This window comes from Punica granatum, chromosome 3 (genome assembly GCF_007655135.1).
Source record: "Punica granatum isolate Tunisia-2019 chromosome 3, ASM765513v2, whole genome shotgun sequence".
Classification (NCBI taxonomy): Eukaryota; Viridiplantae; Streptophyta; class Magnoliopsida; order Myrtales; family Lythraceae; genus Punica; species Punica granatum.
Genome location: NC_045129.1, coordinates 34,333,330 through 34,436,868, shown reverse-complemented (window position 1 = coordinate 34,436,868; position 103,539 = coordinate 34,333,330). Strand labels below are relative to the sequence as shown.

Below are 103,539 nucleotides of genomic sequence, written 5' to 3'. Positions count from 1 at the left end.
TTACATTATGTATTATAGATTCAAATAATCTTCCACACATATAAAAAATATTACCATTTTAAATTTTCTATAATTAAAATAAAGAAAAAATTAAATAGATTATAATGCATGTGAAAAAAACTATATACAATATCTCTTTAAAATATTTTAGAATATCAAATCCTAGAACAAAAACTTATATTGATTCATTGAATAAAAATTTCAAGATTAAAATGAATCAATTCATAAATAATAAAAATTGATTAACTTTCTATAGAAAATAAAATTACTTATTTATATTAATACATTCAGTGCCTAATAAATGTACCAATTCTACTTTACATTATGTATTATAGATTCTTTAAATGTTTTCCCACAAGAAATGCATATATTTCATTATTTACATAGATTTTTTGCTGATTTCAATTTCATAAATATGATTTACCTCTAATATTTTACATTTAAAATCCATTTAACTTTCTTTAGTTATTCTTTTTCTTTATTTTTACAATTCTATAGATATAGTGTTATCCCAAAATAATTATTAACAGATTTAAATTTTAGAAGTTCACAATTTAAAGACTTAATTACCTAAAAAAGCATGATATTTACATTTGTTTCTAAATATAACACGATCTTTAGAAAATAACACAGAAAGACACGACCTTTGCATTTTTCCTAAATGTAGCCCGACCTTTGGAGAGTAGCAAAATAAATGTACGACCTTTACACTTTTTCTAAATATAGCACGACATTTATTTTTAGTTGCGCATTTAGCATAATATAAATTATTCAGTCAAATTGCAATGATAATAACTAGCAGGAGTTAATGATGCAATGTGGCACAACATGATTGAATGAGTGTCACCTAGCACCGTTAGCTTCATATTAACATCATCGTCTAATCATGTGGGGTCTACTTATCCAATCATATTCTATCACGTGGCACTGTTAACTTCACGTTAGTTGTTATCGTTATAATTTGATCGAATAATTTACATTATGATAAATGCACAACTAACTTAAAAGTCGTGTTATATTTAGAAAAAATGCAAATGTCGTGCCTTTATAGGCTAATCTACAAAAGTTGTGCTATATTAGGGAAAAAAAAAAAGCAAATGTCGTGTTTTTTTGTACTATTTTCCAAGAGTTATATTATATATAGAAAAAAATGCGAAGGTCATGCTTTTTTGGAATATAAACCCCAATTTAAATATATTAGTGAACCTTAAATTAGTATCTTTGGTAAAATTTACGTTTCTCTTTTTATTGCTGTCTACCATAGTTTAAATAACCAACTTCTTATTTGATATAATGCTTGAGGCATTCACTGATTGAAATATATGGAAGACGTTTTTTTAAAATTTTAGATATTAAAAATAAGATGAAATAATGAAGATTTCTTCAACGCCAAGAATTAAGAGAAAACTAAATTTCAAAGGTCAACAATTAATAAATTCTTAATTTAGATTTATATTTTAATGATTTAATTTCATTCTAAAAATTTAAGGGATGTAAATCAAATTACGAGGTCTAAGAATCTTTCCAATAAATTTTACTTTCTAAATTTGTTTTGTAATCTCAAAATTGATTAGGAAAAACATAAAATTTCTTAAAGTTACATGTCTATAGAAAATTTTTCTATGTAATTAGTACATAAAAAAGTCTATTAATATGTAATAAGTATGTCGAAATTTTGAATATGTTTGGAAAGGTAAAAGATAAATATGTTTGAAAATTTTTAAATTATGAAATTGCAAGAAGAATTTATGATATTATAGCTTTTTATTTGTATTATATTATAGTATGGATTCTAATATTTCTATTAGAATTAATGTACTGGTTTTTTAATATCAAATAAAAATAATAGATGATTTACATTTCTTTTTGTTAGACAATACATGGAAGTTATCTATTACAATTTCTTGGAGTTTGATATTAAAGGGAATGTATTATGTTTTTTGAGTAATTTCGTTTGTTCATTTATATCCATATATAATATATAAATTTTTACTATTGTTTGCCATTTATATAAAATCTTGAAATGGAGGCTTCTCATTCAACGAATTTTGGAATGTCATATGTAATAATTTTTTGTAATTTGCACAAAAAAACTTATTTGTTTTTTATTATTATTAACATCTCAAGAATTTATATATCTATATATCGTTATTATCATCATCATCACCACCACCACCGTTGTCGTCATTATCATCATCATTAAATGTTTACATAACTTTCACCAAATGTGATAATTGCTAGAGAAAAAAATTATATTATTAATATCTCGAGTATATATATATCTATATTATTATTATTATATCAAATGCTAGGGATGAAAAGAATTGTTAGAGAAAAATAACAATAATAATATTAATCATTATTATCAAATGCTTACATAACTTTCATCACTAAGAATAATTGATGGGACGATGATGACGACGACAACAACAATAATAATACTAATAATAATCTATTATTATTATTATTATTATTATTACTATTATGTGACGTCCGAAAATTGGCCGAGTGAGCCTCACATAATTTTTAAAATCTAAAAAAAAAAACAAAAAGCTTGTGAATTTGGAAGGATGAAGAAGAGGGAGTGGGCCGGCAGTGGGGATATTATAATGATAAGAGAATTAATGCTACTCAATCTAATGGAATATATGACGTAGCGTACACGCGAACAACTTGTCACAGATCCGTTGATTCCGCAGAATACCAGAATTACAACCTTCAATTCCCTATTGATTCTTCAAATTCCTAGGAAATCGACATTCAACTCTAATCGAATCTGAAAATGGGCGAAAGAGCGCTGCAGCTCTAAACTTTATTAGATGATCCAAAAATAACTGTTTTGCTCTAGGGCTTATATCGCTTAAAAAGGATTAAAAACGCTCAAATTACACAAAAAAAAATTCATAAAATTACAAAAACATCCAAATAACATAAAATTGCCCATTTGAGGTCATAAATGATGGAATTCGGCCTAAATCATGTCTTTTCACGCCAAAGACCGTGTGTTGTGTTCCAAATGCCGTTTCCCTCTAGACAGGTCATCATAACCTGTTTTTCTTGATGTACCGATTTGTCACGTTTTCTGCCGCATCAATATATAGAGGCATATGTATATGTGTGTGTGTTTGTATTGGTCAAATTTATTTATTGATGAGGTTTAATTCCTCATAGTGTTGATTGAGGTGGTGATATGGTGGATTTCGACGAGAAAATTCCGTGAGAAAATGAGTTTTTTTAGAGAGGGAGAACGAGCTCCTATCTTAAAAAAGGTGCGAGGAAAAATTTTGATTTTGAAATTAGTTTGCGGTGATATTTATATATTGTATTAAGTGATTGTATTGATATGGCCATTCGCTTTGCGATTTTCTCAAAATTATCTATACTCTAACCGGGTTAAGAGTTCGACTTCCACCAATCGGGCTTGCTGTAGGCTATGGTGTGGCATAAGTTGAACACCGACTACACGTCATGATATATATTGTTGTACTTTAGGTGCTGTCCATATGAGATGACATGCCATTATATATATATATACACACACATAAGTTGCACCTTTGGTGCTGTCCATATGAGATGTCACGAAATAATATATATTGTTGTGCTTAATTAGTGCACAAAAAACAAACGTTCGATATTCGGTCTATGAACCCATTGGGCTCTGTGGGGCCCAGTGCACGTAATGATTGATCAATGGACTTCAGTCACTCTTCATAGTTTGGGCCGCAGCGAGAGGCCCAGAAGCAGAACCATGGGGAGGCAAATTGATTTTTGTGGGCAGGAGGTCGTTTCGTCTTTGCTCGGATCACTTTACAACTAGTATGCTGGATATTTTTTAGTAGCATTGAGGAGATACTTCTTCTTTTTAAGTTTTTTTTTTGATTCTATGAAAGATAGAATCACTTCTTATTGTATATTTATACAATTTTCTTATTTAGATCCATGTAATTATAAAAAATTGATTCATTGATTTCATACGTAGTACGGAACATTTGCGTCTATAAAGGGAAAGTAAAGAGACCCAACAAGGATTTGAGATGATTATTTAATTAATTACTAAGCAGCTAGATATATATATAGCGAAATTTCGACGGGATAAAAATCTTGAGTTCAAAATATTAATTCATTTTGGAGTGAAATTGGCGCATATTATTCCCGGAACACACAAAGTATTGTAACTGTTTTCTAAACAGGAATTAAGCATTCATATATGTATATATATATATATATATACATTTTGTGTATATATACAATTATATGTGTATATATATATAAACATATAATTGTAAGAAGATTATTAGAAATTTTGTGTAGCATTATTAGATAATTATTTGGATAATGTGTGAAAGGGGATGGACATATACATGAGTACAAGAAGAAGAACTAACCAATGCATACATATGTAGTGCGCAGTTGTTCCACTTTTCGCTAAATTTGGAGAAATCTTGATGACCATGGGGCACAAGCTCGGTGAGATTTGCAAATGTTGATTCACCGAAAGGCCTTGCATATGGAAAAGAAAGAAACATGTAGCCAAGAACAACTTGCCCACACTCGATGATCTCTCTCCCCATGGTCGAAATCCCGCTCTACTCATCGGCACGGTTCATCACTCCCCCTTCTGGCAGTTAAGCTCCGTACATTATACCGTAGTTTCAGAATCAACATAAAAAGTGGTTTGTGGCCGATGACCCCTTGGACCGGAGGGAATCGAAGGAGAGAGATCGGCTGGTGATCGGAGTCGGCAAGTCATCCTTGGCTGCACATTGCTTTTTCCACCAACATGCAAGGCCCAATATGAAGAACTAGGGTTGGAGGAACTAGGGTTTGCAGTTGCCAAAAGGAAAGAGATAACTAAAGAGGGATGGAATACATTTGAGACCTCGCAGTAAAGGGACACACACACACATATATATGCCGCACACGCAAGGCGCGAGAGAGTAGAAGTGATGAAACGAGACCGTTCGACTTACCTTGTATGCTGACAGATAACTAAATGGACTTGCAGAGATCGAAAAATTTTCAGGATTGACAAGTTTTTTTGAGAGAACTGTTATCACTAGATGAATACGTTATCCAGAATCGAGTTGTCAAAGGAAACGGGTCCTGAGAGAATCAATTTATGGCCCAGTAAAAATTATATGCACGTACGCTGAGTCGAGGATAAGGTCCTTTCTCGAGGTCTAACTTATTATCCTCTCCATTTGATCGCTCACGTTCTTGCAATGGACATCGAACCATTTTAAGGCACACCCACTTGTATGTAGAAAGCGATAGGTCTCCTACCTAAATACAGAAGCAATTCAATCCTATATCATTAAACCAAACCCTGTTTATGAATATATATATATATATATATACATATATATATGTATGTATGTATGTATATGTTCAATCGATCATTACTAATTTTGTAAGCACTAGCAATGACTAATTGTTCAAGAGAAAAAAAGTTACTGAGTTACCGTGGGAAAAGTGAGATATAAATTGAGTTGGTAGAAGGAAAAAAAGAATAGGGATAGTGAAAAATTAATTAGGCAGTAATTCACAAATTAATGTATATATGATTAAGATAATTATTAGGGGACTTAATTATTTATATAATAAAAAATATATAATATATACGCACACATTATTACTGGAAGGGCGCCTACAATTTGGGGGGCCTTAAGCGTAGCTCTAGGCTTGGGTTGCTTCTGGTCCAGATCAATTGTAGACTCGGTAAAAGTTTAATGGAAAGGATCACGGAACCTCATGTACATGGACGTATGTATAGGAATAGATAATGGAGAAAAGAGGCGACTATTATAGGCGCAGAGGAGAAAGAGGTTCTAGTCTAATGGTATAATACACCAACATAAAATTAATAGATGTTGAATTCAATTTTCACTAGTAGGATTTATATTTTTTTTTTCAGGAGTCTATCGTGACAAAAAAAGGCGGGAAGAGATTGATAAAAAAGGAAATAAATGTGGAGAGGAGAAAGAGAGGATGATGATTTATTGACACACACGCTCATATAAAAATCAAAAGTTTCGAGTCTAATTTCCGTCACTAGGACTTTTATTACACCTCTTTATTTAGGTTGAAATCAAAGGTTTCGAGTTCAGTTTTCGTCGCTATGACTTTTTCTGGTAGTAAAAACTGTAAGAGACATAATTATCGTAATTTTGGAAAATCGAGTATTAAATGTTATTTCTCTTTCTAACAAGTATGCCTCCTTAAACTCGAACTTACATTCTCCTTCTTACGGTATTGGAACTGCTTCCTACTCAACCAATAATTGCGAGAGCAAAGTGGTCGTTAGGACTTTTGATATACCTCTTTTTAAATTTTGTATTTTATTTTATTAAGTTTATAAACTTTTTTATAATTAAAGAATAGAAAAAAGAAAAAGGGAGTGCGGAAGGCTTTTCGGATCTTTGAATGGTGTTAGATAGATAATGGATGCACTATCACTGTGATTCCCAACTTTTCAACTTATCACCACTTTTGGCCATAATATATTCTTGCTACTACTTTGCCCCAAATGTTATTGTTCCGTCTATCATTTTTACCCCCCGTCATCTTTTTTAACAAAACGGTGACGTGGCAACTCTTATGGTTAAAATGACGTTAAAAATATTATTGTAAAATCCAATTTGTTCAAAATGATGCCATTTTACATTTTTTGATTTTTTTTTATAAAATTTATGAAGTGACTGGGACTGTGGGAGGGATCAAAGCGAGCTGAGGGCCACCCTATCGGCCACTGCTCTTCTGAGCGTGGTCTACAGAGTTCAGCAGACTGGGTGGGTGCCCTCGCAGTGGCGGCCACCACCCCACCCGGCGTGGTCTCTAGAGTTCGGAGACCACACCTACAGGGGCAGGGGGCTTCTAGCTCGGTCTGCCCCCTCCCTCCATATTCAAAACATGGAAATAGAGAAGGAAACGTAGAGACTGAGAGGCGACAAACCAGCGCGAGAGCCCCCTGTTGCCACTGCCTTCCAGGAACGGTTGCCAGAGTCCTTCCCACTCTCCCTCCTCGTTTTGAAATAGGGATACAAGGAGGGAGAGCCCAAGGGGGCAGACTGGCTTGTGCCCATCCCCCAGTGGCCACAATCCCTCGGGTGTAGTCTCCGAAGTAGTTGTCGCCACTAGAGTAGAGAGAGAATTGATCAGTAGGGGAGGAAGGAGGTGACAAACGCTGGCACAAGAGCCCTCCCATCTGCCTCCCTTAGCCTAGTCGGTTTCCCTATTAACAAAAAAAAAAAAGAACAAACATGAAAATAACACGGTTAAGAAAAATGACGTCATTTGAGGGTATTGGAAGGAGGCCAAACGACACCGTATGAAGCTATCATGTGTTTGGTATTAAAAAATTAAACTTTTTTAACGTCGTTATGTTCATGTAGGATATTAGTTAACGTTTTCGTTACAAGAGCTAATGGAGGGGTAAGATTGTTAGACGGATCGCAAAAATTTAGGATAGATTAATGGTAAAAATATCTGAAGGGCGAAAGTTGTGACGTTTTAAAAAGTTGATGGTGACGGTTGTAGTGCACTCTAGATAAGGTAGTCCTCTTGCTACCACTTTTAACAGGAACCGCTAGTGCCATAAATTCGTTTCACGTGCATTCGTCTACAGGGCATCTCTTCAGGTTCTCTAATGGTCCCTGAAAGATACCTTAAAGCAGCATAAAATTAAATTAAATAAATAAGGATGAAGGTCGCCTCCTGATATCACCAAGGCTTATTTATTTATTTATTATTGTTCTTTAAAAATTTCAATATCGTGAAGTACTCACTTTCGCTATCTTAGAAAAGAGAGATTTTTTTATGCGAATCAAAGTTCGGACCGAGTTTGAGAGATATTTTGCATTCGAGTGGACAAAGTTAGAGGGAATTTTTTGTGCGTCGATACGGTTTTTTATATAGGAAACAACCTAGGATACTGAACTTGAAAATCCATATAATATATATGCTGCTTATGTAATCGGTACCAAAACTGAGCAAACCTCGCATGTGTTACCTGCTTGTGCCACTGTCAACATCGGCCGATGCAAGAAAATGTGGGGAGAAAAAAAAAAAAAAAGAGGGGAAAACCAAGCCGAGTTCGGTTACAGTGACCACGGGACACCGAGACATGCGCTCCCTCGCGTCAGATGCGCGTGGAGCCTGCGTGCTCTGTGGTATCCGACGGTGGAGGATACGGGGTCACCCTCGCTAGGGATCGTGTTAGAAAACTCCAAACCTTAAATACTAATTATCGGCATGCATGGGATAGTGCAAAATTATTGGTGAGATAAATTTTATCATATTAATTTCTAGGAAAGAGCGGAAATTCAGATACCGAGGAACTGCTCTGTATATATTTTTTTTACTTTGCATACAAATCCGTACGATGCGTATGTACATCCATAACAATCACTTCTAAATTGAAATTTTTACCAAACACTATAATGACTTATTATGCTTATAATTATTGAATAAAAGGAGGGATAGACGAGGAGAGACTAAGAGAGATAATTGCCCCATAAAAATTTTTTGTTCTAGGAAAAATTACATATTTTTCTTATTTTTTAATAAAATTACAGCTAATCACCCTCTAACTGGGGTCATTTTTCTTCATATCCCGCCTCCTTAATTCAAATCATGCCTTTGTTCCTGGTTAAAAATATGATCCTGCACCAACGTGAATTAATTCAAGCAGTTTGGCGCTTGTTTTATTTAAGTAAGGTCTCGAGTTTGAGTTATTTTGAATGCTCCATAATTGGGAAAGCATTATCTCTTAATTGGTCAATCCGACTCGACTGAATTAGTTGAAATCCAATTGGGCTTCCGAATAGCATGATTCAAAAAAAGAAAACAAAAAGTATGACCCTCCTTATCAAGTAGAGGCTCCATTCGATGGTGAATGGAGCCGCAAATGCGGCAACGCTTTGTATGGTAGTAGAAACTCTCCTTCGAAACTCAATATTAATTATGTTGCATGCTAGCTTGTAAATTATATCGATATTGCAGCTCAGGCATGAATGGTGGATTTGGGGTCATAGTAATTTGTTACTAACCGAATCATATCAACTCTTCTTTCTTGTTGAAAAAGTAGTTCAAACGTACGATGATGGATATCATGGATTTGTGAAATTGACAGCAGCTAATGGACTATATTACATGTCATCTTCGGGATGGATCGGAGCGTCGGCCAAGTTACATTACAGATTACTTTGTTCCTCTAAAATGATGATACTCTATCATAATACGATTCGGTTTTGGTTTCATTTCTACAATTCATCTTCTCATTTTGAGGTTAGGGCAAATATGATTTGTCTTAGATTTGTTAGCCAAGTTCAAATACGACGAACTGGTAAACGATCATGCCTGGTTTGTATGAACTCGGGTCAGATTTGGCTCATGCGGGGGTCTCTTTCACAGTGACAAGTGAACGAAAGGGATGAATCACTTTTTCCAGTGAGAATGGTAATAAGCCGTCGTTGTATTACGTCAAAAGATCAATTAGTGACACTCTTTTCCTAATAAAGCGAAATTCGTCCAAATTTCTTCTGCATTTCGACAAGGTACGAAAGCAGTATAGTTTTTGGCTTTAGCGGTCTCATATGTTTCCATGTGGACTATACCACCCTCCATAATTAAGCGGATACCGAATTTTTCCGGTTTCAAATTCAATCTGGTCTTGACTGAAAGAACCGGTTAGCAAGTACATTTGTTATCTGATGCATCTGTCGTATAAGTAACATTAATTACTTCATATGCATTTGGTAAGTCTATAGGCACAGACGGTGCATGCTTGATCTCTACACTTCAATAGCTATCGTGATCGTTTTGGGGTATTCGATGAAACCACTCACAGCCCGATTTGCATATGGATTCCAGAGTTTGGCAAAAGCAGTGCAGGAATCCCGATTCGACCAAGACCAACGACGCATGCTACTTTCCTACTTCAATAGGGGAGGAAATCAACGTGTGACAGCTAAATGCAAGAATTTACCAGCTTCCGTGATTGTGCAAAACTCGTAGGGAATGGTGGCTTGGCTTCTATATCTATGAGCATTCAATAATTTTTCTCTTCGGTGGAGGCATGGGCTCGATTGGTCCATCTCTTTGGGGGGCCACTTTAAATTGGGCCGGTCCAAGTCTGTTTGTTGTGGGCCCATGATAGCCAAAATGGGCCGGCGCAGGAATCTGCAAGGGAGTGGGCTAAGCCTGTACAGGATGCTTTGCCCTTCACCTGCCTGGCCTGCAACACCTAACGGTCAAATGGACGAAAATGAGATAAAAGCCCGCCAAAATCATGGGTGTCCCGTGAGGCTCCCGCTCACTAGTCCACCTCATCTTCTTAACTCTCATTCATCATCTCCAACCAAGTTTCAACCCTTTTTTTCCCAACCCAACCAAATAAAAAATAAAAAATCCAAGGTTTGGGAAAATATTGCCCTTTATAAGGAGCAACATTTATAGTAACGACAATAAATCGTTACACTTAGGGGTGTTTGGTTCGCCGAATTGAACCCACTTGTCTAGGAAAGTTTCAAATTTCCATCATCTATTACAGTGTTTATGTGTAAAGTGAATTGTCATAATTGCTTTCTTGGATTAAAACTTTGCGGATGTGATTGGTCAAGTGATTTACATTCAAAATACTAGTATTATCAAATTACGATCTTAAATCCAACCTCTTATCTCTGTAAAAATAAATAGAAAATTATAATACTATCCACATGCCCAACGATTCAATATATTTATCAAATACAACAATTTCAGATTTCGATAATAAAGTAATTGCATAGTTAAACTTCCCTCTTAATCTTAACTTCCAAAAAATATGAGAATCGAGCCATCCAAACAGCCCATTACAACTTTTTTCTTTCGGTTAATAATATCATTTTCTATTGTTTCTAACTATGATTATGATATGACAATAAATTAATAATCGCTTATACTACTTACGAATTTACTATTAGAGAAGTAAATAAGTTCTCCCTTAAGTCCCTAGATTGATGATTGATTGATTTCTTCAATTCACAAAAGAACATGAAGAAGTTCTATTTGCAAAATTTAACAACCTCCATTTTTAGCATATTTAGTCAATGGAAATGAGGTCTATAGATTATAAAGAATTACGACTCAAGGTTCACATAATAATAATATAAAATAAATTGTATCATCTCACTTGCATAAAACTAGATCGCTTCCATCCTAGTGTCGTATATGCAACTCAATTTTATTGGGGTAATAGTCATGCTCTCTTGGGTTTAGGTCAATCTAATTTAATCCTCCAACTGCCATTCCAAACGGTTTATCTAGGTCGATCGTAGTACGTATAGGGGTAACATCTTCTTACCACCTCCTAATACAAATTGAATCGAGGACCCTAACAAGAGAATTGATCTCCTATTGGGTCAACATGATGAAAGCCTATTTTGTGTTTGCAAGCGGCTTTGTTTGGTTTTTCGATAAAAATTTTTACTATACCTAACTCAACTCTACTCTTTCTCAAATTTAACACTACAATCATTACTGTTTTATCTTTTCTTTTTCCGTTTAATACTAATTTTCCACCCATACTTTTTTTAACCATTTTTATAATTATTTTTTTAATAATAAATTTATCATCTACTTTCACATCTATATATACATACATATATATTTTTCATCTATCCATATATTTATCAATACTTGTAATTATTATACAAAATCAAGTTGAGTTGGATTATGATCCAACTCGAAAACCAAATGCTAGCATATATCATGGAAGATTCTATAATGAGATGAAACACACAAAATAATAAGGAAAAAGTAAAGCACATATAAATATTACGAAAAAAGGAAAAAAAAAAACCAACGTGGTTAGACAATGTATCGAGATCGAATTCTATGAATGGAGAAAATTCACGCTGTGTGAGTTTTACCTCTTATTAAACCGATCCAATTTAACTAGATTAGTTGGGATTAATTAGGCCTTTGGATACTATGATTCACACCCAAAAAAAGAAAAAAATTAATAAGTAAATTGGCCGAAAAAATTTTATATGAATTAACAAAAGTTTTGACCGAAAAAATTTTACTATTTAATGGGCCAATTCGATCCGAACTGAATTAATTAGTTGCGTTCAATTTTCGAATATGAGGTACACATTAGGAAAAAAAAAAAAAGGAACAGAAATGGAAACAATTTTTTAATGACAAAAAAGGAAAATCGTTCATATATTCTTCCTGAAATCACTGACCTTTCCACTGTTCATCACTGGATGTCTGCTCTGTTCGTGGAAGAACTTCTCCCTTTCTTTCTCATATGCAATCCTCAACGGTTCCTCGCCGGCAAAATTTCGCAGGAGCTGAAACGGCCGGAGACTGCCGTGAACTCACCGGTAGATGATGCGCTGCTGGTCAGTCGGGGATCTAATTACGCAGTGGATTCGCGACTACGACCGGCTTCAATCCGTCGCCGTGATTCTCCTCTACATTCAGGTAGACCTTAGAAGTCTGGCCCTTCTTCGACTCGCGTTTCCAAGCTGAGCCGACGCCGCTCGAACACCTCCGGTTACAATCATTCGCTTCGATTTTGATCCGATATTCCTCTGTCTTTGTGCTTCAAGATTGCGTGCGCGCTCGTCGGATCACTCGGAGCACAGTACAATGGAGTGCTGCTTATCAACTTGTCGATTGCACTCTTCGCGCTGGTGGCGATCGAGAGTAGCAGTCAGAGCCTCGGGAGGACCTATGCGGTGCTTCTCTTCTGCGCCATTTTGCTAGATGTCTCCTGGTTCATTCTTTTCACTCACGCTATCTGGTGCGTCCGCCATTACATATTCGGGCTTTTATCATCAATTTTACCTGTTATTGATTGTGAAATGCTTTAGATGTATAATATGCATCTCCGATTCGCAACGTAGAGCTAATTGGTAGAGCTATTAAGAAGTTGATTACTTTATTATGGAATCATGTCTCAGGAGCTGGGTTGACTGGTAGGTTCCGTTTGTTACTTGGGAGCAGGGATATGGCCTCTGACTGCAAATTACTGGAGAGTTGCCAAACCTCTAATTGCATATCCATAATGACTTGAGTAGAGTAGCATTTCGTGGCCGAAATATCTTTGCATGTCGTCTGAAAATTTAGCTAACTGCATCTTATATCTTCCTCATTAGTTTTGTCTAATGTCTACGAGGCTTCTTGGCTTTGGAAATTTTCACTTCCTAGTGGAGCTCAGTTAGCTATGTTCAGTTCACTTCGTTAGATTTTGTAATTAACTAATCATGCCTCTTGCATTATATGAACCTGGTGAGATGCCTGTTCATGCTTCTCGTCTACCCGTCAGTAGTTTTGTGCTGTGAGCGGAAATCCTAAGATTTCAGTCGAAAGGGGTAGGATCCTTATTAATACAGCAGCATCAGAGTAGCCTTTTAGCTGTGCAGACTCTCAGAGCTTGATATCACGTACTTTGTACAACTCTAAGCTGCACAAAATTCTTGCTTTGAGACGGTGCAGGATTAATATAGGTAATTGGTGTTTTGTCATAAATATGTGTTTACATTATCATCACATCATTCCCTAAGCTATCGTCAAATAAAATGGTATATATTGAATTTAGAGACAAGCAAGCAAGCTTGTCATCCACATAAATTGGTTCTTTATAGGGCGTGGTAATTCATCTGTTTGTGGCACTAGTCTGATTATTTGGCTATTAATAACTTATGATGCACCTGGTTTATTTTACTTGATTTTCGATTAGGTATCTTATTTCATACGATTAATTCAATGCAGGTTCATTTCCTCCGAAACTCATGGAGAGTTATTTATCTTTTCAGTAAAACTTACTCTTGCAATGCAAATTGTTGGCTTTACTGTGAGGCTAGCATCCTCGTTCTTATGGATTCAGATCTACAGACTGGGGGTCTCGGATTCAGACACAGCACCTCCTAGGGAATCAGATTTTGATTTGAGACACAGATTTTTAAATCCGGTCACTCCTGCTCCAATCAGACAATCCTCAGATTCTGATGTGGTCTTGGGGGGAACCATTTTTGATCCACCTTATTATTCGTCACTTTTTGAAGATAGTCCAAACATCAAAAACTCGCCTGGGGTAAGAGTTACTTTTGATAGATTGAAACTGCATGCCTTTCAAAGTATCTGCATGTCATTCCTCAGTTAGATAGCATCTATTTCAGTTTTAATGCAATATCTCAAATGTTTCTGCTAGCCTAGTTTCGTTGCCAACTCATTCGTACTTTATATCCCAATCGAGAAATATTAAGATCTAGCTTGTCGGAGGTACCATCAAATAAACACACAGGCAGCTGCTCTGTATTTTTAACATCACCATTCCTTGAAGCACGTAATTCGGTGGATAATGTGAACACTCCATGAAAAGCAAGATAATGATTTCATTTTCTTCGAAAGCAGTGGATTTGTTCCTCCAATGTATTAAGTGTGTGAGAATTCTATGCTGTGCTTTTATTTTCCATGTATAGGGCAGTAATAATTGCCCCGCTGGTGATGGGTCTGCTTCAACAGCCGAAGCATCTCGGATGAAGTCATCTGTTCTCAGATCCTTCGAGGCAATAGATGTGAGTATCGCATATGCTTTCTCATTGTTACAATATTAAATTGTTTCATTAACCTTTCATCCTTGAACTTGGAATTATGCTTGGAAGTATTTGAGGTTGCTATGCCAGAACAAATTGGTTGGTTGCTTGAGTTGTTAATCAATGTTGGATAACCAGCTCGGTGGGTCTCTAAACGTTATGAGGATTCTCTCATCTTGTTAGATCAGTAAGATGTCCCCGTTGCATCATGGACACCTTTACTTCGAATTGCAGTCATTTGCTGAACTATAGAATCAGCAGGTTCTTTTCCCTTTCGGAGGCATATGTATATAGCTTTAAAGTCCGCGTCTTGCAGGTTGAGAGCACAGAAAAGAAGTCTCCAGACGATGATGCAGCAAGCTAGCCTGGGAACGTCCAGCTTGTCACATGAAATTCCTATTTTCCCACCCTCCGCATCTTCGAGCTTTCCCATACTGGTCCAGAAGTCATTCAGGAGCGACGTGATTGACCTTGTACAGTTACCAATCTCGAGAAGTCATTCGGGAGCGAAGTGATTGACCTTGTACAGTTACCAATCTCGACTCTTGGGGTCGTTGGGGTCATTGTTATTGGTAAAAAAGAGGTTGAGGAGATAAAAGGATGGATCACGTAGACTTGTCCCGTAAGTCGGACAATTAAGGTCAAGTTTGAAGTAACAGTGCGGAGTCAGTTTCTATGGAAAATGAAGGGAAAGGATTGAAGTAACACGCGGGGTCAGTTTCTACAAAGCTGCTTCCTCTACTCCATGGAAAACTCGAATTGACAGTTCTGCCGATCTCACAGCCCGGATCGGATGCCGCATCATGCCCGCACTGCCTCCAGCTTTCTTACCAGTACCAACGGAGATCATCCGCTGGTGCATAACTTGGATGAGAGAGCCTCCAAACTGAAATTCCTTTCTTGTTTTCTCGCTGCTGGTAGTCTGTAAGTAGTATATTCAACAGCTGCCTCAATTAGTTAATCTCTTAAATTTGTATTATTATTATTATTATTATTATTATTATTATATTAATGCATATGCTAATGTCATGGATTTATATATTTATATACATACATTGATATATGTTAATAGTTAATACATAGCAATTAGCATGACTCTCTCTTCCACGCAGAATTTGTGCATGGGAGTCATAGTTAAATTTTGAATGTGCTTCTGTTTTCTTCTTTTTTTTTTTCAAATAATTGTTTTCTTATAAAAGAATTTTATTTATTTATTTATTTATGAAACCCTTTCAACGTGGAAAAGGTGGATTGTCCCGCGCTAGCCGCTGGCTATGATAATTCAAGCAGGTAGGCAGGTCGTGACTTATCGTCAGAATTGATTTAATTGATTATAAATTGACTAATTAAAAATTTTCTAATATGGAAAATTAAAAAATTGCGGGGCTGTCACGTGTTGCTTGCGCGTCGTCTCGGCCTCCGCAAAGTCCAACTCTCCTCTCATCTCTACCTCCCCTAGACAGATATGTCCTTCCATAGCACGCGAGGAATAATGTCATTCATTCAATCAACAATATTGGGGTTTGAGGAGGTCTGATGTTTGTAAACGCAATAAGATGCTGACACCAGAAATACGAGATTTACTTTCCCACTAATTAATTATTATTATACTTATAATATCTCCCACTTTTTCCAAAAAAGAAATCACCTTATCCATTTAGTGAAATTACATGATTTTTGGTCTCATTTTCTTTGTAAAACTATGGATTTTGCAAAGAGGAGATTAACCAAGGGGTCTGTTGATCAGAGCATGGGATGACAATTTCTCGACTATGGACGTCATCCAGCATCTATGCACCGATAAATGACTTTATAAAAAAGGGTAAATTATACCCAAAAAAAAATTCACTTTTGTCTTAGTTTTGACACTATTTTTCATTTTTGGCATAAAAAATTTTAAATTTTTGTTTTCATTTCAAATACGGCACGTTGTTTGTCTTTTGTCACATTTTTCGTCTAATTGCTTATGTGAATGTAACACCGTCAAATGGATCCCGATTAACCAATGAAAAAGTGACATACGTAATATTATCTTTTAAAAAAAATGAACTCCTTATTATTCTTAATTTTGCAAACTTGCCCTAACTATCCCCTCTCCAGCCCCTCCCTTATGCAACTCTCTCTCCTTTCTTTCCCCTTTGTTTCCTCCGTGTAACACCTCTTGATTATGATATTAGTGATCATAGGACACTAAGCTTTGGGATTTTAGATATTCAAATTCTAAACACAGATAAATCTATAATTGAGGCAGCTCAATAAGTTGGGAATGTTTCCCATCGACCTTAGCTTTTTCCTCCAAGAAAGTTTGGAGGACCCCTATCGTGAGCGACAATGAGGAAGGACAAAAAGAGACATTGTTTTAGATGAGACTTCATTGGTCTAAGAAGATCAATTATGAACTCCAGAGAGCTCCTTGTTCTTGGGACGGAAAAGAGGGATGCCATGGTAGCCATGCTCAAAGGGTTCGACATAGGTCACACTTTTAATATTTTCTGGGCATTTATATTTTTCAAATTTCAGCTTACAATCATCAATGAACATTATTCTAAGTATTAAGACTCAACAAAATTTCTCATGAACCGAATAATGATTCATTTCATATCAGTGGTTGTGTTGGTCGACAACTCTCATCACATAGCTCCCCTCACCTCCCTTGAGACCCTCTGATTTGACGTACACATATACTGCTTGGGGGGGGGGGGGGGGGGGGGGGGGGGGGGCAAAGGTGGAAGCTGAAAGGAGAAAAAAGACAGGTGGTGACGAAAGCATTGGTGGCAGATGGGGAGAGGAGAGAAAGGAGGGAGATGAGAGAGAGTGAATTGCATTAGAGAGGGGCTGCGAAGGGAGATAGTTGATGCAAGTTTGCGAAATTAAGAAAAATAAAGGGTTCATTTTTTATTTTTCTAAAAATAATATTATATGTGTCACTTTTTTATTGGCATAATCCACAAAAGCAATTAGATGAAAAATGTGATGGAAGGCAAATAGTGTGCGATATTCGATACGAAAATAAAAATTGAGATTTTTTATGTTCAAAAATAAAAATTAGTGTCAAAATTGAGACAAAAGTAAAAGTTTAAAGTTTTTTTTGTGTAATTTACCCCGATAAATCCTACTAAAAATTAAATATTTAGGGGTTTCAATTGTTATTTTTATGAATAAACATAAAAAAAAATCGGGAAATTGCAATAGTGTGGGACTGATGAGTGGGAGCAACTCCGCCACGGCACATTACTTTCCATTCCATCCCACATAACGAAAAAAGGAAAAGGCACGTCTAATTTTTGCCCCTCAAAGAGAGAAAGAAAGTGGGAATGGGGATTAGTTTGTCTTTGTGCCTAAAAAAAAGGGATTATTTTGTGCCACGAGTATATCGTGAGCATGAGGTCGTTATAAATTTAGGGGTCCTCATGAACATGAGGTCCTTATAAATTTAGAATAATATATTTTATGATTTTATCGAATTTTTAAATTTACCTTATACTTTAAAAATTACTCAAATATCTCATAATTTACATTTGATTCCAAATATATTCCGCCGTTATATGTTCCGTCAACATTTAAAGGTGTTGCTGACGTGAAACGTAAGTAAGTCTATTATTGCCACTGTGGCCCTTTACCCGTGATAAATTTGAGAAAAAATTAAAACTATAAGATAGATTTGAGAAAAAAATTAAAAATCATGAGATAGATTTGAGAAAAAATTAAAATTATGAGATAGGTTTAGAGCATATTTACATTTCATTAACGGATAAATTGACTGAGGAATAGATTTAGAACCTAATATAAACCGTACGATATTTAAGTAATTTTTAAAACATATAATGAATTTGAGAATTCGATGAAATTATAGAATATATGAGTTCATAACCTCGTAAATTTATGACATCCGTTGTTAAGATAGATAAAATAAATTTTATTGCGTGTACTATTTACGAACAAAACTTTCTCACCAAAAGCCATTGCCGTATTCTTTCCTTTTTACCATCTCACTTTCATTCCCTCTTCACCATTAAAATTCAGAAACCAAAATTTTATTTTTTTTATTCTATTCTATACACACACAAAAAAAAAAAGATGGAGAAACAAAAAGGAAAAAAATCGTGAAAAATCCTCAGATCCCTAACCCAAACCTGCGGGTACTCTCTCTCTCTATGGCATAATCTCCAGTATTCTTTTTCTTTTTCTTTTTCATTATTTCAAAAATTCGTTTCTTATTTTGTTACCTTCTTCTTTGTATTGCGTGTCAAATCCTTCCTTCTCCACAAATCTTATGTATGGTAAGTCAATTCTTCTTCTTCTTCTTCGAAATCCAACCTAAATTCCCTGAAATGAAACTCATGCCCTTTTTTTATGTATTGTATGAATGAATGATGGTTCCAGATGCTTCTTCTGCTCAATCCCGGCGCCATCCCATTTAAGGCTTTCCACCTAACCCCATAGCCCGCGCCGCACCCCGTTTGCAATATAAACGCCTCTTTCAGGGTCGAATCCCGCCTCCGTCAGCTGATCTGCGAGCTGGGTCCTGGGTTTTTCCAAGGTTCGACACCGATTTCTGGATCTCCATGTTTTAGGGTTCCTCTGTAGCTGCTGCTGCTTGTTCTTCTTACCGATCCTTTCATTTCCGGTAAGCAAAACAATGATCTGTTCATCTTGTGGGGAGGGGTTGGTCCTTCATAATCACGGGTCAAATTCTTTTTTTGGGCGTGTAATATTGGGGTGTGGAAGGGAAGAGGAACAGGGTCTTCCTCCCTGTTCCGGTCAACGGCGGGATGGGATGAACGTCTTGTTCTTGAATTCTTGATCTTGTCCGTTTGTTTTATGTGTATATAATTACAGGAAGCATAGCTGAGGAATAGAAGTTAGGAGAGTTGTATAATATGGAAGAAGCGGCGTCTGCGAGGTATTGGTGCCACATGTGCAGCCAGATTGTGAATCCTGGTGTTTTCGAGATTGAGCCGAAATGCCCCCTCTGTGACTGTGGCTTCGTTGAAGAAATGGCCGGCGGCCCGGCTTGGGACGGCCAACGGGACTCCGACTCCGATTTTGGGTCGGACCGGGCGCTCTCCCTCTGGGCCCCGATCTTGCTCGGCATGATGGGTAGCCCCCGTCGCCGGAGGAGGCTCAGACGTCTGGGGTTTGACGACGACGACGACGGCGATGATGAGGATGAGCGCGAAGATGGAGAGTCCCGCCGTGAGGGAGAAACTGAATTGGCTCGAGAGATCGAGTCAATCATCCGGAGGAGGAGGAGGAACTCCACCACTATACTGCAGCTGCTTCAGAACATCAGAGCCAGCATGGCTGCTGAATATGAAACTGTGGATCGGGACAGAGATGGAGATAGAGAAGGTGATAATGATAGAGATAGGAACCGGGACAGGGATAGGGAGAGAGAGGCCGTGATCATGATAAACCCTTTCAACCAGACCATCATCATTCGAGGAGGCTCCTCCAGTGATTCAACCCAGAACTCAAACTCAATCGGTTCGCTTGGGGACTACTTTGTTGGGCCTGGCTTAGATTTGCTGTTGCAGCATTTAGCAGAGAACGATCCCAATAGGTATGGAACCCCGCCTGCTCAGAAAGAGGCAGTTGAAGCGATGCCCACTGTAACCATTGAGGAGAACTTGCAGTGCTCTGTGTGTTTGGATGATTTCGGGATTGGATCAGAAGCGAAGGAGATGCCCTGTAAACATAGGTTCCACCCTGGTTGTATACTGCCTTGGCTCGAGCTGCATAGTTCATGCCCCATTTGCCGGTTTCAGTTGCCTTCTGATGAGTCCAAGCTCGATTCTGATGCATCCAGTAGTGGAAGTAATGGAAGAGATAGGGAGAGGGAGAGGGCAATGGAAAGAGAGATGGAGAGGGAGAGGGAAAGAGAGAGGGAGAGGGAGAGGGAGAGGGAGAGGGAGAGGGAAAGAGAGAGGGAGAGGGAGAGGGAGAGGGAAAGAGAGAGCGAAGGTGGACATGGTAGCAGTGATGAGGGAGACGAGGAAGGGAGAAACGGGAACGGCAGAAGGTTTTCGATTAGATGGCCTTTCCAGGGCTTCTTCTCTTCCTCAAGGTCGAGCGAAGGGAATTCTACCGCATCTTCATCTTCTTCATCAGCTGGAAGTCCTCCTGACCGCACTTCACAAGGTGATGAGAACTGAGCGTGTTTCTTTTTTCTTTCCCCCGGCCAAGTCCCAGTAAATTAGCGTTTTCTCCGTGTTGCTTTAAGGTCTCAAAAAGTTGCATATGTACATAGTATTTGCTTAAAGAATTGGAATCTTCCTGCACGAAGTTAGTATATTTGGACAGTTTGCAATTCTGTACATGATTTTGTTGATGCTTCTGCTATCCCATCTTCCCTTTGTACAATAATTACCCACCGATACTGTAGATCTTACTCTGGTTTGTTTGCCGTAGCCATATATGCTAATGATGATGTTTGATTGGGAATATGCAATGTCTTGACTCATATTCTTTCCATGAAATCGCCAAACACGAAGTTGTGCACAGGTGTTGCCATGTCTCTATCGTCACTTCTTTTATGGTTGGGTTGTGGAATAAAGTAAGGTTTATTGGGTTAGATCGCCAGCACTTGCTTACCTAACTGATTGTATTTTGGAATATTATCTTATGAGAATGTGGTTGAGAACTTTGAAGGGGGCCTCCGCTACTTCATCCACAGGCTTGAGTAAGCCTGTGTGTGAATGGACGGAAAGCCTATCGAATAGTTTGTTATTCTCTTACGATGTTTCATTGTAGTTTCCTATGGAAATGTTTTTAGCACTTTTAGGAGTTTGATTTGATTGCTATACTGTGCTCTGAGGAGGACATGTTTTGGAGCCTTTGCAATATGATGCACGGAATGGCTGTGTCTTTTAAGGAGTGGAGCATGTTGGAGGTAGAAACTCTGGGCAGAGGCTGTTGACCCTGTAGGAAGGAGATCGGTTTCGTATACTTTGTTGATGTGCTCATCGGCCTGGCAAATCGGGATGAGAAAAGGACTAGCACCGAGTTCCGATGCCAGAATTTAACACTAGGAATAGGACAGTTCCTGTTAAAACGGGAAGCATATAATGGTTCTTGTAATAGCAAAACATAATGACTTAAAGAGTAGTATCATCTATAGGTAATATGCATTTCTCCGTAAAAACATGTGTGCGGCGGGTTTTCCGGGAAGAGACATTAGAAGGCAGCACTTGGAAGCTGAATGTCACTTAACTGTCACGATTTTGATCACCGATGCCATCCCGACCCGATGCAGAGCCACGACAGCATCCCCGGATTTGCAGAGCCCCTTAGTCTTAGCATATTGAGTGGCGAACTCGAGAGCTTGCTCTGTAGTTTCTTCATTTGAAGCCCTTGAAGACCCCCCGCACAAGACAGGAACCAGTCCCCGGACAATGAGGCTGTGTTTGGCCGGAGACACGCCACTGAGGGACCAATCAAAGGAATCTGTCTTGATCTCGGGAACGACCACGGATAGTATTGGCATCTCTGGCCTGTACTTTGCGACGAGCTTTGCAGTGGTCCCGCCCCTCGTGAGGACCAGGATGAGGGTGGCTTTCGCAGAGTTGGCAGTTCGGACAGCCGAAGAGGCCAGGCTTTCAAGAGGGCTCATGGGCACAGGCGAGTGCTGCATTATCCTCTTGAACACAATCCCGTAGTCGACTGTGCTCTCTGCCTCCACACAAATTCGAGCCATCGTCCTAACGGCAAGCTCCGGGTAGGCTCCAGCAGCTGTCTCACCACTCAGCATCACACAGTCTGTTCCGTCGAGAACTGCATTGGCCACATCAGTGGCTTCGGCCCGGGTTGGACGGGGAGATTTGATCATCGATTCTAACATCTGGGTTGCAGTCACCACGGGCTTCCCCCGGATGTTGCACTTGCAGATCATCACCTTCTGGGCCAGGAATATCTTTTCGATGGGGATCTCCATCCCGAGGTCACCTCGGGCCACCATGAATGCATCCGTGTTTGCGAGGATATCATCGAAGTTGGCCACTCCCTCTTGATTCTCGACCTACCAATCGAGACCAGATTAAAACATGGATTATAATGTTGTAAATTAGTTTTCGCAGACTTTGAAAATGCTAAATCGAGAAGGCCTAATCCTGTAGCTGTCAGGTTACCTTCGACATAAGAAGGATGTCCTCCGAGTGCTTGCCGAGCACATTCCGGACCTCTACGAGATCGGAACCTTTCCTGACAAACGAGAGAGCGATCATGTCTATCTTGTTAGGGACTCCCCACTGCAGAATGTCCTCCTTGTCCTTGTCTGTCAGGGTCGGGAGGTCGACTATAACGCCGGGGAGGTTGACGTTCTTCCTCTCGCCAAGAAGCGCGCTGTTCTCACACCGGCACTGAACCATCCCCGCCTTCGCGTCACAGGACAGAACCGTGAGGGAGATCGTCCCGTCAGCGCAGAGGATGGCACTTCCTGGCTTCACATCCTCGGGCAACCTCTTGTAACTCATGCTTATCGTGTTCTCGTCTCCCTTTATGCTGTAGTCAGTCGAGATGGTGATTTCTTGGCCCTGATTGAGTTGGATAGGCTTCCCGTCTTTCAGGAACCCAGTTCGAATTTCCGGACCCTATCAGAATGGCCAATACATGGTTAGAAAAGGCACAGGTATGCACTGTCCGGCAGGTTAGCTTGCTGGTCATGAGATCGTTTTCCGTATTCTTTCAACACATACGATCGAAATTCACGATCGTCACATGAACCTCAGAACTTCCCTTGAAATTTTCAACCTAGCATTCTCCTGATTTCAATGAAATTCTCTATTTTCAACAAGCAAAGTGCCTTAATCGACAGCAGGGGACATAACAGAATTATCAGCATCCTAAGATGGTTCAAAGGAACATGCTAAAATTAGTAATAAGACAGACAAAACATCTGCTGATATCATTCTGACAAAGAGAAGAACGAAAAGCAGATTGATAGGAATTCGCTCCGAGGATCCGGGATCTAAGGTAGATGGCGACTTTACTGCTGAATATATGCGAACAGGAGCGATACAAGAACTTGAAGAACGAGTATTCAGTATGCTGACAACCGATGATGAATATGTTGGATCCACTTGTATATCCGGGGATCACATTGTAGTACAGATTTTATTGAGGATTAATTTTCGGATGGAATGAAAGGAAACGCTTGTCATGGGAGCTGTTTAGTGTTGAGATGACCATGGACCTTGGTATCGAGCATGACGGCACAGAGGATGCCGGTGTTCTCCATGGCCTGCCGGAGATTGTTTAGGGTCTCCTGGTGGTACTCATGGGACCCGTGGGAGAAGTTGAAGCGCGCCACATTCATGCCCGCCTTCAGGAGCTTCTCGATCATCGGGATGGACCTTGAGACGGGGCCCAGAGTGCACACGATCTTTGTCTTTGGCCTCCTCTCGATCTCAGGCACGGCCCCTCTCACCTGGTCCATCTCCTAGTATATATATGTGCTCTTCCGGATCTTTCGACGTGTGCAACTGGATCAAGCCGAGTGAATTCGAGGAGTTTCGAGTTCGAATGATTGATCAATGGAGATTGTTTGTGGAATGTGAATGGGAATGGGACGGAAGAGGAGAGTTTTGAGTGTGAGAATGTTATGCGGCGAAAACTGAGAAGAAGAAGTAAAAGCTTTGAAAGAGAAATGTATGGGAAGTTGAATGAGAAAACAGTACAGAGAGAGAAAGCAGTTCCGTTTGTTGATTTTTGAGAGGATAAAATAAATCTATTTATTTATTTGACAATGAAATATAAAAAGAAAGGCGTCGGGGCGCCCCGTACTTGCCCCGGCGGGCAGCGGGATAGAATGCCCCCTCTCTATAAGTCGGTCTAAATAGGCTAACGAGGAGGTATTTTATGAAATAGTAATATCATTTATCGCTGGCCCGTGGTGTGACTAACTAACTAACAGAAGCTTACCATCTTTGTGGTGGCGGCTCACCAGCAGCTGTATGTCCCGTGAACTAGCTGATATATACTCTCTTTAATTCGAGGTGTTGTTTCCTAAGTAGATGCTCTGCCAGTGACCCGATGTCGAAATGTTGCTGTAGGGATGTGATGGTTGGAAAGAACAATCTTATTCAAGATGTGAAGCACATTTCTCGACTTTCTGCTTGTTCTAGTCGAATCTTCTACTTGAGAAGGTTTGCTGCTTCCGGACATGGCCATGTTGATACCCCATTATCTTCTGCAGCTCGGATCATGAAAGCAAAGCAAAGTTCCGGAATCTGCAGCGCAAATCGACCCCTAGTTTCTGGAACTCGTTTTCGAGCACGATTTTCAAGTTCTTGCAAGAATCTAATCTTTGGTTCTGGAAGCAGACATATTTCCTGCTTGTCTTTCACACAATTTGGGCAGGACATCATCAGTGGAGTTGCCAGTCCAAAATGCAGGACCAATCGAGAAGAATTCCTATGCAAAAGTCTCGGCCCGTATGGTCAATTTTTGGCTCGAAATTTCACTAGAAATTTAGCCGAGGAATCAGGTAAGAAGGATCACAGCATTAAATGAGGCATGCACAATGTCTCAAACCATAGCCGGCTAAGGATCCACAAGATAAACGAAGACAGTCCAGCAAACTGCCGGAGGAATATCGAACAGACTGATAACAAGAAATGAATTATCAGTTTAATTGTAACGGTACATACTGTGCTATTTAAGCTCAACTAGAAGTGACGTTCGGTTGCAAGTCCTACAACTCAATAGTTGATGCGGAAAAAATCAGATTTGTCTGGGCAAAATTCTGTAACTTGCTAGGTCCTATTATGTATCTCTCGTCTTTGCTTCAAGAAAAACAGCACAATCAAGGGCTTTTCAGGCAGCAATTAAGTCTAAAGGAGAAGCATTTGCATACTCGTCCCGGTGTCTACCGCCTTTTGAAAATGAAGAGGCTGTCGAGATGATCAGTCAGCATTGTTGGGACAATATATACCTCCGACACCTTAAAGTTCATCATGTCCTTGTTCTTGTGGTAGTTCTTTATTCATCAACTCGAGCTTGTGCTGCAGTTCCTGTCATGTTTTGTGATTACAACATTTAGCCTCTTGCAGAAACAAAAGAGACGGACAATATATTGAGGATATGGGAACAAAAGGTACCTTGAGTTTCTCTTCTAAACAAAGAGCTGGAGTTGATAGCAACGCTACGTATCTATATGCAGAGATGAATAGTCAGAAGGCAATTAAGTGGGAGGGGGAAAAGAATGGGATTGGACAGTTCAGTTTCCAACCGGAACCAAATCAAGCCTAAGAAACAGAATCTAAAAAACCGGTTTTCAATTCCATTGATTTCATTTAAAATAATGGTTTTCTCCCCCAGAACTAAGAAAGTGATAGGAGAGGGGAAAGAGAGCGAAAGGAAGGGAGGAAATGAAGGAGACATTCTTACTCGCAACGACTTGGCTCATCTACGTCAGTCACCTCATTTGTCAGTCCGCATCTTAGCTTAACCTGAAAAAACAATTAAGGAAGCAGGAAGTTAATGAATTTAAGTAAATACCTATTTAGCGGTTTGTCCCACATGAAATATAGTCGTTAGAGAAACATATAAGTCCCCAGATATGATGTTGTGGATAGAAGGGAATTTCATCATTTTGTACACATGAATACATAATATGATACCTTCAAACTCCTATCTGGCCCATTCCAGCATTTGTCACCATTCGCAAAGATCATGACCTTGTAGGAATTTTCGAATTTATCCCATTCCCTAGATTGAAGCAACAGAGAATTTGAAACTCCCAATTCTTACAATAATCAAAGACAGAAATCTTCGAAATAACAATACACACCCTAGTCGAGTCTTTGAGTAGCCCTCCTCCTGGGTTGCTTCTTTGAACGGGCAGACTTTGTACGTGTACCTGAACGATCACTTGCATTAGAGCCATGATGGTGTGTCAAGTGACTAAAGTAAAAGATGAAGATGTGGAAGTGAAGTAACTTGTTTTGTTTGCTCTCGAAACAGCGTCCATAGAACGAATAGAACTCCTTTTCGGGCCCTGAAACATTCATAATTGAGTTCAAGTCATAAGCATAACTCGATAAGGAATTTCTAACTAGAGCTATATAACAAAATAGCAAATCTGTGTTTACCAAAATCGTTGTTCAGCTTTTCCGACAAGGTGGATATTCTGGACTGTATTTTAGATAACTTAGTACTGGACGACTCATACTCTTGGCGTACCCGGGCGGCCTCTGAGGAAGAAGTCAAGCACAGAGATAGTATTCAATATACGCTCAATTAATCAAATGAATTCCAAAAGGTATAACATGTAGCTCACCAGATTTATCCACAGGAGTCTGCTTGATCAAGTTAACTGCTTGGAGAACATTTTGCACAGTTTGTTTTATCTTGTCCAACCAAGAAGGGTTACTCGGCGTGTCCACATCTAAATATTTACAAAGAGGTGATTAGTACATTTTTATGACCTTAACATTTCACAGGAACCAATAGAACTTGAACAATAGGCATGGTTTCAGAACTGGACCTAATCAGTCCACCAGACTGGTCCGATTGCGACACAGACCGTGGCCTGTATGCTTCTCGCAAACCACATCTTCGCAATTCAATTTAATCAGCCAGCTCATGCTTTGAACTACAGTTCGATGTCTACTACATTATTTTATAATTGGGTTGTGCTACTGAAGCATGGTTTCAACTTGAACACGTGTGAACTTATAGCTCCTTTAATTTGATATCCAGTTTCAAACACTTTGGCAACAGAACAGTAAAAACCCACCTGAAAAATCTGTGTCATCATTCGGTTTGGAGTCGTAAGAAGAGCCAGAATCTCCATAATTGTCCTCTGGCACGTCTTCGGGCATGTCATCTTCAAGATCACCATATTCATACTTTCGATCATCATCATCTTCATCTTCATCATCATCATCGTCATTTTCTGAAGCATAGGTAACACCTTCTTCATCATGTGCATCCTTTGGCATCTTTTCAGGGTCATGAGTTCCGGAGGATCCACCTTCCCCCTTCTCAACTTGCTCTCCTGTCCAACGAGAAGCAACCAACCGACCCAATTCTTCCTTTGAAAGGCCCTCGGTGTTATCAGATGCAACAATCCCCTGTATATTCCATAACAGCTATAATAATCAACATAGATCAAAGAAAAGCCAAAATGCAGAACTATCAAGAACAAAAGGACCAGAAGAATCAATCGACAGTCCTAAAATCAGCCCAACTTGGCCTAATTTTCAGTGTCGCGAAAATAGTTAGAAAAACTTATGCTCAGAAAAGATCAGTGAAATCAATACATGGTTCAATAAAGTGGATAAAGCATAATGCTAGGATTTTATCCAGTCAACGACTAATAGAAATCTTGCTAATATTCAGCTTGGAACAGAAGAGAAGAACATAAATATAAAAGAATAGGGAAAAGCAATAGGAAGAAGAAAACAAATGAGAAGGAGGAGAAAAGAAAAAGATAGGCCGTCAAGAAGTTCCTAAAAAAGTAAATTGCACCTCAGCTGGGATTTGATCGGAAGGTTCCACTCCAGCTTCAAGAACAGTTTCAGATGCAACCGCGGGCTCTTTCTTGTGAGAAGTTGGCACTGATGCCCTGTCTCCATCGGCATGCTATATAAAACAGATACTTGGCTAAGTGCATTCGGGGATTGGATAGGGAAACTACATAAGCACAATGTGCTCAAATTATATAAGTGGAACATAGGTTTACCTGCTCTTCCTCATTAGGATGTGGGTCTTCAACTACAGCAGTATCAGTCTCTTGTCCTTCATTTGGCAAGTCGTCTACTTCATTCTGCTGTTGAAAGCATGAAAATGTGAGAATGGTCATAAAAGCATGAAAAAGCAGCCATCTTCTTCAAAGGATGCACACTTACATAAAATAAGGGTGAAAATAAGGGTGAAAAATAGATATTCCTTATTAATGGACAACCTCCTGAGCCAAATTATGGAAATCAAGAGACAAGCAGCTTTGAATTTGGCCAACCAACGATGCATAAAATCTGATCAGTTGAAAATAGCATGCTAATTTTCCAAATTTGTAAGATGGGAAGAACACGCACAGAGAAATATCTATAGCATGCTTAGATTACCTCTTAATAAACTAGAACAAAATTCAGCAATCTAACCTGATCAAGGGGGGAATCATCCAGGAGCCCAATTTTATCATTATCTGGACTTGTTGTGTCTTCGCCCTCCTTTTCAGTTCTTATTTCTGCTTCTTTGTTCTCCTCCCCAGCTTCCACATTAGTTTTTCTCCTCTCCCTCTCAGCTTTCTCCTCAGCTTCTTTTCTTTCCTTCTCTTCTTTTTCTCGTTGTAGGCGCTCTCTCTCCTCTGCCTTCTCAATTTGTTCTTTACGCTCTATGAGGGATACAGAAAATACATTCTTTTACGATGTATCTTTTAAAATCAAACAACCAGATTTATGCGTATAGATACATGAATATAAGAATGAGCCTTAACATTGATAGTAAGATGATCAATAGGAGGGCATGAGGATACATCTGTCTCATACAAGCATAAGCTCATAGACAATGCAAAACTCTTTACGAATTCCAAAGACAAATTTCGCTGATTTTAACCATAGTTTATTGAAGTAATGAGATCAGAGCAGATTGAATGATCACTCAACTGATTAGCAGCAGATATATGTTGTAGTACTCTAATAAGCATCTAAAACATGTTTGATCGATTGCAAATGTATCAATTCTATAGGCAACAAAGAAGCCCGTGAATTTGGTTACAAAATAAGCAATGAAATGAATTTATGTTCGATTAAATCACTGTATTTAATGCTTTGTGTGTGTGTGTGAGTGACTGTTCACGAACAAACCTTCCGATTATAACACGATCATAACGATATAAGAACAAATACTAAATTAAGAAAAACTAATACCCAAGGAAAGAGCCTAAGCCGCACCTTGAAGCTGTTGAACAAGGCCTTTCAGTATCTTCTCCTCATCTTTCAGCCTCGATAGCTCCTGCTTGTCTTTCTCCAGAGATATTTTAGCTTGTTCAACTTCTCGCTTGCGAATGGTCACTCCCTCTTGATATGTTGCAATCTTCTTCTTCAACTTATCCCTAGCCACTTTTCCGGCTTCCCAACATGTATTTGAACACTTCACTTTACCATCATACTCATCACTCCCATCACAGCAGTCTAGACACAAAGCGAATGCACTTAAGTTACAAACTTGAAAAATGATAGAGAAGGATATAGTCATTATCAAAAGATTAGATGCAGGCCATACTATATGATGAGACACCTTTTTTTTCCCCCCTTTACACATGTTAAACAGTAACCTCAAAAAGAAGTCAGCCAAATAAATATAACCTCGTAAAAGAATAAAACAGCAGAGTGATACAATCAATCCACCAAATCTTCATTCAAAAACTGATCCTAGATCCATATCAATTGTATACATGATAAAATTTCCATAATTACCGAGAGCCAGGACATTGATTGCAGCATGATTTCCATTGAATTATTCGTATTCATTATTCTACGTCATTTTAAAACTCATTGAAGTATTGTTTTATGGGTATATTACTCATAACTCCAAAAACCAAGACGTCTCCCCATTGGAAGAAAAAGAGAGATCGGAATAGCAGCACAAAAATGCTTACCGCATATACCGTCATTGACCCTCGAAGAGAACAACATCACTGGAACATGTCCTGCATTTCTGCAGTAGAATTTCCCATTGGGGCATGCCGATGTTCCTGAAACCCGAGAAATCACTTTCAGGGTTAAGCAAAGAGACATCAGCAGAGGTGCAAAAATGATGAAAAACAGCATTACACTCGGAAACCTCCACTATTCTCAGACACATGGATTACAAACTTCTCCATGAATCAAAACAGTCTCAAAAAGCCGTTCCAAGTTCCATCATCTAGACAACTGCCATAGCACGAAATCAGAAACAAGAATGCTACCAATCCCATCTGCAGCAATCAGCATGGAAATAATGTAGAACAAGAAAATCTTATACAATATAAGCAGTGGAGACAAAACCTGGTTCATCAGAACCATCAGGGCAATCGCAGAAGTCGTCATTGAGCTGAGCTATGGTGAATTTCCTGGATCCGTCCTTGCATTTGATTACGTCCGACGACTTGTAATACTTCTCATCTGCAAATCCTCGAAAGCCCCACAAGATCAAATCAACAGAACAAAAAGACCCGCCGAGCAGAAATCCGAGCAAAACGAGGCAATGAGTGGAGACAGACAGACCGTCGGGTGCAATTCCGCGGAATTGGTCTTTGGAGAGGGAGGAAGCTGGCACGACCACTAAGGTGCTCCACAGCGCCAGAAATGCGACAAGGACGAAATCTTTCATGTTCTATTGTATGCCCAAAAGAAGAAAGATCACGACCGGAGCTTAATTATGAGCAAAGTTCGATACTTTGGAGCTCCAAGTCGAATGCTAATGGCAGACGAAAGCGAGAGAGAGAGAGAGAGAGAGAGAGAAGACGGGACACTCACACAGTGACACGACAACGTTTTTGAATCTTGGGAATTTGCTAAAACGCTGTCGGTTTTCCGCCGAATATCTTTCCCTCTTGAAAAACGGGGCAGTCTTGAACAGATAAGAGTCGTCTTCCAACGCTTTGCTCTGTCTGAGCTTCGACGATGGAGAGAGCAGTCACCGGCACTTCTTCCCTCCTCAGCTGCTCCCCCTCGTCCTCCTCTTCCTCCTCTGCCTTCTACTCGAAGACCCAACTCATCGAGTGCCCTCCTTCCTCTCTGTCTTCTTCATCCCTCCACGCGACATGCGGGTTCCTGAGACTGGGTGGCCCCCAGTTGGGCTCCACGAGGAAGGCCCTCCTGCCGGTGGTCTCGTCCCCGCGGGTCTCCCTCCGCAGCTCGGTCTTGGCGGTGGAGGAAGCGTTCGAGAAGTCGAGGAACACGGTCGACGCCCCTGCCAAGGATTTGCTGCCCAAGATTGATAAGAGCGGCAGGTTCTGCAGCCCAAGAGCCGCTCGTGAGCTCGCTCTGTAAGTTCCCCTGTTTCTCTTGTCCTCGGACAGAGGATAATGGCAAGTTGTGCTCAATGTTTTCTTGGTCTGTGTATGAGAATGTTTGCTCTTGTCGTGTCAGAATGATTTCTTATGCGGCTTGCTTAGAAGGGTCTGATCCGGTTCGGCTGTTCGAGAAGCGGATGAACATGAGAAGAGGTAATCTCTACGGAATATTGTATGCTCGAATAATGTTGAATTGTGCTATTCCTTTGAATCCGCTGAGTCGTCATCTGACTGTTTCTGGGGGGATGAATGCACGCGTTCAGAGCCAGGTTATGAATTCGACAAGGCATCGCTGTTGGAGTACAACCACATGAGCTTCGGTGGCCCTCCTGTTACGACTGACACAGAGGAAGAAGCTGACGTGCTCCTGCGGAACGATGAGAAGAAATCTGCCATTGGTAAATGAAGTGTTTCTGCAGCCTTTTCTGAATTGCTATTTCCTTTTATTTGGCAGCAGTTTCTTTTCGCTGAGTAATTTGAATTCAACAAATGTTTGTACTTGTTTGATGAAGGAAGAACTTTGTGGTAACCTGCCCTGTTTGGGGATTGTCTCGGCTAGTTTCTCTTTATAGCAAGAATTTGACCTACCTATTCGAATTAGATTTCGATTAACTATGCTTGCCGGGCTTAGAAGTTTTGTCGTAATCCGTCCGGCTGCCTTGTTATCTTTATCCTTCCAAAGAGATCTTTTTCATTTGTAAAGTAATGAATGAATTAGCAGACTTATCCCTATGCAAGGGACGCTAATTCACGCAAATGGCAGTAAGAGCTTCTCCGTGCTCTTTTTCTCCATGCTTTGAAGCTTTTCTGTGATGATGCAAAATCACAGGGCCGAAGGGATGTTTCCATGCTTCTTTCATATTTTCAGAATCTGTCAACACTAAACTGATTGTTTTATGAATACAGAAGCTGAAGTCCTTTCTGCCCCGCCGAAGATGGTATACAGCAAACTGATATTGAGGTACATTACCCTTACAAAGGAAATTATAGCATTTCTAAGTACTGTGGTCTTTCATGAGCTTTGGCTTGAGGAAACTCTTGGTTCTGCCTTTGAGTTGTTCTTTTGCTGCTGTAGATTTACGAGGAAACTTTTAGTCGCAATGGTTGATCAATGGGACAGTCACGTGCTTGTCATCGACAAAGTGGCCCCTCCAAACTGGAAGGTCGCACATATACTCTGCTCCCATACAAATAATTCACTGGTCGCCTCATGATATTTTTCTTTCGAAAATTCCAGGCATTTTTCGACTCTGTCCATCTTCTTTATGCATTATTATTAGTTATGAGCTGTTGAACACCTAAGACAAGTAGCTGCATAAGTTTCATTTCTTCCTCTTTGTTCTCTTCAACTGACTGAAAATGTGATACTATTTGATGAAATTGTTGATTTCTGGATCATGTCAGTAGGCATCCACCAGTGAGGAGATTTACTTATGGCTCTGAGTGGTGCCTTGTGAAATTATGCTGACATTTCTTATCGTTTCAAGTGGGCAGGCCATTTAACATATTTCTCATTGTCAAATGTTTCTTATTAAGAATGCATTACCTTCTTTGAGATAATCGGTCCATGATCTCTCACACGAGAGTTGCTCAGTTCTCGCCCATCATGTTCTGTGTACTTATATTCTACTGAACATTCTTGGTTTTTCTACTTCAGAATGAACCAGCAGGCAAGATCCTGGAGTTCTGCATTCTCCATTTGGCAATGTCTGAGATATCAGTGCTTGGAACTCGGCACCAAATTGTCATCAATGAGGTTGTAGTCCTCTCTTGCGCATCATTTTTTCTGTTTTCCCCACACCTAGATTTCTTCTCAGTATCTCAACTTAACAATGAATTTAATGTAATATCTGAAGGCTGTTGATTTGGCGAAACGGTTCTGCGATGGAGCAGCACCTCGAGTAATCAATGGATGTCTCAGGACCTTTGTCAAGGATCTTGAAGCAGCTCGATCATCTCGGAATCCAGAGGTAGCAGAAGAGATGCCCGTCGAAACATGAAATCTAATCAGGGAACACATGCATTTTAATCTCCTTTTGGATCACCCAACCAACTACTCTGGGCGGGGATCACTTTACTTCACAACATAGATTACAAGGTCGGGACACTTTCCAAGTCCATAGCTTCGGAGAGTTCGGAATGTATTAATGTAATATAATCCTGCAGTTGAATTGTATAAGGTATTGCAAAAATTTTCCTCATAAATTGTATCAAATTCAAGTTGGCAAAATTAAAGTCAAAAGTTGGTTCGGCCCTGCATTGTAATATGCATATGAGAAGTTCCCATCCTCACAAGCCATTGCTTGCTGAGTCAAAATCGGATTTGATTGCAACCGCACAAAGCAAAAGGAGAAATTAACTGGATGTCCAGGAGGAGAGGAAAATGGAGAAGACGGTTTGGTTTCTTGATAAAAGTAGAATGCAATGATATCTTTCCCACCTTGCTTTCAGGCTTCTCTTACAAATACAAACAGCTTTCACTCACAAAGAAGAGTGAAGCTGTTTAGAATGCAAGTCGATCGGGATTTTTACAAGACGGAAAGTACACGCAGTCTTAACTTCAAATGCAGCAAGGACGATAAATTTCATCACCAAGGCAGTAAAAGGGAAAAAGAACAAAGAGAGCAAAAGCGATTTAGAAAAGCCATATAAAGATAAAAGCCTACAGCACAAACTCCTAAAGCGAAAACCCGGTTAGGATCTAAACCCCCACTAGGAACATAACACATCCCCCCACCCCCCAGCTCCTTACAACTAATGGAACTCGGATCCTTCCTTCAAGTCACCTGCCTCGACAAGCTAGAATATTTTTTAGATGATGATTACTTCACACACCCTCCTTAGGTCGGATTGCCCAAAGCAAGACACCTGGCGGTATTACTATAGTGAGAGTTGGCCAGCATGAATATCTTGGCACGAATCATTGAGCAGGTGCTTCGGACCAAACTCTATTGAACATGGTGTGAGAACTGCCGCCATCTTGCTCGTGATTTAGCTAGCAAGCATTTGCAACTCCATTTGCTATAACCTTATCTGCAATAACTGCCTTTGGATCCTCAGGGACCTTCAGATCCCCGTTGCTCAGAGCAGCTGCATTTTCATTGGTCGGATCAGAGGAAACTTCTAAAGACTTAGGCGATTTCAGTTCCCCATTGGCAGTCTCTTTCTTTTCAGACGTGAGTTTCCCTTCCCACACCTGCATTTATAAACCAAAATAGAGATTTAATGCGTCAAGATTGGAAGACACGAAACAAATTCCAGAAACTGAGGGCTAACTGAGCAGCAATTTCTCCCACATAACAGTGAAAAAAGCACATTGCTTGACAAAAATGGGAAAGTAAGATTGAATCTGAAGTTAAAGACTGATTGGAGCCAGCATGTCTTGCCTGCTTCTGGTATTGCTGGTGCTTGGCCTTCTTCTCCTGGATTGCTTTCTGACGGTTCTCATAGAACTCAAAATCGTCCAGAAGGCAAGTTTTGGAGGAGTGCTCCTTAAATATTTTTATCATCTTAGGACCTTGCTCAAGCTTGACCTGCAGATTAAGTCACATAACTACTTATATAATGTAGAGTACAGAAAAGATGAACAATAAAGTACGGAGGATGAGAGCAAATACCTCTTGAGTGTCCCTGCTATTGGTCACAGGTTTGTTCTCGTTGTTTTCAAGGATAATGTGCTTCAACAAACTGTTCGGTACATCTTTCACAATGTGCCACTTCACAGGGAAGCAGCCATTCCACTTGTCCTGCTGCCAGTATTCAACATTCTTTTGGAAGTCAACTGGCCCCATCATTTCTGCGACACCAACAAACTGCCCACTGGTATTGACCTACATATTTTTTTTTAATTCAAACATTCATTAGATAACCATTCACAGAAAGTGACTGACCTAATTCTATACAATTGATCAGATATCTCACCGAGAAGAAAAGAAAAATTGGGCAGTCACCAGCTTTTTCCTGAGCCTCCCGATATGCAGCATCAAGTTTCTTGTTACCATTTGGGGTGCTGGCCCATACATTGTACTTGATGCTCTTATGGACATCGTCCTCGCTATAGGACTTAATAACGAAGAACTTAGCATCTGCATACTCCTCAGGAAAATCTGCTTTGTTGTACTGTTCGCGATCTGGGGTCCCACTTGTCTTAATCTTCTCCTCTCCGTTAGCCCCATTAGGAAGATTCTGCCCTTTAACTGCCAGTGTCACGGAAGAAAAGCTCTTCTGGTTCTTGGATCCCTTGGCTCTAGGTCCCCTATTCAGTTCATTCAAGCCATCCAGGTTCTCATTACCATAACCATAGAAGCCACTTCCATGTCCCCTGTTTTTATACTTGTTATCCATACACAGCCATCCACGTCCATTTGTTCGAGAATCATAACCAAAGCCCATACCAGATCTGACTGTGCTTCCATACTGACCATATAACTTGTTAGGGTACAACCTGTTGATAAATCCATTAGCAGTGCCCACACCAGATAGAGGTCTGGCGTGATGTAATCCCTGCAACGCATATAACAATTGTTATCGTATCCAAACAATCTAAAAGCAATGTTTCTCCTACATCTTTACGACAGTAATGAGTCGAAAGGATTTAAAAGCAGTAAAAATAGTCGTGAGAGGAAGAATAGAACATCAACACTTTCTCAATTCATACCATGATATGAGAATTGGGGCGGTAATTCTGATTCCTTGAAGATGGAACACTCTTGGCATTTGAAATCGAATTAGCCATTCCAGTGTTGGTCACTCTCCCGGATTGAACATCTGCAAAAGCTGGCCCATCTGACCATGAGATAGGGGAACCTAGCCCATCATATCCAAATCTGACATCTTGGTACCCAGAAGCTATACCGCCTGGCAATGAAGCTATTCCGAAGGAACCGTTCGCATTATAACCAGAGTTTGGATGGGTGGCTTTCAAGGGACCCGACCTAGCATTGCCTTTCGCGCCTCCACTTTTGGGACCATTAGAGTTCCCATTTAATGTCTCAACGGGCAAAGGCTTCTGGTCAGTAGGAGCAGAGGTAGAAACTTCCATTTGTGGAGCAGAGATATTCGGAGCATTAGGTACACTAGTTGGCAGAGACTGGAAGTAAGGCGATGGATAATGGTAGTGCTGAGTCCCATAAAGCTGTTCATTTCCAGGAACAGGTGAAGCTGCAGGAGAGTATGGACCATATGGTGCAAAACCATAACCGGGATACATAATAGACCCATTGTCCCCATAAAATCCCTGAAACACAAAATTATGGAAAAAGCATTCCCGTGTTAGAACTGTCGGGGACCATCAACAGGAGGTACTGCCACTGTGGCCAACAAAAGCTACCAAATATTTTTTTTAAAAAAAAAAGGAACTCACAGAAGTCAAATCAACTCCCTCGGCATTTCCGTATCTTGAGAAATCATCCCACTCGTTACCAGTCCCATCATAGCCTAGCAGAATTCACACAATAACAAGAATTAATAACAAAGATATGGAGAAACCTCAACTGGATTTCGATATCTGGTCACCTGATTGCTTACCTCCGTAATAATACGCTGTTGATGGATATCCATTTGGGAGATAACACATCGTTGGATCAGTGAAATCATGCAGCAACGGTGTCAACGACCGCTCATACGGAGGGATATGACCATTCGGAGCATTGGCTGAATCAACAGGTCCATACTGGTTGGCAGTAGGCTGCACATAAGATAAAAAGTTACTCACAGAACTGAAATTGACAGGTTCATAGCAATAAACTCTAGATGTTGAACACGATTCCGGACTGTACAAGGATTATCCGATATTCCTACCAACAAATGTGGAAATACGATCTCAGAGGATAAAATACCTTCTTTGTTGGTTCGGGGATCTCCAAAGGTTTCGGCTGAGCATCCAACGACAGCTTCTGCAGCAAATCTGCTGCTTCTATTTCAAACAAAGTTAAAGAAAACCTACATCCCAGCAACAATAGAGCTTACTAATTCAGCTCTCTGCTAATCACTCGGAACTCCAATTCAGCAAAAGCAAGTAGCCAAACACTACCTGCATCACAACTCAAAATCAACCAAGGCAATCAACAACTCAACATCATGGGAAGCAAAACCACGATAGAGATTCTACCAAAAAGTAAAATCCGTCGTCCAATCAACAAACACGGCACAAAATTCGCACAATTAACGCCTCCAAACTGCACGAGGCGATGAAAAACAAGCAGGAAACCAGCAGCAAAGCCGGATCTGCAGACAGGACAAAGCACGAACAGGGACGGCAATATCCAAATCCAAGCAAGGAGACCTATACCCGAAACAGAACGGATCGGAGCCAAAAACCACACGAGAAGAAGATTAAAAAGGATACGATCTGCAGGGGGAGCAACGGCGGCCATCGGACTGGCTGATGAACGGATCGGTCGGCCGACTAGCTGAGGGACTGGAAAAGATAGAGATGGAGATAGATCGATAGGATATGTGGATAAAAACCCTAGGGATCGGAAGATTTCTAGGGTTTAAGATGTGAGAGAGAGAGAGGGCGGGAGGAGAGATCCGGAGGGAGGGGACAAAGGGCCTCGCAGCCGCCGCCAAGCCAAGACGGATAGATAGAGAGAGAGAGAGCGAACGAGTCTGGGAGGCGAGCGAGAAGAGAGACTGTGTTCATCCCCATGTGGCGATTCAAATACCCTCCTCCCCACACGGGACGCCACCTCACCCGCGGGTCGTTTGTTGGAGGGAGGTGATTGGTTGATCCCTCCACTTGGCGGGTCGTGAATGGTTGTAGGGTGGCGTGTGGGCGACTCTTGGGGAGGTGGTGTGGGAGGGTCACGTGGGGTTCGTGGAGATGCGGGGGGAGGGTCGTCTTTTGCTAGGGGCACTCCCGCGGAGTGGGGTGCCCGTGGAGGAAAGGGAACCCTAATTAAGGAAGGGGACCTCGACGACCCGACCAAGCTTTTGGTCCAATTATGGGAAGCCAGCCCATTTCGCTCCGTTTTTATAGAAAAATAAAAATTAAAAGATTATCCCTTTTTATTTATTTATTCATTTCTTTATATTATAATGTATATAAAAATATATATTCATATATATATATATAAAAGATGGATTTCGGTTTTTTTTCATATTATATAAAATTATGAAAATAGATTTTTTTTCATTTTTTAAATCTTAAAAATCAACATATTAAAATATAGTGCAGCACATAAAAAGACAGTACAACGCGGTCGCGTACCTCTTGCCTGGTGACCAAGAGGTCGTAAGTTCGATAATCAGTAGGACTACCCGTGGCTCTTTATTAGATGTTAAAGATTTTCATTCAATGTACTAAAAGCAATGTGTCTCCTTTATAATCGAAAACAAGTATAATACACAACACTTCTTCATTAGTATATTACCTATCTTATATATATACATTACTTAATTGCTACAATTATAATATAAGAGCAAAAAGCTTATTTACCAAATTTATCTAAAATATTTTTTTAGTTATTATCATGGTAGAAAAGTTATATGTATATAGAAGATTTGCAGCAAAAATATTAAATATAGTTATAGTACTTTTAACTCTAAATATTATTTAGATATAAAAAGTACATGTTATTTTGATAGCGTAAAAAATTGAATGGACAAAAAATTATAGAGCTTCGTATAAATTCATATTATAAATAAACTGCAATACTTCTTTGCTAATAATAGCCAAAAATAACTAATAAATAGTTTTTAATTGTTTTACTATTTAATGCATTTAACGCAAGAATTTTACTTATTTATCCTATAAATGATATTTTAACCGTAAATCTTATTTAGACATTTATATTTGTAACCCTATATATTATTGACATTTATTTTTCTAACTCTATTTATTGCATGAGGTACAAATTTATATATATATATATATATATATATATAGATAGAGATTGAAGAAAGATGTACAAAGAATTTCAAGTTGTGGTGAAGATATAAAAACTGAGTTGTAGTCTCTCTTTTTTTGTGAGATTACAAGATGCCCTTAACATAATGATTAGGCTAATTCTCGTTTGATCGATATATATGTGTGCGTGGGTGTGTCCTTAGGCAATGATATAGAGAAAAGATTAAAATATTTATTTTTAGTTAATGAACTTGCATCGATTGATAGGTTTTGTGGTGATGTATTTCCGAATGATTACTATATATGACGAGTGAAACTTATAAATATATATATTATTTATTTATTTATATATATGCGGAAATATGAATTCAAATATGCACCGTCGAATAGATATTAATACCTAAAACTTTTACTTTTAAAGATTTTGGATACAAATTTGATTAGCATATGCAAACCTAAAGAGAAATTTAATCGATTCACATATCGCAATAATTTTCTTGTTATTCTTAAAAAACCAAAAGTCAAAATGAAGATTTTTGTTTCCAAACTATAGCTATTAAGGCTCATTTTACGATTTTCACTAAGGTCGGTATTTAAGCTTAAATAGGCAAATAATGGCTCCAATGTACATTGCATATTTTGATAAAATCATATTTAATTTTATATGCCTGATAAAATTATTAATAGTTTATCGTATTTGCACACTCATACATTGCCCGACAACAAGCCACTGCAGCCCTCTCCCCAAGTTATAGTTCGAGTTCTAATTTTTTTATTTTTGAAACATTGAAAAAGCATAATATAAAAAAAGTAAAATGCAGTTTGTCCCTTAACCTCGAAGCCTCGTTGCATAGTGCCCATGATCTTTAAAAAGTTGCGGTAAACCCTTGGCCTATTCAAGAAGAAGAAAATTGCACCCTAGGCTAGTTTTTTTACGGCCAATTAATTAATTTATTGATTTCATAATTTAGAAAAACAATTTTTTTAAAAAAAAAAATGAGAGCAGAAGAACGTGCAGAGAGAAAGGGAGAGGGGAAGGGCCAATGGTGAATTTACTGTGGAATTTTTTGGCGACCTGGCCCCCTGCCCGCTCTTTCCAAATCTCTTTTGCAACCGAATCATCAATGAAAGAGTTTTGGGGTTGTGAATCTCCTATGGATCTCTTTGTCTACTGCACAACCAACCAACCATATTCGCTTCATAAAACTATGAATGAAAATAAAATTTTGTGGGAAGAAGCACAAATCTTTTGTGCAATCATTTCCACTTGCTTCCATGTTCTATGCCTTACCCATTACATGATTTGATTTTAATTTGCTTTAGCCTTCCAAGGTGGTGGTGGCCAAGCGGAGATGCACCGTCGCTTCCTTCCCCTCCCTCTTTCTTTTTGTACGTTCTTCGGCCTTCTCTTTTTCTTTTTTTTTTTTTTTCAAATTTTCGAATTTTCGAATTTTTTTACCTTAAAATTGTTTTTCTAAATTATGAAATTAATAAATTATTTAGATGGCCGGAAAAGTCGTCGAAAATTAGCCTAGGGTGCACTTCTTCTTGAATAGTCCTAGGGTTTTTGCAACTTTGCTTTTTCTTAAAGGTCAGTGGGTACTATACAACTAAGCTTAAAGATTGGGGGCAAACCGCATTTTACTCATATAAAAATAGCATGTCAAAGTTAAAATGAAGAAAATATCCGGTCCGGCACTATCGAGTAAAGATAACAAGAAGGAGGTAATAGTGCTAAGGCATTCAACCATTCAATAAGATTTATTTAGGTGGTACTTGATAGTCACATCGAGTGCTAAAAATTATATTTTCAAAATTGAATTTGATTCAAGTCGTTTGATAATCAATAACACAAACTTTGTTAAACTTAATTGTTAAGTAAAATAACCACTTAATCATTCAGTTATGGGAAATTTATTTTTCATGGTAGATTTTATAATGGAATCCGAACTTGTATTTTATGATGGAATATTAATTTTAACTATTATATCCTATCAACTTTTAATCTCACTTATTCATTATTTACATATTTTGCCTAATGTCTAGTCTTTTATATTTTCATTTCACAATTTTCGCTTATATCACTATTCTTGAATCTTCCCGCTACATGTACTAATCACATTTCGCCACGTCACTGAACCGGATCATAAAAATCGATTTTTAAAAATAGTTAAATATAAGCTCGACACGTTTGCGACATGTCATCCACATGTAAGCGGGTTTTAATTTATGGACATGTCAATGACACGCCATCGAGACGTAAACGACCCTCCAATTTTATTGTACCTTGCATGTGATCCGATGGATTTGCGACGTTATTAAAAGATCTATGAGCCAAAATATTATCTTTAATATTAAAAGGACTACAAACAAATTTGCGTTCCACCATAGAACATAATTTGACATTGAATTGGCCTTTTTAAGCTAACTAAATTGCTCAGTCAAAATAGCACTTTTAGTTATTTGCATTGATACTCTTCCATTTTTCCCAATCATGCACAAGTCCTTTTTCCTCAGCCCAATAGATTAAGAGAGAGAGAGAGAGAGAGAAAGAGGCGAAGATTAGTCTCTAAATTAAGAGTAAGGGGAGTGCTATCGTTATGACTTTTCGGATGACCGCCGCTGTTGCAAGCGATCTGGTGGGTCGAGCTACCTCATCTTGGACGGTAATGGCAGGCGACGAGTTACCACTGTCCCCTCTAGCAGAATCATACTATACTTTTTTTTTTTTTAAGTTTATAAAATAACCGGGCCAGAGGTGAAAGAAACAAAAACTATGGGGGCAGTCAGGGAAGATAGAAAGGAGATTTTGTTTTTTTAAAGAATTACCAAGCAAAATTACTTTTTGTTTTTGGAAGAATTACCATCTTAATTTCTCTTCAAGAATCTTCCATCCCTTCTGGGAAGCTGATAACTATTCCTGCTTTTCTCGACGACAAACAAATGTTCCGCTCCAATGCTTTATTTCTATATAACTATCTGATTAGCCTTTACAAGTATATTGATTGATATTGATTTTGATTTTTCACAAATAATCGAATAGTTTTATCTGTAATAGATTATATATTTGATTTGATTGATTCCAGCCATAAATCTATCGGGCAAGTTCATGAACAAAAAAAGAAAAGGAAAGTTCTTATTTAAGATTCCATTTCCAAGACGATTGGACTCGGAAAATACCATATACAAGAAAATTTAAAACGTTCTTATATGAGCATGTCGTTGCTCAACTTTCGCCCAAAAATAAACCACAACCATACAGCATGAAATTCGAAAATTAGCGTAGAATATAAAGATATATTTAGGTGTGCATTCAAGACTGCAGACCGGCATCCGAGTGAGATACGGTAGAGCCCGTAATAACACCATCAGTGATGTTCACGCACACGGCCAGTGGAATCCTGACGTTGTGGTACCTATCCGACCATACAATCTCTCCGAAATCATACCTCCCCTGAGATATTTTCCTCGGTTTGAGCGTCACGTAATATGTAATCTCGTCCTTGAACCACTCGAATGCCAGAACTTTTGGCCATATATAGACGTCTACCCCATTGGGTTTGATGATTTTGGGATAGTACAAAGTGTTCCGGTTCCTACCAACGTTGCGGACAGTTCTCTTGACCGCGGTTGTGGTCTGGAGATTGGATACTGTGATTGCCGGGTAATTCAAGTTGGAGGTGCTGGTGAAGTAATGTGGGCAGGTGGTGTCGGTCCCTGGCCGGACCATTAGGCTTATCTGATTCTGGGTGTAGCCCATGTTGCAAAGAAAGATGATGTAGTCCCTTGTCTTCATGTCATAGACTAGGCCTGGATCCATTGCTTTGATCGGGTTCAAATGGCCCGCACCAACATCGAATGGATCCGAGGCCTTTGTCGAACCTCCTGCTAGTATGACTTCAGAAGCAGTGTCCTCCATGTATGCTGTGAAATAGAAGACAAACCAGAGATTATGTACCGGAGAATCCATATAACTCTTATGCTGCCAGTTGTGACACAAATAACAATCACTGAACTGGGGAAAACCGAAAATCCTTGCTTAAAAGGATGTCTGAAAGGACTTCATCTAGCCTGATCAACCGCAGGTTTTAATTGACAGCAACCAATCAGCGGTTGTGATTAACTTGGTTTAATTCCGGGTGTCATCTTGGTCCAAACTTGCATTGAAACTGACCTTACCTGTTGTCATGAGAGCGGATCTGATGGCGGCAGGGGACCAGTCAGGGTGGATCGACTTGATTAGGGCAGCCACTCCTGCCACATGAGGGCAAGACATGGATGTTCCCGAGAGGAAATTCCACATTTTTGATGAGTAATTGGAAGGCCACGCTGCTAAGATGTTCACTCCGGGTGCAGTTATATCAGGCTGTTAAGCAAGACAAGTTGGTATTAATAGCTAATTGTCAATCGCGAACATTTGTGAAACTTAATCCGGGAAACTTGCCTTCAGAATATCAGGAGAAAGGGAGCTTGGGCCCCTGCAAGAGAAGTAGGCAACAGCAGGTGCCGGTGACTTCCCAATGACTCCTTTGCCTGGTATGATCTGAATGGATACGGGTCGCCTTCGGAATCACAGTCCACAACATTCAGTAATCGTCAGGAATGTCATTAACAATTTCAACTAGGATGATGAATGACTAAATATTGATTCCACACATTTTATCACCTTCTGATTAGACTCGAGAATTTGTGTTAACTCACTGTAATATCAGTTGTCAAAGAGAATAACAGTCATTCCACTGTTTTTGCACCCGTTTAGAGATTCCTCCTAAGCATATAGGCCCCATGCTCTCAGTTCAACTTGTTGAATCAATTGGTCTTATCAGGTTTTCATATAGCTGACTTTCGATTGGAAGTTTGAGAAGCATAGGTTTTACCTTCCCGCTAGGCCGAGGTAGTTCCTAATCCTAGTCCCCTGCTGAAGATCAACATGGACTGTGGGAACAGCATCAACATCAGGAATCTGTCGGGCCAGCGGCTCAGCGAAAATCAGAGCCAAACCACTGGCGTTCTGGACAGCATCTATAGCTGTATCGCTCGATACCAATCCAACATTCGAGAAGCACAAGACTACCTTCCCAGAAGCTGATACATTTACATTGATATAATAATCACGCGAGCATATCCTGTTATCAGAATCAGAGCTCGATCCATAAGTAAATGTGAATTGTGAATGTGATCCAAAGTAAACAGTGTCAGCAAGAGGGAAGAAGTTGAGAAATTCATCTACCTATCTCGGAAAAAACTGCCCGCATCTGCCAATATGCCATTTATCTGGGAGGTGATTAAACTCTCCCCCTGTAGAAAATTAGGCAGGATTGTTATATATTTTAGTGATATTAGCAGAGCAAGTCGTATGTAGAGAATTTGCTATGAAGATTTTTCCGAGGACGAAGAGCTTGTGTGAAGATGCATACTTGGAAATGTAGTTCTGTGGTTCATTTGGACAGTTCACAAAATTATTTTCTATTCTTTTCCTACAGAGAAATGGTGAAAATAAGAATGAAAAGAGTATTGTAAATTGCAGTTCAGTCTATATTTCTGCCTTTAGGGAAGATGAGAAAATAGAAAACTGGAAAGATTTGCGAGAACAAAGAGGGACCATGCTTCTTTTTTGCCGCTTTTTCTGGGAAGAGATTTTTAAATTACCATGAAAGTGAGGTTGCCGTCCAACACAATCTTAGTCGGAAAAGTCCGATCAATGGAGGAAGCAGCCACAGAGATGGACCAAGGGGAGACATTCTGCACCAGAGATGGATGAGGTGCAGAGTTTTCGTTCCCGGCTGAGAAAACCACTGTGACCCCAAGCTGCATTGCATGAAACGACCCAATATCGGCATGTGACTTGAAGAAGGGCGGCAACGGTGGAGCCCTCCCGATGGACGCCGAAATCATGTGGACCCCATCCTTCAAAGCATCATGAAAACCTGCCATTATATCGGCCTCACTGCAAAACCCAACACCCTTCTGGTTCCAACACACCTTGTACACAGCAAGCCGCGCCCTGGGGCCCCCACCCCGGGCAGTCCCCTGCCCAATACCATGAAAGTTCGCGTTCCGCACAATTGAGCCAACAGCTGTCGAGGCAGTGTGAGTTCCATGACCAACCCGGTCTCGGGGGGAACGATACTCAGAGTCGGCAGTGAGAGGACCCAGCTGCTGTTCAATGCCCGTCAAATAATAACGGGCCCCGATTAGCTTGCGATTACATGCAGTTGCAGGGTTGAAATCTTCTCCTTCCTCGCATTCCCCCTTCCAAGATGATGGGATCGGGCCCATCCCGTGTTCCTCATGGAAACTCTCAGATTCCGGCCATATACCTTATCATGTACAGCACGTGATCATAAAGTGTAATGCATAAGCTAAGATGAATGATTGAAATATAACCTTTTAAGGACCTTAAAGAAGAGCAAAATCTAAAGGAGGACCAAAAGGTAGTCCAGGATTTGACTTGTAGAGCAAACATAAATTAATTTATGGAAGGACTAACGTGCACACTTATCTCAATATTACAACGAATCAATTATAACATGGAAAATAAAAGGAGAAACCGAACCTGAGTCGAGTATTCCAACAATAACATCGGCACCAAAAGCAAGCTGCATTGGTGTGGCTCTGCCATTGTCCAATGTAAGACCCATGAAGTCCCAACTTCTGGTGGTGTGCAACTCCAATATCCTGCTTTCAAACACCGACACTACTCCTTGCATCTCTGTGTACATGATATAGATATTTATCAGGGCTATTTTTATGCTTAATTCCATTAAGAAGACTTACTTATGACAACAATAAAATGATGATATTAATTAATGGGCAAAAATTATTGTAGTTGCTCATTTACTGGCTAAGGTGGTTGCTTGTGTGGAGTTAAGCTTCGCGGCAAAACCCGAGAAACTGTATGTGTAGGAGTATAGCACGGACTGCATTGCATCTTCTTCGCTGAGAATAGCACGAAAATTTCACATGTAACTAATATGTGGACGCACACTGAAATGGATGCATAAATGACAGTGGATTTAAAACAGGTGAGGTCAATTATAGTGCAATAGGAAGAACACAAGATCAAGAGGGATCATATGGTACAACTTGACCATTTTGTATGCCAGATCCTTGCACGTTTTCATTTCTCCATACCATATGTGATGTAAGAATTACAGGAGGGAATTAATTGAGCAACTTTCTCGAAAATTTAAATGTCAAAAGGGAGGTGGAGTTGCAGGTTTAAATAGTGGGAGGATACCTTCCAAAGACTTTGAGTAGAAGCCTGTGGTGTGATTTTGTGGTCAGTTCAGTGTCAAGGTTTTGGCTCTGTCCCATATAGACCATGTAAACCTGTGGATAACACATTGAAGAAAGACACAAAAAAATAAATAGAAAGAGGTACTGTAAAAAAGCCTTAATATTAGCCAAAGCTTAACACTAGCTCAGGAACCGGCTCTGGCCAATAAGATTCAAGTACCTCGGATGGGGAAGTTGAGCTAATGAAACAGAAACATATTAAGAGAAAGTGTAGGCCCCAAGAGAACCAAAAAGTATTACTGTAAGAGGCCATTTCTCTTCATGGAAGAGCCCCGTGGTTTGGGAGATTTAAATACTGAAGGGAGCTGACCTGTGAGTGATGTCTATGGTCAGCAGAAGGTGGCAAAACAGGAAATTCTGTGATAAGTCATAGTGTGCGTGCATTCAAAGGCTGCAACAGCAACAGCAAATATTTGTTAAACAAAAGCCCAAAAAATGAATAAATAAATAAAGAAAAGCAACGTACATCTAACATATAACTACTCTCCACATTATTATTCTTTCCTACCAAACCTAATGTACAAACACAATATAGTGTACGAATCACAGGATTCGCTTTGAGGGCAGACGTCCTCCCAAAATTGGATGAAATCGACCAACGATCGAGTTCAAGTTTGTAATCTCGAAATGCGCTTGAAACAAAAGATTCCTCCACTACTAATATATGTAATTCTCTCCAAGAGTCCCTCCCTTCCTCTATCCCTCTCTCTCCTCTCTCATATCAATGTGTCCCTATGTACATAGTATTACCTTAGGATAGAATTACAGCTGACGACTATACACTTACATACAACACTGTCACATGGGTGCTGCCATAGCTATACAAAAAGGAAATCAGGAATCATCATTCTTAATTCATACAGCACCTTTTCCCTCATAAAAGTTAGTCTGTCTTGAAAACAAAATTAGAAGCATGAGACTTAAGAATGATAATACCTCTATCGGTGCTGCTCTTTAACTTGCTATTGGAAAAAAGAATTTCCTATAACTAAGCTAGGTTTAGACTACAAGTTCATTGCAGTTTTGCATGCTTCATCTCTATTAAAACTACAAACTCATTTGCAGCATATTTTATGAACTTCTAACCAGCTATTCATCAATATGATTCTCATCCATTGATTAGTAAATTCTTCCATGCTAACACCTTCATCAATTGCCCTATGAAGCATAGCTGTACAAGGGAAGAAAATCAAAGAAATAAAAAATCAACCCAAGTGACCTTGGTATGGTTAGAGTTGGGTCAGAGTTAGACTTGAAATTCATAGGATTCTACATGAGCACAAGCAACACAGAGAGAGACATGTAGGCACTCATTTGACAAACAGAAGCAAAACTTTGTACAATCTATGAAATGATGACTAGCTATTTTGCTTAGATTTCCACTAACAAACAGCGCATAATTCAAGCGAACTGTCTTGCGTAATCTCCGGTTTATCATCAAAAACCAAACGACACACTTTCGGATTACGCTAATTTAACAAGTTTAAACTTCACACCATTGAACCTCTCTTTCCTTGCTCATGAACACTTAACTGTAAGAGCTAATTGCTTTGTCCACAGGCTTCTGATTTCAGCCATAGATTTCTATATATAATTGCATCCCCATGATTTCCCAAGTCTGATTGATATAAAGCACCTACACCTTGCTTTGGTAGGCAGTAATTTCAAGTGCTGCAGATAAGGATTCATCCCTGTATGGGCCACATGGGATTCAAAGTTTTCAGAGATTATTGTTTGGAGATAATTTCACCAACTAAGAGCAGTACAGTTGTATGAAAAGACTAATTAATCAATGAGTTTCTAGTGTTATAATGTCAAAACGTGCTTTGCTATATGCTGCTATACTGTAACGGACAGCATCTTTTGATCTATACGTCTCTAATTGCCACTGTATCAGTTCTCCCGAGCTTGAAAATGAACCCTAACTAGCCTTGACAAAGTTGTGATACTCAAGAAACCTTCATGGGAAGGCAACATGTAGAAATGAAAAATGTGACGGCAATACAGACTAAAGTCAGACAAGATATAGATCATCAGCCAGCAAATTGCAGTGCAGTATGAGTTGTATGTAAAAGCTGCAGCTCTTGCTCCCTAGGGTTTATATTTGGATGAAGTTTCTTTAGAAACCCATCATGCATAACCAGGAAATGCCTCAGGAAGGATACTCTCTCAAGTGTTTACTGGTTACCTCACTCGAGATCTCAAGGTCGACTGCACACACTTGAGTCCACATGAAGGATCTGCATGAAAGAACCTCATGCAAACATATTAGGAACTAATCATAAATATCTCCAAGATGGTCCGTCTTATGCCCCTCTCAAGTCTAAGCATACTCCTTCTTCCATGATTATTTAAATCACGAGTGCATGCATACCGCAGAATTAAATTAACTATCTCCTGTAACATCAGTTGCATGGAATTGTATTGATTCAACGATGGACCACAAAAATATTAATCTTAAAAAGCAAAAGTTCAGGCTACCATTCAATTATTCCCATTAGAAGAACCAATCCAAAAGATGAAGAGGTCAAACTTTTTGGCCCCAGCTAGAGCTTAAAATTGATGATTATGGAACAGAAACTACCATGCCCTTCCTTTTGAAGGGGTGGGATCCACATGTACAATAAAGAGAAGAGGGAAAAAAAGGAAAAGAGAAGGAACATTTCCATGCAGCTACAGTCATTATGGACCACTGAGATGTACTTCATATGTAATGCAGTATATAGTATGATCTGCAATTAATTTCGATTTTTTTGTTCATGTATTATTAAGATTAACCCAAATAATGGAGCTAATGATATACTATAATTGATGCATTACTCTCTAATTCACCATCTCTGATCTCTGTGTGCGTGAGTCTTAGATAGTGTGTCTATCAACAGTCATTATAAGGGTAAGAAATCAATCATAGCCCAGTGGTATGATTGTGCAGTCAAGTGGATGGATGAATTAACAAATACTTCCAAAAGGGCCATAAATAAAGAAATATTCATACTGACCAAGGAAAAACAGAGCCGAATGAGCCAATTCTCCCCTGCATTTTCTGAGATCGTTGTCTGTCCTTTTCTCAGTAATCACACTTGCTGAAAAATAAGAGTACTAGCAAAATGTATATACTGGGACATGCTCCCAAAAGGCCATAAGCAAAGAAACATTCATGACCAAGAAAAAACAGCGAGGCAAAATGAGGTAACTGTGCCCTGCATTTTCCAAGATTGTTGCCCAACTAATTCCCACTTCCCAGTCCAATCCCTTTTCTAGGTAATCACAGGCAAATGTGCAACTTTCTTGCTGAGAATAAGAGTATTATCGAGATATATATGGAACTACTGCAGAGAGAGAGGCTACCAGTCCAAAAAAAAAGGATTAAAGAACACACTGAGCTGTTCTTCAATCATATTCTGAAGCCTCCAGCCAATTGAGTTGCCATTTTCTTCATCATCATGATCACGTACCAATTTTCTTTTTGGTTACTGATCATGTACCATCACTTACATGTACAGGCACATAAGCATCCTACTCGGACAGGCATGCTGCACTGAATAACTGGGCAGTGGGCACTACGGAAAGCTCCTGAGGACATTATACGATGTAGGGCCACATCTGCATCTTCTGATTGAGCACGGTCATGCCTCTTTTGAGTTTTGAGCACTATGTTGAGCACATGCTCAAATGGGTTTCCTTCCCGAAGACAATTGCAGATGTCTGGGACCCAATGATGGATCATTTCTTGAACTTTGACCTTCAAAAGGTTTTCAAAATTGAGGGTGCTTTTGCACAAGTTCTTGCAGCAAATTTTCGGCTACGAATTTCATCGAACATTTGGCAGGCACTGCCAAAATCCATGACCGGTTTGAACAATTATTGAGGTAAAGCAATCAGCTTTTGATCAGATCAAGGACCTGCTACCAGGATTCCAAGAGCTAGGCCCCCTCGACCAACGAATTGTCGTCTGAGGATTCCACGGGCTTGACCCAACACTACATTAATGATGCAGAGACAACGCAAAAATCTTTCCAATCAATTCCAAGAGACTGATGTCTCTCGTCTCGTTTGGATCCCATTTAAAAGTGAGCTGCCTTTCATCTTTTCCCCGCTGTACGGTCAGAAGTCACATTCTAGTTCAACCAAACGGGGCAATGGCAAGAAGAATTATGGCCCCCGAGGAGTCAAGAAGCTGGACTCAATGAGAACCTACAAAATCGAATTATGCGAATGATTCCGACCGCGTAAAACGATCTTAAAACCGAAACCTTCCGACCAAACTCATACGTTATATCCCTACGCGAAAATGAACATACGATAATAACAACTGAACCTCTCTTTCTTTCAGTGATATTATAGAATTCTCGAAAAGTCCTGACATATTTCTATGGTCTAGGTTGGTAATGCACGATCACGCCGATCCGGCTCCCTCCGTCCTAAGGTTTTTATGCATCAAATGAATCTTTATCGATATCGCACCGGGGTTAGGAATGACAAGATTCCCAAGCACTGGAATTAGGAATGAGAAGATTCCCATTGGACGGCCCAAGCCCAACAAAACACGAGGACTTTCTCTAATTTCGTCGGTCCCACGCGCCGTCCCGCGCGTGATGGCGCGCGTTGCAACGGATAACCAACCAAAGGGGAAGAAAGACTGAAAGGGACCCAGACACAGAGGCTGTAGATTGTTCCTCGAACGTTCACCCACTGGTCGGAATCCAACGGCCCTGATTGGTTCTAACCTTCGCACCAAACAAAAACCAAACGAGCCGAGAGCGAGCTTGACCTTTTTCCTATAATAAATCGAAGAACAGAGCAGCATCGTCATCCTCACCATTTCACTCTTCTTGAGTAGCGCCGGGGGAACCAGCCTCTGCCTCCTTATCCAAAACCCCTCTAAACCCTAGTCCTCAATTCGCCCGCCGTCTTCACCAGGTAAAACCCCCCCGTTTAGATAACCTCTTCTTGCTGCCTACTACGGTGCTGTTTGCTTCTCGAGTGTCTCCATTTATGTCACTTTGTTCGAACTAATTCGAGAGTATTGAGCTCCCCGATATTTATGGAGCTCACCCTGTATCTGGGTTTGCTCTACATTTTCTATTCCGAGTCCACACTGCAAAAAGCCTGCAACTTTGGTGCTTTTGGTGGCTTTAGTTGATTGAGTTTCTGAGCAATTTGAGTAGTTTCTGTTTTTGGTTTCTATTTTCACTGCTTTTTGTTGAACTTTTGTGGAGTAGTCTTTTCTTGTCTTTCCGGGTTTTGTTAGAAAAGAATGTGGAAACTGGGTATTGGTTTGAGAACTTCTACCAGGGAAATGCGGTTTTGACGAATTGGCCTGAGTATCATTATTCATGGGTGCCCGAAGATATGTAGTGGATGGTCTTTAAGAGGAGAATGTGGGTTGGTCAGCAAGGTTTTCCGCATAGTGAAGTGTTTGCTCGAGTTTGCTCAGGTTGTTGGCTTGGATTGTAGGCTTGGGCTGTAGTTATATTGAACTGGAACAATTAATATGTGGGCAATGAATATATTACAAAAATCTTGCCCAATACTGCATCCTCTCAAGAGATGCACCTGCGAAGTAGTTCCTTGTTCTCGCGATAGCCTCGAAATTTTTACCCTCTTGATGTGAATAATTCTGAATTTTTTTCCTCATGATCGACTTAGTTTCTTAAAATTTCTCTGAAGTTTGAAGTTTCCTCTTGATACTGGAGTAATTCTTTTTTTCTGGCTTACATTGTCTTTGCTTCTGGCCTGTCTTTTCAGCTTGGAGTGAATGGCATCAACTTTCACAGCCATGTCTTCTCTTGGCTCTCTTTTGGCTCCTTCTGCCACTGATAAGAAACTCTCAGTTTCCTTGGAGAAGTTGTCCTCTCTTTCTTCCATTTCTTCATCTTCCTTTGGGAGGAGTCGGAGTGTTAATCTCAGAAAATCACGTGATTCTAAAATTTGTGCCATGGCAAAGGATTTGTACTTCAACAAGGACGGGTCAGCAATTAAGAAGTTGCAAGTGAGTCTCAGGCCTCTTTAGATCTCTGAGTTCGTACTTCACCTAATGTTAAGTTATCTATAGGCATTTATGCAATCTGTTCTTTTTCTCAGACAGGTGTGAACAAGTTGGCAGATTTAGTCGGGGTCACTCTCGGTCCAAAAGGAAGGAATGTTGTTCTTGAGAGCAAGTATGGTTCGCCGAAAATTGTAAATGATGGTGTTACCGTGGCAAAAGAGGTACATTTTTTTCATAGGCATAGAGAGCATTTCTTAAGCAATGTTAACTTGTTCCTGAGCCAAGAGTTGTCATCATTGTTTGCTAGCAATTTCACATTTGTTCTTTTTTAATATTATTGTTTCTTGAATGTTAGGTTGAACTAGAGGATCCAGTAGAGAACATTGGAGCCAAGCTCGTGAGACAAGCAGCAGCCAAGACCAATGACTTGGCTGGTGATGGGACCACCACATCAGTGGTCCTCGCACAAGGTTTCATTGCTGAAGGGGTCAAGGTTGTGGCTGCTGGAGCAAACCCTGTCCTAATTACCCGAGGTATCGAGAAGACTACAAAAGCCCTTGTGTCTGAGCTCAAATCAATGTCAAAGGAGGTTGAGGACAGTGAGCTTGCTGATGTGGCGGCGGTGAGTGCTGGAAACAATTACGAGGTTGGCAACATGATTGCTGAAGCTCTGGGTAAAGTGGGCCGGAAAGGAGTCGTGACCCTTGAAGAGGGGAAGAGTGCTGAGAATAGTCTCTACGTAGTCGAGGGAATGCAATTCGATCGAGGCTACATTTCGCCCTACTTTGTGACTGACACGGAGAAGATGGTGGTTGAGTATGATAACTGCAAGCTTCTTCTGGTTGATAAGAAAATAACAAATGCTAGAGATCTCATAAATGTTCTCGAGGATGCCATCAGGGGTGGGTACCCCGTCTTGATAATCGCAGAGGATATCGAGCAGGAGGCTTTGGCAACTCTTGTGGTGAACAAGCTCAGAGGGTCTCTGAAGATTGCAGCCCTCAAAGCTCCAGGGTTTGGAGAGAGGAAGAGCCAGTACCTTGATGACATTGCTGTATTGACTGGAGGTAACTGATTATGAAACACAGGCTACCTTCAGTTAAAGTATTGCACCAATGGTTCGAGGGAAGCGGTTGCCCTCGCAAACTTCTTGAGTTTCTCAACACATTGCTTTTCCATACACGATATGTGTCCTTTGTTTATCCCCTACAAACTTCTTCCTACATTACAAAATCTTGGACCCAAGGTTTGGTGGCTGACAAAGGTGTAGCGATGCATATGAAGTTCGGCCGCAATGCACATCTATTTCTATTGAGCCACCTCTTGGGGTTGTGAGAGACGATTACTTGGATCCATGAGCTTGGGAGGCATTCATGGGCCCAGGACTCATGGTTGTGGGAGAAAGGGTCTTCTATTCAGATTAATTAACTTTGCTGTAAGCAGATGTTATTTGAAAGTTTCTGCAGACAGATTTATTGATTGCATTGGAATTCAGGGACTGTCATTAGAGAAGAAGTGGGCCTGACCCTGGACAAAGTGGGAAGCGAAGTTCTTGGCCTCGCTTCTAAGGTGGTTCTTACAAAAGACATCACGACAATTGTTGGTGATGGAAGCACTGAGGAAGCAGTGACCAAGAGGGTTGCACAGATTAGGAATCTCATAGAGGTCTCTTTCTCTTTCTCGATCTGAGGACTCTTGCAATAGTTCCATAGCATGCATGATTCCGGTAGTAACCTCTGAAATTTTTTGTGAATGTTCTTGTATATATTGCAGGCAGCAGAGCAAGACTATGAGAAGGAGAAACTCAACGAGAGAATCGCCAAACTCTCTGGTGGTGTTGCTGTCATACAGGTAAACATTCTTTTATCTGGAGATTTTATGGTCTTTATTTCTCTTCTTTTTATTATATGCTGGTTTACTTTTGAATTTTGAAAGGTTGGAGCGCAAACTGAGACTGAGCTAAAAGAGAAGAAGTTGAGAGTCGAGGATGCTCTTAACGCAACGAAGGTAGTATTTTGAGCATTCTAATTAAACCTCTGAACTGTATTCGATGTAATAATTTTGTAAAAACGGATGGAATTGAATCAATATTGACGATCTTGATGTCAATAAACAGGCTGCAGTTGAGGAGGGTATTGTTGTAGGCGGCGGATGCACTCTCCTACGGCTTGCATCAAAGGTTGATGCCATTAAGGAGACGCTTAGTAATGACGAAGAGAAGGTAGTCAGCAGCTTACGATGATTTTTTTTGTTATGAACGATAACGCCACTTACCTTTATCTGAATGTATGAGACTGATGATCCTGACTATCTCGATCAATGTTAGGTTGGAGCGGACATTGTGAAAAGAGCTCTAAGTTACCCTCTTAAACTGATTGCCAAGAATGCCGGTGTCAATGGAAGCGTTGTCAGTGAAAAGGTGAATTCTGATTTGTTGCTGGTGCCAATCTCTCTGATATCATACCTTAAGATTTATTAGTTGGTTAACGTATCGCTCTATTGCTTTCAGATTATCTCCATTGATAACTTCAGATATGGTTATAATGCCGCGACTGGGAATTACGAAGATCTAATGGCCGTGGGAATTATCGACCCTACCAAGGTGAGTCTTCTATAAACTTGGACCTTGAACTGAATTCGGATCTCTTTTGTTTCGGCAACTGTTTTCCACCTTCCTCTTTATCATTTAATTTGCCTTCTGCGCTCTGTGCGGCTGTGCCACTGCCCGTGGTAGAAAAGGATCGAAAATACTTAGCAGTGTAGGTGTTGGTGGGTCCCTTGCCGATCACCAATGACGAAGAAATTTCCTTTCTTTTATTTAACAGGTGGTCAGATGCTGCCTGGAACATGCAGCCTCAGTAGCGAAAACTTTCTTAATGTCCGACTGTGTCGTCGTGGAGATTAAGGAGCCCGAACCTGTTCCAGCAGGCAACCCGATGGACAATTCAGGTCACATGCACTTCCCACATCATACAATATTCATGACATTTACTTATCCCAAAAAAAAAAAGAAGAATATTCACGACATTCATCTCTATTTACACATTCTCTCACATGATCTCGGCTCTTTGTTATATCAGGATACGGCTACTGAGTTCAGCAAACGATCAAGAGACTGAATAAGGCGGCCTGATCCCATGGATGCCGTGCGGCGAGTTTTGTAAATCTAGCGACTGAGGTCCGATTATTGGATCTCAGGAATTCTTCCTAAGTGGATACAAACGAAATTTCCGAATAGATGTACGAACCGGGATATTCTTCGAAAGTCGAAGAGAATTTTTCCAAGTCTTTGGTCAAGGTTATCTTTTACTTCCCATATTGCTATCTGACCTGTGAATGCTTCTCCGAGAAGGATTTCCTATTCATTGCAATAATTCGCGGAAAACTTGTTTTAGTGACAGAAACCCCTTTTAGCTTCTGAGGTTGAAAGTGACGGAAAACTGAAACGCGGTTCATGAAAAAGTTCGTCGTCGCTAAAAATAGGCAACTTGGCAAGGAAGGGAAGGCTCAAGAGGGAAGGAATCTTCCTTTTTCCTGAAGATTGATTTTTTCAGTAAAGCGTTTACTGCATCTGCAAAGTGAAACTTTTTCCAGTGCCTCGCATTCGAGGCGAGTTCGCGTCCCGGTAAAAAAAACGTCGGATGTTCGTTTCGGACTCGAAGGGTTGCCTGCCATGTTGTCAAGTTGGAAAACCGTGTTATCGTGTCACCACTTGAAACCGGGTTGATCTTTTCCACCTCCTTTTTGTTCTAGCTGCCTGATACGAGAACTATTTGACCGTCGGTCTTAGATTGGGCTCGGGGGGGCATGGCGTATCCAATTGACTAAATGAATCGGTGTCGCTGTTTATCGTCCCGATTTGATCTTCATAACATCATATATCTTAGCAGAGAGCAGGCCGGTATAATGAATTTCTAAGGCTTGTCGAGAACCCTCACCAGGAACTTAATACCTTAATCTGAGTTCGAAGGGGAAGAAATTGTGCTGCTCCCATTCAAGAAGAGATTGAATTTTCAACTCTTTTTCAATTTTTTGTCTTTAATATTCACAGCTTATTAACTGAAATTAATCGTTTGCATCTTGATTTCAAAACACATACGATGTTCTGTTTTTTTGTTTTTCGAATACGAAATTTAATGAATATAATTAATATTGAGTCGATAAAGGAAGGGGTGAACCAAGGAGTAATTAAGCCCGTTACGGCAGTTAATGATGACTCGTGAAACCCCAGCCATCCGCCGTTTGTTCAGAAAAAAAGATCCGTTTGGTCAATGGGTTTTGACTACATCTTCAAGGACTTGGGATCTTTTCAAGTCAAAAAGAATTTTGAAAGAATCGTTAAATTAACTCTTATTTGATGTAAAGAATCAAAATTACAATTTTAAAGAATTATCTTATGTCCAAATTAAATTTAAAGAATTTACAAGTTCTGTTGTTATCGTAAATATGAGATGGATGTCGCGCTTAAAGCGTTATCAGATGTGATATATGTTATTCAGGCAAAAAAAAAAAGTCGCTTTATATGTTATTATATACCTATGAAGTGAATCCACTAACTTATTTTGTTTTATTTTTTTACACTATGATATTGGAAAGCTTGATGAACCATGCCTAATTCAATTCAAGTCAGTGAATTCAGTAAGTGGTAAAACTCTCATACCGTAGATTTTATATTTTCACAGGACTCGAATAATAGATCATATTTAAGGGGAACGAGTGTCGAATCACTTGAACGAGACCATGTTGGTTACTGACTTGCATTCAATCGTGACCCATTCGATTTTAGCTTGGACCGATCGGTTTAGAATCGGTTGAACTATGAAAATAGTTTTTCTCTTATCAGAAATGACTGATTGACCTTGCTCTCCGACTGGGTGTTTTTCTATATTTTCTACGTGGAATTTGTACGTTGTATCAACTTATTATTATTATTATTATTAAAAAATATTTGGTAATGAATAATATGAGTTACAATTTGAACTCCGAGTATATATTTTGATATATTTTTAATGGTAAGTAATTTTAATTTTATCGTTTTTTTAACAGTCACTCTTTTATGACTTTTTATAGCTGTGGAAGCCCAGACAACACTGCAGTCGGTCACATGAATCTTGCACTACTCGTAAACTTCCTACCATTTAAAAGAGGTATAACATTTCGTATCGGTTTGAAAATAAGGAGAAAGTCATACCTGAAAATCAATATGTGTTTTGTAAAAGGCTCCTTGTCATTCTCATTAGTTATAGCAAAATAGAATTTCAAAGTTTTCACCTTATAGATTAATATTCACGCAAATAAACGAGATAAAAATATTAGCTTTAGTATCAGTAATTGATTTAACAAAATTTTTGAATCGAACGACTCCACGAAGAACACCACAAGAAGAAACACGAAGGACTAGTCCATCAAGTCGAACAATTGTAGCATGTATACTCCATGCATATCTTATTAATTCCCATTAAAATAAGGAGCAATAGTACCACAAAATGATTCTAGAAAGACAATAAGGAGAAACATAAGAATTCATATGCAAGAACATTATTTTTCTTATTATTATAGTACTTTTATAATATAATATGATATATTTTATGTAATATATAATAATTATGTATGATATATAGTGCAATGGGAATTCCTATTCCATGCATGCCATTGCTTGCTTGTGCTTTTTATAATTCCGGGGCGTTGCTTTGTTTGCTACATTTTTTGCATTACATGACATTTACATACACACACACACACATTACATATTTTCCTCTCTCTAAAGATATCAACTTTCTCTCTCTAAATCCTCTCTCCGCCTTCTCCTCCTCCTCCACCTCCTCAGTACACAGAGAGAGAGAGAGAGAGAGAGAGGGAGAACCTATACTCCACCTTCGCGCCGCCTCACCCGCAAACGCTCTGCATTCCCTCTGAAAATCTTGCCCTCGACCCTTCATTCCCGTAATCCTTCTGCCCGCCGTCACCCGTCGGGTTTTGCTTCCCTTTTGTCCATTGATTCTTGTCCGCTTAAACGCTTCAGTGGGATCGTCTCCTCTGTGGACTGGTACGTACTGGGTTTGTCTCTGCGGGTCTCGTTTGTGCTGACACATTGTGTAAAGGTGATGGTTTTCTTGGTCTCAATGATCCGATGATCGTCGAGGTTTTGTGGGTTATTTGATATCCTTCGAGTTGATTCAATCTGGGTCTGGCTCTGTCTGATTTTCTACGTACTCCGATTCGAGATGTCTGCACGGCGGACGTAAAAATCGAGGAAAGGTGTCGTTAGATTAGTACGAAGACTCTGACTGTGACTCTAATGCTGATTCTTCATTGATTTTTGTTCTGTAACATATTTTAATACCGGCTAGTGTCTTAAGCTGAACTGATTTTTTATTTTCTATTTTTATTTTTTTTAATATGAAAAGTTTGGTCCTATGAGCTGATGGGTAATCGTGCTTCGTGAAAATCATGTTGTGTTTGGGTCAGGCAGGGACTGATCATTGATAAACATTTTTGACAGTTGCTGTATATATCCATGGAGTCGAATCGTCTGAGAACATCAATGTTTGTTTTATTGCTTTGTATTTCGTACATGAGGCGAGTTTCGTTGTTCTGAATGTTCGTGATTGTAATCACCGGAGTTTCTTTTTTTCCCTTGGTACTGCAGGGTGACAGGGCCTTTCGTATCTTGTGAAGCCCACTGCCTTCCTGAGCAAGAATGGATTCGAAGACTTTGAAGAGAATGGCGCAAGGGAGACATGAGCAAGGGATTGACGAGTTGAACACGCTTCTGTTTCTAGGAGAGATGCCTAACGCAACATTGGGACAACAGCGATGCGAGGAATCTGTGCTCACAAGGCTTACTTCTGGTGATCCTCCTGGCAACTTCAATATCATGAACAATGGTTTCCAACAAAACCACTTTGAAGGCCTCCCGATGGAAACAGTAGAACTGATTGATGACCGAGTCCTATCGTCTGCATTTGCAGAATTAAACTTGAGAGATGGACTTGCAATGGAAGCTCTTCCATTCACCAATTGTATTCAGAACACCGAGCGCCAGAGGAGCACCTTATTCTCTGTACAGTCACAAAGTAGTTCTCCCTGTGTTTTCAATGAACTTAACGGAACGAATGCGGGGTTGCAGAATGCAGAAAATTATATTAATGCAGCAGGGTTAATGAACAATGGGATTCGATTTGTTTCACATCTGCCTTGCCCTGCGGATACTCAATCTTCTCCACCTTACTTACATCCTCAGCATGTTAATCAATCTCAATTCACACGGAGGAATATAGAAGAGGAACAATTGGACAAGATGCTCAAGCAAAGACACCTTTATCTGCATTGGCTGCAGAGTCATCATCTTGATACTCAGAACCTGATTCACGCGAATTCAAACTTCGTTCCAGGGCTGATGAATCAGAATCAAGGCCAGTTTTTCCAAAGCAACGGAAGTCCACAACAGCTAGACCAGTGGAGTCTTGGCCTGCCTCATGGTGATCTTGATTCTGTCCAAGTTCTTGATAAAATCTCAAGACAATCATGCCCCATGAAGATTTTAAAGAGATCAAATGGCTTGAGCACTCTCAGAGCCATGAAGTTGGGGCCTGTCCGAGGGAATGATTCACTTAACAGCGTGATTCAGAGTGGAAAGTTTATCGATAACGGTCAGGTCCGCTACAACTCATGCAATTCAGATCATGGCTCCTTCCAGTTGGGAAGTCTAAGAGAGAGTTGTGGTCAGTTCTCCAACATAAATGGTCTCAGAGGGGCTGACATGGCGCCCCTGCCTCTGGAATATGGCCATGTCAACGAAGTCAGGGGCTGCATTTATCGTCTCGCTAAAGACCAAAATGGGTGCAGATATCTCCAGAGGAAGTTCTCAGAAGGCAGCCCCCAGGAAGTTGAGACAATTTTTCTTGAGGTCCTTGAGCATATTGCTGATTTAATGACTGATCCATTCGGGAACTACTTGGTCCAGAAACTGCTCCAAGTGTGTGACGAGAATCAGACTACTCAAATTCTTCGAGTGATCACCCGAAAACCTGGAGATCTGATCCGCATCTCATGTGATATGCACGGGTATCTCTATCCCTTAAAACTGCAGTAGTCATGTTATGTCTCTACCAAGAGAAATATCTTTTCTCTGGCTATCTTCTGACATGGTTTTGAACTGCAGGACTCGAGCTGTTCAGAAGGTTCTTCAAACCCTTAAAACTCAGGAGCAGTTTTCCATTGCATTGGCTTCGCTAAAGCCTGGGATGGTGACCTTAATGAAGAACTCAAATGGTAATCATGTTGCGCAATGCTGCTTGGAGCATTTCATGCCCAAATACAGCAAGGTAGTAAGGCTATTTTCTACTACTATATATCCATTTGTCTTATACGGTTTCTGTTAAGAGGCTTTCCTGCAGGAGATCAGAGAAATATGAGTTGAATTATGGGGAAGTATTGCATTTAATTTCTTTGTATTGTCGATTCTTATGTTGCTTTAATTGGCTTAGTTTTTTAGTTGATAATGATACCTTTAGAAGAAGTCATCTTCAAACTCGCAGGAATGATGTTTTGAGGGAATTTAAAAGCCACTTGTTCATAGCAGCTCCAAGCTGCTTGTTTTGTTACTTTGAAGATTTGATTTGCTCCAAAGATGTAGTTTTTTTGATATGCTTGTTATATTCAGCAGTTCCTCTTCGAAGTTGCCGCCGAGAATTGTGTGGACTTGGCGACTGACCGCCACGGTTGTTGTGTGCTTCAAAAATGCCTCGGTCATCCTGGGGGCGAACAGAGACTTCGTCTGATATATGAAATTATATCAAACTCTCTTGTTATTTCTCAGAACCAATACGGGTATTCTCCCAGCTTTCCTATTACTTTCCTTTTCTATTGTTGTTGGAGGTGCTCAAGCACATCCGCAATCTTGTATGAATTTGAAATGTAATTTTATATGGTGTGTTATAGGGTGGCCTCTTTGCCCCATGTATTTCCCTTATAGTTGCTGCAATTATATATTTCTCATTCCTGTCTGTAGTTAGGAGTGTAGAGTTCTTAAAAAGGTCCTGTATGTGCTAGAATATTTGGCATGTTTGGCCGTTGAAAACGTTCTCCCTTTTTTCTTCATTGAAGACAAATGAGATCTTAGATGCATTTTGTCTGAAAAGTAGGAGTCCGGAATTCTTTTTTAAACACACAGAACAGCATATTGCTGTGCTTTTAAAGGTTTTTACTTGTGGAATTTCAATTCCTTATTTTTCCAATGGGGTTCTTGTCATGTCATGCAAAGCAAAGCAGATCTTGATTCATAATCCATCATCTGAAGTTGCCAATATTTGCGATGAGATTTCAGAGGTTAGCTTACGCCTCATAAATATAAACTCTGCAGGAATTACGTCATTCAGTACGTTTTGCTTCACATACCAGCGGCCAGACCTGATGTTCTCGAGCAATTGAAGGGTCACTATGTGGAGCTGTCTATGCAGAAATACAGCAGCAATGTCGTTGAGAAATGTATTGAATATGCCGATGAGGAAAGCCACTGCCGAATTATCAAGGAGCTCATCACTAGTCCGGAGTTGGATCGAATAATGCAAGACCCTTACGGGAACTATGTCATTCAAGCTGCCTTGAAGAGTTCAAGGGTTAGTTTTGTGCTAGAGAGATCATTTTGAAGACCTTTGGGTAACAGAGGGTGAGTGATCAACACGATTTAATATTTGATCTCTTTCTCTTTTGCAGGGAGCGGTCAAAGCAGCGATTGTGGAAGCTATAAAGCCCTACATTCATGTGCTGCGGTCCAGTCCATATGGGAAGAAAGTCCTTTCCAGCAGCTGCTTGAAGAACTTATGTTGGTACTCTTGAATCCCATCTTTTACTCAATACGTACTTCACCATTTCCCCTTTAACTTCATCTGACATCCACATGAATTCTCAGGTCCTGCTCGTAGACAGGATCTGGTAAATTCTGTAGATGGTGTCTGGGGAAACTTCGGATTCGAATCTTGGGGATTTTGACTCTCGACCCGGAAAAATAAGGAGGCCTTTCGACAGTTGATGGGAACAAGATGGAATGTTGTTTTGTTGTCTGTTTCATACGCACTTTTGGTAGTCGTATCGGTTTTAGTTGGACAGTTACCAGAGATCAAGGAGGGTTGGTCCATCGAGCTTTTTTTTGGTTTGCTGACTGCTTTCTGAGTGAAGAAGATACAAAAATGGTGGAAATGTACAAGATGTACAGCACTGTTGGGTTCTTGCACAGGGTGGGTTTACTACAGAGTATCGGCTATGGAGCAAAGCTTTTAGGAGGGAGACAGGATGGATGCTCGGAAGAATATGGTAATGGTAGAACTTTTAACAGAAGAAAACTAATGCTCACTTTGCATAGTGGATATATATATATATATATATATATATATATATTTATGGCTGGCTGATGTAATATGTACATCACTTGCTTATATATATGTCATATATTTTGCCGAAATTATATTTACATATAATATATGAGACATGTTATGTTCAGCGTCTTTCGTTTATAGGGGAGTCTAATGAGCCTATCAGAATCGACCCAAGAAGTAGTTGTCTTGTGCTAATGCACTAAGGTTCCTTCCCGCGACCTCATATTGGGTAGATAGTACAAATTTGATGGCCAATCCGGGAATTCTTGGGTCGAGCTGGATTTGAATCAATGCAAACATGTTGCCAATGAATATGACGATCGTCCTCATTGACAGCCCGGGCACTGATCCGGGAAGAATCAATTATAGACTTATCAATAATCCAGGATCAACTTCTTGTCCATACAGTGAAAAATGAAATTGGTCTTCTAGAAATTCAGGGGAGCTCGTAACATCAAGAATGATATGACCATGCGACCATGACTAATCGGCATCTTCATACATATGCTGCAATCTAGACAGATTATGTGTGTATCCTTTTTTTTTTTGGGTGCAAGAAAGTACTTTTTTTTTTCTTTTTTGCTGGATAAGCAAGATAGTACTGATGATGTGTTTCGTCATTCTTGTCTTGTAGGGGCTAGGGACTGGGTGTGCATTTCCTTAATTTCCAATTGTTTCCAAATTTTTGAGAAAAAATAACGTTGCTATAATAATTACTTTAAAAATTTTCCTATTTTAAAAATTCTACACATAATGGCACGTGTTATAATTTAAACAGTGATGATTAACAGGTTATTTGGTATCTGTAAGTATTAGGAGAATTATCAGGTATATTTTTAGGAGAATTTAGAGTTTTGAATCAATATGGATTAGTTTAAGTTATTTAATGCTCATTTTCCTTAGATAATGTCTCATATTCAAATTCATGCACGAGAGTTTTATTCGTTAATGAGGCGATCCGATTCGAACTGAATTAGTCAGAATCGATCGAGTTTTTAAATACCACACACTGGAAAAAAAGAAAAAAAAAAACCTTTTGACTTGCGTTGACTAGGATGATCGAGCAAAGAGAAGGTTCTTCAGCGAATCGGAATAATCCGCTGCAAAGCACGGCCACGTGTCACGACACGAACCCCAATAATATCTTGGCGGGCGAGACAGACAGCCCGCCACGTGGCATCACGCCGTTGAACTAAAATTCCAACGGCCGATTAGAGCCACTAGTGTCGTACCGGCAGTGATCCAAAAGCCCATTTTCTCCGATCGCTCATTGTCTCCGTCTCAAAGAGCTCCAAAGCTCCAAGAAATTTGCGAAAAGGGGAGAAATCAGAAATCTTTGCAGACGATACTGCGACCCTCTTCCTCCCCGCCATGTCTGTAGCTCCAAGCAGCTATTTTTCGTTGTACTCGTCGCCATTGTCGAGAAACGTTCAGGGCAGGCAGCAAGCCCCAGCTGGGTTGTTAATACAGAGCAGCAACAGGCTCTCAATCTCCAGGAACGGTGTGTTTTCGGGGAGTTGGATCAGTTCGGGGGAGACCCAGTTGGGGAAATGGCCGAATGTGGTGGTAGTGAGGGCGACGTCCGAGGCGGAGTCTCAGACATCGGGCCAGGAGAGCGGCGAAGGTGGGGAAGTGGAGTCTGAGGAGTACGAGGTGGAGATTGAGCAGCCCTACGGGCTCAAGTTCGCCAAGGGGAGGGACGGTGGGACCTACATAGACGCTATCGCCCCTGGCGGGTTTGCGGATAAGACTGGGAAGTTCTCGGTCGGGGACAAAGTCCTTGCCACCAGGTCCTCTCTTTCGAATTTTCAGTAGCATTGTTTTCTCCATTTCTTGGTTGTTTTGCCTATTGAAGTTGCTTTGTCAATGTATGTTCCTCAAAAAGAAAAAGGTTTTTATCTTGAGTTTTAAGAATAATGAGGTCAATTCTACTCTGGTTAGTTAGCAGGAATCCTCGTAGTGTGGAAATCGGAACGAGAATTCGAACAAAATAGGGTGAATTCTCTTGTGATCTCATTGGATTGGCATTAGCTGAGTATAGTAGCTTAGACGAAGTAGAGTTTTCGGGGTTGTTTGTAATTGAGTTCTCTGAAATGATTTCAAAATCTTAATAGTACTCTTGAAGTGACTTTTAAGCATAATGAGGCTCGAAAATAAAATGTTTTTATCTTGAGTTTTAAGCATAATGAGGTTCAATTCTACTCTGGTTAGTTAGCAGGAATCCTCGTAGTGTGGAAATCTGAACGAGAATTCGAACAAAATAGGGTGAATTCTCGTGTGATCACATTGGACTGGCATTAGCTGAGTATAGTAGCGTAGACGACGTAGAGGTTTCACGGTTGTTTGTAATTGACTTCTCTGAAATCGATTTCAAAATCTTACTAGTTCTCTTGAAGTGACAATGAGTAAGAGTTGGCATGAGGTGAATGCTGAAGGGGCTAATTGTGTACAGTGCAGTGTTCGGGACAGAAATTTGGCCCGCTGCTGAGTATGGAAGGACAATGTACACTATACGCCAAAGAATTGGCCCGCTGCTCATGAAAATGCAAAAGAGATATGGTTTGTACAATTCTCGAGTATTCGTATTTGATTTCATTGAGGAAGAAGCTCAGTACTCTTGAACGACTGAGGAATATGATTACTCAGCTATCTGCTGATATTTGTTTTGTCCATTCTGTTTCTCTGACCCTGTGATGGTCATGTAGTAGAGGTGATGACTATGGTGTTTGTGGCAGGTAAGGTTGACGATTCGGGTGAACTAACAGAGAAGGAGATTATCAGGGCTGAGAGGAATTCTGGGGTGATCAGCAACAGAGTGAGGGAAATTCAAGTGAGTATATAAGTTTCGTTTCGAGTTACACTCTAGTCGAATAATTTTGTACTTCAGCTCCTTTGTGAGTAAATGTGGAGAACACTCCAAGCTGATATGTACATGGAGAATTCTTCAACCTGATATGTACACCGTAGATTCTGAAGTTTTACGGCAATTTCAGATGCAAAATTACATGAGAAAGAAAGAGCAGAAAGAGCAACGAGAGAAGGATCTTCGTGAGGGCCTGCAACTGTACAAGTATGATCGAACTATTCATTCCATCTTATTTCTCTGTTTCAATCTTTTCCTTTTCATCATGTCAAGTTATGAAATCTGAGGCTCGTACTTGTGGTGTCATATTACTTCCTAAAGTTCCTTAATATTTATAGACAGTGAGTTTATGGCTTTTTGCGAAGGTTGCAAAATTTAACTGGGTGCTTCATTTTAGAACTCGAGTTAGTGTTTTATTCTTTTCTGGGGGCAACTGATGTAGGAGTGCTAAATACGAGGAAGCCTTGGAGAAGTTCGAGTCCGTGTTGGGATCAAAACCCGATGCCACTGAAGCATCAGTTGCGAGCTATAATGTTGCTTGCTGTTATTCTAAGCTTAACCGGGTATCATCTTGGTGAATTGGCAATGTATCCTTTATAGACTACCTCTCAAACTTTGTTAATTTTCTCCATGCTTATAAACAGATACAGGCTGGGCTCTCGGCTCTCGAAGATGCCCTGGAAGCAGGATTCGAAGATTTTAAGGTATAAAAGGAATCACTTGCTTAAGTTGACGCTTTCCACGAGAATCCTGATACATCCTCGCATTTGTTTCAGAGAATTAGGTCCGATCCAGATCTAGCAAACATTAGAACCTCTGAGGAGTTTGAGCCTCTTCTGAAGAGATTCGATGAGTCCTTTATCAATGAGAACGCCATCAACGCAATCAAGTCGCTGTTCGGCATATTCAACAAGAAGTAGGCCGCCCACAGTCCCAGAAGTTGTAGAGTTCTTTTTTCCGGTGAAAACTTGGCGATGGTACTCTGGTCTTTTCCGCTGTAGAAAAAGCTAATCATATGCGTATACTGCTTACATGGTCATGGTCAGATGCTGGAGACGATGTTCACGGTCTCATTCTCATATATATGTATATTGTATTCATTGTTCTTGTGCACAGATGATTCAACCTCCCAGCCCATGTAATGTAACATTTTTCACGGGAAGATCGACTGGAACATGAGCAATGCTTGATTTTTCCAGTTGTCCTAATTGACATTTTGGACATGTCAAGGTCGTCGAAACTTGAATCCTCGGTGAAACCGAAAGCAGAGAAAGAGACAAGCTAAGGCTTCACCAATTACATGTAACTATGTCTCAAGATCGAAAGTAACGGACCCCGATGCATCATGCATATATGGACTTATCAGAACAGACGAGCTTGAACGCATTTCCTAGGGACAGGCATAGGTGACGAACTCAATCTTCTCAATTGGAACGGGCAAGTGCCACTTGAACTGAGTTGCCGCATGGTGGAGGAACACGAGGAACTGTGCCTGGGCATAATATTTGCCATTGGATAACCGCGGACCTCCTTCGAAAGGTTCTACAGGCATGGAGGGAAGGCATTATATATCTGTCAAATCTCAGGCGTTGAACTCCTTCGCTCTCGTAAAGATGGTCGGATCACCATTTCTTGTGAAAGGACTCCATAGTAACTGCATCAATCAGGAATTACACATAGATTTCGATGGGTCACGCCAGAATTTGCTCGAGTTTTTCACCAAACACGTGTAATTTAATCACCCTCAATCCTTTAGGAATGGTGAATCCATAATTCAAGGAGCCATGTACGGCTACTTGGAACCTGATGATCAGGGAAACGAGTCGCATAACTTCCAACACCGTGCTCCATGGGGACCTCGTCAGGCCTATAAATGTCTTCCCACACGTTAAGGAGCTTCCTCTCTTCCTCTCAGCTATTGCTCTCTGCTCTGTAATTTAAGATCTACAACTAATGACAATCAATTAGTTATCTTCTTGCCTTGGATATTCATGATAATATACAGCTCGATGTTCATGATGGTTGATATTGTACAGCTTGAAGTGTTGTGTCCTGCGACTGGCAGTATCAGTATGTTGTTAACGACTCATCCTCGGTCAGGCACCTCCAGCTCCCATCTGTGCTTGCGACCAGGTGGGACAGCAAATCTTGATTGGGTGTTGTGATCTTCTTCTCCAGCTCCAATTGCCTCTGCCTGATTGTTGCAAGGAGCTTTTGGCGTATCGCCGCCCTGTCATCGCTAAGTTGAAGAATCCTCGTGCCGGGGAAGTTGACAGGGATGCACTCATAAAAAAAAAGGAAGTTGATGACCCTTTGAGGAAAGGACTAGATGGCCGGGCGAGCATCAAGTATGTGATCCGGGTTTCGGATTGCTCAAGAAGAGTCAGCATGCTAGTGAAAAATTTGAAGATTAAAACTCTTGCTAAAGGATTTGGGACGAAAAGGCCTAAAGAGACGTTTAAAAGGAAAGAAACTGGCTAGTGAAAAGGTTTTTGTATGAGCAGGCTAGATGGTAAGGGAAGCTGAAGATGGATTTAAAAAATTAACCAAAAAGTTTGCCTCTTAAGTTTTACTTTAAAATTGAACCCCAGACGCTAACACGTAACACCATTAATTTTTAATTTAAAAATTTTAGCTTTTTTTAATTTAAAATTTAAACAATTAATTAGATATAATATTGATTTTCTAATACAATTCAATCTCATCGGAAAATAAATAGAGATAATGTCTTTTCTTTTTACGTCAATTTAAGATATATCATAACTTTTCAATTGTAGTAGAAAAAAGGCCCCTAATGTTTCCTAATATGAGTCTTATGGTAATCTTCCGGTCATTTTTTCATCTTTTTTCTGGACATATTTAAGTAGTACTTATTAATTGTGTAAGTTGTAAAACAACGTAGGAATTATGGGTTTCGTTAAAGAATGGGATTATACATCACTACCGTTGCGACAAAGACGCCGATCATACGACAAATCACTAGCCAGTCTAATATATGGAAGAGGAGTTTGGATTAGTAAACCTTAACAGCGACCTCTATATATAAACCATTACACTAGATGAGATGAGACCATGGGTGCCACTCTATGGGCAATGGGAAGGGACAAAGTCCCCGAGCCTGATGGTTATAGTGCCCAAGAAATCGGGAAAGATTTTTATTGATGCAGTCGTTTCTAATTTTTTCCTTAGTTCCAGGCTTATTACGAGGTGTTAATAGTACCGGCGTGAACTTGATTCCAAAAGCTCCAAATCCCACAAAAACTGATTTCAGGCCCATCTACTGTTGCAATATATATAATTTAGGATTAATAACAAAAAAAAACATAAGCCTTTCACATTTTAACAATTCTAGTACGAAACTTTTTTTTCTTAACCTAAAAATACATAAATTTTCGATTTGATAACAATTCCAGCACATTGTCAAATTTTCCTTTAATTTGGAAGGAATCGAGACTATAGAGGGCGCCGACGACCCCCAATCGGGGGTGACGGTGTTGGCTACCCCAATTGGGGGTGGGGGCAGGAATCGAGGCCTCCACCCTTTAGAATCGGGAGAACCCTCAAATTCAATTGATTTGAAAATTTTGTTGTATATATACTTGCCGCTATTGAAGTTTCTGTTACTTTCGTTCTCCCTAAGAAGGTTTATTAGGATGCTCGTGGCAAAGTGTAAATCTTTCCTCTGGAAGGAAGGATTATTAGGATGCTAAGGAAGCTAAACCGGATTGGGACATAATCTGTTTTCCTAAAGAGGAAGGTGGCCTTGGGATTATGCAACTAATGAGCTGGAACATAGCACGTGCCTTTGGATTTATTTGGCTCATCATTAGCAAAGCTGGTTGTGGTTCTATATGGATTGCCTAGCTAAAGGAGTATATCTTAGATGAAGGGTAGAAGTCGCTGGCACATAACTGCCCCAGTTTCTGTTCTAATGGAGAAAAACTGGTCGAACTGAGGGATAGTTATGTGCCAGAAACTTCTTGGTGATCGGAAGGATTAATTCTTGGTTTTGGTTCGATAACGACACCCCTTAGCCCACTTCAGGATTGCCTTGATGGAAGAAGTGTTGCAGGTACTGGTCTCACCCTCCAGGCGAAGGTTGCAGAAGTGGTTGATGGCAACCAGTGGAAGCGGAAGGCTAGTAGGCTTGCTGTTATGTCCACTATTCGTAATGAATTGTTGTATGTCTATCCTAATGCTGATGGGAAAGATAGAACTATATGGGCAGCTGACTCCAATGGAAGGTTTTGTGGCTAGTGCTTGGGATTGTCTCAAGCCAAAGGGAGTCGAGGTAGTTTGGGACGGACAAACTGGTATGGTCTCAACCCGGTATACCAAAGCACAGCACTGCTTCATTTCGTGCTGGCTATTCTAAATACTGGCTACCTTGGATAGAGTTGCTCGACCAAAAAAAAGGTTTAAAGCATGGATCATCTATTCTTCTGCTGCTCTTTAATATAAGCTTTGGTACAACAAAGATCATATTCATAGAGCTTTGAACACCAGATTATTGCATCAAGAGTTTTATCCTTTCCCTGTCAACTCCCTCGAGTATTTCATCCTCAGCAGGTGGTCCCACTTTAGAAACTCCCTGGCTGCCTTTGATGCTGCAATCTCCCTTTGCTCTGTCAACATATGGTTCCGGACACGTCAATCGGTGTAATTCTTAGGTCGATGACCCGATCGTGGAAATCCAATGAAAATTATGCAATAACAATTAATAATGAAGATTGGCTTATCTGCAAGAATATTCTTCTGTTGGAACCACCTGCATCAACATTGAGTGATGGACTCCATGTTGATCCAACAGGCCAAGAGGGCTAGGACTGGTCCCTCTCAAGAACCTGCAGATTATTTCAAAGAAAAAGTGAACTATTTGTTACCTTAGTCGCCTCATCGAAGGCAGGCACAAGCCTCATCGAAGGCAGGCACACGCCTCATTAGGACCTCAGTATTGAAGAAGCGGCCATCAGAAGCTTCATCTGTACTTTAACCTCATCGGTGGACTAACGACGGCCCAATCGTCCGTTTGACTGGGGTGGGCCACCGTAGCACCACCTTCTTGGCTTCATTCGAGAACAAGAACTTGTTCCCAGCACGTACGCACAGCATTGCCACTGTGTCACTGATCAAGTCCTCAGAACAACCGAGCCATACCTCTCCACTCGGTCCATGACCAACTTCTCGGGGTGACCTTCCCAGGTTGGTTCCAGTAGGCTGATTTGGGATGGAGTTCGGTGTTGAGGAAGAGAGCCAAGGTTGGTAATGAGAGCTCCATGGTGAAGGAGTTTGTGTATGTTGATGTGAATTGAAGAATCACTTAGGTGGTGTTTGATAAATTAGTGCTTAAAAATTAAGCACTTAATTAGTTAATTAAGAGAAGAAATGTTTAGGAAGAAGGGAGAAATGAATGAGGATGAGAAAACTTTTGTGAGAGATAAAGAGCATCAATAAATGAAGAATGACTTATTGCATTAAGTCAAAATTTTCTACTTATTTCATTAAGTGATTTTCGATTTAATGATTAAGTAGTTTAGATTCTTATCTCTCATTTTTCCCTCTTTCTTATATTAATTTTCTCTTATAACTAACTTATAACTAATTTTTAAGCACTCATTTAATTAAGTTGAAATACGCCCTTAGTCAGGTTGATATGTCTCCATGGTGAAATCTTTAGGAATGTACAAGTTCATCTTGGATTCGATTCTTGACAATGAAGTTACTCATTTTGAAATCAACTTAGCTGCCCGTTTAGAGATGTCACCTTGTCATCCTTGAGTTGTGATAGAAATATTAAAATCGTCTGCTCGTATGACCTCGACAACCAAGGTGTAACGTGTAAATGCGAGATCTTTCATAGCAAATGTACCCTGCCAAGATCTCGATCTACCCGGTCTCCGCCCAAGAACTTCATTCGATGCTTGGGGTACTATTCATATTGTGCTACTGTATTCCTTAGTGTAAATGTATCTTGGGCTGTTTAAGACAAAAAACCGACATTGATCAGAAATCCATAATAAGTACTAAAAGTTTGAACTGAATTACTAAACACTTGCTAAAAAAACTTAATGTGTCGCTGTGACATAAAGTCACCCTTAATTGGAAGACTCACGGGATCGGAGACGGACTGGAAGTCCATTTATGGGTCTCAGTAGTGGGTCATAGGACAGTTTCTCGTTGTGGGCAATTAAATCCCAGTCGAACTGATGGACAAGGTTGTGAAGGAAGACGAGGATGTCAAGACGGGCAAACTCTTTCCCCAAGCACATCCTCGGCCCCCCTCCAAAGGGCGCGTAAGAGAAGGGAGGAGGCCCCGCTCCCTCGAACCTCGATTCGTCAAACTCCATCGCGTTGGGGTAGCAGCTCGGATCTTTGTGCGTGTAGGCAGCACTCCAGTATAGCTACAATGTACAAAATTCAAAAACCAAAGGAAAATCAAACAGTAGTATGAGAGATAACAGAGTTCTCCAATTAAATCCGCGAAAGATGTATCATTGGTACCTTCCAGCCTTTGGGAATGGTATAACCTGCGAATGTGAAATTAACTAATGCCTCTTGGAAGGATCCGGTGACCGGAGGTGCGATCCGCATTACTTCGGAGACAACATTCCACGAGTATTTCATTTTCTGCAAGTCATCCCAATTTAGCAACTCTCCCGGTGCCTTCGGTGCTGCAATCTCCCTTTGCTCTGGCGAGAAAAAGTTCCCAATGTCAATAAATTTGAATTTTCTATTTCTAACTTTTGCCAAGGACTAACCCTAATGCACTTTAACAACAAAAAGAGAAGCTTCTGGCAAACCTTTAAGAACCTTGGCATGGACTCGGGGTTGCTCCGCAAGATACTTGACGAGCAAAGAAATAGTACAGCTCGATGTGTCATACGCTGCAAAGAGCAATGTCAGCATATCGTTTATAATCTCTGGTTCCGGCATGAACTTCCCATTTTCATCCGCGTTCATGAGCAAGTACGATATTATATCCTGCTTGGGAGATGCCACTTTCCTTTGCAGCTCCACTCTCCTCTGCCTCAGGAGCGCATGGAGCTCCCTCCTTATCACATCCGCTGCTCTTGCTGCTCGATAGAACGGGGTTCCGGGGATGTTGAGCGGGAGTGCCATAAGCCCCTTGATGAATACGTTGAATTCACAAAGGAGTCTGGAGATGAGGTCGGGCTCGGTGATGCTCATGAGGAGCCGGCAAGTGAGTTCAAACGCATAGAGTTTTATGGACGGGTGGACCTGCACCTCCTCTTTCCCTTCATTTAACAATGCAGAACGCTTTCATTAGCATGTCGCGGGCATGAGTATTCAAACTTGGTAATGTTTTATATTCAAACTTGTTTGTTTTCAGGGTTAAAATTATAAAAATTTTAACTTTAACTTTAACTCAACACACTACACAACAAAAATACATATTTTTCAAGTCAAAATTTTTAACTTTAACTTTAAATCAACACACTGCATAACATTTGTCATTTTTCACAATCAAAATCAAAGTTACTTTAAGTCTAAAACCAAATGCACCGTGAAAGTCTCATTGAAGTGGATTATTATCTTATAGAGCCATAACCATCAGTCTTCACGAACACGGCGAACAATGATAATGATGAACGGAGAATTCTTACAGATTACAAATTATCAGTTGAATCTTGTAACTCATACATAAAATGCATAAAACATAGTATTAAACTGGGTGGATAATTAGGAGAGGTTTAGAAAATCGAACCCATCAACTCTTAATCTCAAACCGAAAACGATAACACTGCATCAATGTACTCATTTTTCAGCATAAATGTTGAGCACAACCATTGAGGTTGTGCCAAGTGGATGAATGAGCTCCATGGCTGAGGAGAACTCATCCCTTGTTCAAGCGGAGATGAGGGTAGCCCATGGTCCGCCGCTCATAGATAGGAAAAATCGATCATCTAAGGAAACCTCCAATTTCAGAAGAATCGATTCAGTTCCGACTCATCAGTTCACTCACATTATGTTAATCTTTTTTTTCTCAAGATTTTTAGCGAGGTCCGTGACATGGAAGTATATACGAGAATTAAAAATAAAGAGGTATAAGAAATTTGACTAATGAAAATGGAACCAAGAAATTTGACTAAGGAAAAAAAGAGTTCAAAGTTCACCAAAATCTATGATTACTTAAATGTTATATTCAATTTACCTTTTCAAGCAAAACAAAAATGTTATATTCCATCTCACACCCAATTTCATTTTTCTTGGTATGACATGAAGAATATTTCATATTAAGAATGTTTTTCTCCCCCTGATATATGTGTATTTTTGAAATTTTAGAATTTAAATTCGGTTCGGTCCAGGTTTTATTTTCATGGTCCTAACCTAACCCAACCTACACACAAAATCGAGAAAAAAAATTACGATATCAGAACTACGAGAATAAGGAACTTTGAGAACTCGATTCGGATTCACTCGAGATTCAATTACCTGCATTTTCAAGCCTCTAGCAGAGAAATAACTATAGTTTCATGATATAGCAAAGACTATGATATAACATCTCCTTGTTTTTCATTGTAATATATATAATAAAGTTGTATCCCCGTAGTAAATAGAGTTAGAAAAATAATTATATATATAGTATTAGGTTATAAAGATAAATATCTAAATAGATAATTATAAATATATATACAATTAGAACTAAATTAATAAATGCATATAAATCATTAAATACTTAATAATTTTATTATACAAGCACATTCTTAATTTAGAATATATAATCTCCAAATTTATTTATAAAAATTAATTTCTTAAAACAAATATCTATAAAAAAAATCTATTATATGCAATAAGTATGTTTAAATATTGAATACTTTTGAAATAGTAATAGATAAATCTATTTAAAAATTATTAAAAATAGATGATTTGCACTTCTTTACATGAATATCATCTATTACAATTATTTAGAATTTGATATTTGAGAAAATATACTATGTTTTTCGATTAATATCATTTTCTTCATTTATATTTTGTATTATAATTTATTTTCAATTATTTTAAATTTGTTATTATATACACTAATATTTGAACACTTTCAATTTAATAATGGATTATATAACTTAACAAAAATTTTAATTGTGAAGTCAAAATTTTTAAAAATTCATCTAAAAATAACCGCTCAAATAATAGCCCGATGCACGAGCAAAAAAGCTAGTAATTCATATAGTAAATTAGTAATAATAATATAGAGTAATTAATATATTGTTACCTTGCCAGTTAGCCTTGAGATAGTTGCGAGTGATCTCATCCATGACGGGGACAGACTTCTTGAGCGACTCGGTGTTGAAGAAGCCGGCCATCAGGAGCTTCTTCCGAACCCTGGCCTCATCCCCGGCCGAGGTAAGCAGTGACGGCCCAGTCAACCGCCGTACTGGAGAGGGCCACCACAGGGCCACCTTCTTGCCTTCATTAGAGAAAAGGAACTTGTTTCCTGCAGGCCCGCACAGAAAAACCATGGGCTCGCCCATCAAGAAGGTCCTGAACACCGTCGAGTTGTACCTCTCGACTCGGTCCCGGACAAACTTGTAGGCACGGCCTTCTCGATTGGCCCGAAGGAACTCCAATGATTCGCCAAAGAACGGCCATCCAGATTTCCCTGGTGGGAGGTTCCGGTGGGCTGGTTTACGAAGTTTGATTCCGACAAGAAGTAAGGAAGGGAAGAAGAGGATGAGAGCTACTATTGGGATAGATAGCTCCATGCTTAGTGCCAAGAGGAAAGGAAAAATCTACCGTTCCATATTGAGAAATTTCCCTCGATAGTAGTGCGAAAATTTTCCTCCGGGACAACTTCTGCAATTGACGTTCCATTTAAGCCGCAAAAAAACAAAAGGAAAAAAGCAACCACATAAAAAAGATTTTCTAGCCAATAAAAGATGCTGTCGAAAATTGGATTCTATCAAAAGTATCTCATAACACAACTTTTTATTTTTTAAAATTATACTATATAACACAACTCTTAAAGTACGACCTCAATTATGGCATGATATTAACTTTTTCGTGAAAATTAAACAGAGAATTGATGTGGCACATTTGTGATTGAATAGTGGGTCCAGACTCTTACTACAAGAGAAATAAATAATTTAGTTTTGACCTGTCCGGTTCCCTTTTACCCACCTGACTTCCTCACCGTCAATATTCGAATCTCATTCCCGCCTCTTCATATACAGATTTGCTCTTTTGAAAAACAACACCACCATCAATAGAATAAAAAAAAAATCACATATAGAACATGTTGCAGTTCATATAATGAATAATTAATGAAAATTTGTTAGAAAGAAAAGGAAGCTCACACTAGTCAAATGAAATATCAATCTTAATTCGTTTTCTTCCATAACAAAAGAGGGAAAAATGTGAAGCGAGAGATTGACAAGCTCGTGAGTACAAAGGGGGAGAAAAGGCAAAGCGCAAAACTGAATTGAAATTTGGGGCCGCAGTGAAGCGGGAATGAGATTCAGGTATTGATGGTGGGAGAGTTGGGTGGGTAAAATGGCAATGGATGGGTCATAATATGGATTATTTTGTATGTGACCAGCTGGACCCACTATTCATTCATATGTGTACTATTCCAACCTTCCATTTAATTTATATAGAGAATTTCATGTTATAATTGATATTACATCATAAACGTTATGCTATATAGTGTAATTTTAAAAAGGTTGTGATAAAATTGACACAAAAGTAAAAAGTCGTCCGATGTCATATACTTTTCCCTTATGAATATGAAGTTTCATCGACTAAAATCGAATCCAAAACATTTTCATCCCGTTTGGTTTTACAATCATGTTTTTAAAATTTTAACTTTAATTTTAACTCTACTCACTACACAATAAAAATCAACACCACAATTATTACTTTTCCCTTTTTCTTCAATTTTTTAACCGTTCAATTCAATTTTAAATATTAAATTTTCTCAACTATTCATTACTTTTTCCACAATTTAACATCACATTCATTACATTTTCTTAAAATTCAACAACACAATCATTACAATCCAATTACTCCGTTTGGTTTCGCAATCGAATTTTAAGATTTTAACTCTAACTTTAACTCTACTCACTACACAACAAAAATCAACTATTCAAAGTAAAAAAGGTGGGCTCCATACATAAATCCACATACAACTCTATTATACTCAATTCAATTTTTAATACTAAATTATCTCAACTATTCATTACTTTTTCACATTTTTTCTCATAATTCAATAACACACTTATTACAACCTAATTAAAATCAAAACTCAACTCAACTCAACTCTAAAACCAAGCACAATATTAAAATCAAAACTCAACTCTACTTAACTCTAAAACCAAACACACCAAAATTTAATTCTAAGAAAGGGCATATATGTCATTGCACTCCTTTTTTAATTATTAGAACATTTTTTACTAGTTAATTCTACGCAATATAGTACATTAACTAATCAAATTTCAGTAGATGGAATGGGAATCCCTTCATGTGGCTCATCTAGAAGCATGCATACTTAAGATAAAACCATTTAAGTCACTCTTGGAAACCAAATTGATCTTTGCATGGGATTAACCGGAAAAATTTCGGGGCCGGAGACGGACAGGGAGTCCATTTTCCGGAGTGGGCATCGGATCAAACACTATCTTTTCATTCGGAATCGACAGGTCCCAGTCGAACCGATGGATGAGATTGTGCAGGAAGACAAGGATCCCGAGACGGGCAAACACTTTTCCCAGGCACATTCTTGGTCCTCCTCCGAAAGGTACATAAGAGTAGGGGGGAGGCCCGGATCCCTCGAACCTCGATTCATCAAATTCCATTGGTTTCGGGTGGAAATTCGGATCTTTGTGCGTGAAGGCAGAACTCCACAGCAGCTGGATCATTCCCAAACAAGCAATTAATCAAATTGTGTCCCGAGATGGAAATGAAAGGTCCTTCTCAAGTATAGTTAGTTGATTACCTTCCAGCCTTTGGGGATGGTATAGCCTTCAAACTCGATATCGACCAAGGCCTCTCTGAACGAACCGGTGATCGGAGGAGTCATCCTCATGACTTCAGACACAACATTCCATGAATATTTCATTCTTCTCAAATCTTCCCGATTAAGGAACTCTCCAGGCGACTTTGATGCTGAAATCTCCCTTTGTTCTGATATGATCAAAATCCTAATACATGTTAATATACTTTAATTGTGTAATAATGCAGAGCTGGGAGGAATAGATTAGCCAACCTGCGAGGACTTTTTCATGGACCCGAGGCTGCTCGGCAAGATACTTAATGACCAAGGTTATGGTCGAGCTACTAGTGTCATGGCCCGCAAAGAGCAGATTCAGCATGTTGTTTATGATCTCTACCTCGGGCATGAACTTCCCGTTTTCATCTGCATTAGCGAGCAGATACGACAGGATATCTTGGGTAGGAGAAGCCTCCTCCTTCTCCAAGTCCACCCTTCGCTGCCTCATGACCTCCCGGAGCTCCCTCCTGATTGCATCAGCAGCTCTCACGGCATGGTAGAAGCGGGTTCCCGGAAGGTTGAGATGGATCGCAATCACTCCTTTGAGGAATAATTTGAAGTGGGAGGAGAGCCTTGAAATGAGGTTGGGTTCAGTGATGCTCATGAAGAGTCGACACGCTAGCTCGAATGTGTAATGTTTTATGGTCGGGTAGACCTTCAGTTCCTCATTACCTTCATCGAATAGCTACAATTGTAAGCAATTTGTGCAAGCAAACACATGGGATATGACATGAATGAAAATTATTCATATATGAAATGCATCCCGGCCCCTTCTTTATATACGAATACACACAAAGACCAACACACAAAGGATGTAGTTAAACTATTTTCAGGGCTAACCCGAATCTTAGCGTATGGATTGAGAATATACCGTGATCTCATTAAAAAAGAAAAAAAAAAGAATTCAAAATATAACGCAATTAAGACTTGCTGTAGAATTTATGTTTTTATGAAGCTCGATCTTTACGTCCTTTTGTATACTATACTTCCGATCAAATAAATCCCGACAACATGCCATCGTCCTTTGAGGTTGAGAGGTCGTCATCCGGCATCCTCATTTACAATACTACCAAAATATATGTGAGAACCGCCACACTCGTGAGAGGAGGATGTAGTGCTCATACTTTTCATTTGCACCAGAGTATAAAAGAAGACATCGTAGCGGCTCTTATGATCTCTAAACCCTGGCCCGTGGATGCGAACATGGTATAAAATTGCGCAAAATCAATTCTAGTTCATCCGGTCATCCGATTGGAAAATAATATAGAAACTATTTTGTACGTATATATATAGACTATAAATGATCGTCGTGGAGGTGGATCCCACTGTCCTATTTTTTGTGGCTCACAAGGTGACCAAAACAGCTTGCATCGTTTCGGTTCATAATTGTGTTTTGAACGGAAGTGGCCAAAAAGAAAGAAACAAAAATTCTTACCATAAGGGTGGTGCCACGGCGGAAAAGGTGTAGGGTGTAACGTTAATATTATATGGGATTATGCTATCAAACACATAAAAAAATATTATTTTTACCCATAATGAATTATTTTTGTCAACAATAAATTTTATATATTTTTACTTACATACTAAAAATCAAAATAAAAAATTCTTATTGGCTTGTGACATTATCACATGGTATCACTGTCACATAAAAGACTTTCTCAGTACCAAGAGAAGTAGTAAATAATTTACTAAGAAGAAGTAATTTACCCCAATTAATTTATCAAAATACGTGCAATTTACTCGAAAAGCATAGAATTTACTTAAAATTACTTTGCTCTATTACAATTTTAAATAATTTACTTGTAGTTGTATACACGGTGCAACTACTTTTAAAGTAATTGCATCTTAGACTTTTGTGTATAAAAGACATTTTTTGGAATTCGAGTTTTAATATAACCACACTGATTTTATGGTGAAATCAATCAAGCAAATTATTAAAACTTTTTTACCCATAAAATACTAAAAATTTGAGAAATAGGACATCGTATATTGACACATGCTCCTCTAAGAATTAAAATGTTTCAAATTTGATTCTCGCTAATAGGATTACATGTGCCTTTTTATTTAGATTTCAGTTTCCTTGATTACGCCCATAAATCTCCTTTATTATGTGAAAAGAAATCAATATATATATATATATATATAGTAAAGTAGAATTGGCCCCTTAAATGTGTATTAATATTAACCCTTATTTTATAATTAAATCAAATAAAAGTAAAAATATGAAATATGTATAAATACATATAGTATTTTAAGTATCTACATTCCATAAATCATTAAAAAAAAGGAATTTTATAGCCCTAACAATATATTCTTTATAAATTGATTAAAATTCGAAATATCCAAAACATTTGACTGAAAAATATATGCAATATTTAATACGGGTTATATTTAAATAACTGAATCGGTGTATCATAAAAATAACAATTTGTGGCCTCAAAAGTATAATTTTGACAAATTAATTTATTAGACTAGCAAAATATTGTTACTAACTAACTTAAAATACAAATACTCAAGCACTTGACCTTTAAAATATTTAATATGCTAATTACTTTAATAATTTATATGATTTATTATATGCATGTATAAAGTGGGTGGTCTAGGTAAAATACGTATACAATATATATATATGTTTATGTTATATTTATATCAAGTGAACCATATTAGAAGAGTTTCTTTTTTATATATTTAAAAAATATGTTATTAAGGTAATTATCCAAAAATAAAAAGAAAAAAATTGTACTAATTAAGACTAAAACTTTTCTCTATTTTATTATATTTATATAATTATAAAAGAAGTCAAGTTGATTTACATTGGGAGGTTAAAAAAGCTAAAATAGAAATTAAAGTATGTCCAAAATTTTTTAAAAAAATCCTCAAGAGAATACCAACCCTATCAAAATCTTGTGCAAAACTTTTACTTAAGTTTAAAAAGATAACCAAAGATGCACTTATGTTACATAATTAAGGCATCATATTTGATTATGTTAAAAGCATTACAATATATAAACATGATGTATTTTTATCCGAAAATATTGTATTAAATCATGTATGTCTCTTTAGTGCTAATCTATATATATAAAGTTGTACCCATGCATTAAATGGGGTTATGAAAGAAAATGTGAAAATAATATAGGGGTAAAAGGGTAAAAGCCTTACTAATTCATAGATTAATATACTATATATAACTCATAAAGAAAATATTCAAAGAAGTATGAAAGAATATTTCAATTACTTATTCTCATATTATTAATAAATAAGTCTATTCATCTTTTTAAGAAAATAAATATTCTTTCATATTATAAACTTATAATTATTTTTAAAATTTTTAAGAATTACATAAATTGAATTAAGTAAAACTCTTATCCAAGTAATTAGGTTATTTTATCGAAAAGTGTTCAAATTTATAAAATTAATATATGAAGTATTAGTTATAATAAAGGTGTACAACTAAATAATGAAGTTTAAAATTTTTGATAGGCTCTAAGAATATTCAAATAAAATTAACAATTTTATAAAAAAATTATTCAAATATTGAATTAATTTTTGTTAGAAATTAAATTGGCAATTGCAATGATGATCATATTGCATGAATTTCTCAATTAAGAAATTTTGATGTATATATTTAATATATATTCTTCTATTGCAAGTCTAAATTTATGGCATAATATTTTGCATGCTAATATATATACATTCATACCAATTATTATTGTCATATTTAAAAATTTAAAATAAAATTTTATTTATAAAATCCGTGCAACCCACGGATCCAACAAATTAGTCAATAAGTAAAAGTTAGGTATTTTACTAAAAAATTAAGTGAATATTTTCAAAATAAGAATTGAATTATTTCGAAATTTGGGTAACTTATATTTCAAAATTTGCATACTTGACTTTCTTTCTTAGTAATATCTACATAAAAGATTTAGAGAAAACTATCAATCTTGCCCCAAAAGATTCTTGAACCAAGAGTTTTGCCTTCTAAAGATTTTTACCAATAGTTTTGTCCTCCAAAAGCCATTTCGTCTACAATTTTGTCCCGACATCAACTTACCTTCAATGCCGTGACGGAAGTATGACATGAAAGCTTATGTGACGTCCATTAGGCAAATGACACATGCAAAATTTGATTTCTTAAACTCACATGATGAAATGACGTTGTTTCTAGTCCCAACACAAAAATGGCGTCGTTTTACGCCCCTTCCCAGCTTAAAAACGACGTCGTTTTGGATAAAATCGAAATAAAAAATAAAAGAAATTAGAAACGTTAAAAAATAAATATTAACAATTTATTCATTAAAAAATGTGTGCTTGATTTGCATGAATAGGCAAAGCATTAGAGACATATTATACATCCATTACTTTGTCTGCTTTGACTCGTAATCATAATCGCAATTACGAATGGGCTTACTTATCCGTAATAGACCTCCAAATTTTAATGTCACACCTCCCTGTACGTAATAGATAATTATGCATAATAGGACTGAAATGATCAAAATACCCTCAACTATCATTCAAATTTTCCAAACGAACCTCCCATCTGCCACCCATCCTCATTGCCACCGCCTTTCTTTTCTTGTCGTTACCCAGGGCTAGCAAGCCTCGTGCTTTGATTCGTGGCCCCAGCGCGAACCTAGCTAGGAGAGCTGGGCCTTGAGCGTGTCTCGAGAGCCCCTGGCTCGTCAGAGCTTGGAGCTCTAGCAAATCAGAAAGGACACGAGCAATCCTTTTTTTTTATAATTTCTATTTTTATATTTCTAATAAATACTATATAATATTTATTAGTTTCTGATTTCTATTATTTTTCCTTTTTTAATTTTTTTTATTTCGACTTCATCCAAAACGATGTCGTTTTTGAGATGGGGAAGCGAAACGTCGTAGTTTCATCAATGGGTTTAAGAAACTATATTTTGCATGTATTGTTTGCCTAATGGATGCCGCATAAGCGTCCATGTCATACTTTCATCACGATAGTGACGGTAAATTGACGTCAGGACAAAATTGCTAGACGGAATGATCTTTGGAGGACAATTCAGTTGGCAAAAATCTTTAGAGGACAAAACTATTGGTTCAAGAATCTTTTAGGGGCAATATTGATGGTTTTCTCAATAATTTACTATCAATTGAAATAATTAACTTTAATTGTGTATTATAACTACTTTATAATAATTGCACCAGAGACCTTCTTCACTTTACCAATTATCTCCAGATTTTCTAGACCTACAATACTCCTCTACAGAAATTAAAGTTGGCCGAATTAGTCCATGGAAAGGTGGGGGAATAAGCACGCCACTTGTCGCCAAAAGGACCTGCAGGCCCTACGAATCTACTCTAAAATATCAAGAAATTCCTACCTAATGTCATATCTAACTTGTCAAAACAATTATCAAACACGTCCGTTCCACGTTATAATTATAGTCTCAATCCCTAATCACTGATTATAGAATTTCTTGCTCATAACCATTGAGAGTGGCCTTTCGCGCCAATGAGGGTTGGGTTCAGAATATATGGGTCCAGTCCCATCTTACTGGAATTGGCGCAATTTATGTCGCGCCCAACCACGCCAGCGGGCGAAGGCTGTCAGTGCCTAGGGTCCACAATGCACTCAACTTTATTTGTTTTATTTTTATATTTTTTATGAGTTCCCAATCAATCAGATGGGACCACGTGGCAGCATCGGGCCCACACACTCACTGCTGCAGCGACCCCTTCACTTTTTTGTTTTTTTGTTTTTTTCCAGTGGGATCTAAAATTGGGACCTCTAATTAGAGTAGGGAGTCCCAAATTTTTTTTTTTGGGGTCATGATTTTTGTGATATAGTAGCACACATATGGCACCTTATAGGATCCAAAAATGGGAAATGAGACTCTCCAATTAGTGAAAATTATTAAAAATAAATAAGTACTTGAAATTCTAATTTATTTTTTATACTGTTACGGTCTCATTTGTTCACCTAAAAAAATACATGAAATTCTACCAATCAATTATAATACGTAAAAGTCAGGGCACATGATATGGTTGCACCGTGCAAAGCCAATCATAAAATCCGCAATTCCACATTAGTGGATCTTTTATTTCAGTTAAATGAATTATTGCTATATTTTATCTATAGTCAATTAAATGAATTTTTATATTTGTTCATATTATTTGAATGTATTTATATATATTTATGAATGTCATTGAAAAATCAAAAGTATTTTTGATAATTTACATAGACTCATTGAATTTTTCGTTTTTGGTCTCTCATTGATTTTTCATAATGCGATTTACTATGCCTACCTTTTTTTTTTTGGAAAAATACCTTCAACTCTTTAAACAATGAGGATGGGGAAAAGTTGCACATGAGCGCAGAAAATGTTGCATCAATTTTCCATCAACGTTGATGTTAAGCAGCAAAAAGAGAAAAAAAAGTTAATAATTTCTTCTTTCTTTTCAATTTTCTCAATTTTGCATTTCCTAAAATTATTTTTATTTTTTCGAAGTTAAATAATTATTTTTCTAGAGAAAAAGTTTAAGGAAGTCAAAATTTGCTGAAAAACATAGCTATTTTCAAAATACACTTATCCTCTAACAAGTTTTACTCATTGTTATATGTAAAACAAATAGTGCAGTTGGAATCTTTTTCCCTCTTGAATCGAAGCTTGTTAGACTACTCATTTCCCGTACTTTAGATAATGAAAGGTTTTTAGGCGTAACTTTAATATATATTTATTTAAAAATCTATTTAATAAAGTGAAACGTACTCTAATTATCAGAAAATTCTCTTACGATTTAAATTCTTTATTAATGTTACATATACTACACAATATTAATTCATCTCATCTTGTTAGTTAATATACTTGAGAAATTTAAGAGCTTTCTAATATTATAAGAAATGATATATGTATTTTTTAATTGTAGTGCATATGTACGTGTCGTTTTTCTTAATTGATCTTTTGCAAACAATTACTCATCTGTGATAAAATTATATGTTTGATTATTAAAATTACAAGCACATACTATTATTCGCATTTTTATAGGACTACAGTAATGTTGTTTTGTCATTATTCACTTTTTTTTAATATCTCACTCATTATTTATATTAACGTATCTATTAGGCACATAATTTTTTTCTATTTATATTTATCCGTAGCATATATGTTGAAATATTATCGGCATCAACTAGTTAAAAATAGAATTTAGAGCCTTTAGCCTGTGGCAAGTGTAACTGCACTCAACTTCATTTTTTTGGTTAATTATTTTTCCTATAAAATTTAGGGGGATGTATCCGTATAATTAACCAATGGAAAAAAAAAATAAGCACGGAGCTTGAAGCGTGGAAAATAACGCAACATGCACCGTAAATTAACATTACGTGACTGAAAGCTAGCCGATGTGCAAAAGCAAATCAATTTCTGAATCTATTGGTTGAGAAAAAATCATAGTCTTAAAAGAAAAACGAAAATTCTGATTAAAATAGTAAGGAGGAATATATAGCATTAGTGATGATTAAATTATATAATACGTACCTTGCCACTGAGTGGCGAGGTGGAGGCGAGTCACGTCGTCCATGGTGGGAATACACTTCACCAGCTCCTCCATGTTGAAGAAGCTCATCAGCATCTTCTTGTGGACCCTCCCTTCCTCCCCGGACTTGCTGATCAGTGACGGCCCGATCAGCCGCTGAACTGAGGCTGGCCACCACAGCGCCACCTTCTTGCTCTCATTCGAGAACAGGAGCTTGTTTCCTGCTGGTCCGCATAGCACTGCCATCGGCTCCCCCAGCAGGTAGGTCCTGAAGACATGCGAACCATACTTCTCGACTCGGTCACGAATGAACTTCTCGGGGGCACCCTCCGAGTTGGTACGGAGGAACTCGATCGACTCACCAAGGATCGGCCATCCCGAGCTCCCGGGAGGGATATTTCGATGCGTTTGTTTGCATCTGAGTTTTGCCACTAGGACAAGGAGAATCGGGAGGAGGAGGAGGGTCGTGCTGATGAATGAGACCATCTTCCGTGGAATTATCTTGAGCTGTACTTGCTAAGATGGGATATATGTCTATATATATAAATGACTAGGTCGGACTTTTTAAGTACAGCACACTGTTTTACCCTAGGGAAAGGTGCACCCCATTGAACCGTAGGACGACACCTGGGCACTTTCATCTTCGAGCGAATGTTAGGTTGTTGTCACTTATCATTTTGAATGTGTAACGTCCAATTAGTATTGCCGGCATTAGTGGAGTGCTTCTCATGTCAATCTATTTGTGATCTGATCGATGGGCTGGAAGGAATTGGACCTTTGAAGTTCGGCATACATATGATGGAAGTAGAGGCGGGGGGACAAGAATTGTCCCCCACCGGCCCCAAAAAAAAAAAATGGAAGGGATTATATCTGGCAAGGGTCAACAATATATTGATTTAAATTTTTGAATTGCAGATGAATCCGAACCCGTATAAGTTCGGTCCAACATGACTTTGTTTTTTTTTTTTTTATGCCGACACTAAACATATAGATTCATTAACCTCCAAGAAACATAGATTCAATCGACTCCGAGCATGATTACTGTTTTCGCAGGAAATACATCTCCTCTGCAGACCCAAAACTTTGTTAAACCGCAAGATATCTAAATTACATATCAAGAATCATTCGACATTGATGTGGAGTATCTTCCCGGTATAGTCATCCTTAGGAATGGTTATATATAAGACTTGATCCTTAACTTTTGCTCTGATCTTCTGGAACTGCACCTTCTCCGGCAATGCAATCCTGCTGATGTACCTCCCAGAGCTCTTAGCAGACCAGTCCCCCTCCCCCTCTTCCTCACTAGCTCCGCTTTCCTGGCCCTTACCTTCGCCGCCCTTCTTCTTGGGAACCTTTTGGCCTTGATGACGAGCATCTTCTCCTCGACCCACACCTTCACGTCCTCTTTGGTCATACCAGGCATGTCAAATCTCATCTTGTACTCACGCTCACCCTCCTTGATCTCCCATGGATTACTCCCTCGGCCAAATCCTCCTGCCTCAGTCGGCAAAGGCGTGGGCCACCCGCCCGAGTAGGCAAAAGGCTCCTCCATTATCCTCTCTATCGTCTCCATCATCTGCTGCACCATCCTCGCCGTCAGGAACCTGTCCCACAAACCGATGGGAGCGACCCTTCTCTTGATTGCTGCTGCCTATCGTCGCTCTCTGCAAATGGTTGAGGTTATCCCTGCCGTCAGTTGCCACAGCCTTGACGGCTTGGTAGCTCTTGTTCCGGCTGCCGGTGGGCCGCACAGAAGAAGGTGTTTCGAGTGGATGGACTGAGACGCCCTCGAAGCTCTCTGTGACGACAGAGATAGCAGGGAGGGTCACTATGAGACATTGTTCTTTGTCTAAGGCTCTTTGGCTTGAGCTTTTGGATTGGACATGAGCCTAATTACTTATGGACCTAATGGAAATTTGACATGATATTAGAGCGGCTTAAGCTTCCGGATGCCCGTGTGGAGACTCACACCACGCCAGGCCCGAATGTGGAACTCGTGGCTGATGAAGTCTGAGTCCAAAAGTGGAAGTACGGCTCGTAGTTGGTTTGACCCCCCTCGCATGAGTGTGGAAGAGGAAGTTCACCTCGATGTAGTTAAGGCCCGAATCCGAAAGATGGTAGATCCCAACTCGAGGTAAGTTGTTGAGGGCAGGTCGTGTTTAAGTCTTCACATGACACGTGTAGGTAGAGAGTGAAAAAGACCATATGGTGTCAAGTGAAGGCGGGCGTTGAGAGAGATTGTCCTACACGGAAAAATGAAAGAGAATTCGAAGAGTTTATAAGAGATTAGATATCATAACCTTCCGGCTTGAGCTTTTGAATTAAAGTTGAACCTAATCACTTATCAACCGTGAATCTCTCAACAACTTACACTGCCTTTTCTTTTCCTCTTTTCTGGTTATAAAAAAAATCCAAGAACCTAATAAGAGAAAATAATAAGCTATTTAAAGAGATGCGGATAATTTTATTGGCAAAAATAAAATTCAAAATTTTTTTAGTTTAAGGCAAGCTAGGGTGCTTGTCGTTCTGCCTTTTATCCGACTTAAACGTTATTTTAATTTATTTTCCTTTAGTTGCATTAAGCTATGGCCCATTTACGGGGAAGAGAACACTTTGTGCCTCATCCTTATTAATTAGTAGGGAACCATCTCACCAGTTTGCAACGCTTGACGAGAACATGGGGCGTGGGGTTCAGTCGACCACAGCTTAGCTCTTGTGGACTGCACTGACTCATGTAGCAGGCGCCGGGGGCCTAGAAGTTGAAATGAGTCCGTCATGGTCAGGGTACAGTGACTCCTAAAAACAAATTAACTACAATCAATAAGTCGAGAATATATCGCGATCTAAAAAAATTAACTACGTAATAAAATTTTTAGCAATTGTCTTTATTATCACATTTTCATAAAATAATAAATTCCGATTTGATGAGATGACTGATGGTGTTAACCAAGTAAAACTCACTAAATATTTTTTATATTTTTAATGGGTTTTGATGACTCTCTTTTATAGAGTAGAAACTCACCCCAATAATAGTTTAGTATGGAATTTTGAGGACAAGGAGAACCCGAAGAAGCGGAATTGATGAACTTCCGTAAATATGTTGTTCAGTCTCACGGCAACCCCAAGCCCTAGACCATTGGTTCAATATTATAGTCATCAATCGAGTCTTCTGAATGAGATCCGGACTCATCAGAACGAGAAAGTTTTACTTCAGATGCGTGGTTCTGCAACGACGACCCTCGAGATGACCTTCGGACCAGAGATGCTCATAAAGAGATGGCATGCGAGCCACGGGCAGCCTAAGAATAACGCCACTGTCGCCTTTGGCCCTTTGCTGAGGCCCCTAAAAACGTAAGGCCTAAAATTTACAAAATTATTTGTAATAGGTTCGATACATCCGACACCCCCCTATTGTTTTTTAATATGCTAACGACACCCATCTTTTTAAAATTGATCGCTTGCCACCTCTTATTGTGTTGATGTGGCAGTAGATGGACACCAATTATAAATTATATTGTCGTGACAAGTCTCAAATTATTTTTAATTTTAAAAAACTAAACAAAAAAGTAAGGAAAGTGGGGGATGTAGGGGCTTTCTCTCGTTGTACAAATGAAGGGCTCTCGTTGCAGGAATCAGCTCTAATATATTTATCATTCGTTGAAGGAGGCAACTCTCTTAGTAAAGTTTTAAGTTTGTGCTATTGCGAAATCTTATAGAAGAATACATCTTATTGGTGCATCTTCAGAGGGCTGGACTTAATAAGTTGGTGGGCTATATTTTGGACTTTGGACCCTCATTGTTCAAGTTCATGAGCAGACATCATGCCTGCTCAATTTGCGTTACATGCTACATACTGAAGCACTAATTTGGCAGAAGAAACTTTATTTGTCTGGACACTTGTACTTACAGTATATCTCAAGCATTGCACAATCATCCGTATTTAAATTGAACAACTCTAAATTAGCGTTATGAAACGTTGTCCTTCACGGAAAATCAGCGACAATATTTTTAGCAAATTTTGTTTCAGCACTTTCTCATCGGCATCAAGAATCCAAACCAAGCATTAAGCCTGAGAAAAGTCCAATTTCTAATAACAGAAGTATTTTGCAGGATACTCCGATTTTTACGATAGAGGAACCAAAGGATGTACATGCTTTTGCTTAATATATAAGATCCATATTCGAATTTCATATACAGAGATATGCACAAAAGCTATCTTTCACTTATTACAAGTGTATATGTGCATTCCGTATGTCATCACATTGTCAAATATAATTTATGATTAAACGAATTTAGCTCATGCCATGTCTTACTCACGTGATCTCCTACTAGTATTTATAAGGTAACTGATACAGAAAAGGTTTGGGAATCTCAAATATTTGTCAATGATCACGGCCCCAATCTATCTTCAGAGCTTACCAATGGGCTCACTGGTCCCGAGCAAATGGGCTGGGCGTCGGCCCATCTTGGGTGGCCCGTAATGAATTGGCTTGGGAAAAGAATGAGCGTCAGGGCACGTTAGTTTGGTACGGAAATTTGAGGATGATGAGTACTCAAAGTAGCGGAATCGATGAACTTTGGCACACGTCTTGTTTAGTATCATAGCCAGCCCAAGTCCTTTAATTATTGGATCAGCAGTAGTCGTCGATCGAGTCTGAATTAGATAAGGAGTGAGCACGAGAGTAATTTTAACATGGATTTGTCAAAACAAACATGGCTATGTATGGAGAATCTAGCCATCATGTTTCCAGACCCGTGACATTCACGAAAACCTTATAGATATGAAAAAGATAAAAAAATCACGACAATATGACTTAATGACAAATTGAGTTTTCATTGGACGGACTTTATCACGGTGCAAGAGTTTGAAAATCTACAGAAAATGTCTCGTGATTAGGCCTGACTTTAAATTGAGATTTAATCTCAGCCAACAGATTGAGGATACCCGTGCAAAAAAAATAAAATAAAAATGGTGTTACTAGCTGGCTACGCATCGTGAGTAGTTCCTACTTACTGAAACATGTATGAAACAGTCCACAATATGATATTGACGAAGTTGCTTGACAGCATTCAGTGACATCCACAAATATAAACAAGGGAAGAGAATGCAGAGACACAGCTATAGCTTTAAGGATTGCGAGGTCGGAGATGAACAGGGAGTCCGTTCACCGGGTGTGCAGTTGGGTAATACATGAGTTTCTCGTTTGGTATTGATAAGTGAGCGATTCTCCTGCTGCCTTTGATGCTGCAGTCTCCCTTTGCTATGCTCTCATTAAATCCAAATAATGTTAATCTATTGCATTTTTTGGTAGACGGGGAGCCGAGGAAATAATCTCTCAATTAATAAGAATGAACCATGACTTACTGGCAAGGACCTTCTCATGAACCTGAGGCAGCTCGCCGTGATACTTGATCAGTGAGGTTATGGCAGAACTAGAAGAGTCGTGCCCGCGTAAAGCAAGCCTAGCATATTATTAATTATTTCCGCTTCGGGCATGAATTTTCCATTTTCGCCTGGGTTCGACAGCAAGAGCGACATGAGGTCCTGTGTGGGGGAAGCCAACTTATTCTCGAGATCGATTCTCCTTTGCCTCACCAGAACCAGGAGCTCTCTCGTTATCGCCTCTTCAGCTCTCATCACGGCAAAGAACTGTGTCCCAGGGAAGTTCAAAGGGATCGCTACGAGTCCTTTGGAAAAGTAGTGGAAATGGGAGGAGAGCGCTGAGATGAGCTCCGGATCGGAGATGCTCATGAATAGCCGGCATGCCAGCTCGAATATGTGGTGCTTGATGGTCGGGTAAACCTTAATCTCCTCTTTACCTTCAGCCCCATGGTAGCCAGACATTTACGATGATACAAAAACATGCTTACAATATACACACATATATAGATATATACACACACAAATTAGAGGCATCTTGTGCCAAAGAAAATGGCTACACTACATGTATAAACAATAGGAATGGAGCCTGCGAGTTACGCGAAATAGCACGGAACACGTTTATTTGAAAAATCGAAAAGGTATATAAAAAAAAATCATAATATTGAAATTTTGATAAACTCAAAATACACCACGTATAATCATGAAAGCATAACACCTCCTTCTTATAAAAATAAGTAAGACTAGTTTTTTTAGACCCGTGACATTTATGAAAACCTTGTATTTGAAAAAGATATAAAACTATAAGAATGTGGTTCAATAACAAATTGAGTTTTCAGTTGGTAAATTTGACCTATAATACAGTATGAGTTTAAAATCCACTAAAAACATATTGTGATTATGATTAAACTGATACCAGAACGAGATTATTCTCAATCAATAGACTAAATATACTCGTATCAAAAGAGAACAAAGAAAGTATTAGGTGTTACCAGCTATGCATCGCCAGTAATAATTCCCACTTACAGAACCCATATGAAACAGCCCACTCCAATTATTATATTTCTTAAATATGATATTGATAAATTTGATGACAGCGTTCATTGCCATCTCCAAAATGTAAACGGTAAGAGGTCCCAAAGCCACTGCTCTGTCCTCTAGGGCTGATGGAAGCGATATAACAGCTGGAATAAATCTTAAGGATCGCGAGGTCGGAGATGAACAGGGAGTCCATTGACCGGGACCGGCAACGGGTCGTATATGATTTTCTCGTTCGGTATCGATAAGTCCCAATCAAAGCGGTTAACAAGATTGTGCAGGAAGATCAAGATCTCGACACGAGCAAACTCTTTCCCTAGGCACATCCTCGGTCCACCTCCAAAGGGCACGTAAGAGTAAGGAGGAGGCCCGGATCCCTCGAATCGAGATTCGTTGAACTCCATAGCGTTTGGGTGGCAATTCGGATCATCATGTGTGAAGGAAATACTCAAGTATAGCTGGATTAAAAACGAAATTAACAACCAAATTTGCATTCCGAATATAAAAAACAATTAGCAAATTTTCAATAAATTCTTCTTATTGAGCATATGATAGTTGATTACGTACCTTACAACCTTTGGGAATGGTATAGCCTTCGTATTCGATATCGACCAAGGCTTCTCTATACATATTGATGAGCGGAGGAGTCATTCGCATCACTTCAGACACAACATTCCACGAATATCTCATCCTTTTCAAGTCCTCCCACGTGAGAAATTCTCCTGCTGCCTTTGATGCTGCAATCTCCCTTTGCTCTGTTCTCATTGAAATCCCAAATAATATTAGTCTCTATTCGTTGTTCAGCAGACCACAGAGTGGACCAGATATAATACAATAATGAAAATATCATACTTTTAGCCCACTAGTTCTAAAGGTATCTTCTATTTTAATCAATTTCCTTTTTCTTTTTTGTCGTTTACATCAAGCAGCTTTACTTACTTTTCAATTTTAGTCATTTTCATTTTTTCTTTGTTCATTTTCCTCATATTGCTCCGTTATTTTTCTATATTCGTCATGTACCTTCAATTTAATAGAAGATAAAATTAAATAAAATGATGGAAAAAAAAAACCAAAACTATAGGACGAAAACAAACGGCAAAAGGAAAAGCACTAAAGCAAAAAAAAAACTAAGAAAACTGATGGAGGTTACCATGAAGATGGAATAGAATAGAAAATCATTCAAAAATATATTGGCGAATGTGTAGTTTTTCCAATATAATATAGTTTAGTAGCATTCTTATTTTGCTTACCGGCAAGAACCTTCTCCCGAACTTGTGGCAGCTCGCCGAGATATTTGATCAGTAAGGTTATGGTAGAGGTAGAAGAACCGTGCGCCCCATAGAGCAGACCTAGAATATTATTTGTTATTTCCACTTCGGGCATGAATTTTCCATCTTCGTCCGGGTTCGACAGCAAAAAGGACATAAGATCCTGTGTGGGGGAAGCCACTTTGTTGTTGAGATCGATCCTTCTTTGCCTCACCAGAACCAGGAGCTCTCTTCTTATCGCCTCTGCAGCTCTCATTGCAGCATGGAACTGAGTCCCAGGGAAATCCAAAGCGATCGACATGAGTCCTTTGGAAAAGTAGTGGAAGTGGACAGAGAGCCTTGAGACAAGCTCCGGTTCAGAGATGCTCATGAAGAGCCGGCATGCCAGCTCGAATATGTGGTGCTTGATGGTCGGGTAAACCTTAACCTCCTCTTTACCTTCAGCATCAAAGTCGCAAGATACTTAGTAAGATTATCTTATATAGGGCGTGAGGTCCAGTTTTTTCTGCACTAATATCTCATCTAACCTCTTCCCGGACCGGCCCAAGCACGTTATCTATATCGGGCATAGCACTCACGGAAATTACTTCTCACGGGCTTCCAACAAGTTTTGGACCACAGGTCATGGTTTGGAAGCACGTCAAAAATCATATACGAGGTCCATAGAGATCCCTGCTGCCTAAATATAACAAAAAAATTGCTGCGCTGTTTTTTTTCTCCCTAGATCATACTATATTATTCCTAGTTATTGATTGGAATTATGACATGAACTTAATTGATTATATAATGCTGTTATTCAAGAGTCCATTATTAATACAATACATATATACCTTGCCAATGAGTCGCAAGGTGGTTGCGGGTGACCTCGTCGATGGTGGGGATGCAATTTATCAGCGACTCGACGCTGAAGAAGCTCACCAACAACTTCCTGTTCGTCCGGGCCTCGTCCCCGACCTTGTGGATAAAGGACGGCCCAACCAGCCGCCGCAAGGAGCTGGGCCACCATAAAACCACCTTCTTGCCCTCGTTCGAGAATGCAAACTTGTTTCCGGCAGGCCCACAGATTACCACCATCTGCTCCCCCAGTACACTAGTTCTGAAGACCAATGAGTTGTACTTTTCAACTCGGTCCTTGGTGAACCTGAGGGGATTCCCTTCCAAGTTGGCCCTCAGCAAGTCAAGTGTCTCTCCCACCACCGGCCAGCCTGAGCTGCCCGGAGGTAATTTCTGGAAGTCCGATTTCGATATCTGTTTGGTTCTGAGAAAAATACTCATCTTTCCAAGAAGGAAAAGTGCAAGTAGGACAATCATCGGGACTGAAACTAAAAGCTCCATGATAAAAACCATTGTGGCCACAATGATTCAAACTGCAAGTGGCCCCTTTACTTGTAGTATGGTTTGGATCGAGCTGAGCAATTGAGATCTTAATTTCTAAAATGATCATGTCATTATATAACATGATTCAAATCAACAAAACTATTCACGTTGAAAAAAAAATTCAACAGACTTAACGCAGACATAGGAATTTTCCAAGGTACTCGGAGTGACGAAAATGAAAGGTCTCTTATGTCAGCTCCTCAGTGGTGGCATTAGTCAACATGGGTTGCCGCATCAGCCCATGCAGTCCAATTTAGAACCTTACCATTTTGTCCTCAATCTTTTCACTCTCTCTGCTCACCTACCCCTCTCTCTCCTCACCTGCCCCTCTCTCTCCTCGGTAATTCCGGCGTCGGCAGCGACCCCACCCCTGGTTGGGGGTGTCCGGCTAGCAGCCGAGCCCCCACCGCTCTTTTTTTTTTTTTTTAATAATCTCTTCAGAGACCAGCAAGACCTCTCATAAGCGGTGGTGGTTGGCCCACCGTTAAGCCCACCACCGTCGAAATTGCAGAGGAATGAATGTTTTTTTAATCTCCACCTACTGCCGGAATCCATTTGTTTTTGTTTTCTATGATGCTACATCACATACTCGGCTCCAAACCAGCTGTTTTTTTTCCCCTCCCTTTTTTAGGGCCTTAGTGAAGGGCTACGTTTGTTGCAGGAAGAAGTGGCGAACCGGGGACCACCGCCCTTAAATGCAACTCCAGCAGTAGGAGGAGGAGAATTTTTGATGTGGCCCCCATTGTAAGTTTCTAAATTCTGCATTTACTAATGTGGCCCCCATTGTTGACATATATGGACCTTGCATTTTCAGTACTCCGACTTTTACTACGAATACCATATAAATTTCCATTCTGTGTTAGGTTTGTTGATTCGAAACATGTTATGTAATAGTGACAGGATTATAGAAATTAAGATCTGAGTTGCTCGGCTGGCTCCAAACCACAATGATTTTTATCATGAATCTTTTAGTTTCGACCGAGGCCATGCCATCTAGCAAAGTATCATATCATTTTGTACATTGAATTTTGTCATATCAATTTATTTAATTTTTGAGCTCGGTGGTCCTATTCTTTTCTTTTCCCTTTTTTTTTTCCTCCCTTCAGTCGGTCGTGGGTAGGCTATTAGGCAATTCCTGGAAGAATGGGACATATAATATTTTCAAACTTAATAATGTATAAAAATATGGTCCGATTCTTATTTTTTGAGCAATTGAACTAAATCAGCCGTGGAGCCAGACTTCCCTTCGTTTTTTTTTTGGGAAAAAAAGAGAGTACAAAATCCCCTTGTGGTTTGAGATTGAGACAAATTGGACCATGTGATTTTTTGAGGGACAAATAATTCCCTGTGTTTCACTTCGTGAGACAAACCTCACCTTTAATTTTTCGTCACTTTTAGTCCTCAAACTCTTCTTTTTACCATTATTACCCTCAAACTTTCGACTTTTTTTATTAAATTTAATCCTAAAATTCGGAAAAAAGGGGAAGGGGCAGGGACCGTCGGTCGGTGACCCCGACCCCACCACCGAGGTCGCATGCACCCATAGAGACTGTCGGTGACCATGGAGGTGGCCCATAATCGATCGAGATCTTGAACTCGAGATCCTGGTCGATTTGGGGGGTAGGGCCCCCAATCAGAAACTCCGACCCTACCCTCAAGGTTTCCGACGTCCTCTGTGGGTGTAGACAACCTTGGTGGTGGGATCGGGGTCACCGACCGGTTGCCCAAGCCCCCTTCCCCCTTTTCTTCCGAATTTTAGGATCAAATTGTAAAAAAGTTAAAAGTTTGAGAGTAATATGACAAAAAGAAAAGTTTGAGGACCAAATGTGATGAAAAATTAACAGTGAGGTCCATTATATCTCACGAAGTGAACTACAAGGTGTTATTTGTCCCTAGAAAAATCATAAAATCTAATTTATCTCAAACTCAAATCACAAGGGAGTTTTTGTACTTTTAAGTTTTCGATTTTTTTGATTTTTTTAAATCTATTAAAATGATGAGGCATTGATTTGGATATGCGACGTCATTATCTAATGGAAAATTTTAATCAAGAAAGACGTCATGCTAGATTTAGAGCAAATATGAAATGTCGTGAATTTATAGAAAATTTTGAAAGTATGTACTAATTTGAGAAAAGTTGACTACCATAAAAATTGAGAATAGTTGGAAAGTACGTGATTATATAGATTATTTATTCTTAATAATCATAATCAATTTAAATAAATTTTAAAACTTAAAAATGAATCTGAAAACTAAAATTACCAAAAACTTCATATAAATTTATCTAAATAAATTATCATAATTGGATCAAAAAAATTATCATAACACTATCCGAGCATAATCCACAGTAAAATTAATATTATATATTTCATTATTCCATTGAGTTTTCATTTTTTATATTATTTTTTTATTAATCAAGTTTTTTTGTCTATTTCTTAGAAACCATATTTAATTAATTTAGTTTCATTTTATTTTTTAAAAATTGTAATATAATCCACACATTTGGCAAATTGAGTTAGAGAAATTTGTACAAAGTTTATGTTATGAATATCAAGTTATAAAAATTAAGAAAGTTACTATAATTTTTAATAACTTTCGAACTTAGTCTACTCTATACGCAAACTTGAGACATAACTTTTTTGATTAGGTGCGACTGCTAAGAAGTGTATGCCTCTAGTCCTTGATCACTAGAGGAGGACTAGCTTGTGTATTCCCATTACTGGAAAGTTTCTATGTTAAATCTCGGTATTCTTTTTGCTTATTTTACTGCTACAAATTAGTTAAGATTTCTCTACTTTGATCGATTTTCGGAAGATTCACACAAAAGGGAATAGATCGGTTCTGAATATTTTTCTTATCCCTCTCAACATGAAACAACTCTGGCTTTCCTCCTGGGATGAAACAGGATGAAGCCAACACTAGTGGTTTTAGACTTACATGCTTGATGTACATGCTTTTGGTTCATTTCTTACCTCGCAAGAGCAGAAAATAATCGGTTGATGAACTTGTGGACAACATTCAGTGACATCCATGATACAACAGAGGGTACGAGGTTCCAAAGCCACAGACCTATCCCTTAGGGCTAATCGAAGCAAGGTAACTTGTGGAATAAGCCTTACGAATTGCAGGGTCGGAGATGAATAGGAAGTCCATTGACCGGATTCGGCATCGGGTCATATATAACTTTCTCATTAGGTATTGATAACTCCCAGCTGAAGCGATTGACAAGATTGTGTAGGAATACCAGGATCTCAAGACGAGCGAACTCTTTTCCCAGACACATCCTTGGTCCACCACCAAAGGGCACGTAAGAGTAAGGAGGAGGTCCCGATCCCTCAAATCTTGATTCATCGAATTCCATTGCTTTGGGGTAGCAGTTTGGATCATAATGTGTGAAGGCAGCATTCCAGTGTATCTGGATTTTGCAGTTGAGGATTATAACAAAACTAAATTAATTAGCAATCAAAATCAAGTTGTTCTTAATCTTATTAGCTAGTCATGACAGTCAATTACCTTCCAGCCTTTGGGAATGGTATAGCCTTCGAATTCAATATCAACCATGGCTTCTCTAAACGAACCGTTCACCGGAGGAGTCATTCGCATCACTTCAGACACAACATTCCACGAATGTCTCATTCTTTGCAAGTCCTCCCACTTGAGCAATTCTCCTGCTGCCTTTGACGCTGCAATCTCCCTTTGCTCTGCTTGCATTAAAGCCGAACAATGATAATCTCCAATGCATTTTTCAGTGGACAGTCAAGAAGATAATCTGTCAAGTGCCAAGTCAGAATCTTAATTTGCTTACCGGCGAGAACCTTCTCGTGGACCTGAGGCAGCTCCCCAAGATACTTCATGAGCAACATTATGGTAGAGCTAGAAGTATCGTGCCCCGCAAAGAGCATGTCCAGCATATCATTTATGATTTCCACTTCGGGTAGGAACTTTCCATTTTCGTCCGGGTTCGACATCAAGCGGGACAGGAGGTCCTGTGTAGGGGAAGCCACCTTATTCTCAAGATCGATCCTCCTTTGCTTCACTAGAACCCTGATCTCTCTCCTTATAGCATCCGCGGCTCTCATCGCGGCATAGAACCGGGTCCCAGGAAAGTTCAGCGGGATTGTGATGACTCCTTTGATGAAGGAGCAGAAGTGGTAAGAGAGCCTCGAGATGACCTCCGAATCAGTGATACTCATGAAGAGCCGGCACGCCAGCTCGAATGTGTAGTCTTTGATGGTCGGGTAAACCTTGACCATCTCTTTACCTTCAGCATCAAAGTCGCCAGAAATTTACCATGATATATATCCGAAGGTCGAATTTATATATTTGTATGTATGACCATTAGGCGCCAGGCCAAGATTTTCTGAGCTAAAGGCTAAGCTAATCTCTGCCGGACCAGTCCAGGCAAACTATCTAAGCCAACGGGAGCACATTTTACGGAAATTACCTTCCATGATCTTCCGATGAGATTTGAACCTGAAATCATGTTTCGGAAGCACCAAATATCTTGGAAGGTCCTGCATACAGATCCTGCCTATATATTACCAAAATTTGACTCTTTTTTTTTTTTTTTTTTTTTTTCTCTTTTCTGTAGCGAAATGTCCTCAGCTTTTGGTTGCGATATAAATATGATTGATTCTCCAATGGAAAAAAGATATATGAATTTATAGTATTTTTACTCAAGAGCCATTCATAAACGAAGCATACCTTGCCAGTGAGTTGCGAGGTGACCACGGGTGACCTCGTCTACGGTGGGGATGCACTGCATCAGCGATTCAATGCTGAAGAAGTTCATCAGCATCTTTCTGTGGACTCGAGCCTCATCCCCGGAAGTGTTGACCAGGGACGGCCCGATCAGCTGCTGGACCGAGCTGGGCCACCATACCGCGACCTTCTTGCCCTCGTTTGAGAACACGAACTTGTTCCCAGCAGGCCCGCAGAGCACCGCCATGTTCTCCCCAAGTACACGAGTCCTGAAGACCAATGACTTGTACTTCTCCACTCGGTCCCTGGAGAACTTGAGGGGATTCCCTTCGGAATTTGCCCTCAGCATGTCGAGCGTCTCACCTATCACCGGCCAGCCTGAGCTCCCCGGAGGTAAATTCCGGTAGTCCTGTTTCAGCTTCAGCTTGGTTCCTAGAAGAGTAACAAGCAGAACAATTATCACGGCCAAGACTAAGAGATCCATCATCAAAATCACTATGGTTCAATGGATCCAAGCGATTAAGTTCTTTGATCTAGTGCTTCCTATAACCCGGGACGCGTCAGATTATATCATCTAGCTATCCTCGGGACCACGCACATGCACTTTCTTCTTAAACATTAAATATAATTAGTAAATGTTCCGAACTGGAAATGTGGCGTAGTGGCACATACTTTGCTGAAGAACTAAGAGATTTCATGTTCAATTTTTACTGACGAGAATACTATCCATTTTTTAGATTTTTTTTGGTCAAGAAATGAGCCTTTTATTAGATTTATATCTCTTTATTAGGATTATCAAGCTCTCTTATAATAAAAAATATTTGCTATAATAATTATAATTATAATAATAATGGCAGATTGATTCAAACTTAAATAGTTTTATTGTTCTTCTAGCAGAAAAGTAATTTTATTGTTGTCGACCCGCAGCCCCAAGTCCATGCCAAATTATAGCAACAATACTCTATGTCAAGTCAAGATCACAGGATTTCTTCTGAGTCCCACATTCATTTAATTAACTAGTAAAAGGTCCGCATTCACATGCCTCACCTAACATCTAAAAATATTGAGGCGAAATAATACACGCTTCTTTAAAGAATTAAGACATTTATTAAAGAGGATATAATACAGTTACATACGTTTTTATTTGACAATTAAAAGGTTATAGATTCGATACTCAGTGAAATTATACGTGTATTTTTATTAGTTATTAAAATTTTTATTTCATTGTATTATATTCATAAATAATCCTTATAATCGAAAAAAAAAGAACTAAAAGATATATGTTTCTCTTATAGGATTATAAACCTCTCTTATAATAAAAAAAAAATATACGCTCGAATAGATATATAGATATAACAATATTGGCAGACTGATTCAAACTTAAATTGATATATTGTTCTCCCGCAGCCCCGATTCCATGCCAAACTACAGCAAGAATATAAAATTTTATTTCGAACACACAGTAGGATTATCGTCAGAGTCAACATTCATTTAATTAATGCGAGCAAGGTCCATACTATAGTTGATTAGAAGACAGGCCTATTTCATGGTCGCGCGTATAGGCGACTCCTTCCTAAAGAATGGGGTCAATCGCAGTTTTCAAAACTAGCTATTGGATCCGATAAAAAAAAAAAAACGATATGACTCTTGTGCTGGGAGGAACTTGACTAGATCAAAACTGTATCTCAGTTTTTCTTTTTTCTATAGAAATATTGATGTGGTCCGGGCAGACGAGCTGGACATAAGTGGCATGCTGTGGAACGAGGTCGAGATGAGAGAGGTCCTTCCTCAGGTAACCAATTGGACCGTGTGTACGACCGACGCCGCTCCTTTAGGGCGCATGACCATGACTGAAGATAGGAGGACATGGCCCTCCTGGCAAGCACTGCCCTCGATCCAGGCCTCGGGCTCAATACCTTTGGTCATGCACCCTAGGTGTTACGGCCAACACCGAGTTTGTGCCGCCTATCGGTCCACACATGCCGCTGGAGCATATATTGCCCAATAAGCCTTCTTTTTTTTTTCTTTTTTTTTATATTAGAATTAGAAAGGAAACTCATATATAAGATGAATAATAGTAAAATCTTGTTTTACTTGCCATTCTAATCCACAGGATCAATAAAGTACATAAGACCGATAATCTATATGAATATAGAATATCTTAAATGTATTAATTGTAATTTTTATAAGATTAGTGGAGCTGATATTTAATTTAAGTGATAACTGAATAATTTAGTTTAACATACAATATCATTAAGTGATAATGATATACAAAAATAATAATAATAAATTCATAATTTATATTTCCTTATATACCTACTGATTGATTTGATTTCCTGAAAAGCGATAATTCGTTGACACCAATATTGATTGATTTGATCGATTGATTTGTTTGAATTCTATTTTATTTGGAGAAAACATATTTGATAAGATGTATAAGGGTGAGTCTTGCAGTCATAAAAGAAGAAAGACGTGTGAGATGAGAATAACAGTTATTTTACTATTTTCATAATTTCCATAAATTAAATTGTAGCATTTTATCCAAAAAGCTCTTTGAGTATTCTGAAAAAATAGTAAATGGATAAATCTTATGTTATAAATTTTTATATGTACCTTTTTAACTCTATGTAATTTTAAATCATGTGATAATTATATGAATTATATTATAAGAAAAAATAATTAATTCTAAAATGAACAATTTTTTTTCAGAATTACTTATTTATAATTATAATTATAGTATCTTTAGAATTATATAAAGTGAAATATTGTATTACATTTCGGTAATATAAAAGATTTAAATAATCTAAACAAACACAGAACTTTTTATATATCTAAAAAAATATATGATTTGTAACCGAAAAATAAATATATGATCACTTATTTATAGATAAGTATTAAAAATAATTATACAAGTAGATTTTCGTGTATATATATGTGTATTTATGTATATATAATTCCAAAACATATATATGTATATGTACTTCGATAATATATATATTCATTTTATTTTTTATTTATTCATTATATATTTTTTAATGTGCATTAATTGTATATATATTTATAATTACCCTACTTTGTAATGCACTTAAAATACATATATTTATTTTATATTTTGTTAGTGTGAATTAATTATACGTATATATAATCATGCCACTATTTAGTTCACTTTATATATATATATATATATATATATATATATATATATATATATTTACAATTGGTTATACATGTAGTTATGGATTTAACTTTATAAACTTGTACTATTTAAAAAGTTAACTTTCTAACCCCATTACTTATGTAGAATACAACTTTATATATATAGATGGTTGGATTAATATCAACACATAAAAACTTGAGTGTTTGTACAATCAATAAATTCCTTATTTCCATGCGACATCTTTCGCGTTGCTGTCTTATATATCATAATAATTTCATTACATTCAATAGGTATATCGGATTTTATCTTAAAATTCTATGTTACTTTTGATACCCACATATATGTGCTAAGCTTCCAGTTACTACTATTTCATATTTTTATTGTTATACACAATTGATTGTGAATGCTAATACAAATTTTAAAATTCTTTAATAAATATAATCATGATAGTCAAACATTTAATTTCAACAGTAACAATATTGACTGTTTACTATATAACATCTATTAAAAATTCTAATAACACTTTCAACCGTAGACCTTATGATACGTATACAAATTTTACAACATATATAATTGAACTAAATTATAGATTAAATATTTAAGAATTTTGGTTAGTATTGGATCTTAAATATTATAGATGCCATTATAATAACAAAATAATACACATTAAAACTAATGAATTAGATAATATTCTTAGTGAAATAATCCGTGCAAATGCACCGGTTGAAAAAATCAGTTTTTCAAAAATTAAGAACCAAACGTCCCAATATCTGTCTCAGTTCATTGTTTATTTTTTCTGTTCTGATATCAAGAGTTTGTTTTGTTTGGCACGTGGCCATTCTATAAGTTCATAAGACCTTCTTTCTTTCTTTTCTTTTTCTAATACTAGTAGATATTCATGCGCGCCAGCGTGTAAGTAACTCAATATGTTTCTTAATATTCAAACATATAATTTAATCACAGATGAGTAATTATATGCAAAAGATCAATTAAGAAAAAACGACACGCACATATGCACTACAATTAAAAAAAAATCTTCTCTTATAATATTAGAAAGCTCCTAAGTTTGTCAGATCCATACACGTAATTATCTACACAGATAAGACTTTTTTCTTGTAAGATTTTCAGTCAAGCAATTTTTTTTTCTCAAA

The 103,539-nt window shown here is 38.9% G+C and overlaps 14 protein-coding genes and 1 pseudogene across 29 annotated transcripts; 6 read left to right on the top strand and 9 right to left on the bottom strand.

Moving 5' to 3' along the window:
- The first annotated feature begins 12,219 nt into the window (after window positions 1–12,219).
- Window positions 12,220–15,635, top strand: LOC116201871. 2 transcript variants are annotated; one of them, XR_004155960.1, is made up of 5 exons: window positions 12,220–12,465; window positions 12,594–12,787; window positions 13,759–14,080; window positions 14,474–14,564; window positions 14,899–14,949. XR_004155960.1 is itself a non-coding variant. In XM_031533312.1 (5 exons), exons 1-5 carry the CDS (start codon window positions 12,370–12,372, stop codon window positions 14,944–14,946), a joined length of 756 nt encoding a protein of 251 aa, XP_031389172.1. In that variant the 5' UTR covers window positions 12,221–12,369; the 3' UTR covers window positions 14,947–15,635. The 2 variants fall into 2 exon arrangements, 1 of the variants encoding a protein (XP_031389172.1); XM_031533312.1 differs by having other exon boundaries at window positions 12,221–12,465; window positions 14,469–14,564; window positions 14,899–15,635.
- Window positions 15,636–18,702: 3,067 nt separating this feature from the next.
- LOC116201869 (E3 ubiquitin-protein ligase SIRP1-like) lies at window positions 18,703–21,026 on the top strand. 2 transcript variants are annotated; one of them, XM_031533310.1, is made up of 3 exons: window positions 18,703–18,862; window positions 18,966–19,122; window positions 19,422–21,026. In XM_031533310.1, exon 3 carries the CDS (start codon window positions 19,463–19,465, stop codon window positions 20,735–20,737), a length of 1,275 nt encoding a protein of 424 aa, XP_031389170.1. In that variant the 5' UTR covers window positions 18,703–18,862; window positions 18,966–19,122; window positions 19,422–19,462; the 3' UTR covers window positions 20,738–21,026. The 2 variants fall into 2 exon arrangements, with proteins under 2 accessions (XP_031389170.1, XP_031389169.1); XM_031533309.1 differs by having other exon boundaries at window positions 18,966–19,209.
- Window positions 21,027–21,566: 540 nt separating this feature from the next.
- Window positions 21,567–24,317, bottom strand: LOC116201868 (pyruvate kinase, cytosolic isozyme-like). Its single transcript, XM_031533307.1, has 3 exons — window positions 23,773–24,317; window positions 22,709–23,170; window positions 21,567–22,599 (listed from the first exon to the last, which is right to left on the bottom strand). Exons 1-3 carry the CDS (start codon window positions 24,013–24,015, stop codon window positions 21,787–21,789), a joined length of 1,518 nt encoding a protein of 505 aa, XP_031389167.1. The 5' UTR covers window positions 24,016–24,317; the 3' UTR covers window positions 21,567–21,786.
- An 863-nt stretch (window positions 24,318–25,180) lies between these two features.
- Window positions 25,181–31,012, bottom strand: LOC116201866 (glucosidase 2 subunit beta-like). Of its 4 annotated transcripts, XM_031533305.1 has the most exons (17): window positions 30,791–30,815; window positions 30,572–30,688; window positions 30,369–30,457; window positions 30,184–30,279; window positions 29,477–29,716; window positions 28,685–28,917; window positions 28,267–28,353; window positions 28,053–28,166; window positions 27,319–27,655; window positions 26,860–26,967; window positions 26,672–26,773; window positions 26,520–26,577; window positions 26,371–26,439; window positions 26,201–26,288; window positions 25,968–26,029; window positions 25,679–25,730; window positions 25,181–25,591 (listed from the first exon to the last, which is right to left on the bottom strand). In XM_031533305.1, exons 3-17 carry the CDS (start codon window positions 30,406–30,408, stop codon window positions 25,523–25,525), a joined length of 1,755 nt encoding a protein of 584 aa, XP_031389165.1. In that variant the 5' UTR covers window positions 30,409–30,457; window positions 30,572–30,688; window positions 30,791–30,815; the 3' UTR covers window positions 25,181–25,522. The 4 variants fall into 4 exon arrangements, with proteins under 4 accessions (XP_031389165.1, XP_031389164.1, XP_031389163.1 ...); XM_031533304.1 differs by lacking the exon at window positions 30,369–30,457 and having other exon boundaries at window positions 28,267–28,350; window positions 30,791–31,012; XM_031533303.1 differs by lacking the exon at window positions 30,369–30,457 and having other exon boundaries at window positions 30,791–31,010.
- A 117-nt stretch (window positions 31,013–31,129) lies between these two features.
- Window positions 31,130–33,840, top strand: LOC116201870. The gene is made up of 7 exons (XM_031533311.1): window positions 31,130–31,554; window positions 31,658–31,734; window positions 31,845–31,979; window positions 32,488–32,542; window positions 32,657–32,744; window positions 33,239–33,337; window positions 33,438–33,840. The coding sequence occupies exons 1-7, from the start codon at window positions 31,190–31,192 to the stop codon at window positions 33,579–33,581; spliced, it is 963 nt and encodes a 320-aa protein (XP_031389171.1). The 5' UTR covers window positions 31,130–31,189; the 3' UTR covers window positions 33,582–33,840.
- Window positions 33,841–33,982: 142 nt separating this feature from the next.
- LOC116201865 (YTH domain-containing protein ECT4-like) lies at window positions 33,983–38,218 on the bottom strand. The gene is made up of 9 exons (XM_031533302.1): window positions 37,928–38,218; window positions 37,419–37,495; window positions 37,108–37,267; window positions 36,944–37,017; window positions 36,239–36,817; window positions 35,503–36,084; window positions 35,199–35,411; window positions 34,968–35,114; window positions 33,983–34,777 (listed from the first exon to the last, which is right to left on the bottom strand). The coding sequence occupies exons 1-9, from the start codon at window positions 37,953–37,955 to the stop codon at window positions 34,577–34,579; spliced, it is 2,061 nt and encodes a 686-aa protein (XP_031389162.1). The 5' UTR covers window positions 37,956–38,218; the 3' UTR covers window positions 33,983–34,576.
- A 4,322-nt stretch (window positions 38,219–42,540) lies between these two features.
- On the bottom strand, window positions 42,541–51,176 carry LOC116199593 (subtilisin-like protease SBT3.18). 7 transcript variants are annotated; one of them, XM_031530012.1, is made up of 13 exons: window positions 51,048–51,176; window positions 49,729–50,923; window positions 48,918–48,969; window positions 47,040–47,120; window positions 46,671–46,762; window positions 46,272–46,369; window positions 45,987–46,142; window positions 45,080–45,750; window positions 44,661–44,728; window positions 44,308–44,556; window positions 43,875–43,992; window positions 43,610–43,796; window positions 42,541–43,354 (listed from the first exon to the last, which is right to left on the bottom strand). In XM_031530012.1, exons 5-13 carry the CDS (start codon window positions 46,754–46,756, stop codon window positions 42,744–42,746), a joined length of 2,244 nt encoding a protein of 747 aa, XP_031385872.1. In that variant the 5' UTR covers window positions 46,757–46,762; window positions 47,040–47,120; window positions 48,918–48,969; window positions 49,729–50,923; window positions 51,048–51,176; the 3' UTR covers window positions 42,541–42,743. The 7 variants fall into 7 exon arrangements, with proteins under 7 accessions (XP_031385872.1, XP_031385871.1, XP_031385870.1 ...); XM_031530011.1 differs by adding an exon at window positions 48,263–48,420 and having other exon boundaries at window positions 49,729–51,152; XM_031530010.1 differs by adding an exon at window positions 48,263–48,420 and having other exon boundaries at window positions 48,918–51,152.
- Window positions 51,177–51,491: 315 nt separating this feature from the next.
- On the top strand, window positions 51,492–56,034 carry LOC116199594 (chaperonin 60 subunit beta 2, chloroplastic). Its single transcript, XM_031530016.1, has 12 exons — window positions 51,492–51,649; window positions 52,478–52,721; window positions 52,814–52,939; window positions 53,074–53,785; window positions 54,214–54,383; window positions 54,492–54,569; window positions 54,654–54,725; window positions 54,835–54,939; window positions 55,045–55,137; window positions 55,228–55,320; window positions 55,544–55,667; window positions 55,799–56,034. The coding sequence occupies exons 2-12, from the start codon at window positions 52,488–52,490 to the stop codon at window positions 55,810–55,812; spliced, it is 1,821 nt and encodes a 606-aa protein (XP_031385876.1). The 5' UTR covers window positions 51,492–51,649; window positions 52,478–52,487; the 3' UTR covers window positions 55,813–56,034.
- A 2,420-nt stretch (window positions 56,035–58,454) lies between these two features.
- On the top strand, window positions 58,455–63,232 carry LOC116201335 (pumilio homolog 12-like). 4 transcript variants are annotated; one of them, XM_031532542.1, is made up of 7 exons: window positions 58,455–58,819; window positions 59,368–60,785; window positions 60,883–61,045; window positions 61,384–61,550; window positions 62,083–62,338; window positions 62,436–62,544; window positions 62,632–63,232. In XM_031532542.1, exons 2-7 carry the CDS (start codon window positions 59,419–59,421, stop codon window positions 62,709–62,711), a joined length of 2,142 nt encoding a protein of 713 aa, XP_031388402.1. In that variant the 5' UTR covers window positions 58,455–58,819; window positions 59,368–59,418; the 3' UTR covers window positions 62,712–63,232. The 4 variants fall into 4 exon arrangements, with proteins under 4 accessions (XP_031388402.1, XP_031388405.1, XP_031388403.1 ...); XM_031532545.1 differs by having other exon boundaries at window positions 58,456–58,764; window positions 62,436–62,548; XM_031532543.1 differs by having other exon boundaries at window positions 58,457–58,764; window positions 61,387–61,550.
- Window positions 63,233–64,338: 1,106 nt separating this feature from the next.
- On the top strand, window positions 64,339–67,165 carry LOC116199982 (protein MET1, chloroplastic). The gene is made up of 7 exons (XM_031530604.1): window positions 64,339–64,884; window positions 65,547–65,653; window positions 65,830–65,924; window positions 66,088–66,164; window positions 66,400–66,520; window positions 66,602–66,661; window positions 66,734–67,165. Exons 1-7 carry the CDS (start codon window positions 64,466–64,468, stop codon window positions 66,875–66,877), a joined length of 1,023 nt encoding a protein of 340 aa, XP_031386464.1. The 5' UTR covers window positions 64,339–64,465; the 3' UTR covers window positions 66,878–67,165.
- Window positions 67,166–70,392: 3,227 nt separating this feature from the next.
- Window positions 70,393–75,763, bottom strand: LOC116199981 (beta-amyrin 28-monooxygenase-like). 2 transcript variants are annotated; one of them, XM_031530602.1, is made up of 5 exons: window positions 75,190–75,763; window positions 72,758–73,213; window positions 72,459–72,646; window positions 72,070–72,358; window positions 70,393–71,933 (listed from the first exon to the last, which is right to left on the bottom strand). In XM_031530602.1, exons 1-5 carry the CDS (start codon window positions 75,677–75,679, stop codon window positions 71,887–71,889), a joined length of 1,470 nt encoding a protein of 489 aa, XP_031386462.1. In that variant the 5' UTR covers window positions 75,680–75,763; the 3' UTR covers window positions 70,393–71,886. The 2 variants fall into 2 exon arrangements, with proteins under 2 accessions (XP_031386462.1, XP_031386463.1); XM_031530603.1 differs by having other exon boundaries at window positions 71,560–72,358.
- A 1,294-nt stretch (window positions 75,764–77,057) lies between these two features.
- On the bottom strand, window positions 77,058–86,023 carry LOC116198913 (beta-amyrin 28-monooxygenase-like). The gene is made up of 4 exons (XM_031529182.1): window positions 85,470–86,023; window positions 78,178–78,633; window positions 77,908–78,095; window positions 77,058–77,821 (listed from the first exon to the last, which is right to left on the bottom strand). Exons 1-4 carry the CDS (start codon window positions 85,951–85,953, stop codon window positions 77,516–77,518), a joined length of 1,434 nt encoding a protein of 477 aa, XP_031385042.1. The 5' UTR covers window positions 85,954–86,023; the 3' UTR covers window positions 77,058–77,515.
- A 450-nt stretch (window positions 86,024–86,473) lies between these two features.
- On the bottom strand, window positions 86,474–91,312 carry LOC116200574 (annotated as a pseudogene).
- Window positions 91,313–91,773: 461 nt separating this feature from the next.
- On the bottom strand, window positions 91,774–94,591 carry LOC116200863 (beta-amyrin 28-monooxygenase-like). The gene is made up of 4 exons (XM_031531810.1): window positions 93,984–94,591; window positions 93,136–93,591; window positions 92,453–92,640; window positions 91,774–92,343 (listed from the first exon to the last, which is right to left on the bottom strand). The coding sequence occupies exons 1-4, from the start codon at window positions 94,498–94,500 to the stop codon at window positions 92,044–92,046; spliced, it is 1,461 nt and encodes a 486-aa protein (XP_031387670.1). The 5' UTR covers window positions 94,501–94,591; the 3' UTR covers window positions 91,774–92,043.
- Window positions 94,592–97,357: 2,766 nt separating this feature from the next.
- On the bottom strand, window positions 97,358–99,828 carry LOC116200865 (beta-amyrin 28-monooxygenase-like). The gene is made up of 4 exons (XM_031531811.1): window positions 99,235–99,828; window positions 98,336–98,791; window positions 98,044–98,231; window positions 97,358–97,945 (listed from the first exon to the last, which is right to left on the bottom strand). Exons 1-4 carry the CDS (start codon window positions 99,716–99,718, stop codon window positions 97,646–97,648), a joined length of 1,428 nt encoding a protein of 475 aa, XP_031387671.1. The 5' UTR covers window positions 99,719–99,828; the 3' UTR covers window positions 97,358–97,645.
- Window positions 99,829–103,539: the final 3,711 nt, after the last annotated feature.

Coding starts and splice junctions, on each gene's coding strand:
- LOC116201871 (XM_031533312.1), top strand. CDS start 12,370: ATGATGCGCTGCTGGTCAGTCGGGGATCTAATTACGCAGTGGATTCGC. Junction 12,788..13,758: donor CTTTTCACTCACGCTATCTG/GTGCGTCCGCCA, acceptor AATTCAATGCAG/GTTCATTTCCTCCGAAACTC. Junction 14,081..14,468: donor ACATCAAAAACTCGCCTGGG/GTAAGAGTTACT, acceptor TTCCATGTATAG/GGCAGTAATAATTGCCCCGC.
- LOC116201869 (XM_031533310.1), top strand. CDS start 19,463: ATGGAAGAAGCGGCGTCTGCGAGGTATTGGTGCCACATGTGCAGCCAG.
- LOC116201868 (XM_031533307.1), bottom strand. CDS start 24,015: ATGGACCAGGTGAGAGGGGCCGTGCCTGAGATCGAGAGGAGGCCAAAG. Junction 23,171..23,772: donor CCGTCATGCTCGATACCAAG/GTCCATGGTCAT, acceptor CCATTCTGATAG/GGTCCGGAAATTCGAACTGG. Junction 22,600..22,708: donor ACATCCTTCTTATGTCGAAG/GTAACCTGACAG, acceptor CTCGATTGGTAG/GTCGAGAATCAAGAGGGAGT.
- LOC116201866 (XM_031533303.1), bottom strand. CDS start 30,896: ATGAAAGATTTCGTCCTTGTCGCATTTCTGGCGCTGTGGAGCACCTTA. Junction 28,918..29,476: donor CCTTGTTCAACAGCTTCAAG/GTGCGGCTTAGG, acceptor TATCCCTCATAG/AGCGTAAAGAACAAATTGAG. Junction 25,731..25,967: donor GATGAGCCAAGTCGTTGCGA/GTAAGAATGTCT, acceptor CTCTGCATATAG/ATACGTAGCGTTGCTATCAA.
- LOC116201870 (XM_031533311.1), top strand. CDS start 31,190: ATGGAGAGAGCAGTCACCGGCACTTCTTCCCTCCTCAGCTGCTCCCCC. Junction 31,555..31,657: donor GCCGCTCGTGAGCTCGCTCT/GTAAGTTCCCCT, acceptor TTGTCGTGTCAG/AATGATTTCTTATGCGGCTT. Junction 31,980..32,487: donor TGAGAAGAAATCTGCCATTG/GTAAATGAAGTG, acceptor TTATGAATACAG/AAGCTGAAGTCCTTTCTGCC.
- LOC116201865 (XM_031533302.1), bottom strand. CDS start 37,955: ATGGCCGCCGTTGCTCCCCCTGCAGATC. Junction 37,268..37,418: donor TCCCCGAACCAACAAAGAAG/GTATTTTATCCT, acceptor TCTTATGTGCAG/CCTACTGCCAACCAGTATGG. Junction 36,085..36,238: donor GCCCCAATTCTCATATCATG/GTATGAATTGAG, acceptor TATGCGTTGCAG/GGATTACATCACGCCAGACC.
- LOC116199593 (XM_031530008.1), bottom strand. CDS start 46,982: ATGGCCTCTTACAGTAATACTTTTTGGTTCTCTTGGGGCCTACACTTT. Junction 46,370..46,670: donor CTACTCAAAGTCTTTGGAAG/GTATCCTCCCAC, acceptor TGCTATTCTCAG/CGAAGAAGATGCAATGCAGT. Junction 43,797..43,874: donor TTTCTCCTGATATTCTGAAG/GCAAGTTTCCCG, acceptor CTTGCTTAACAG/CCTGATATAACTGCACCCGG.
- LOC116199594 (XM_031530016.1), top strand. CDS start 52,488: ATGGCATCAACTTTCACAGCCATGTCTTCTCTTGGCTCTCTTTTGGCT. Junction 52,940..53,073: donor GTGTTACCGTGGCAAAAGAG/GTACATTTTTTT, acceptor CTTGAATGTTAG/GTTGAACTAGAGGATCCAGT. Junction 54,726..54,834: donor ATGCTCTTAACGCAACGAAG/GTAGTATTTTGA, acceptor GTCAATAAACAG/GCTGCAGTTGAGGAGGGTAT.
- LOC116201335 (XM_031532542.1), top strand. CDS start 59,419: ATGGATTCGAAGACTTTGAAGAGAATGGCGCAAGGGAGACATGAGCAA. Junction 61,551..62,082: donor ATTTCTCAGAACCAATACGG/GTATTCTCCCAG, acceptor TAAACTCTGCAG/GAATTACGTCATTCAGTACG. Junction 62,339..62,435: donor CTGCCTTGAAGAGTTCAAGG/GTTAGTTTTGTG, acceptor TCTCTTTTGCAG/GGAGCGGTCAAAGCAGCGAT.
- LOC116199982 (XM_031530604.1), top strand. CDS start 64,466: ATGTCTGTAGCTCCAAGCAGCTATTTTTCGTTGTACTCGTCGCCATTG. Junction 64,885..65,546: donor GACAAAGTCCTTGCCACCAG/GTCCTCTCTTTC, acceptor AATTGTGTACAG/TGCAGTGTTCGGGACAGAAA. Junction 66,165..66,399: donor GAGGGCCTGCAACTGTACAA/GTATGATCGAAC, acceptor CAACTGATGTAG/GAGTGCTAAATACGAGGAAG.
- LOC116199981 (XM_031530602.1), bottom strand. CDS start 75,679: ATGGAGCTATCTATCCCAATAGTAGCTCTCATCCTCTTCTTCCCTTCC. Junction 73,214..75,189: donor TCTCAAGGCTAACTGGCAAG/GTAACAATATAT, acceptor TGTTAAATGAAG/GGAAAGAGGAGGTGCAGGTC. Junction 71,934..72,069: donor TCCAGTCCGTCTCCGATCCC/GTGAGTCTTCCA, acceptor TGTCTTAAACAG/CCCAAGATACATTTACACTA.
- LOC116198913 (XM_031529182.1), bottom strand. CDS start 85,953: ATGGTCTCATTCATCAGCACGACCCTCCTCCTCCTCCCGATTCTCCTT. Junction 78,634..85,469: donor CCTCGCCACTCAGTGGCAAG/GTACGTATTATA, acceptor TATTCGATGAAG/GTAATGAGGAACTGAAGGTC. Junction 77,822..77,907: donor CCATCCCCAAAGGCTGGAAG/GTAATCAACTAA, acceptor GGAATGATCCAG/CTGCTGTGGAGTTCTGCCTT.
- LOC116200863 (XM_031531810.1), bottom strand. CDS start 94,500: ATGGTTTTTATCATGGAGCTTTTAGTTTCAGTCCCGATGATTGTCCTA. Junction 92,641..93,135: donor TCGGGAGAAGGTTCTTGCCG/GTAAGCAAAATA, acceptor CAATGAGAACAG/AGCAAAGGGAGATTGCAGCA. Junction 92,344..92,452: donor CCATTCCCAAAGGTTGTAAG/GTACGTAATCAA, acceptor TTTTTAATCCAG/CTATACTTGAGTATTTCCTT.
- LOC116200865 (XM_031531811.1), bottom strand. CDS start 99,718: ATGATGGATCTCTTAGTCTTGGCCGTGATAATTGTTCTGCTTGTTACT. Junction 98,792..99,234: donor CCTCGCAACTCACTGGCAAG/GTATGCTTCGTT, acceptor TTGATGCTGAAG/GTAAAGAGATGGTCAAGGTT. Junction 98,232..98,335: donor CCACGAGAAGGTTCTCGCCG/GTAAGCAAATTA, acceptor TAATGCAAGCAG/AGCAAAGGGAGATTGCAGCG.